This window comes from Nyctereutes procyonoides, unplaced genomic scaffold (assembly GCF_905146905.1).
Source record: "Nyctereutes procyonoides isolate TBG_1078 unplaced genomic scaffold, NYPRO_anot_genome, whole genome shotgun sequence".
In the NCBI taxonomy this organism is placed as follows: domain Eukaryota; kingdom Metazoa; phylum Chordata; class Mammalia; order Carnivora; family Canidae; genus Nyctereutes; species Nyctereutes procyonoides.
Genome location: NW_026575049.1, coordinates 11,780,636 through 11,924,295, shown reverse-complemented (window position 1 = coordinate 11,924,295; position 143,660 = coordinate 11,780,636). Strand labels below are relative to the sequence as shown.

The window sequence follows — 143,660 nt, the reverse complement described above, 5'->3', positions numbered from 1 at the left end:
GTGTGGCCTCCCACAGGGCGTAAGCCTTATGGCCCAGTGCTGGCCTATCAGTTGTCTCTCAAGCCTTTGTGGTTGTCCAGGCAGCGACTTGCATTTTTAACAGCTCTCAGGTGTGGAGGGCACGCCAGGACCAGGCAGGGGGCAAAGGGGAGACCCTCCATCAGCACCTAGCTTCAGGCCGATTGGAAGTCAGCCCCTTCGGGCTTCGAAAGATGCAGGTATCCACGTGCTGCAAGCATCAGCCGGGCCAGCCCCCGAGCCAGGTGTCCCCTTGGCAGCAGCCACCAAAACCAGAGCTCCAGGCAAGGCTACGAGCTCTTTCCTGAGCTGTCGGTGGGCCGGCGCCCGCAGAGGGGGAGCACAGCGACCGCATCCCTCTGCCTGCACCCCTGAGAACACCTGCAGGTGTCGGTGCGTGGGATCTGAAGCCACCCCCAGAGCTGCAGCTCCAGGACTCCAGCAGGTAGGTCCCCCCACAGACCGGCTGGGTTTGTTTCCATCTGCTGCCCGTGTCGTGCCTGGGGGGTGGTAGCCTGTCAAGAGGGGTCTCTCCCGCCCTTACCTGTCCCCTGGGACCCAAGAATGCTAAGACCCCCCTCCCTGGCCAGCAGAGCCGGGTGACCAAGGGGCATCTGCTGGCTGGCAGCCACAAAAACCAGGCCTCTAGACGTGAGCCCAAGGGCACTGGACGCCCACAAGAGCCCGTCCAGGAGATGCAGGCGCTCCGGGGCCCAGCATGCGGGGAGCCAGAGTTAGCGGCCCCACCCCCCAGGGCCTCAACACAGAGGCCCTCGGCCTGCGACCAGGCCCATAGGCCTCTGCCCCAAAGACTGGGCCCCCAGGTCTGTCGTCCGTTGCCGTGCCCTGCACGCAGTGGGTGATTAACGACTCTTGGGGATGGTCCTGTGCCACCAGCAGGCATAAGCCCTCCTGGCCACCAGAGAGGCCACCAGAGAGGTAGGTGGCCCCTGGCCGCAGCCACAGAAATCAGGGCACGCGAGAAAGGCCTCCGCTCTCCTGCAAGATGCAGGGGGGCCGGGGCGAGACAAAGGGGGGGCACAGCCGCTCCAGTCACCAGCACGCGGTCCCCGAGAGCCCCGTCTGGGAGCGCCCTCGCTGGGGCAGCCTGCCAAGGGTCGTCCATCCTGTTGGGGCCAGGGAGCTCCCAGGAACCCAAGCCCCCGCCTCCGGGTCCTGGCAATCAAGGAGCATCTCCTAAGTAGCGGCCACCAAAGCCACGTCACCAGAGGTGTGTAGATGCTCCCCCTCTGTGACTCAGTGGCACCCGAGTGTGGCCGGAGGAGAACCTAAAGCCCCCGCCTTTTGGCTGCAGTGGGGCACAGAGGAAGGACAAAGAGAGGACTCACGGAAAAGAAGTTTTTTTTTTTTTTAAAGGGGGGGCGGGGGAGAAGAAAAAGTAGAAAGGGAAATTAAAAAAAAAAGATTGTGATTGCCAGTGTCAGTAAGGAAATGGGGGAGCAGGGAAGACACCCCACCCCCACCCCGAGGAGGGGATAGAGACGGTGCCCAGGGGAGAGGGGGAAAGAGGTGGCGCCTGTTGGCCTATGCAAGTTGGGGGGAAGCAGGAACACGGCACCCACCCGTTTCTGTCCCTGGGGGGTGTCCCTGCAGGCCCCCGCCACCTTAGACCGACTCTTTAAAATGAGGGAACGAACTTCTTTCACATCCAGCGTGGGGACCCTTCAGAGGGCTGCTTTGCCCAGCCCCAGACCTGGGAGCTCGACACACAGCCCCTTGAAGGGGCTCAGTTTGCCGCAGTCGCACAGGTCTGTGGGGGTGGGCGCCCTGCTGGTCCTCAAAGGTCGATATTTGGGGGGCTCTTCTCTCGGGTGCTAATCTTAAAAGCTACATGATGTAGGGCATGAACCCTCCGCCCCTTGGGGAGAAGCAGCAGGCTCTGAGTTCCCACCCGGTCATGGCTGGTGGAACCCCACAATGAGTAGGTTTGGGCGAGGAGGGTGGCAGGGCAGCAAGGTGGGCCCTCTCCCCTAGGGCTCCTCTTCTGAAACAGGTCATAAGACCCCCGCTTGAGACGTCCCCCCTGCACTCGGAGGAGCGTTCTTACCAAGAAACATCTAAACAAACAGGCCTGGCTCAGTTTTCCCCCAGTTCACACACTTGCTCACACTCCCTGACCTACCCCATTTTTACAAGACTGTCCGCTTTCCAGCAAGCGTGAGTGGAAACACCCTGGTTCCTCTGCCCCATCAGGCCTTCTTCTCACGCAGTCTGCGGGGTCGCGCCACAGTCACGCTAAATAAATGTGTGTGCTTCTCTCCTGTGAATCTGCCTTCATCACTTCAATGTTGAGACCCAGCCAGGAACCCCAAGCGGGTCCAGGAAAACCTTTTACTGCCTTACTCTAGCTTGACTCCCAGTTTCGGTGCATGGACACATGTCACCTTACCCCTTGTCCCACTGTCTCCATCTTCCACGCCCCGGTCACAAAGTAATCACGTCAATACCCAATTTTAATAACCTGTCCAAACGGAAATGGAACGATGCCATTTGTAAATCTATTTACCCCCCCAAAAAAATTTGCATTTCAAAAATGATTTAAATAGATGTCCTAAATCTGCTGTATTTAAAAAACAGTCTGTTCCAGAAAGTGTGTGACTAAGACTTGAATGAGAAAAACCCCTAAAGCACATCAGAGGGGTAGTAGCCTGAGACGTAAATAGCTGTGCGTTGTCCCAAGACTTCGAGGGTCAGAGATCTTTGGGTCGGGGCGGGATGTTTCTCAACTGGAGAGAGACCAGTTGGGTCTCTGTGCTGCAGGGGCGCAGAGCTAGTCTCCCTTGGGTGCTCAGCTTCGCTCTTGCGGCAAAGCGGGGAGCGGAAGGCAGCCTCCAGGCCAGGCCGGAGTCGCAGGGGGTCAGCTGCGGGGGCACAGGGCCCACAGGGGGCAGCAGCCAGGCGGTGGGGGTGGTCAGCAGCAAGGGGTATGGGACCTGCAGGGGTTAGCTGCTGGGGTGCAGGGTGGGGTCAGCTCCCGCCGGGGAGCGGGGATCTACAGCATGGGGCCAGGGCCCGTGAGGGGTCAGCGGCAGGAGGCCAGGGGGGGTCAACAGCACGGGACCCGGGTGGGTCAGCAGCACGGGGCCTGCGGGGGGTCAGCAGCAGCACAGGGCCTAGGGGGTCAGCAGCACGGGGCCTGGGGAGGAGGTCAGCAGCATGGGGCCCACGGGGGGTCAGCAGGACAGGGCATGAATGGGTCAGCAGCACAGGGCCCAGGGGGTCAGCAGGACAGGGCCTGGGGGGGTCAGCAGCATGGGACCTGGGGGGGTCAGCAGCATAGGTCCCAGAGGGGACAACAGCACGGGGCCTGGGAGGGTAAGCAGCATGGGGCCTGGGGGGTCAGCAGCACGGGGCCTGGGGGGTCAGCAGCACAGGTCCTGGGGGGGGTTCAGCAGCACAGGGCCTGGGGGTGTCAGCAGCACAGGGCCTGGGGAGGAGGTCAGCAGCATGGGGCCCAGAGCCCGCGGGGGGTCAGCAGCACAGGGCCCAGGGGGGTCAGCAGGACAGGGCCTGGGGGGGTCAGCAGCATGGGACCGGGGGGTGTCAGCAGCATAGGTCCCAGAGGGGACAACAGCATGGGGCCTGGGGGGTCAGCAGCACGGGGCCTGGGGGGGTCAGCAGCACAGGTCCTGCGGGGGTTCAGCAGCACAGGGCCTGGGGGTGTCAGCAGCACGGGGCCCGGGGGGGGGTCTGCAGCATGGGGCACGGAGCCCGCGGGGGGTCAGCAGTACAAGGCCTGAGGGGGTCAACAGCACAGGGCCAGGGGGGGTCAGCAGCAGCACAGGATCTGGGGGGGGTCAGTAGCCCGGGGCCTTGGAGGGGGTCAGCAGCACTGAGCCTCGGGGAGTCAGCAGCATAGGCCCTGAGGGTTCAACAGCACAGGGCCTGGGGGGGTCAGCAGCACAGAGTAGGGGGGGTGAGCTGCCCGGGGCCTTGGGGGAGTCAACAGCATGGGGCCTGGGGGGTTCTGCAGCAGAGGGCCTGGGGGGTCAGCAGCATAGGGCCTGGGGGGGTCAGCTGCATGGGGCCCAGGGGCGTCAGCTGCATGGGCCCAGGTCGGTCAGCAGCACAACGCCTGGGGGTGTCAGCAGCCTGGGGCCTGTTGGGGGTCAGCAGCACAGGGCCTGGGGGGGTCAGAAGCACGGGGCCTGGGGGGGTTAGCAGCCTGGGGCCTGTGGGGGTTCAGTAGCACAGGGCCTACGGGGGTCAGCTGCAGGGCCCCGGGGGGGTCAGCAGCACAGGCCTGGGGGAGTCAGAAGCACGGGGGCGGGGGGGGTCAGCAGCTCGGACCACGGGGGGGTCAGCAGCACAGGTCCTGGGGGGGTCAGCAGCATGGGGCCTGGTGGCTTCAGCAGCACAGGTCCTGGGGGGGTCAGAAGGATGGGGTGTCGGGGGGTTAGTAGCATGGGGCTGGGGGGTCAGCAGCACAGGTCCTGGGGGGGTCAGCAGCAAAGGGCCTGGGGGGGTCAGCAGCACGGGGCGTGGGTGGGGTCAACAGCACGGGGCCTGGGGTGGTCAGCAGTACAGAGATAGGGGGTCAGCAGCATGGGGCCTGGGGGGTCAGCAGCACAGGGCCCGGGGGGGTCAGCAGTACAGGGCCTGGGGGGGTCAGTAGCATGGGGTATGCATGGTGTCAAAACCACGAGGCCTGCGGAGGGTCAGCAACACAGGTCTTGGGAGGGTCAGCAGCACGCCACGTCGGGGGGTTAAAACCACAGGCCTGCGGGGGGTCAGCAGCACAGGGCCGGGGGTGGTCAGCAGCACAGGGCCTGGGGGACGGTTAGCAGCACGGGCGGGGGGTCAGCAGTACAAGGCCTGAGGGGGTCAACAGCACAGGGCCAGGGGGGGTCAGCAGCAGCACAGGATCTGGGGGGGTCAGTAGCCCGGGGCCTTGGAGGGGTCAGCTGCATGGGGCCCAGGGGCGTCAGCTGCATGGGCCCAGGTCGGTCAGCAGCACAACGCCTGGGGGTGTCAGCAGCCTGGGGCCTGTTGGGGGTCAGCAGCACAGGGCCTGGGGGGGTCAGAAGCACGGGGCCTGGGGGGGTTAGCAGCCTGGGGCCTGTGGGGGTTCAGTAGCACAGGGCCTACGGGGGTCAGCTGCAGGGCCCCGGGGGGTCAGCAGCACAGGCCTGGGGGAGTCAGAAGCACGGGGGCGGGGGGGTCAGCAGCTCGGACCACGGGGGGTCAGCAGCACAGGTCCTGGGGGGTCAGCAGCATGGGGCCTGGTGGCTTCAGCAGCACAGGTCCTGGGGGGGTCAGAAGGATGGGGTGTCGGGGGGTCAGTAGCATGGGGCTGGGGGGTCAGCAGCACAGGTCCTGGGGGGGTCAGCAGCAAAGGGCCTGGGGGGTCAGCAGCACGGGGCGTGGGTGGGGTCAACAGCACGGGGCCTGGGGTGGTCAGCAGTACAGAGATAGGGGGTCAGCAGCACTGGGCCTCAGGGGGTCAGCAGCACGGGGCCCGGAGTTTCAGCAGCATAGGGCCTGAGGGTTCAACACCACAGGGCCTGGGGGGGTCAGCAGCACAGAGTGGGGGGGTGAGCTCCCCGGGGCCTTGGGGGAGTCAACAGCACGGGGCCTGGGGGGTTCTGCAGCAGAGGGCCTGGGGGGTCAGCAGCACGTGGCCCAGGGGGTCAGGAGCACGGGGCCTGGGGGTGTCAGAATCAAAGGGCCTGTGGGTGTCAGGAGCACGGGGCATGGTGGGGGGTCAGCAACACAGGGCCTGGGGGGGTCAGCAGCACGGAGCCCACGGGGGTCAGGAGTACGGGGCCTGGGGGGTTCAATACACAGTGCAGGGGGGATCAGCAGCACGGGGTCTGGGGGTTCAGCAGCATGGGGTGCGCGGGGGGTCAGCAGCATAGGCCCTGAGGGTTCAACTGCACAGGGCCTGGGGGGGTCAGCAGCACGGGGCGTGGGTGGGGTCAGCAGCACAGGGTCTGGGGGGAGTCAACAGCACAGGGCCTGTGGGGGTTCAGTAGCACAGGGCCTACGGGGGTCAGCTGCAGGGCCCTGGGGGGTCAGCAGCACAGGTCCTGTGGGGGTCAGCAGCAAAGGACCTGGGGGGTCCGCAGCACGGGGCCTGGGGGGGTCAGCAGTACAGAGATAGGGGGTCAGCAACATGGAGCCACGGGGGTCAGGAGCACAGAGTGGGGGGGGTGAGCTGCCCGGGCCTTGAGGGAGTAAACAGCACGGGTCTGGGGGTTTCTGCAGCAGAGGGCCTGGGGGGTCAGCTGCATGGGCCCAGGGCGGTCAGCAGCACAACGCCTGGGGGGGTCAGCAGCCTGGGGCCTGTTGGGGGTCAGTAGCACAGGTCCTGGGGGGTCAGCTGCAGGGCCCGGGGTGGTCAGCAGCACAGGGCCTGGGGGGGTCAGCAGCCTGGGCCTGTGGCGGGTCAGTAGCACAGGGCCTGGGGGGGTCAGAAGCACGGGGCCTGGGGGGGTTAGCAGCCTGTGGCCTGTGGGGGTTCAGTAGCACAGGGCTTACGGGGGTCAGCTGCAGGGCCCTGGCGGGGTCAGCAGCACAGGTCCTGGGGGGTCAGCAGCAAAGGGCCTGGGGGGTCAGCAGCAAGGGGCGTGGGTGAGGTCAGCAGCACAAGTCCTGCGGGGGTCAGCAGCACACGCCTGGGGGGTCAGCAGCACGGGGCCTGGGGGGGTCAGCAGCACAGGTCCTGGAGGGGTCAGCAGCACGGGCCTGGAGGGGTCAGCAGCAAAGGGCCTGGGGGGTCAGCAGCACGGGGCGTGGGTGGGTTAGCAGCACAGGGTCTGGGGGGGTCAGCAACACGGGGCGTGGGTGGGGTCAGCAGCACAAGTCCTGCGGGTGTCAGCAGCACGGGCCTGGGGGGTCAGCAGCACGGGGCCTGGGGGGTCAGCAGCAAAGGGCCTGGGGGGTCAGCAGCATGGGGCGTGGGTGGGGTTAGCAGCACAGGGTCTGGGGGGGTCAGCAACACGGGGCGTGGGTGGGGTCAGCAGCACGGGGCGTGGGTGGGGTCAGCAGCACAGGGTCTGGGGGGAGTCAACAGCACGGGGCCTGTGGGGGTTCAGTAGCACAGGGCCTACAGGGGTCAGCTGCAGGGCCCGGGGGGTCAGCAGCAAAGGGCCTGGGGGGGTCAGCAGCACGCTGCCTGGGGGATCAGCAGCACAGGTCCTGGGGGGGTCAGCAGCACGGGCCTGGAGGGGTCAGCAGCAAAGGGCCTGGGTGGTCAGCAGCACGGGGCGTGGGTGGGGTCAGCAGCACAGGGTCTGGGGGGTCAGCACACAGGGCGTGGGGGGTCAGCAGCACAGGGCTGGGGGGTCAACAGCATGGGCCTGTGGGGGTTCAGTAGCACAGGGCCTACGGGGGTCAGCTGCAGGGCCCCGGGGGGTCAGCAGCACAGGGCTTGGGGGGGTCAGAAGCACGGGGCCGGGGTGGTCAGCAGCACAGGAACTGGGGGGGTCAGCAGCAAGGAGCCTGGAGGGGTCAGCAGCTCGGGGCCCTTGGGGGCCTGCAGCACAGGACCTGGGGGGGTCAGCAGCAAGGGGCCTGGGGGGTCAGCAGCGCAGGGCCTTGAGGGGGTCAGCTGCATGGGGCCCAGGGGGTCAGTAGCAAAGGGCCTCGGGAGGGTCAGCACCTCGGGCCACGGGGGTGTAAGCAGCACGGGGCCTGCCGGGGGTCAGCTGCACGGGGCCTGGGGGGGTCAGCTGCATGGGGCCCAGGCGGGTCAGCAGCACAGGGTCTGGGGGTCAGAAGCACGGGATCTGGGGGGTCAACAGCTCGGGCCACGGGGGGTCAGCAGCAGCAGGCCCGGGGGGAGTCAGCAGCACAGGGCCTCGGGGTGTCAGTAGCACGTGGCCCAGGAGGGTCAGCGGCACAGGGTCTGGGGGGGTCAGAAGCACAGGACCTGGGGGGTCAGCCGTTCGGGCCACGGGGGGTCAGCAGCTCGGGCCACGGGGGTGTCAGCAGCACGGGACCTGCCGGGGGTCAGCTGCATGAGGCCCAGGAGATTCAGCAGCATAGGGTCTGGGGGGGTCAGAAACACGGTCCTGGGAGTTCAGCAGCTCGGGCCACGGGGGGGTCAGCAGCTCGGGCCACGGGGGGGTCAGCAGCAGCAGGCCCAGGGGGGTCAGTAGCACAGGGTCAGGGGGGCAGAAGCACGGGACCTGGGAGGGTCAGCAGCTCGGCCCCGGGGGGGTCAGCAGCAGCAGGCCCGGGGGGGTTAACAGCACAGGAACTGGGGTGTCAGCAGCACGGGGCCTGGAGGGGTCAGCAGCTCAGGCCACGGGCGGGTCAGCAGCAGTGGGCCCGGGGGGTCAGTAGCACAGGGTCAGGGGGGGCAGAAGCACGGGACCTGGAGGGTCAGCAGCTCGGGCCACGGGGGGGTCAGCAGCATCAGGCCCGGGGGAGTCAGCAGCACAGGGAGTCGGGGTGTCAGTAGCACGTGGCCCAGGAGGGTCAGCAGCCTAGGGTCTGGGGGGCAGAAGCACGGGACCTGGAGGGTCAGCAGCTCGGGCCACGGGGGAGTCAGCAGCAGTAGGCCCAGGGGGGTTAACAGCACAGGAACTGGGGGGGTCAGCAGCACGGGGCCGGAGGGGTCAGCAGCTCAGGGCAGGGAGGGGTCAGCAGCTCGGGCCACGGGCGGGTCAGCAGCAGTGGGCCCGGGGGGTCAGTAGCACAGGGCCAGGGGGGGTCAGCAGCATGGGCCTGGGGGTTCAGCAGCGCAGGGCCTTGAGGAGGTCAGCTGCATGGGGCCCGGGGGGTCAGCAGCAATGGCCCTGGGAGGGTCAGCACCTCGGGCCACGGGGGTGTCAGCAGCAGCAGGCCCAGGGGGGTCAGCAGCACAGGGAATGGAGGGCAGAAGCACGAGACCTGGGGGGTCAGCAGCTCGGGCCACGGGGGGGTCAGCAGCAGCAGGCCCGGGGGAGTCAGCAGCACAGGACCTCGGGGGTCAGTAGCACGTGGCCCAGGAGGGTCAGCAGCACAGGGTCTAGGGGGGTCAGCAGCACGGGGCCCGAGGGTTCAGCAGCATAGGGCCTGGGGGGGCAGAAGCACGGGACCTGGGGGGTCAGCAGCTCGGGCCACGGGGGGGTCAGCAGCAGCAGGGCGGGGGGTTAACAGCATAGGAACTGGGGGGGTCAGCAGCACGGGGCCTGGAGAGGTCAGCAGCTCAGGGCATGGAGGGGTCAGCAGCTCAGGCCACGGGCGGGTCAGCAGCAGTGGACCCGGGGGGGTCAGTACCAAAGGCCCTGGGAGGGTCAGCAGCACAGGGTCTAGGGGGGTCAGCAGCACGGGGCTGGGGGTGTCAGAAGCACAGGACCTGGGGGGTCAGCCGTTCGGGCCACGGGGGGTCAGCAGCTCGGGCCACGGGGGTGTCAGCAGCACGGGGCCTGCCGGGGGTCAGCTGCATGAGGCCCAGGAGATTCAGCAGCACAGGGTCTGGGGGGGTCAGAAGCACGGTCCTGGGAGTACAGCAGCTCGGGCCACGGGGGGGGTCAGCAGCTCGGGCCACGGGGGGGTCAGCAGCAGCAGGCCCAGGGGGGTCAGCAGCACGGGGTCAGGGGGGGCAGAAGCACGGGACCTGGGGGGGTCAGCAGTTCGGGCCACGGGGGGTTCAGCAGCAACAGGCCCGGGGGGAGTCAGCAGCACAGGGCCTCGGGGTGTCAGTAGCACGTGGCCCAGGAGAGTCAGCAGCACAGGGTCTGGGGGGTCAGAAGCACGGGACCTGGGGGGTCAGCAGCTCGGGCCACGGGGGGGTTAGCAGCTCGGGCCACGGGGGTGTCAGCAGCATGGGCCTGCGGGGGTGAGCTGCATGGGGCCAGGAGGGTGAGCAGCGCAGGGCCTGCCGGGGGTCAGCTGCACGGGCCACGGGTGGTTCAGCAGCAGCAGGCCCAGGGGGGTCAGTAGCACAGGGTCAGGGGGGGCTGAAGCACGACCTGGGGGGTCAGCAGCTCGGGCCACGGGGGGGGTCAGCAGCATCAGGCCCGGGGGAGTCAGCAGCACAGGGAGTCGGGGTGTCAGTAGCACGTGGCCCAGGAGGGTCAGCAGCCTAGGGTCTGGGGGGCAGAAGCACGGGACCTGGAGGGTCAGCAGCTCGGGCCACGGGGGAGTCAGCAGCAGTAGGCCCAGGGGGGTTAACAGCACAGGAACTGGGGGGGTCAGCAGCACGGGGCCGGAGGGGTCAGCAGCTCAGGGCAGGGAGGGGTCAGCAGCTCGGGCCACGGGCGGGTCAGCAGCAGTGGGCCCGGGGGGTCAGTAGCACAGGGCCAGGGGGGGTCAGCAGCATGGGCCTGGGGGTTCAGCAGCGCAGGGCCTTGAGGAGGTCAGCTGCATGGGGCCCGGGGGGTCAGCAGCAATGGCCCTGGGAGGGTCAGCACCTCGGGCCACGGGGGTGTCAGCAGCAGCAGGCCCAGGGGGGTCAGCAGCACAGGGAATGGAGGGCAGAAGCACGAGACCTGGGGGGTCAGCAGCTCGGGCCACGGGGGGGTCAGCAGCAGCAGGCCCGGGGGAGTCAGCAGCACAGGACCTCGGGGGTCAGTAGCACGTGGCCCAGGAGGGTCAGCAGCACAGGGTCTAGGGGGGTCAGCAGCACGGGGCCCGAGGGTTCAGCAGCATAGGGCCTGGGGGGGCAGAAGCACGGGACCTGGGGGGTCAGCAGCTCGGGCCACGGGGGGGTCAGCAGCAGCAGGGCGGGGGGGTTAACAGCATAGGAACTGGGGGGTCAGCAGCACGGGGCCTGGAGAGGTCAGCAGCTCAGGGCATGGAGGGGTCAGCAGCTCAGGCCACGGGCGGGTCAGCAGCAGTGGACCCGGGGGGTCAGTACCAAAGGCCCTGGGAGGGTCAGCAGCACAGGGTCTAGGGGGGTCAGCAGCACGGGGTCTGGGGGGGTCAGAAGCACAGGACCTGGGGGGTCAGCCGTTCGGGCCACGGGGGGTCAGCAGCTCGGGCCACGGGGGTGTCAGCAGCACGGGGCCTGCCGGGGGTCAGCTGCATGAGGCCCAGGAGATTCAGCAGCACAGGGTCTGGGGGGTCAGAAGCACGGTCCTGGGAGTACAGCAGCTCGGGCCACGGGGGGGGTCAGCAGCTCGGGCCACGGGGGGGTCAGCAGCAGCAGGCCCAGGGGGGTCAGCAGCACGGGGTCAGGGGGGCAGAAGCACGGGACCTGGGGGGTCAGCAGTTCGGGCCACGGGGGGTTCAGCAGCAACAGGCCCGGGGGGAGTCAGCAGCACAGGGCCTCGGGGTGTCAGTAGCACGTGGCCCAGGAGAGTCAGCAGCACAGGGTCTGGGGGGGTCAGAAGCACGGGACCTGGGGGGTCAGCAGCTCGGGCCACGGGGGGGTTAGCAGCTCGGGCCACGGGGGTGTCAGCAGCATGGGGCCTGCCGGGGGTGAGCTGCATGGGGCCCAGGAGGGTGAGCAGCACAGGGTCTGGGGGGTCAGAAGCACGGGACCAGGGGCGTCAGCAGCTCGGGCCACGGGGGGGTCAGCAGCAGCAGGCCCGGGGGAGTCAGCAGCACAGGGCCTCGGGGGGTCAGCAGCACGGGGCCTGGGGGGTCAGCAGCACAGGGTCTGGGGTGGCAGAAGCACGGGACCTGGGGGGTCAGCAGCTCGGCCCCGGGGGGTTAACAGCACAGGAACTGGGGGGGTCAGCAGCACGGGGCCTGGAGAGGTCAGCAGCTCAGGGCATGGAGGGGTCAGCAGCTCAGGCCACGGGCGGGTCAGCAGCAGCAGGCCCAGGGGGGTCAGTAGCACAGGGTCAGGGGGGGCTGAAGCACGACCTGGGGGGTCAGCAGCTCGGGCCACGGGGGGGTCAGCAGCAGCAGGCCCGGGGGAGTCAGCAGCACAGGGCCTCGGGGGGTCAGCAGCACAGGGCCTCGGGGGGTCAGTAGCACGTGGCCCAGGAGGGTCAGCAGCACAGGGTCTGGGGGGGTCAGCAGCACGGGTCCTGGGGGGTCAGCAGCACAGGGTCAGGGGGGGCTGAAGCACGACCTGGGGGGGTCAGGAGCTCGGGCCACGGGGGGGTCAGCAGCAGCAGGCCCGGGGGAGTCAGCAGCACAGGGCCTCGGGGGGTCAGTAGCACGTGGCCCAGGAGGGTCAGCAGCACAGGGTCTAGGGGGATCAGCAGCACGGGGCCTGGGGGATCAGCAGCACAGGGTCAGGGGTGGCAGAAGCACGGGACCTGGGGGGTCAGCAGCTCGGGCCATGGGGGGGTCAGCAGCAGCAGGCCCGGGGGTTTTAACAAAACAGGAACTGGGGAGTCAGCAGCTCAGGGCATGGAGGGGTCAGCAGCTCAGGCCACGGGCGGGTCAGCAGCAGTGGGTCCGGGGGGTCAGTAGCACAGGGCCAGGGGGGATCAGCAGCACGGGTCTGGGGGGTCAGCAGCGCAGGGCCTTGAGGGGGTCAGCTGCATGGGGCCCGCGGGGTCAGCAGCAATGGCCCTGGGGTGGCCAGCACCTCGGGCCACGGGGGTGTCAGCAGCACGGGGCCTGCCGGGGGTCAGCAGCACGGGGCCCGGGTGGGGTCAGCAGCAGCAGGCCCAGGGGGGTCAGTAGCACAGGGTCAGGGGGGGCTGAAGCACGGGACCTGGGGGGGTCAGCAGCTCGGGCCACTGGGGGGTCAGCAGCAGCAGGCCCGGGGGAGTCAGCAGCACAGGGCCTCGGGGGTCAGCAGCACAGGGCCTCGGGGGTCAGTAGCACGTGGCCCAGGAGGGTCAGCAGCACAGGGTCTGGGGGGGTCAGAGGCACGGGACCTGGGGGGGTCAGCAGCACAGGGCCTCGGGGGGTCAGTAGCACGTGGCCCAGGAGGGTGAGCAGCACAGGGTCTGGGGGGGTCAGCAGCACGGGTCCTGGGGGGTCAGCAGCACAGGTTCAGGGGGTCTGAAGCACGACCTGGGGGGGTCAGGAGCTCGGGCCACGGGGGGGTCAGCAGCAGCAGGCCCGGGGGAGTCAGCAGCACAGGGCCTCGGGGGGTCAGTAGCACGTGGCCCAGGAGGGTCAGCAGCACAGGGTCTGGGGGGTCAGAAGCACGGGGCCTGGGGGGTCAACAGCGCAGGGCCTTGAGGGGGTCAGCTGCATGGGGCACAGGGGGTCAGCAGCAAAGGGCCTGGGGAGGGTCAGCACCTCGGGCCACGGGGGTGTCAGTAGCACGGGACCTGGGGGGGGTCAGCTGCATGTGGCCCAGGAGGGTCAGCAGCACAGGGTCTGGGGGGCTCAGAAGCACGGGACCTGGGGGGTCAGCAGCTCGGGCCACGGGGGGGTCAGCAGCAGCAGGCCCGGGGGAGTCAGCAGCACATGCCCTCGGGGGGTCGCAGCAAGGGCCTCGGGGGGTCAGTAGCACGTGGCCCAGGAGGGTCACCAGCACAGGGTCTGGGGGGTCAGCAGCACAGGGCCTGGGGGTCAGCAGCACAGGGTCTGGGGGGGCGGAAGCACGGGACCTGGGGGGTCAGCAGCTCGGGCCACAGGGGGGTCAGCAGCAGCAGGCCCGGGGGGGTTAACAGCACAGGAACTGGGGGGGTCAGCAGCACGGGGCCTGGAGGGGTCAGCAGCTCAGGGCATGTAGGGGTCAGGAGCTCAGGCCACGGGCGGGTCAGCAGCAGTGGGCCCGGGGGTCAGTAGCACAGGGCCAGGGGGGGTCAGCACGGTCTGGGGGGTCAGCAGCGCAGGGCCTGCCGGGGGTCAGCTGCACGGGCCACGGGTGGTTCAGCAGCAGCAGGCCCAGGGGGGTCAGTAGCACAGGGTCAGGGGGGGCTGAAGCACGACCTGGGGGGGTCAGCAGCTCGGGCCACGGGGGGGGTCAGCAGCATCAGGCCCGGGGGAGTCAGCAGCACAGGGAGTCGGGGGGTCAGTAGCACGTGGCCCAGGAGGGTCAGCAGCACAGGGTCTGGGGGGTCAGAAGCACGGGACCTGGGGGGTCAGCAGCTCGGGCCACGGGGGGTCAGCAGCAGTGGCCGGGGGGTCAGCAGCACAGGGCTGGGGGGTCAGCAGCACGGGCCTGGGGGGTCAGCAGCTCGGGCACGGGGGGGTCAGCAGCAGGCCTGGGGGGTCAGCAGCACGGGCCTGGGGGGTCAGCAGCACGTGGCCCGGGGGGTCAGCAGCACAGGGCCTGGGGGGGTCAGCAGCACGGGCCTGGGGGTTCAGCAGCACAGGGCCTTGAGGGGGTCAGCTGCATGGGGCCAGGGGGTCAGCAGCAAGGGCCTGGGGAGGGTCAGCACCTCGGGCCACGGGGGTGTCAGCAGCACGGGCCTGGGGGGGTCAGCTGCATGTGGCCCAGGAGGGTCAGCAGCACAGGGTCTGGGGGGTCAGAAGCACGGGACCTGGGGGGTCAGCAGCTCAGGGCCACGGGGGGTCAGCAGCAGTGGGCCGGGGGGTCAGCAGCACAGGGCCAGGGGGGGTCAGCAGCACGGGCCTGGGGGGTCAGCAGCACAGGGCCTGAGGGGGTCAGCTGCATGTGGCCCGGGGGTCAGCAGCACAGGCCTGGGGGGTCAGCACTCGGCCAGGGGGTCAGCAGCACGGGCCTGGGGGGTCAGCAGCATCGGGCCACGGGTGGGTCAGCAGCAGCATTGCCAGGGGGTCAGCAGCACAGGGCCTCGGGGGGTCAGTAGCACATGGCCCAGGATGGTCAGCAGCACATTGTTTGGGGGTGTCAGAAGCACGGGACCTGGGGGCCAGCAGCTCGGGCCACGGGGGGGTCAGCAGCAGCAGGCCCGGGGGGGTCAAAGGACAGGACCTGGTGGCGGTCAGCAGCTCGGGGCCTGGAGGGGTCAGCAGCTTGTGCCACGGGCGGGTCAGTAGCAGTGGGCCCGGGGGGTCAGTAGCACAGGGTCAGGGTGGGTCAGCAGCAAGGGGCCTGGGGGGTCACAGCACAGGGTTGGGGGGGCAGAAGCACGGGACCTGGGGGCACAGCAGTTCGGGCCACAGGGGGGTCAGTAGCACAGTGTCAGGGGGGCAGAAGCACGGGACCTGGGGGGCAGCAGTTCGGGCCACGGTGGGGTCAGCAGCAGGCCCGGGGGGTTCAGCAGCACAGGACCTGGGGGCGTCAGCAGCACAGGACCTGGGGGGTCAGCAGCTCGGGCCACGGGGGGTCAGCAGCACAAGGCCTGGTGGGGTCAGCAGCAAGGGGCCTGGGGGGTCAGCAGCGCAGGGCCTTGAGGGGGTCAGCTGCATGGGGCCCAGGGGGTCAGCAGCAAAGGGCCTGGGGAGGGTCAGCACCTCGGGCCACGGGGGTGTCAGCAGCACGGGGCCTGCGGGGGTCAGCTGCACGGGCCTGGGGGGGTCAGCTGCATGGGCCCAGGCGGGTCAGCAGCACAGGGTCTGGGGGGTCAGAAGCACGGGATCTGGGGGGGTCAACAGCTCGGGCCACGGGGGGGTCAGCAGCACTGAGTCAGGGGGGGCAGAAGTACGGGACCTGGGGGGGGTCAGCAGTTCGGGCCACGGTGGGTTCAGCAGCAGCAGGCCAGTGGGAGTCAGCAGCACAGGGCCTCGGGGTGTCAGTAGCACGTGGCCCAGGAGGGTCAGCAGCACAGGGTCTGGGGGGGTCAGAAGCACGGGACCTGGGGGCGCAGCAGTTCGGGCCACAGGGGGGTCAGTAGCACAGTGTCAGGGGGGCAGAAGCATGGGACCTGGGGGGGCAGCAGTTCGGGCCACGGGGGGTCAGCAGGAGCAGGCCCGGGGGGTTAACAGCACAGGACCTGGGGGGGTCAGCAGCTCAGGGCCTGGAGGGGTCAGCAGCTCGGGCCACGGGTGGGTCAGCAGCACTGGGCCGGGGGGTCAGTAGCACAGGGCCAGGGGGGGTCAGCAGCACGGGCCTTGGGGTCAGCAGCGCAGGGCCTTGAGGGGGTCAGCTGCATGTGGCCCGGGCGGTCATCAGCAAAGGCCCTGGGAGGGTCAGCACCTCGGGCCACGGGGGGGTCAGCAGCAGCAGGCCCGGGGGAGTCAGCAGCACAGGACCTCGGGGGTCAGTAGCACGTGGTCCAGGAGGGTCAGCAGCACAGGCTCTGGGGGGGTCAGAGGCACGGGACCTGGGGGAGTCAGCATCACAAGGCCTCGGGGGGTCAGTAGCACGTGGCCCAGGAGGGTCAGCAGCACAGGGTCTAGGGGGGTCAGCAGCACGGGGCGTGGGTGGGGTCAGCAGCACAGGGTCTGGGGGGAGTCAACAGCACGGGCCTGTGGGGGTTCAGTAGCACAGGGCCTACAGGGGGTCAGCTGCAGGGCCCGGGGGGTCAGCAGCACAGGGCTTGGGGGGGTCAGAAGCACGGGGCCGGGGGGGTCAGCAGCTCGGACCACGGGGGTTCAGCAGCACAGGTCCTGGGGGGTCAGCAGCAAGGGCCTGGGGGGGTCAGCAGCACGCTGCCTGGGGGATCAGCAGCACAGGTCCTGGGGGGGTCAGCAGCACGGGCCTGGAGGGGTCAGCAGCAAAGGGCCTGGGTGGTCAGCAGCACGGGGCGTGGGGGGTCAGCAGCACAGGGTCTGGGGGAGTCAACAGCATGGGGCCTGTGGGGGTTCAGTAGCATAGGGCCTACGGGGGTCAGCTGCAGGGCCCGGGGGGTCAGCAGCTCGGGCCCTGGGGGGCCTGCAGCACAGGACCTGGGGGGTCAGCAGCACAGGACCTGGGGGGTCAGCAGCACGGGGCCTTGGGGGTCAGCAGCGCAGGGCCTTGAGGGGGTCAGCTGCATGGGCCCGGGCGGTCAGCAGCAAAGGCCCTGGGAGGGTCAGCAGCTCGGGCCATGGGGGGTCAGCAGCAGCAGGCCCAGGGGGGTCAGCAGCACAGGGTCGGGGGGGCAGAAGCACGGGACCTGGGGGGGTCAGCAGTTCGGGCCACGGTGGGTTCAGCAGCAGCAGGCCCGTGGGAGTCAGCAGCACAGGGCCTCGGGGGGTCAGTAGCACGTGGCCCAGGAGGGTCAGCAGCACAGGACCTGGGGGAGGTCAGCAGCACGGGGCCTGAGGGGTCAGCAGCTCAGGGTCTGGAGGGGTCAGCAGCTCGGGCCACGGGCGAGTCAGTAGCAGTGGGCCCGGGGGGTCAGTAGCACAGGGTCAGGGTGGGTCAGCAGCACGGGGCCTGGGGGGTCAACAGCACAGGGTTGGGGGGGCAGAAGCACGGGACCTGGGGGGGCAGCAGTTCGGGCCACGGGGGGGTCAGCAGCAGGCCCGGGGGGTTCAGCAGCACAGGACCTGGGGGGGTCAGCAGCTGAGGACCTGGGGGGTCAGCAGCACAGGGCCTGGAGGGGTCAGCAGCTCGGGCCACGGGCGGGTCAGCAGCACAAGGCCTGGTAGGGTCAGCAGCAAGGGGTCTGGGGGGTCAGCAGCGCAGGGCCTGGAAGGGGTCAGCTGCATGGGGCCCAGGGGGTCAGCAGCAAAGGGCCTGGGGAGGGTCAGCTGCATGAGGCCCAGGAGGTTCAGCAGCACAGGGTCTGGGGGGGTCAGAAGCACGGAACCTGGGGGGTCAGCAGCTCGGGCCACGGGGGGTCAGCAGCAGCAGGCCCAGGGGGGTCAGCAGCACAGGGTCAGGGGGGGCAGAAGTACGGGACCTGGGGGGGGTCAGCAGTTCGGGCCACGGTGGGTTCAGCAGCAGCAGGCCCGTGGGAGTCATCAGCACAGGGCCTCGGGGTGTCAGTAGCACGTGGCCCAGGAGGGTCAGCAGCACAGGGTCTGGGGGGGTCCGAAGCACGGGACCTGGGGGGTCAGCAGCAGTGGGCCGGGGGGTCAGTAGCACAGGGCCAGGCGGGGTCAGCAGCACGGGGCCTTGGGGGTCAGCAGCGCAGGGCCTTGAGGGGGTCAGCTGCATGGGGCCCGGGCGGTCATCAGCAAAGGCCCTGGGAGGGTCAGCACCTCAGACCACGGGGGTGTCAGCAGCTCGGGGCCCGTGGGGGTCAGGAGCACAGGGCCTGGGGGGTCAGCAGCACTGGGTCTCAGGGGGTTGTAGCACGGGGCCCGGGGTTCAGCAGCATAGCGCTTGGGGGTTCAACAGCACAGGGCCCGGGGGGTTGAATAGCACAGAGTAGTGGGGGTGAGTTGCCCGGGGCCTTGGGGGTCAACAGCACGGGGCCTGGGCGGTTTTGCAGCAGAGGGCTGGGGGGTCAGCAGCATAGGGCCTGGGGGGGTCAGCTTCATGGGCCCAGGGGGCTCAGCAGCACAACGCCTGGGGGGGTCAGCAGCCTGGGCCTGTTTGGGGTCAGTAGCACAGGGCCTGGGGGGGTCAGCTGCAAGGCCCCGGGGGGGTCAGCAGCACAAGCCTGGGGCGGTAAGCTGCATGGGGCCTGGGGGGTCAGAAGTACGGGGCCTCGGGGGGTCAGAAGCATGGGACCTGGGGGTGTCAGCTCGGGCCACGGGGGGGTCAGCAGCTCGGGCCACGGGGGGGGGTCAGCAGCAGCCTGGGGGGTCAGAAGTACGGGGCCTCGGGGGGTCAGCAGCCTTGGGCCTAGGGGTGTCAGCTCCAGTGCCCCGGGGGGGGTCAGCAGCACAGGGCCTGGGGTGTCAGAAGCACGTGGCCTGGGGGGGTCAGCAGCTCTGGCCACGGGGGTGTCAGCAGCAGGGGGTCCGGGGGTGTCAGCAGCACCGGGCCTGGGGGGTCAGCAGCACGCTGCCTGGGGGGTCAGCAGCACGGGGCCCTGGGGGGTCTGCAGCACAGGGCCTGGGGGTACAGCAGCACGGAGCCTGTGGGGGGTCAGCAGCGCGGGGTCTGGGGGGTCAACAGCGCAGGGCCTTGGGGGGGTCAGCTGCATGGGGCCCGGGGGGTCAGCAGCACAGGGCCTGGGGAGGGTCAGCACCTCGGGCCACGGGGGTGTCAGCAGCACGGGGTCTGGGGTGTCAGAAGCACCGGACCTGGGGGGGTCAGCAGCTCGGGCCACAGGGGGGTCAGCAGCAGCAGGCCCGGGGGAGTCAGCTGCACAGGGCCTCGGGGGATCAGTAGCACGTGGCCCAGGAGGGTCAGCAGCATAGGGCTTGGGGGTTTCAACAGCACAGGGCCTGGGGGGTTGAATAGCACAGAGTAGTGGGGGTGAGCTGCTCGCGGCCTTGGGGGTGTCAACAGCACGGGGCCTGGGGGGTTCTGCAGCAGAGGGTCTGGGGGGTCAGCAGCATAGGGCCTGGGGGGGTCAGCTGCATGGGCCCAGGGAGCTCAGCAGCACAACGCCTGGGGGGGTCAGCAGCCTGGGGCCTGTTTGGGGTCAGTAGCACAGGGCCTGGGGGGGTCAGCTGCAGGGCCCCGGGGGGGTCAGCTGCATGGGGCCCGGGGGGTCAGCAGCACAGGGCCTGGGGAGGGTCAGCACCTCAGGCCACGGGGGTGTCAGCAGCACGGGGCCTGCCGGGGGTCAGCTGCACGGGGCCCAGGAGGGTCAGCAGCACAGGGTCTGGGGGGTTAGAAGCACGGGACCTGGGGGGTCAGCAGCTCGGGCCACGGGGAGTTTAGCAGCAGCAGGCCCGGGGGTTCAGCAGCACAGGGCCTGGGGGGGTCAGCTGCACGGGGCCCAGGAGGGTCAGCAGCACAGGGTCTCGGGGGGTCAGAAGCATGGGACCTGGGGGTGTCAGCTCGGGCCACGGGGGGTCAGCAGCTCGGGCCACGGGGGGGGGGGTCAGCAGCAGGAGGCCCGGGGGGGTCAACAGCACAGTACCTGGAGGGGTCAGCCTCCCAGGGCCCGCGCGGGGTCAGCAGCCTGGGTGGGGGCCCCTGTCCACACTTCCCGCCGTGCGCCGTGGCTTCGGGTCTCGTCTCGCCTCCCCGCGGGCCGCAGCGAGCTCTGGCGGGTAACAGCCGCCGCCTGCCCTCGTGCCCCCGTTTGCGCGCTTCGCTGTTTTCCTTCCAGAACCTCATTCACTCGGGCCGCGGGCGCAACTGGCCGCGTGCGCGTCTGGGCGGCGGGGAGAGGCCCGCCTGCGACCTTTAGGCTCCGCGACAGAACCCAGCCTCCTGGGACGTGCTCCCCACGAAGTGCACCTGTCAGCGCCCCTCCCCCATCCCAGCGGCACGACCGGGATCCAGGCGGACTGCTGGGAAGAGGAGGTGGCGGAGGCAGAGCTGCCTTAGCGCAGGGTCGGAAGGGGCGCGGCTCCTCCTGGGGGGGCGGGGGCGCCCGTCCTTCCGCGGCTGTCGGGGCGGCAAGCGGGCGGTGCCAGCGGCTCAGAGGCAGCCCCCCCGCCCCCCCGGGCCGCAGCGGGAGCACGATGGCACCTGTCGCGCCGCAGGGACGATGCTGCTGTGCACGGCGGGAAGCCCCGGGCCCGCCCCGCGGACAGGCGACCTTTTATGCGGTTGTGCCGTGACTACCGCAGCCCCAAGGCCGTGGCTCCGTGATGCGCGTGGTGGCCCCGGGCCCCGACGGTGACGCGCCCGGGAATGCGATGCCGAAGGCCGGGAGGCCTGCCCGGTGACACTGCGAGCTGCCCACCGAGCTGGATGCGCATGGCTCCTGTGTCGCCTGGGGGGCGCCGCCTCGGGTTTTCCTGTGCCCCCTGTGACCTGGGAGCTATCACTCCTGCGGCCCAATTGGGGTCCCTAGAGGGGCTGTCCCTGAGATGCTCAGAGCTCCTGCTCTGCACCCTGACCCCAGGCCGCAGCCCCTCCCGCGGGTGCACCCCCACCTCCACCACCACAAGCTGTCGTCCTCCTGGGCCCAGCCCAGCCGGCGTGTCCCGGGCGCCTCCACTGAGCACCTGTTTGCTCAGACCCAGGCCAGCCGCCCCGAGGGTCCCGGTGACCCTGATTCAGGGCAGAGAGTGACCCCGAAACCCGTTGCTCTTGCCAAATGCAAACTAATTAATAAGGCACATCTTGTCTCCTTCCGTGGGGCCTGCGTCACTGCTGTTCTTCCCCGGGGGACCTGGGTCGGAGGCTCCCCGGGGGACCCAGGTCTGAGGCTCCCCGGATTCACAGAGGTTGCAACGGTCTCTCTCCGCAACTGCCCGGGGTTCTTGGTCACACCGCGTGAGAAGAAGGAAGAGCTGGAGCCAAGTGGCGGGCAGCGAGCGAGGTGTACTGAGCTGTCGCCAGGTGATGGCACGGAACTCTGAGGACGGGGAACCCCGGGGGGATGCCAGCCAGATTCCTAAGTCAAGAGGTTTGTACAGGCTCCTTGGCGGGCTGTTAGTCTGCTTACCCCTCCCTGTGCCTGTCACCCAGTCGGGTCACCTATGCATCACGTGGGAAAGGGTGCAGGGCTCCCTGCGAGGCTGGTTTCCTCTTAGGGTGGGAGGCCCCTTGCCCCTTCTTGCCTTCCAGCTGTCCTCACCGGTATAGACTGACCGCTGGGCCCAGGTAGTCGGCCAAGCGAAAACCGGGGGTGCTGTTGCCAAAGAAGGGGCAAGCCTTCCTGGGAAGACTCCCCACCCGCTCCCCGCGCTCCCCGCGCTCCCCGCCACGAGCACCTGTGGAAGTGTCCTGCAGAAGGACAAGCTCTGGGCGGCGGGCGGGGTGACCAGCAGCCCTGGGCAGACACTGCACGGGTGTCTCCGGCCACCAGGGCGGGCGCCGCACCTGGCAATGACTCAGTCGCCGTCCCGAGGCCCGGCCTCCCCACCCATGGAGTCCCCGCCAGTCCTGAGTCACCCCCTGCCCCACCCAGCGGGGTTAGCTGTTCCCACGGTTCCCCAGAGTCTCCGGGACGGATGGCTGGCTCCCGGGCTGAGCACAAGAAGGGGCAGGGGCGCGCCTGCTGGGCAGAGAGCCCGCAGGAGGCCTGGGTCAGGCGGGGCGCGGCATCCTGCCCTGGGCACCTCCCGGGCACGGCAGGCCACAGGCTTTCTCATCAGGGCCCGATCCGCAGGCAGCCCCTACCTTTTTTTAATTTTATTTTTTGTTTTATTTCTCTGTTTACAACAGGAACAGCTCCCAACACCAAGCCACGCGCACCGTCCCTGCAGGAGCCCCACGGCTGGCGCATGTCTTCCCACTTGAAGCCTGCGCCTCTTCCCTTCCAGCCTCTTCCCCGCGTGCCCGCGAGGCCCCCTCCCCACGCCTTCCCTGCACACCTCCCCCCCCCCCCCCCCCGCGAGGCCAGCTACTGCGCTCCTTGTCCTGGAGGTTGGTGGCTGGGTAGCCGTGTGGCGGGTGCACCAGTGCAGGAGGCCCCGGGAGGCGCAGATCCGTGGCCTGCTCCTCGTGTCCCCCGAGCCTGGCACGTGGAAGGTCCCCCCAAATGTCTCGGCGGAAGAGCGAACGGCGCTCGGAGCTGAGCATGGAAGGTCAGAGGCCGCAGAGAGGTGACGGCTCTCTCCCGAAGTGGTGGCCCTCTGGTGTCTTGGCATAATCTGGAGTCACTTCCCCACTGCAGATAATTCCAGAAACTTCTCCTGAGAGCCCAGGAATGTCCACACCAACAAGGAAATGAGTCTTGGTCGTTGCAGGGGAGGATAGGCCTCACTTCAGGGGAAAACCACAGCAGCCGAGTTCCTGTCCTAATGCTCCACGTTCGCACCTAATAGGAAACATTCACTAAGTGCTTTACAATTAATCTGCAATTAATGCAGATTCTCATGAGGTTGTGCTTTCTAGGAAAAAAAAAAAAAAAACTCGAGCAGCGTAAATATAAACGATGGGCAACAGGTGGCAGCTCTCGGGTCCGAAATCCTGGAGGACGCAACAGGCCGGGCGATTTTCCAGTTTCTGTCAGAAGTCCTTTCGAGGTGGTTGTGTTTGGAGGAGGGTAATAACATCCGATTATTCCAAACAGCGATTAAGACACACATAGTGCACAACAATCCAAATCTGCATTACGGTGCGGCCTGGCCTGACCGCCGTTGGAGCTCCTTCAAGGAAGGAGGATTTCCAGCATCTTCTTTCCTGGCTCCAGGCACGCCGACGGGGGCTGTGGCTCGCGGGCACCTCCCGCGGCCCAGGGGGGTCACGGCCACCTGTCACAGCCGACCCTCGGCTGTCACACCAGCAGGACGCCCGTGGGCCCGATGCTGCGCCCGGGTGACACAGGGCCGGTGCGGGAGCCAGGCCCCCCGACTGTCCTGCTGGGGCTCCAGCTCTCTCTCCGGGTCCCCTGCGGCCGGACGGGCGGTGGGATAGTGGCAGCGGGTGGGCCCCGGTCCCCAGGGCCAGGCACCCGGAGGCACCGGCTCGGGTCAGGGCGCCCTCCGGGGAACGGGCCTGCCGTCGGGGCTCCCGGCGCTGCCACAGGTGCCACCAACCACGCTTGTCCTCCTCGGTCAGACGCGAGACTCCGTGGCCGTGTCCTTGAAGGACAGGCCCAGTGGCCCCTGCCCTGAGCGGGGAGGCGGGTGGCACTGAGGGCCCGGGACCCAGGTCTCGGGCCCTCTGCGGGGAGCCAAGTGGCCCCCAATAATCCCACGCTTTTCCAGGGCAGGTGAGTGTAGACCCCACTCCCAGGCCAGGCCCGGCCAATGCCTGTTGGGGCGTCAGCACCTGAGCGGGGGTGTCCTGCCAAGGCCGAGGAGCAGGGTAGAGGGAGAGGACAGTGGCCCCTCGGGGTAAGTGAGCCCGGGGTTCCCGCGTGAAGCCCGAGGCCTGAGCCCATGGACACGGGGACGGGGCCTTGGGAGGTAATGAGGGGCCAGAACAGGGGAGCCTCACGGTGGCATTAGTGGCCTCTGAAAATGAGACACTGGAGCGCTTGTCCCCGTCTCCCCCGCACCCTCTCTCCACCTGCGCGCACCCATCCAAGACCACGGGGGGAGGGCACGGCAGCACAGAGGTGGGGCTCTGGGCTGGAGACCCCAGCACCGTGACACCGAGGCCACGGCCACCCGTCTGAGGTCTGAGTGAGGGTGTCTCTCGGGGGGAAGGGGTCACATGGAGGCCCAGAAGACCGTCCCCTCTCGTACTTGCTTGGCCCCTCTGTGCCTCGTTTTCCTTATGTGAGGGGGGGAGCAGAGCGGCCCCCGCCAGCCCCCAGGCCGCGGTGAGAGGCCAGCCGGGGAGGCCGCCCAAGGCCTCGGTCAACCGCTGACAAAATGGCTTTTGGGCACTTCTGTGGGACATCCTCAAAGACGTGTTGCCGGGAACCTGCCTTGGAAGTGGGAATCCAGAAATCGTTTAGGCAAAGGAAGTAAAAATAAAAATGGGAAGAGAGGTAGGTTACGGGCTCTACATTTTATTTTTCTTCCAAACGCCGCAGGGTTGAGTTCATGCCTGCAGATTTTTAAGTGAATTTTTATGATTTGGTTGTCCCAAAATCTTGATGGGTTTCTTTATTAGATCTCATAAAATCATTGCAATTCTACTTGTTTAGGTTACATGATTGCCTTATGTTTCATATAGTGTTTTCTGTGACAGTTGGGGGCAGCTAATTAAATTGACATGCAAAATCCGGCGAATAATTGGCAAAGCAATTACTGTGTTTCATATACTGTGACTAAGAGCTAAATGACCTGACGTTAAATTGTATTTCTGTTTCAGGACTGAGCCGACCCTATGGTATCCCAAGTGGCACCTGGTGCCAGCAGCTGATACTTCAGCCCTGCTCTTACAGACTTCTTTTCTGACTTTTAAAAAATACCTAATTTTTTCAATTTTGTAGCAGGTTTAGATTTATAGAAAACCTGTGAAGCTAGTACACAGGGTTCTCATAAACTCCCCACCCTGCCCCCCCTATTGTTAACCTCCGTCACAATAAATGAACCAACGTTGATTCATTTTAATTAACTGAAAGTCCGTCCTTTTTTTTCAGTTTTTGTGTGTTCCCCGTGTTGGCTGCAGGCTCCCATTTGGGTACCACAGCGCCGTTAGCCACCCCGCGTCTCTAAGCTCCTCCTGGCTTTGACGGGTTGCCAGACGTTACCTGCTGTCGATAACCCTGGGGATTTTAAGGAGTCTTGCTCAGGCATTTATTTTGTAGAATGTCACTCTGTTTGGGTTTGTCTGATGTTCTTGCTCATGATTAGACTGAGCTTATAACCTTGGGGAGACAGATGTGTGGACATTCCTTAAATCTGGACATCCTCCTGCCGTGAGTCTAGACGATTCTCTGGCATAAAGTCTTCTGGCCTGAAGCTGCGGGGTCCCCAGTGGACACCTCACCGCTGGAGAAGGGCTTCAAATCCAAAGAGCATCTTCCAGCAGTTTCTTCTCCCAGTGGCCTTAGCTGATCCCAGGACACCACGGATCACTACCGGTCTGTTTGCTGTGTTGAACCCCGTCTTTCTGAAGACTTCCGACACGGTCTCTGGGAACGCGTCCTGGTGTTGTGTTGTGGTAGGAAAAAGACTTTCCGTTTCCTAATAGGATGTGATCTGAAAACAGCACTTAGTTGAGAGAAAGCCTCTTTGGTGATGTTACTGAACCCCATTTGGTCCCTGAACCCCCGTGTGATGCTGAGGACAAGCGCACGGATGCGAGCACGGGATCTGTGCACCTGCGGCCCACAAGCACGCCGCTCCTGGTGGGAGAGTCCATGTCACGGAGTGTGTCACACACCAAGCACGTGGGACGCTATTACAGCATGAAATGGGAAACGGAGTCTCGAGACGCAGGTCATGCCTGGACAGGCTGATACTACCCCTGAGGCCAACCAAGGCTGAATTTGAATCCAGGAAGTGGCAGGAATCCTGAAATACTCCCAAGAATTAACTACCTCACTTCATTTTCTTTTTATCTTTTTTTTAAAGATTTTGTTTTATTTATTCATGGGAGACACGGAGACACAGAGAGAGAGAGAGGCAGAGACCCAGGCAGAGGGAGAAGCAGGCCCCATGCAGGGAGCCCAACGTGGGACTCGATCCCAGGACCCTGGGGTCACTCCCTGGGCTGAAGGCAGATGCTAAACTGGTGAGCCCCCCAGGGATCCCCCCCTTATTTCATTTTCTACAAAGGCTTTGCTCTTTGTAAAAGGGAGAACAATTTTCCAAATACAGAAAAAATATAAACATTGTGTAACACACACACAGATGCTCTATTCACAACTTGGTTTTTATAGTTCACAAACATGCCTTGGTGTAAGTGTGAGTGTTCAGTGACTCAATCCCTTTATAATCCCATTGTAAGCTTTATATTGATTCTGTTACTTGCATATAACAATAATAGCTTATACTTATTTACAGCCTATCTGTGCTTTACATATTTTATCTCATTTAATTCTATGTGTCTAGACACTCACTATCCTCTCCCTTAAAAGAGGAAACTAAAGGGATCCCTGGATGGCTCAGCGGTTGAGCATCTGCCTTTGGCTCAGGTCGTGACTCCGGGGTCCCAGGATCGAGTCCCACATCAGGCTCCCTGCATGGAGCCTGCTTCTCCCTCTGCCTGTGTCTCTGCCTCTCTCTGTGTCTCTCATGAATAAATAAATAAAATCTTAAAAAAAAAAAGAGGAAATTAAAACTTTGAGAAGTATCCTGCCTGAGGTTACACAGATAAAGTGAGGATTTGAACTCAAGACACAGGCTGTTTGGATCCTCAGCCTTGTCACCTGGAGCTAGAGTGGAATGGCTCAAATCTCCAGGTCCTAAATACAGTGTATTAATAGAAAATTTGAGGTATATGAATGGCCAAGGATTACCACTGTAAAGATAGTTTGTTACAGTTCCCAAGAGAAGGGGATATGCCGCATGTTGGGGGGCACCAGGGTCAGTTGGGAAGCAGATGAAGAGGAACGAGCTCGGGCAAGAGCCTTCACTTTTTTTTTCTTTTAAGAATTTTATTCACTTGACAGAGAGAAAGAGCCCAAGCAGGGGAAGTGGCAGTCAGAGGGAGAAGCTGACGCCCCACCAAGCAGGAAGCTGAATGCAGGGCTCCATCCCAGGACCCTGGGATCATGACCTGAGCCAAAGGCAGACACTGAGCCAACTGAGCCACTCAGGCACCCTTTAATGTGGTTTCTATCAGAAGAAACAGGTGAGGCAGGGTGAACAGGCTTGGGATTGGCTCATTTGAATAATTCCAGCAGGCTCTGGGATATAGGAGCTGTGCCCAGTTGTCTGGTACCTGGCCCTGATGTGGGTAGGGTGGGCAGGGTGTGAGAGCCTGATAAAGGAGGCGGGTTGCAGTGTGGACTCTGAATTGGTTGGTTTGTATGTGAAAAGCCCTCATGGGCAAGTCGTTTGCTATCTCTAGGAATTGGCTGACCCTAGGAGGTAGAGTCCCACTAGGGTCCGCATGACCCCAAAATGTCAAAACATCAGAATACAGAAGAGAAAAGGCATGGTTGATAGCCTCCAGCTGGAGGATATCTGGCTGCTCTAAGTTGGGGAAGGCATACAAATGTACTCACACGCCAGACAGAAGTATCCAAAAGCTAATTCAGCTGTAAGCCACGGAGATGGGTACTAATGCTCTATGAGAGAAGCCCTGCATATATACAGGAAAAACAAAACAAAAAACAAAAACGATGACAACTGCAAGATTAAATGCAACTATCCGGGCCTAGAGTATTTGGTTATCTTAAAAGACTTGTCACAAGTTAGTGCTTCACTAAGAAAACTTAGTGCCCATCAAGCCTTACAGGATATACTTGCAACTATTTCTCCTAAATCCAATTCATTAGCAAGCTATGCTCTGTACTCCAGTGTATATTGTTTTCTCTCCCTCCCTCCCATCCACTCCTTGTCTTCCACGAACACATAGCAATAGTTTGTGTCAATGTGAGCTCAGCTATCAGACACCGCTCATCCGTCCCCCTTAACGCAGCCCGTATCACACGCTCGAGAGTCTGTGTTGAGTGGATCCAAGCTGACATGGCTGAGGTGGACCTTTTTATTTTTTCTCAAAAGCTACAGTGAGAAACACATAAGACAGATAAAGTTTGACCTGCCTCTTTGACCTCATAGATTCCTTAATACCAGAAGCAGTATTTTTAAGCCCAACAGTGCTGTTGACAACAAGAAATGTTTTTCTCCTAATCACGGTAAAATCAAAGACCACATTATCTCAAGCTGCAGCAAACACTTTATTCTCCTCATTAATGGCTCAAAACTGCTGGGAGCCGAAGCCTGAAAAAGTCCTATGGCAAGAAACGTGAATATTTTACAAAGAGAAGAAAGAAATTGCAAGAGGTGATGCCTCTGTTGCCTGTATTTCTGAGTATTTTCCTTTGGTGAAGTCCTCAACCAAACTTGAATAAATTAGACACAGTGCCGGTAGAAGTAAAAGAAGTAATCTGTAAAGAATATCCCAGCAAAATAAGGATCCGTGGAACAGTCAGCTAAATCCTGTGAGAACAGAAGAAAAAAAGAATGATTAATATAAGAATTAGCCAAAGTAATTGATCGATTGATTGAACGTCTATTTCTTTCTCCCTGGAAAGAAAAAGGCAAAAAAAAAAAAAAAAAAAAAAGCAAGCTTACCGGTGCAGCTACACGGAAATGGTACATGCTATCAAAGAATGGGGCTACGGGGAGGCTCCAAATGTGCTGATAGCCCTAAATAATGAATGACAGAGAGATCCATTTCATAACCACATTTTACACTCCATTGGAAAGAACATAGCCTGAGAAAGCATCTCCTTGACTCCCCCAGGAAAGGTATCTGGGGCAACAGCTTCTGAGCAGAGTTGCTAAAACAGTCTGCGGCCTCAGAAGGACACGCGGGAGACAGCAAGCCAAGCCCCGTGACGAGGATCAGCCAGCAAGGGGAGAGCACGTGCCTCATGGCATCCCTCTGTAGGCAACAGAGGCTGAGCCACAACTCTAGACACACTTCTTCGGGACCAGGGGTTGGAAAACATTACCTGTGTCATCTCCTGGGAGACCTCTTGGCGGCTCTGTGTCCCTCTGGCTCCCCTCTGACCATGGAAACATAGATTTCCAAGGGTGAACTTGCACTGGAAGACTATCAGTGGCTCTGTTGTGCTTCAAGAGACAAAGGGCAGAAAGGGCAAAGGGAAAGCAGTTACCAGCACCACTGGGCTACACTTTGCTAAAAAGAGGTACGAATGGGACGGTAACTTGGAAACCCATTCAGTTTCACGTAGGCGTCTTATGCCACAAGGCTCATGGATGCCAGCATCCCCGTTCCCACCTCCTTGTTCCAGCAAGGAACTCAGTCTCAGGAGGTTACTGTTACAGACTCAGTGTTCGTGATCCCCTCCTCCGAAGTCATATGCTAAAATCCCAACCTCCGATGTGATGTGTTGGGAGCTAGGGCCTATGGGCAGTGCTTGACGCGGAGCTCTCTTGAGTGGGATAACGACTCTTCTACCAAGGACCTCAGTGCTCTCTTGTTCCTGTGCCAGGTAGACACAGTGAGAAGATGGCCTTCTGTGACACAGGAAGCAGGCCCTCACCAGACACCAAATCTGCCAGTACCCCCATGTGGGACTTCCCAACATCCAGAACGTTGGAAAGTAAACGTCTGTGGAGGCGCTCAGTCTATGGTGTTTTTGTTACAGAGCCTGAACTGATCAAAACAACCTGAGGTAGCATATGACGGTCTCTAAGACAATCTCATGACTGAAATCATCCCGGCAACGGAAGTTCCTATCACCGTAGATCTTAAAATCATTTTGGGGGGGATCCCTGGGTGGCGCAGCAGTTTGGCGCCTGCCTTTGGCCCAGGGCGCGATCCTGGAGACCCGGGATCGAATCCCACGTCGGGCTCCTGGTGCATGGAGCCTGCTTCTCCCTCTGCCTGTGTCTCTGCCTCTCTCTCTCTCTCTTCTCTCTCTCTCTCTGTGTGACTATCATAAATAAATAAAAATTTAAAAAAAATCATTTTGGGGGCACCTGGGTGACTCAATCAGTTGAGTGTCCAACACTTGGTTTGAGCTCAGGTCATGATCTCAGGGTTGTGAGATCAAGCTCCGCATCATCGGGCTCCTTGCTTAGCAAGCAGTCCGCTTGAGATTCTCTCTCTCCCTCTCCCTCTGCCCCTCCTCCTGCTTGTGCTCTCTCTCTAAATAAATAGATCATATCTATTTTATAAATAAATATATAAAATCATTTTTGGAGATATCCCTCTTCTTTTCATGGGCAACTGAACTTGCATCTACCTGAAGTTTCCAGGATTTCAGATTCTACAAACCCCTGATCTGAGTACATCCTGTTGGAAGCAGCAAGGTAAACAAACGGGAAGGGATCTGGGGGTGAGCCCCGTTCGAATTTACCTACCATCACGGCTCTCAGAGTGGAAGGCCTGCCCGAAAGAATGATTCTCCTCTGGAGGGCAGCCCATTAATTATCATCAAGAGGATGAGATCCATCTGTCTTTGGAAATGATCCTTTTGCACAAGTGGGACAACTTACAATCTCAGTTGAGTATGTGTGTTATTTTTAAATCACCCATATTAGAAAAATGGTTCTTAAGCTAAAAAGCCTGATGTAGTGGCTCCTAATGGTCTTTTGCCATTTCAGGGGATACCCCATTTCAGCTTATTTCCCTCACCAAAGCTAGGAATGAATGAGGAAACGCCACTCCAGGCTACTCAGGGATGCTAGAAGATAGTCCATTTGGCTCTTGCTCTGCATGAAGCATGATGAGTTTCGAGTCATGAAATACTTGCTGCTTGAAACAAACCTTTCCGAGGCAAGCAGTTGGGTTGAGTGTCATTAACTCATCGTAGAAGCAAAGTCGATGAGAGGAGGAGTATGAAGCCTGAGTGAAACAGAGGAAGGGACAGAGCAGCAGAAACAGATGGGGGAGGAATGCCAGAGCGGGGAAGCAGAGGGGCGAGCAGAGGACAGAGGAAAAGGAGAGAGAGCAAGAAGCAAACTGGGAGAAGAGAGGAAAAGTGCAGGGGGAGAAAAAGAGAGACTACAATCAAGAGACACAAAATAAAACCCATCTATCACCCCAGTGAGTAGCTCACTGCATAATTTGAGTGAAGTGGGTCCAAGTCTTTTTTTTTAATATTTTATTTATTTATTCATGATAGACAGAAAGAGAGAGATAGAGAGAGAGAGAGAGAGAGAGGCAGAGACCCAGGCAGAGGGAGAAGCAGGCTCCATGCCAGGAACCCAATGTGGGACTCGATCCCTGGACTCCAGGATCGCGCCCTGGGCCAAAAGCAGGCGCCAAACTGCTGAGCCACCCAGGGATCCCCCCCCTGCACCTTTTAAAAAAATATTTTATGGGTCCAAGTCTTAAAGTACTGTAATCATTTTAAATATTTGGTAAGAATAGATTAAATTAGAGCTTTGCGATCTTGAGGGAAAGGTAGTCGTAATAAAAGCTGCCATTTATGAAGCACCTACTATGTGTCGGGAAGGGGCAATGTTCTTACATCTCTCATTTCATCAGGAAGACCGGAGAGTGACAGTATAAAGGATGGGCCGAGCTTGAAACCCAGCTCTACGGCTTGCTAGCTGTGAGTTTTGGGACAAGTGTATTGGATCTCTCCAAACCTACTAAGTGTTCCCATCTGAAAAATATAAACTAGAAAAGAAAAATCAAACTCGGGGGGTTATTGTGAGGATTATACGATCTGCTATTAAAGTGGAGAGTGTCTGGCATATGCTCTGTGTGCAGCAAATGGTAGTTACGGGTTTCACTATTAGCAAGTGATTTCCCACAGCAGCTCTACTTCTTATGGTATTAGTTCAAACTCATTTTATAGATTAAAAAGAGCTCAGAGAGGAGAAGTGGTTTCTCCAAAAGGTTATAAGATTAGTAAGTGGCAGAGACAAAATTTGAACCTTGGTCTCCCCAACTCCAAACTCTGACTCTGTGAACTCCCCTGGGGAGAGGGGGTGGTGTCTGCATTAGCACTGCTACCAGGAGCTCAGGAAAATGGGCAGGTTTCCCCCCGCCCTAGGGGGTATGCTATTCCTCTTGCTCCCACCCCAATTCAAAGGGACACATTCAGGGGTATCCTGGAGCTGGTGAGCGTCAAACCCAAGATCACCCCCATCTCACAGGTGAATGTGAAGCCTAGAAGAAGCCTTTCCATTCCACGGAGGGAGGCTGGAGGACTCGGACCATCCTTTTGAAGACTCTTCCCTCAAGCTGGCCCTCCTCCCACCCCAGCCAGCATCAGCCTATGGGGACTGCTAACTTCCCACCCTCTTAGTGACCAAACTGTGAGGTAAGGTCAGAGCCTTGCTATTCAAATAATGACAGAAGCAGAATTGTTCTCTGCAGTTAGGCACTTACTTGATTTCCAGAGAGAATTTGACATTGGTAGGTGTGTGCTTATTAACAGGAATATTGTAACTGTAATTCCCAGGGCTAATTATGGAAAAAAAAAATAAAACCACAAATCAAAATACATAGGAAAGGCTTCAAAAGACTTTTGTTACTCATTACACACAAGCTGTGAAATATTCTATAACAAACACAGGAAAACAAATTTAGCACGTAGAGTTCTGTGCTTTTCAGAGACGTACCTGTCAAATTTCAAAGGGATCTCTTGTAGGTGTTAATATATAAACTGTACCACAAAGATTTATGGTTTGTCAGAACACACAGGTGAAATGAGGGAAAGCCAAATCCCAGACCAAATGCATACCACTGAGTGCACAGAAAACCACTCTGGTCCCCATTAAGGAGACATGGATTTCAGGAGAAAATGAGGCAAAGGCCTCAAACCAGCATTTTCCCTCTGGAAAGGAAGACTGAAGATAATAAATACCAGCTCCTCTACCCTGAATCGCTCCCTCATAGGCAACATTAGCAGGAAATATCATGCACTTTCAGAACTTGAATCAACTAACATTTTGATAGTCCTAATTACCATTTTGTATTGGAGAGAACTGTAGCAGGGAAGTGCTTCTGCAGGCACTCCGCCCCCCACATCCCCCCAAAAAGGGAGCTACTGGGGCAAAGGGGGACTTCCTGGGATTCATACTGTAATGAAAACTCCAGCAGAAAAGCATATTGAATCTAACACAGATTCTTCTGACCTGGCCACACCTCGAATTCCATGGAGAAACAGCTTAAAACCAGATACACTGGGAGAAAAGTTAATCATTTTAGATTCTCTTGAAAAAATCCTAAAATGGGGACTCCTGAGTGGCTCAGTGGTTGAGCCTCTACCTTGGGCTCAGGTTGTGATCCTACGGAGAGCCTGCTTCTCCCTCTGCCTATGTCTCTGCCTCTCTGTATCTCTCATGAATAAATATATAAAATTAAAAAAAAAAAGAAAAAATTCCTAAAATGAGTTGTTAAAATGAGAAAGCAGAAGTAAAAGAAATGGATCTGAACTGGGATCAGAAGAGCCTTGTTCTACTGGAAAAAGCTGAGATAAATGGAATTCACTTCCTACCAGTGCCCCCCGCCAGCATCTGCATACTTCAGGGCAACGCAACTCAGTAGCCTCATCCCACAGGTGAGACATGGACACTCAGGGGGAATTAACACCTTGTCGAAGTTCTGGAATTGGAAACCAAATCATCCCACCCTTCTTCATCATGTCACCCTAGCACAGTAATTAACATCGGTCTCCCAGTTGGTTAAACTCGCTGAAGGTCAGGTTCCTTCATGGCAGGACGGGATCAACAATCCCAACCTCACAGGGATTTGGGGAGAATCCAATGAGATGATGAATGTCAAAGCCATAAACAAATCATAAAGTACCACACAGTTAAAGCTCAGAGTCATCAGGTTGAAAAAAGAAATAAGGCTGAGAATCCCAAGAATTTGGGATACCAGTCCACGGTACAGGGCCTTGCCTTTCACCTAACAGTCACCCCGTAAATATTCATTGATGAAAGAAAAATAGGTCACCACTCTTACTGCCTTCAACTTGCATTTTGGGCCAGCTAGCTGAGGCTACTTGTAGGCTATGCTTCTAAATGCACCATGACCGGATGGCTCACCATGGACATGGCGGTTGCTGATAACTTTTGCAATATCTGGATGTTTTTTCTCCTGCCTGGAAAAACCACGATAAGCTTTATTACTTAGCAATTGAGATAATAATATTTCTCGTTATTAAAATGTATAAACATCAGCTCATTCATTACGTGGAGCCATCAGTAACAACGTCTTTCTTGTCTATAAAATTAACCGACAGCCCCTGTGCTCATGGAATGTGTCCTTGGAGAGTCCCCCTAAGCTTTTTGCTTTGGACGTCCCCATTAAAAACAAGAGACTGGCATCACTGGAGCCATGGTTTATTGACATTCGCTAATACCAACCATTTTATGATTCCCTCGTCTACCATGTAACAAATGTGTTTTCACTTACAGAGCAGTGTATGCACGCATTGACTTTTACCATGTAGTTTTGGCTTTCATTCCAGTCTCAGAAACCCAGAGCCCTGAGTAAATCCCAGAAACAATCAGGGTAGGATGGGGAGGCTTACCCACCTGCACTGGAAGCCTCCACCACAATACCGATGATCTATTACTTGCTGGATCTCCACAATCTGAATAGAACTAATGGTTGTATCAATCTCTGAATTGAGAAGAAATAGAGAAAAGAAAGTAAACCCTTCTGCAGAGGAAAAGGGTATCCTGCTCCAGCAAAACTCCAAATTACTGGATGTGAAATGAGAGTTTCCTAGATTAATGGGTTCCATTTGCATTCAAATGGAAAAAAGAAGGGGAAGGGAGGGAAGAAGGCTTTTGTTGTTGTAGTTAGAGTAAATTTTAAGAAAACTCCTAAAAATCCAGTTTCTGATAATAGATAACATCTGATAACAAACAAAAGAATTTCTTTTGGAAGCCCTACTAGATTGACATTTATTGAAAAGGGAGGGTGCAATGTGAAATGCAATCTGGCCAAGAAAAAAGCTTTAAAAAAAAAACTCAGAAAACAGAAAATAAACTAAAAGTACCATCAGAATAGGAGAAGAAGGCAGGAAATTCAAATAAATAATTAAAATCCATGGGGATCAATCTCCACTTGTCTGGTGGTGAGCGACCACCTCTCACGCCTGACATTGGCTAGAGAGCGTCCCTGGGGAAGGCTGATGCAGCTGGTTGCTACTCGGCCTGGCTCTACGAAGCCAAAGGAGGGTCACTTAAATGTGAATTTGCAGTCACTCCCCCAGTCAGGGCTGGTTAGCACATCTCCTGCCAGGAAGGACAAGCTTCTGTCTTCTGAAGAGGGAAAATGTCTGTCAATCTTAAAGGCTTGGTGGGTCAGGATGAGAAGATATCCAGTAGACGCCCCTTTGTCTCTTCAGTTCCATGTTTCCCCACCCTTTCTCTCTCCCACCTTTCACCCATCCAATCCCTACCCCACTCCTTGCAGATCTAGTATGTTCTCACCCTCTTCCAAGAAGCCAGCTGTTTGGGGCTACCTTGTGTTCTTCAAACTCGTTGAAGCTCCAACCCCTCAGATTTTGGAAATAGGGCCTTTCAAGAGGCAATTAGGTTAAAATGAAGCTGTTACACTGGGCCCTAATCCAGTCTGACTGGTGTCCCTGCCTGGAAGAAGAGGCTCCCGGGGGGAAGATCTTGGAAGGACGCAGCACCGAGGCGGCCATCTGTGAGTCCAGGAGGGAGGCCTCAGAAGGAACCAGGCCTGCCAACACCCTGATTGTGGACTTCTGGCCTCCAAAACTGTGAGAAGATAAATGTTGCTGCTTGAGTTGCCCCGTCTGTGGTACCTTGTTACGGCAGCCAGGTCGGATCCATGCAGCCCACGGCCCGCTCCTTCCTGATGCCACAGCCTCACCCCGGGCCATTTGCGGGGTGATCAGCTAGTGACCTATCTTTCGCCCCATCAAAAGCATGTCATCTCTGTTTTGTCACTTAACTTGTGCGCATTTTTGTCCTTTCTTGACAGCTCCAGAATAGGGAGCCTCTATTAAAATTCTCTGATTCCTGAGTAACTCCTGGTATAATGTGATCTGCAAAGGAAAAAAGAGCTCAAAGCTCAAGGTAGGGACCCCGCTGCAGCTGAGAAGAGTCAGGTCACTGGTTAGGGGCCAGAACTGGCTTGTGGGGAGGGAAGTCCGGGAGTGGTTTTGCCTGTCATAGCTGAAAAGGCATTTTAAAAAAGCAGTTTTGGAAAAAAAAAAAAAAAGCAGTTTTGGAAGGGTAACTATTCAGATGATTGTTGTTAAGGCTTTGGGGGTGGGGTGGGGACCATATTCTTAGAGTAAATAGCGAACGCAATTATTTAGTGGGCTGCTAAACAAGTCTTTAAAAAGAGTTTTAATGGTTTTGCAGTCACTTTTTTTAATTTGCTGATTTTTCCCCCAAGTACGTGTACTGTTTATCATATTCCTCCATTTGCATTACATAATATGTTTATATTTCTCAACATAGTTTGGGGCAAAACATAAAGCCAGGAACCTCAGTTAACAAGAGACATAAGTTAACACAGTGTGTGCTCCTTTCATAGGAAGAAAAGGGAGGCAAGATCAGAAACAAGTTCCTACTCAAGCTTCTATGTGCAATTTCCGGATAGAAAGCACACACAAGGGTGCACGCTACTTTGGTACCATCACTCCTAAGTAGATCTGCCCTGGTTAGTACTTCTCACACGAGGCACACAGGCTTGTTTACCTGTGCACAAAACTGACTGTGAGCTTCTAGAAGCCCGCGTGCACATTTGTGCACGGCCATGGCCCCAGACAAGGCAATGCTGGGCTCTCTGCAAGTGCTCAGCAAATATTTGGGGGAGGATGGAAGGAAGAGAGGCCAATCATATACCCTCTAGAAAACTGTTTCCTTTTGCACGCTCGAAGGGGAAATTGTCAGGGGATGGGTGCCGAGGGATGCTGGGGGGGGGTACACATGGAAACCGGAGCTCCTTCACCTTCGAGGCAAAGGGGAGTGAGGCAGGCTTTGAAGGAGAGGCAGGTCTCCTGAGCATCTTGATCCTTTTCATTAAAAAGAAATGGGTCTTGACCCATGAGGATTTTCTAGAAGATTGAATATATATTTCCCTTTAGATAGAAATATATGTGCTGTCTAAAAGGCCTCGAGATTTCCTGGATGCCAGCTATTCCAATAAGCACCTGTCAAGCACAGGTCCTCTGCTGGGAATGTCGCTTATGACTGCTTTGACAGAAGGTTGTGAATTTATAGGGCAAATGAGGCACAAAAAGAAGCGGAAACCAGAACTTCTCCATCCTATCTGTTTCCATCCCTTATCTTTTTTGCTACTTTCCCACTGAATTCTCAGGCACAGGGCTCATTATCAATTTTAGCAACAGAACTACAGCATTGCCTCACTTCCACGGAAGCATGTTTTCGGGTTCCTGGAGACACAGAATCCTACAATAGGATTTAGTATCTGATGGGATAACGGTATTTTTAAAAACAGTAATAAAAAGGTAAAGTTGAGGAGACATAATCCTGAGGATTAGAGTTATGAAAGTGGCTTTTCAAAAGCAGGATTGGAAATACATTTTAAGTCTCCTATAAAACCATCTCCAATTTGTCCCTTCTCTGAGGCAAGACTAGGCAACGCTGAAAGGCTGGTTATTGGAAAACCATAAATTCTCCTGTAGTCAAGCAGGGGTGGCTCTCATTTTACAAATGCCTTTCAGTAATATTCACTGTAAACTTAATATACACCCTCAGCGGTTTTTACTGTGATGTTGGAGATATATTTTGCAATCAGCGGAAAAGATCTCCCAATAAACTAAATTAGAAACTTCTGGAGAGGAGAGATTTAAGATGGTGTCCAACCAAAGCATATCCTGTTGTGGTAGACTGTGTATATAGCCTTACTCATAAAATTGGGCGGTGTGGCTGAGTTCCAAGCATCTTGGATACCTTTTTCTTTCCCGATTGAACCAGACTCATGCCAAGAAAAAGTCAATGAGCCCAACCAATTGATGACTGTGTCCTTGTACACGGGGAGTCAGTTTATTTCGGCCATTTGCTCTTCTCAGAGTTCTGATCTTCCAGACAAAATAAGCACAAATTTCCACGCCTTTTAGTTTCCTGAGATTTTTAAAAAATCTTTACCAAAATTCTTAACATCTGTAGAATTCCTTAGATTTCTTTCCCCCTCACAAGCTCTTCACTTCTTATATCTAACTCCGTCTGTTTGCATCTTTATTGGTTCCATAGATTAAAATCTAATCCATCACACTCAGTTGGCTCCTCAGAACAGAAGCTCAATATTCCAAAACACCCATTCTCCACCTCTTACCCAAACCTTTTATATTAAGTGAGGAGAGGGGATAAACCTTCTGAAAGGCATTTTACACAATCAGCTTGGGCCCAAAAGAAGAATGATGGCTTGCGCTCAGCATAGCATAAAAATACTCATTTCCCTTCCCTATTTTACTCGTGGTCTTTCTCCTTAGGGAAGGAGCCAATAAGTCTGTTCTGGGGCTTGGTAAAGTGCTAGATAGCACTCTTCATCCTAGAGAGTTCTTTCAACTTGGTTTCTTTCTTAACTCTTGAATTTCTTTTTTTATTTATTATTCTTTAATTTTTAATTAGTCGTCACTGCCTCAGAAATGTCTGGTTGAAAGACCTTGCCTGGCTTTCTCCACTTTCAGATTTAGGAATCCAAGTGTCCTATAGGACAAAGGGAAGGAGGGACTAGCAGCAGAAGAGAAGAGGCTTTCTTTACACCCCAGAAATACCCCACATCAGGGATAGCTCAATGGCTCTAAGGCAAACTTGGGGTAGGGAGAGGCGAAGGGGCTTTCTAGAACCATAGTGTGAATACCTTCTGCTTCCTCTAGAGCATGTACACACCATGTCCAAATAAATGGCGGCATGATGGCAGATGGGTAGGAACCCAGGACAGGAAGACAGGGGACTCAGCTTCCAGTTCCAACCTCTCTAGTAACTTACTCTAGAACCTTAAGCAGAGTCCCGGGCCTCCACTTTATCAGCTGGAAAATAGAGGTTTTCCTGACCTGGGGATACCTTGGAACCCCAAGCGATTGCACAAAGTGTTCATTGGTGTCTGTGGACTTGTAACAACTCTCCCACAGGTTTGTACTGTTCTTCAAATGTTGCTGTAGGATTAACAAAAATAACTTGACTAAAAGCTTACCTGAGTTTAGAGTAACATTCTCCCTCTAGGTATTTTCTCAGTCAAATAATTGTAAAAGAATAACAAATTAATAGTAGCTTCCAGGGGTCAATAAGTTAGGATGCCACTGGTATGCTGCTCTCTGACATTCCATGAGACTCTAAATCCCCCAAAGTTTGCAAGTTTCCAGAAGATGAGAGTGAAGAGAACATTTAAATCCTTTCCATCTTTCTTCATCTAAAAGAGGGAAGAGGAACAACTCTTCCCAGATCTTGGGGAGCCTGGTAAGGCTGGATTTAAATTTCCCCATTAGCCAGAGAAGCTGATAATTGCGTCTAGGAGGACACAGACAGGTGCTATGGAGAAGCCCTTCCTTCTCTAGAAGTCTCTTTAGTGGCTCCCATACTGAGAGGCTGGCACCCCACGTCCCAGAGAAGACAGCAATAAACCTTCCCTCGATGTAAAGAGCTGGGTGCTATAGGAATGAGTTCGCTCAAGGGTCAAGAACATTTTTGGAAATGAAGATTGGATCAGTCCATGACCTCTTCCTGTATAGGATCCATTGTTACACATCCTCATAGGTGAGATGGTCTCTTCTGAGGATTGCTCTCCGAAAAGGCCACCAAGTACACCCAAGGTGGACTCCCAAGGCAAGAAAAAGGTTTACCAGCCACAGGGATCCGTGTGCTTTCATACGAGATGAAGGCCTGGGGGGATTTCTGTAACAGTGCTGGACTTTTCCATATTTGAGACTACTGAGAATTTGATGACTGAAACAGATTCCTTTCTTCACATTGAAGCTTTATCTCTGTCCTGTGCTGATGCACCTGTTCCCAAGTTCAATCAAAAGTTGCTTTCATGAGAAAAACAGTGCAAGCGTCGTCTCCTACAGGGGCAGGGAACAATTCTCTATGCCTCACCCCTCATTAGAAAGAATGGAGATGCCTATCTTTTAGGCTTGTGAGGCTCGAATGGTTTATTCACGGAGGTTCACGTAGGTCACTTACGGCAGTGCCTCTGTATGCGGTAATGGCTCCTTACGTGATGATGACGACAGTGATGATGACGATTTGTAAAAGTTATTTATTCATCTCTAGGGTATGGAACAATATCAAAAGGAAAAGGAAATCACATTGCTGCCCCCCAAACTTCAACCACTGACCATATTTTCCATGTCCATCACTTGGACTGCTCAAAATATTCTGGTTCTTCTAGGCACATGTTAGGTCTGCACTTTATCAACTCGTTCTAAGTCAGATGTGACCAATGTCACCTGCTTTGGCCGATAAAGTGTAAGCAGAGGACATGTGGTACGCCTCAGTGGCAGCTTTGAGAGCCGTGTTCTTATCACTGTTACAGAGACTGTAGAAATACGTGTTGAGATGGAGTCTCCATTAGTTGGGTTCTAAATGACACCATGAGCGAGAGCCCTCTTTTGATCCACATTTGACATACAGAGTCAGAAATAAATTTTGGCCACAGTGAGCCACTGTAATTGGGGAGTTGTTGTTGCCACGGTATCTGAATACATAAGCCACCCTAACCTGCGTGTGTTGCTATTATTGTCATCATTAGTCTATACGCTTGTGTGTGTGCAGAGGTTCAATCAACAACGAGTTAGGATACATTTGGATGTGTTATATATATTTTTACAGAGATAACTATGCTTTTAGCCCTTGATCAAGTCTCCATAATTTTTTTTAACATGAGAAATCTGTTACTTAAAAAATTCCGTGTGTGTGTGTGTGTGTGTGTGTGTGTGTGTTTCTCCCCAGGAGGAAGAAGCGGATATTCTGAAAGTGGTTGTGATTTTCACTGACTCGCAGCTTACCCTGAACTCATTAGAGTTCTAAAGCCTTTTGCATTTTGCCCTACTTGGTTTGGGCAGGAAGCCCAGATACGACATCATTTTATAAGTTCTAACTGAGCCAGAAAATCTACGCAACCCACCCAGGATTACTTGACATGTTCTACTATGACTGTCTTTGTTGGCCATGGACAAATGAGCCCTTTCCCCTTGCATCAACCACAATTTCATCCCCGGGCAGGGAACTCACGATTACAGAGACGGCAAGCTTGCACACTTGTGTTGGGGAGGATCTTGCCACCCCAAGTAGAACCACTGTCTGGAACCATGAACAGATTATGCAAGTAAATATTTGCAAAGAAAAACACCTCGGGTGCAGAGTCCCCACAGTTGCTTCTCTTTGAACATCCTTTACCTGCCCACGGCCCCCGATGGGTGTCCTCCTCCTGGGACCACCTCCGCACGGGACTTGAGGGGACTCTTCTCTTTCCCCAGATGGGGCAGCAGTAGGTCTCCCGACAGGGCAGGACCTCACAGAAAGTGATTTCTGGGACTTGGAGGGAGGCCTGTGTGGTCACCAGGGCTGGAGGAGGTGCTGCAGAGCATTGGGCGGAGGGGGAGGGAGACGACAAGGTTAACCTGAAAGGCTGGTTCTTCTGTTGACAATTCCCCTGAACCAGGCTGGGTTTGGGGGTGAGGAATGTGAAAGTCCTACCTGAGGGGGAGGCTGTGGGCGGTGGGGCCGGCTCCCAAGAGCTGGTGCTGTTGCTGGGGGAAGAGAGCAAACCGATTAACGAAGGAGGCCTTCAAGAGTCCTTCTCCCCCAAGGAAAAGCAGCCCAACACTCTCACCTCAGGGGGAGGTTTGGGGCACGTCGGTTTTGATCTTTTAAGCTAAGTATGTAAAGGGAGACTATCGTCAGGGCGCTGTTTAAAAAAGGAAACAGAAAACAACATGAGAAGGAAGCCTTAGGTGACAGATTTGAGCTCACACGCGTTCCCCCCCTACAGCCGGCAGCCACAGGTCCCCCCTGACGGGCCACAGGGCCACTGGGGCACCACGGAGCCGCCGGCCTGGGGCGAGCAAGCCCTCGGCATCCTGGGGCCCAGAGGCCCTGGCTCCTCGGCGCTGGTGGATGTTTCCAGAGAGCAGCCCCCTGGGCCTGGGCCGCTGCCTCAGGGAGGCTAGAGGAGGAGGCCCTGGGCCCCTGGGGGGGCCTCCCCTGGGCCCCTCTGACCTGGCCGGCCACCTGCCTTTTCAGGCCGGGGAGAGGAGGCCACCGTGACCGCAAGGGGGGGGGCGCGCCCTTTCCCTCCACCAGCAGGTCGCAGACACGCAAGCAGCAGGTTTGCCCAAAGGCTCTGGGCTTTGGGAGGCCACACCCCACAGTGCTGCGCCCCCAGACGTTCCCTGGAGCAGGGGCGCCCTGACAGTGGACCGCAGGGTGGCCCGACCCCACGTCCGGCCAGCCTGGCCTCACACCCACGGCCCCAGGCGTGGCTCCCCACCCCATCATGCCCTCCAAGGGCCTGGGGTGACTACTATCAAATAGACGCCAGGGAACATGCGGCACTTCTGAATTCCAACCATGAAGAAGAAATTCTGCAGAGAGTTCTCGGCTGGTTGCTGTGCTCCCCGTCCAGGCGCAGTGCTGCTGAGCCCCAGAGACGCCGTCACATGGACCCCACCTGCCGCCTGCTGCCACTCGGGCTCCTGGGCCCCCCACCCTGCCCCCCGTTCCCTCAGGTGCTCGCTCTAAGTCGTCTCCGGCATTCACGTCCACGCACGACCCCCAGAACTTCCAGAACCGTGCAGGAAGGGGACATCAGCTCCTCTCCTTGGGGGCAAATTCTGCTTCTGGCCCCGAGAGACCTCTTGGGGTGCTCGAATCCCAGTGCAGGGCAGCTCGCTGGGGAGACGGAGGAGAAGGCAGCGGGTCCCCAGGGCCTCGCACCCCAGGGGGCAGGGGGGGCAGAGACCCACGAGCCTCCAGAGCCAGGAAGCCGGCGGCCAGCAGCCACAAGCACCCTGGCCCCATCCCTCACTGGGCCCCAAGAGCAAGCATCTCCCTCAAGACCAGGCCTGGCAGCCCTTTTCCACACTTGCAAAACATTTTTGGGAGAGAGAGAGACAAACAGCCCTCTGGCCAGGCCAACAGGCTACGGACAGGGAGACCCAGAGGACCCAGGTCCCCGGAGCCCCAGGAAGGCCCTGCCCCCCAGGGAGGCCTGGTTCCCTTCGCTCCACAGACGCGGACGGGGGCAAGTGCCCGCTGCTTGCACAGCAAACCCTCTGTCCTGTGTCTGCGGGCCTCAGCTGCTTAGCACATCCGGCTGCAGTTTCAATATACCGTATACCCTGGGGTTCTCTCGTAGGCCCTTTGCTGGGAAGTCTTCACTGAGGAATCTAGAAGAATCCTAACAATCAGGCGTGTCCAGGGGAGCACAGATTGCACCAGACTGCCTGCCTTCTTACTCCTTTCCCCAAATGGACGGGAAAGAGAACCAACAATTTGAGACAATTATTTATAACACTGAAAAAAAAAGATACACACACACACACACACACACACACACACAAGGCCCAGTAAGCTACTAAAAAATATCAGTTGATTGAAAAAAAAAATCATCCTTCATGCCACATTTAGGTACAGAAAGCCCATGCTTTTTTCGTTAGAATATGAGTGTATAAAGGGCCTCCTGGAGCGCCCAGGTGGCTGAGTCGGTAAGCACCTGTCTCTGGCTCAGATCAGGATCCTGAGGCCCCACATCAGGTCCCCTGCTCAGCGAGGAGACTGCTTCTCTGCCACCATCCCCCGCCCCCCACCGATAATAAATAAAATCTTAAAAAAGAAAGCAGGGGGTTCGCTTATCTCTAAGCTAAATCCAAGGTCAATGTCCAGTTAAAGGCCCTTCGTTTGGGTCAGTCCCTAGTCCATACGTGAGAAAAGGAAAATGGGAAGGAAAAAAGAGCTTGAGATAGCAGAACACTGAAGCTTTTCTTACCAAAATGCCATCACAGCGATGAGAGTTATAACCAAGGTCTGGAAAACCCAGTTAGGACACAGCCGTTTTTTTCCTGAAAAACAAACCTGTAAAAAAAAGATGGTGTTGGGAGGCGAGGTGAGCCAGCAGTGCTCACTGCGGGGAGGGTCCCAGCAGGGCTGCTTGGGTGCTGTCTTCAACCTCCGCCTCCCTCCCGCCCGGCCCCGGAAAACCAAGTTCTCCCAAAGCCCGGCTCTCCCTTTCCTGACTCTCCAGGCTACAGTCACTGGTCCTTTCCCCCGGCTTCCTGCAGGACAAGCGTCCGTGCCCTTGCTCCCACGCTCATCTTAGTTTTATTTAGTTTCACAAGAGCAGAGGGCCAGACGGGATACCGCCAGAACCCACATGTCCATCGCCTTTACTGCGACACCTCTGAATATCACAAGGTCGTTGAGACGTGATGGAATAAATGATGGAATAAATCCCAGTGGGAGAATTTCAGGCATCATGACAAACCATGGGAAAGACTTTCGTTGTGTGAAATCCTAAGTACTCTTTAAATCATTTTGAAGAACAGTTCTGGGCCTGTGTCTTCTTGATCCTTATGCCCGGTCAACAAATATTCATTAAGCACTGCTATGTTTAACACTACGGGGAACCTAAAAATAAGTAAGGTACGGAATGAATGAGGCCAACCTCTAGGACCGGTGCATATGGGCGAAAAACCTGCATGTGAGGAACGGGCCCGGAACCAGGGAATAGACTGCCGGGTAACTGGTGATGAATCCCGCTGAAAGCATAGGAGTGGTTTGCTGCCCACCTTAACAAGGGTGCCCCTGAGGTGGGAGGTTTTCTACTAATACAACAGGGGGAGTCTTATGTTTGCTTCCTCCTGTGGGGTACAGGATAGGATCATGCTTTTGGTTGGAAGCGAATTGGAGGATGACGGTAGTTGTTGAGAAATAGTTTAAAATCAGTCTTTATTTGGATTTCTTGGGCTGGTTCTCTGAATAAGTAAAATGTCCTTCAATGTTATATTGGGGCTCAGGGTGGGATTAGGCATGTAGGTTTTTAGCAAATATTCAAACCCTTAGGGCGCCGGAAGCCACTCTGGATACTAAGAAGTGAATGGCCCACACCATCCTGACATCGCACTGGAAGCGTTCAGAGGACGGCCTCATAATGTGCTGTACAGAGGAGGGACTCAATGAATTTGTTGAATCGACTGGAATTAAATAGCATTAGTCTCAGGATAAGAGCTTCCCCCTCCAATCTATTCCCCATAGCTGCTGGGTTATTTTAAATCTCCATGCTTTTGTTTCAAATCCTTTGACCTAGTATGGGGAAATGATCCAAGACCTGGAGTTAGGCTTGAGTCAGGTCCTAAATAAGTCATCTAAATGCCATTAATCGGGATCCCTGGGTGGCGCAGTGGTTTGGCGCCTGCCTTTGGCTCAGGGAGCGATCCTGGAGACCCGGGATCGAATCCCATATCAGGCTCCCGGTGCATGGAGCCTGCTTCTCCCTCTGCCTATGTCTCTGCCTCTCTCTCTCTCTCTCTCTGTGACTATCATAAATAAATAAATTTAAAAAAATAAATGCCATTAATCCTCATTTCCCTCATCAATAAAGTAGGAATGATAAAATAATACCCGTCAACAGAGTTATTGGATGGGTCCAACTAATAGTGCAATGGTTCTCAAATTCAGGCCCACATGAGAATTACTGTGGAATTTATTGGAATTTCTAGCAAATTCTGCTTGAAGGCCTGAAGACCTTCCCACCCCACCCCAACCACCAACATACAGCAGGGATCACCCACCTATCTCTTGAAGGGAGAGAAAGAGAAGGAAGGAAGAGGAACACTAGATTGGAAGAGCACTACTCAGGAGATCTCAATCTTCTTCCAGGACAAGTGCCACCACAGGCGGCTGTGTGGAAGTTGAGGCAAGGCCCGGCCAGGTTTCTTACCATCTGGTAAGGCCCACAGCCAGCACTTTGCTCACTGATGTGCCCACCCAACCCAAGAGTAGCACACTCTGCTCACACACATATGTTTCAGTGACCCAAGGATGATGGAGGGGCTAGTGTCATGGAAGGGAAAGTAAACTTCAGAGAAATAGCCAAGACCTCCTGCAGAGACAGCACAGGGGAAGCAAAACATCCGCATTACTTGTACTCTAACAAGCCCCCCAAAGCCTCTGATAACAGGCCAGAGTATAAGAACCACTCAAGTTGTGGGTTTGAAAATGCTAATAAGAGTGAACACCTGGGGCACCTGGGTGGCTCAGTTGCTTAAGCATCCGAGTCTTGATCTCGGCTCAAGGGTCAATCTCAAGGTTGTGAGTTGAAGCCCCACACTGGGCTTAATGCTAAGCATGGAGCCTACTTAGTAATAATAATATTAAAAAAGAGAGACCATGTACAAAACACTTACTTTGTGCCTTACTCTCTTCTGAGTGCTCGCTATATACTAATTTGTTTAGCCTCGTGATAATCCTTGACAACCCTGTGAGGCAGGTACTGTCATCATCCCCGATTTATGGAGAAGGGAAATAATGAAGGCTAAGTTCCTTACCCAGGATCACACAGCTAGTAAGTCAGCCAGGAATGAAACCAAAAAAACCATTTGGCTCCAGAATCCCTGCTCCTAACCACTGCGCTATGTTGCCGCCCTCTCTCTGTGAGACAAGAGAACACTCTACAACTTAGATAGTATTATTACTATTCCAAAGGGTTTTCATGCTCATAAGGGAACTGTTTCACAGGTGGTCCAGGATATCTGAGCCCTATCTATCCATTCGGTCCTCTCTTCTACTCTCCTCCCTAACCAACTCCCACCTCATCCTTCAATGAAGCCAGTGCCAGCCCCCAGCTCTCTGCTTGTGCCCTTCCCTCTGGAACCCCTCCTCTACCTACCCAGAGCTCACTCCTCCCAGAAGGCCCCGCCCCCTAACGTTCCTGCAGCACTCTGAGCCTTTGCAATATTCATCACATCTAGCTACAACTGTTCTTTAGGTTGTCCTCTGATCTCCTGATCTTCCCGGGCTACCTAGAAATGCCTTAGAAGGTGGCATGTCTTATTCACCTTTGTCTGCCCCCCACAAGCTTATGACAGTGACTCTAAGAGGTCTCTGAGGTTGAATGGGTGCTCTTTAGAACTTAATATAAATCCTCTACTGTCCACAGCCCAATCCCCTTCCCCACCCACATACCCAAGACACTGAACCACTTAGGGAAGAGTATCAGACGGGGCTTTCCATTCATGCATTCGTTTCACAAGTATTTCTTGAGTACCTACTATATGCCAGTCCCTGGCAATGCAGAGTGAGGAAGGCAGACAATGGGGCCTGTTCTCGTGAACCACACATTGTAGTTAATATTCTGAGATAACTGCAAAATAAAGGGATTCTCTGGGTGCCAGGTGAGAGCTACAGAGGTTGCACATGACCAAATTGCAGCAATCAGGGCCGCCGTGGACGTGGGAGGATGATTCCCTCCTTCCCATTGCAAATTGGTGAGTACAAAGGGTACCCTTCCTACAAAATATTTTTAATAGTTTGTGCTTATTGAGCAGACTGTTGTGTGCTGGGCACTGTGGATAAGGGCTTCATCTTATTTAATCCTGTAAATAATCTGTGCAAGGCAGATACCATTTTTATCTTTATTTCTCAATGTAATTAAGCAACTTGCGCGAAGACACTTCTACATATGTATTTACTCATGGGTTTATGTTTATTGGCACACCCAGTAGCTTGTCAGCAACATAACATTTCAGCAGTTGTTAGTAGAATATTAAACTCTTTCTGAATCCTTTTAGAATAGGTCAAGGCAGTATAACATGAGTAGAGATAAATATGGCAATGGCTCAAACACCAGGTCAGCCCATAACAAGGTCAAGAATGTCTTCTCCTGGGGGATCCCTGGGTGGCGCAGCGGTTTAGCGCCTGCCTTTGGCCCAGGGCGTGATCCTGGTGACCCGGGATCGAATCCCACGTGGGGCTCCCGATGCATGGAGCCTGCTTCTGTCTCTGCCTCTCTCTCTCTCTCTCTGTGACTATCATAAAACAAAACAAAACAAAACAAAACAAAAAAAAGAATGTCTTCTCCTGGAAAGGACCGCCTGTGGAATACTGGTGGCTCACAGGGAACAAGCGGAGTCTCACAGCTGTCTGTCTGAATTGCAGCTGGAAAGGGAATATTGCGGCTTCTCCCCCACTGACATTTCTCTGCATTGGAGAGGGTGTTGTACTTCAATAAATGATTAACCCTCACTTTTTACTGTAAATGTTACCCAGTTTGAGGATGAAAGTTCTCTTTATTCATTAATAAAACCATCACACTTTAACCCCTGCAAGAAAGTGAATGCCTATTTCCCCATTTGCACAAACAGTACTAAATATCAAAGGGAAAAGAGGGATTTGGGGATTAAAAGAAGTCTCTCTGGGATCTTCGGAAGCCACAGATAAGGAATTAGATTGGGTTAAGGCATCAGATCTTGCAGCCAAGGGCCATATGCATGCGGTGGTTCATGAATTTCACTTGGGGGGGGAGGGTGCACAGTATAAACTGGCAAGATAGTATTTCTGAAATGAATTCTGTTCTGTACTCACTCCTCTAAACATCTTTTTGAAAAAAACAGTGTCTATTAAAGGGGTGGTATAACTAAATAAAGTGTTGGGATGCCTGGCTGGCTCAGTCGGTTAAGCGTCTGCCTTCAGCTCAGGTCATGATCTCAGGGTCCAGGGATCAAGCCCTACATTGGACTCCCCAGGGAGTCTGCTTCTCCCTCTACCTGCCGCTCATGCTCTCTCTCTCTCTCTCTCTCTCTCTCTCTCAAAAAAATAAAAATAAAATAAAATACCTAAAGTGCATAAGGATAAACTAGGGAGTCTGTCAACAAATAAATGAAAAGCATTCTCGATCAATTTCTCTAAAGACTTTTTCTTCTTCTTCTTCTTCTTTTTTTTTTTTGGTAGAGAAAAACATCATCACTGTTCAATATAAATTTAAGTCTATTTACCTTGTTGGTTTTTTTGGGGACAGCCCTTCTCTGAGAGGAGGCACTAACCGCTCTGCTAAATTTGCTAAAAAAAAAAAAAAAAGAGTGAGAGAATGTTAATTACTATTCAAATGCCCCTCCAGGAGTCATAAGACAAAGGCCCAGGCTGCCACTAACACAGCAGTCTGACTTTTTTCTGTAATACAGTGGTAATTTTAAAAAGGAAAAGTCAAGGCAATTGAGCATTCCTTTTGTGGAAAAGATCCTTAGTAAGCATAAATGAATGCATTAAACCTTGCATTTATTTTTTTCTCATAATTAGACCCCAGGAAATATGCATTTACCTCCTTAAGTAATGAAAAAACTAGAAGTCTTTTCCCTGAGAACCAAACATGATTTTCTAAATTTAGAAAGGGCCACTCTCCTCCTTAAAGGAGAAGTCATCCTTTGCTAAAACGTAACATTTCCTAAAACACCTTGCTCTTAAACAGATACTTCATGTTTTGTTTCCTTTTTTAAAGCAGCAACAGAAAAAAAAGAAAGAAAGAAAGAAAGAAAGAAAGAAAGAAAGAAAGAAAGAAAGAAAGAAAGAAAATAAATTATCACAGAAGGCAGTGGCGTTCCAAAACATTCTATAAAGAGAATAGGAGAGTAATTACATCATCAGAGAGTAATGGTTGCTGCTGGATCAGAAAGACCACGTTCTAGGGTCCAGTTCCGGAAAGGCTCCACTCCCCACTTCCTCCTGACCCAACACGACTCGCATGGCCCTTCGGGATGTACCTGATTGAGCTTGCTTCGCTGGCTGATGACTTGCAACTACTGAGTCGCTTTAGCCTGGCCAGCTTTCTGTTCCATATTTCTAACTCTTCAATCCTTTCTTCAAGGTTGTTGGTTAGTTTGCAGAGCTGCTTCACTGCACCCACATTTTCCATAAAGATCTGGTCCTAGAAATGAAAACAGTACACAGGGCATAAACCTACAGTGTGAGACCACCAGGGACCTGTCCACAGTCCATTCAAAGTCAGGTGAAACAACCACTGCAAAGGATTATACACACATTACAACCTCAAGTTCATTCAAGATAAAACTGGAGAGGTTTGCAACTTAAAATGATCTTGCTAAACTGCTGGCTGTGTAGTAAAACTGCTTATGTTCAATTTGCAATAAAATGGAAATATGTCCTTGGAATCCAAGAGAGAGAATGGAGCTGAAGGACATTGTCAGGTTTGGAATCTGAAGATTTATTTGGTATGGCCATTATACTATATTTAAAACTCATAAAAGGAAAATCAGATCAGGCTTCTGAATGTTGATTTGTGTGTACATCACGAAATCCTTGTAAGAAATGGTTCTAGTTCTTCTTGGTAAGATGTGCTTGCTCAGGTGAAGGGGAAAGGAATGAAGACCTGGGCTTTTCTCTGAAGTCTGCCCCTTACTAGATGTGAGACTCTGTATAAAACAAAACAACCTCTCCGAGCTTCAGTATCTTCATCTATAAACAAGAAAATAATTCTTGAGATGTTAATTTCTTAAAAAAAAAGATTTTATTTCTTTATTTGATAGAGAGTGAGAGAGCATGAGCAGGGGGAAAGGGCAGAGGGGGGAGCAGACTCCCTGCTGAGCAGGGAGCCCAACGTGGGACTCAATCCCAGGACCCTGGGGTCATGACCTGAGCCCAAGGCAGACTTAACAAACTGAGCTTAACCAATTTAGCCACCCAGGCACCCCTGAGGTGTTAATTCCTGCTTTAACATCCCATGAACTATCAATTTCTATTTTAGCCTAACTCCCAAACAGAATTGAAAACAACACCACTTAACTCTATCTGTTCAGAGAAGGTCACTGACACACCAGAAAGAGCAAGAAAGGGAAACCACCACAGCCAGAGTGTGCCAGCCATCCCTTCTCCCACCCACGCACTTCAGTTGTTATAGAAACATGTGTGTCTCACTCAGCCATAACAAAAACACTGGAAAGCTCTCATCAACTCACATCCTGATCCCTGTGACCTCTTCTCCTCACCCCCTCTCTGTTTACAAGTTCTGAATGCCACAGAATTCTTTGGGGCTCATAGAGTCCAGTCCACTGTTGTAAACTGATGAGCTCAAGGCCAAAAGTGAAAGATTGTTTTATAGTTGGGGGATCAGACTTGGGGTTGTGTGTCCTTGAGATTCTCATGATGCAAACTGAAGCTTTACGGGTTTCAAACACTGTAAAGCAACCACACAGAAAGGAATCAAAAGCTGAACACTATAAACTTAAGGCTTAGTTTATGAAGTTTAAAGACATGCACACTGGTATGAAACACACCAGTAAAGGTAAATATATAGTCAATTTCAAAATACTCTACTACTGTAATATGATGGTATGTAAATCCTTTAACACTAGTATAAAAGTTCAAAGACAAAAGTACTAAAAATAACTATAGCTATAATAATTAGTTAATGGTACATACATAAGAAGAGGTATATTATGACATCAAAAACATAAAACATGGAGATGTAAGTAAAAGGGTAGAGTTTTTGTATATGATCAAAATTCAGTTGTTATCAGACTAAAATAAGCTATATCTGTACGATAGTTTATGTAAGCCTCAAAACTTTGTGTAACACAAAGCAATAAACCTATGAAAGATAAAGAGAAGGGAGTCAAAGCATACCACTACAGAAAAATCAGTTCATAAAGGAACACAGCACAGGAGGAAGAAAAGAACAGGGAAACAGCCAAAAAACAATTAATAAGATGGCATTAGTAAGTCCTTACCTATCAATAATTACTATAAATATAAATGGATTAAATTCTCCAACCAAAAGACAGAGAGAGAGTGAATGAATTAAAAATTTTTTTTTGCTGTATGTTGCTTCCTACAAGAGATGAACACCAGATTTAGGGACACACACAGGCTTAAGGAATGGAAAAAGATACTCCATGCAAATAGAAACGAAAAGAGAGCATGGGTTGCTATACTTATATCAGATATACTTATGTCAGATAAAATAGAATTTAAGTCAAAAACTGTAACAAGAAGGGCACCTGGGTGGCTTGGCGGTTGAGTGTCTATCTCTGGCTCAAGTTGTGATCTGGGGTCCTGGGATTGAGTCTCGCATCAGACTCCCCACAGGGAACCTGCTTCTCCCTCTGTCTATGTCTCTGCCTCTCTGTGTGTGTCTCTCATGAAACAGTAAATAAAATCTTAAAAGAAAAAAAAACTGCAACAAGAGACAAAAAAGGTCATATACTGATAAAGGGGTCAATTAATCACTGATAAAGGGGAACGTTCATCAGAATATAACAATTGTAAATATATACCTCTATACTCTATATTTATATCTCTCTATCTCTCTCTTGAGAGAGACTTGAAGGAAGAAATAGAAGCTATATAATAACAGTGAAGGACTTCAGTATTCTACTTTCAATGATGGATAGCTTATCCAGACAGGAGATCAGCCTGATTGATTGAACTTGAACTAGGCTTTACACCAAATGGACCTAAAAGCTATATCAGAAATCCCACCCAACAGAGCTGAATACACAGTTTTCTCAAATGCATACAGGACATTCTCAAGGCTAGATTATATGTTAAGTCACAAAACAAGCCTTACAAATTTAAGAAGATTAAGATCACACCAAGTATCTTACCTAACTACAATGGTGTGCAACTAGAAATTCAAGAGGAAGACTTGAAAATTCACAAGTATGTGGAAATTAAACAATACATGCCTGCAAAACTAATGGGTTAAAGAGGAAACCAAAAGGGAAATTAAAAACATCTTGAAACAAATAAAAATGGAAATGCAATATAAGAAAACTTATAGGATATAGCAAAAGTAGTTTCAAGAGGGAATTTAATAGCAATAAACACATTAAGAAGAAGAAAGGAAGATCTCAAATAAAAAAACTAACTTTACGCCTCAAGGAAGTATAAAAAGAAAAACAAACTCATATGAAAGATAGTAGAAGGAAAGAAATAACAAAGATCAGAGCAAAATAAATTAAACAGAGATCAGAAACACTATGGAAAAGATCAACAAAACTAAGAGCTTGTTTTTTGAAAAGATAAACAAAATTGACAAACTTTAGCTAGATTAAGGGGAAAAAAAAGAGAGAAGATTCAAATAAATCACATCAGAAAGGAGAAGTGACATTACAGCTGATACCACAAAACACTAAGGATCATAAGAAAATACTATGAACAATTATACTCCAACAAATTGGGTAAGTTAGAAAAAAATGGATATTCCTAGAAACATACAACCTACCAAGATTGAATCACAAAGAAATAGAAAATCTAACAGGCCAAGTAAGAAAAGGAGATTGAATCAAGAATTTTGGTACTCACGTTTATTAGAGATAATTGTCTATAATTATCTTTTTTTTTTGTAGTCTCTTTATCCGACCTTGGTATCAAGGTAATGCTAGCCTTTAAAAATGAGTTTGAAAGTGTTCCTTCCTCTTCCAATGTGATATACCACATTAATAAAATCATATGATCATCTCAATAGATGTTAGAAAATAGAAAAAGTATTTGACAAAATTCAGCATCTTTTTGTGAAAAAGAAACCTCTCAATGAAATACAGATGGACTACACCTCAACATAGTAAAAGCCCTAAATGGTAAGTCCATACCTAACATTACACTCAATGATGGAAAGCTGAAAGTTTTTTTTCTAAGATCAAGAACAAGACAAGGAAGCTCACTGCCCCATAATTCTATGCAACATAATACTGGAAGTCCTAGACAAAGCAATTAGACAAGAAAAAGAAATAAAAGTTATCCAAATTGGAAAGGAAGACGTAAACTGTATCTGTTACAGATGATATGCTCTTATATAGAGAAAGTCCTAAAGATTCCACCAAAAACTTAGAATTAATGAATTTACTAAAGTTGCGGGACACAAAATCAATATGCAAAAATTAGTTGCATTTCTTATACACTAACAACAAACTATTTAAAAAAGAAATAAAGAATCCCATTTATAATAGCATCAAAAACAACAAATACTTAGGAATAAATTTATCCAGGCGGTGAAAGATCTGCACATTAAAACTATAAGACATTGATGAAAAAAATCGAAGACACAAATACATTTCCGTCTTTCCATAAGATATCTTATGTTCTTGGATCAGAACAATTAACATTGTTAGAATGTCCATACTATTCAAAGCCATCTATGGATGCAGTGTAATCCCTCTCAAAATTCCAATGGCATCTTCCACAGAAACAGAAAAAAAAATCCTAAGATTTGTATGGAACCACAAAACATCCCTAAATCGAAAGCAACCCTGAGAAAGAACAAAACTGGAGGCATCACACTTCCTGATTTCAACTATAATGAAGCTATAACAATCCAAATAAGACTAGCATAACAACAGACATTAGGACCAATGGAATAGAACTGAGAGCCCAGAAATAAACCCACACATATATACATGCTCCACTAAAATTTGACATGGGAGCCAAGAGTACTTAATGGGGAAAAGATAGTTTCTTTAACAGTGTTGAGAAAATTGGATATTCACATGCAAAAGTATGAAATTGGAGCCCTACCTTATACCACTCACAAAAATTAAATAGATTAAAAACTTAAATGTAGACCTAAGACCATAAAACTCGTAGAAGAAAACAGGGAAAAAATTTCTTGACATCAGTCTTGGGAACCATTTTTTTGGATATGACACTGAAAGCACAAGCAACAAAAGCAAAAATAAACAAGTGGATGAGATGCCTGGGTGGCTCAGTGGTTGAGCGTCTGCCTTCGGCTCAGGGCGCAATCCCAGTCTGCGGGTCGAGTCCCACATCAGACTCCCTTTGAGGAGCCTGCTTCTCCCTCTGCCTATGTCTCTACCCCTCTCTGTGTCTCTCATGAATAAATAATAAAATCTTAAAAATAAATAAATACATAAGTGGGACTATATCAAACTAAAGAGCTTTTGTACAAAAAAAGAAAACATCAACAAAGTTAAAAGGCAATCTAAAGAGTGGAAGAAAATATTTGCAAACCATGTATCTGATAAGTGGTCAATATTCAAACTACATAAGGAACTCACACAACTCAGTAGCAAAACACAAATAATTTGATTAAAATGGGCATGAATGAATATTTTCCCAAAGAATACATACAAATGGCCAAAAGGTCCATGAAAGGATGCTCAGTATCACTAATCATTAGGGAAATGCAAATCAAAGCTACAGCGAGGTATAATCACATACCTGTTAGGATGGCTATTTTTTAAAAGGCAGGAAAGAGATGACAAGTGTTGGTGAAGGTATGGGAAAGGGGAACCCTTGTACACTCTTGGTAGAAATGTTAATTGGCACAGGCACTATAAAATACAAAATGGAGATACTCCCTCCCCAAAATTTCTGGGTGTATATCCGAAAGACATGAAATTACTGTCTTTAAGAGTTATGTGCACCCCTAAGATCATTGCAGCATTATTGACAATAGCCAAGATATGGAAACAATCTAAGTATCCATTGATAGATGAATGGATAAAGAAAATAGGATACACACACACACACACACACACAGAATATTATTCAGCTATAATAAAGAAGGAAATCCTGCCATTTGTGACAGGAATTGAGAGCTATATGCTAAGTGAATTAAGTGAGACATAGAAAGACTATGATATCATTACGTGTGGAAGCTTAAAAAGCCAAACTCAGAGAAACAGAGTAGGATGGTGGTTGTCAGAGGCTGAGAGATGGGGGAAATGAGGAGACATTCATCAAAAGGTACAAACTCAATTTATTATTTTTTTAAAAGATTTTACTTATTTATTCATGAGAGACACAGAAGGAGACAGAGACCCAGGCAGAGGGAGAAGCAGGCTCCATGCAGGAGCCCGACGTGGGACTCGATCCCAGGACCCCGGGGTCACGCCCTGAGCTGAAGGCAGACACTCAACCGCTGAGCCACCCAGGCGCCCCATACAAACTCAATTTAAAATGAATAAATTCTGAGGATTTAATATACTGCATCATGACTATAGTTAACAATATTGTATTATATACTTGGAAGTTGCTAAGAGAGTAGATCTTAAATGTTCTCACCACACACACACGATAATTACGTGGGTGATGGATGTCTTAACTAACCTTATTGTACTAATCATTTTGTAATATGCATGTGTATCACATAATCATGTTGTATACCTTAAACTTACATCTCAATAAAGACAAAAAAAAACCCACACTTGGTAAAAGGAAGGATAGTTGGTGGCGGATTTGAAGAAAATAAGATAGGACACAAATTGAAAACCGGCAAATCTGGGTGAAGTATATACATGGGTATCACTATTATTCTAAGTTGGCGTATATTTGAGATTTTTTTATTAAAAATGTTAAGAAATGAGTAAATCAGAAAACAACCAAAAATCTTCTGACAAAAGCTCTTTAAGATTTTCTAATTCTGGTACAAATGTTCCCTTACATCTAAATTTTTTTTAATAAAAATAAGGCAGAAATCATGAAGACAAGAATAACATCCTATGGTTCTAAATCCTAGTAAGTGCCATACAACCATTCACGATGTCTACACTCCGGAAAGCCTTATACTATAATTATAACTGGTCATTACATCAGTGGTTCCAAACAGATTCCCAGCCATCATCTCTGACTCCTCCCCACCCGCTCCCGCGATGGGGGATCCACTGTGCCACGCCCCTGCCACCGACCAGTTCGGTCTCCCAAACCTCCTGACTCCGCCCACTTTTCTCCATCCTCACTGGCACAACCATACCTAGCTTGTTTTATTTTTCTTGTCAACCAGCTTCCTCTTCTTTTTTTAATGCTCACTTGATACATGGCTTTGTGATTTAGCCCGAACGAGAGCAGACCATGGAGGATGATACTAAAGTCCCCTCTCCAGTGCAGTAAGGTCATCCTGCAGTGTCTACCCAACAGGACTTTTAATGCTGCCTCATGAGATATGAGCAATTGGCTGCAATTGTCCAGTTACTTGTAAATAATGATGACAATCCAGCTCTGATTTCTACAACTCAAATTTGCTGGCACCATACATCTTCCGGGTAGATCCAAATAGGCAAGAAGATAATTCATGTGTTTTCCTATTTAAGAGGAAATAAAGGTAGAGAGGAAATTTACTACTACCTTCCTGGTTATAATTATGGTCCTGACTTTATGGATCCAATGGAAATTTACCAAAAAATAAATTTCTAGGACATTATGTTATGGGCACTGACTCTGACTTCTTCTCACACTAACCTAACCACTGAACACTGTCCTCTCACACCAGACTGAAGCCGGTATAAATATGTTCAAAAACATAACCCAGAATTTTCTGAAACTGTTCTTTTCTATGCAAGCGACAAGATCTCTGGGAGTTCACTTTAACCATGAACATGTAACTAGATGCCTGGGGAACTTTGTTTAAATATGCACATCCAGGTCCCATGTAAAGGTCTGTATTCATTAGGACTCAGATGGGCATAAGTCTGGGGCATTTTGAAAAGCTTCCCCATCTAATACCCAGTGTTGGTTAATAACTATTTTATAATTGAGCTTAATTGAGTTATTCAACTGTGTCCAGTTAATAATAATTAACCATGTAAAATGGGACCCATTGTCTCAGCTGAAATGAGGCTTTACGATTGTGATGCAAAAATGATTAAACCAGCTTGCCACCCAAAACTGCTGATGAGGTCTCTGGCGGGACGGATAGAACCTGCTTCAAGTCACACGAGAATCTTGTGCCCATTTATGACTTGCTTTGGGGTAAAGGTACAAATGGACAGCATGACCTATTTCCTGCAAGGACACGCACAGCGGTTTGGCGAGTGTAAGTGCACAGGAAAGCAGCAGGGAGCGTTATGAAATCAAGGCCTTCCCTGAGCTTGGACAGGCCTCTTCCTTCAGCCGCATCCTCCCATAGCTCCCTTCACTCTCCGTGCTCTAATCATATGGAACCATGTGCTGTTTGCTGAACGTATCAAGCTTTCTCTGGTTTCTGAAGCCAGCACAGCACAGGCTGCTCCCTCTACCCCAACCACCTGTCTGCCCCCACCTCCCACTTGGAAACTTCCACTTGGTGTCATGTTTATCCGTATGATAAACACCTAGAGACAGGGCCGCGTCTTGTCCACAGTTCTCCATATAGAGCAGGAACTCGGGACGTAAACATGAATGCATATTCTTACAAGGACGGCTATGGCATGCCCCACGGGGACCCATAGCACCCTTCTCTAGTGAAACGAAGAGAGCGGCCAACCTTCTAGTCCATTCTTTTATCTGAGGTTGCTCTCAGAAGAGCAAAAAGACTGAGGTCCAAATTCCATTTAAGGGAACGTCCATGGAGTTTTGGGTGAATTAAACAAAGAAATACTAGTGTTTAACATCCTCAGTGTAGTGGGGGGCGGGCTTGACTGTACACAGCAAACTGGTTTCCACTCTGAGTAGGTCCTTTCCCCTTTGGGAGGGTTTGGCTCAGGGAATGGATACCCCACCCCCTAGGTAAGCCTTGCAGAATGCAGTTTGCAAGCTCGGGGTCCCTCACAGTTCTGATGATAAAGGAGCCTGCGATGAGCAGCCAGGCAGCAGAGCGGATTTCCTCTCTCTTTGGGAACTACAACTTGTCCTCTCTCTAATGACACTAATTAAGGGGAACTCAGTCTGATGGCAAAGGAAAAGCTTTGAGAAGTTGAAATAGACTCTTATTTCTTTCCCAGTGAGAGTCACGGATGTGACTGTTTGTCCTCATGGCATCTGATGTTGTATGGACTCATGTCTTATAATAAAATCATGGGAATACAGTAGCCTGCAATTGAGCATCAGGAGAGTGCCTGCCAGTGGGAGGAAAACTGTCTTTAGCCAACGGATGTGCCTGGCAATTATTTGGGCTTTGAGTAAATTCGGCTCTCAGTGTTTGTCCAAGACTTTATTTTGTTTATGGCTCACCAGGCCTTGATATGGATCTAAAAAAACATAGCCTCCCTAAGCCAGAAAAGGAGACTACTGAGTTACACTTTGGTAAATAAAGCATAAAACTCCAGGTATTAAATCAGTGGCTTGGGGCAGCCCTGGTGGCTCAGCCGTTTAGCGCCACCTTCAGCCTAGGGTGTGATCCTGGAGACCCGGGGTCGAGTCCCACATTGGGCTCCCTGCATGGAGCCTGCTTCTCCCTCTGCCTGTGTCTCTGCCCCTCTCTCTGTGTGTGTCTCTCATGAATAAATAAAATCTTTAAAACATAATAAATAAATCAGTGGCTTGAGTAAACAGGGCTATCTGATTTTCAAACTATTGCCACTACCTGCTGCCACAATTTTTAAACTGCAGTTTTAGGTGTCTGGAACAAGGCCTTCTCAACATTTTATTACAAAAAATTCCAACCATGTGGAGAAACTTTAAAAACTGTACAGTAAGTGCCCGTATACCTACCACTTAAATTCCACAATTAGCTCCATCCATCCATCTTGTTTAAATGCACGCATCAAAATAAAAAACAAATTGCGACCAGCCTTGAAAATTCTCTGAGCAGACAAAACTAGTTTAGTCATATAAATAAAGCTTACTTTAACTTATTTTGCGGAACTAACTTGACCTACATCATCTCTTGCTTGCGCCTCTGGAAATCATAAGTAAAACCTGAACTGTTTCCCAAGGTCAATATGAAGTAATCACTGACCACTTTCCGATCACTTAAGAAAATTCTAATGTTATAACCAATCACCGTGAAGAATGAACAGGCACTGCTTTGTCTCTCTGTAAGCTGCTACATAAACTGTCTTATTCTGTGTTTTGGTTTCAGTTTACAAACTGTCTTTTTTGTGTGTGCACAATAAACTTTTACTAATTACTACCCTGGTGATCCACAGGTTTTACTTCTGTTACTTCTGAACTATTAACACATGAAAAAAAAATGAGCAACAAGTTTTGTTTTTTTTTAAAGAAGACACAGCTACAAAAAGAAATTAACCTACGAAAAGAAAATTTCCAAGAAAACAATATCATATTTCTCTCTAAAATGTCTACCAGCGGGGCACCTGGGTGGCTCAGCAGTTGAGCATCTGCCTTCGGCCCAGGGTGTGATCCCGGAGTCCAGAGATTGAGTCCTGCATTGGGCTCCCCGCAGGGAGCCTGCTTCTCCCTCTGCCTCTCTCTGTGTGCTCTCTTGAATAAATAAACAAAATCTTATAAATAAATAAATACATAAATAAAATATCTACCAGAAGCAAGAGGATTTTCTCCCTGCTTCCAGTGTGAGGAGCTTCTAGGAAAGAAGATGGCCTACAAACAGGGGATCAGGTGTTAAAATACCCAGGGTTGATTTTAATAACAGATTAGTTCTAAAGTAATCACCTGGCTTGGAGTCAAATCAATTATGTGAGCACAACAGAGAAGGATTACCCCCTCCAGGAGACTTACTGCCACAACCAATAAATAAGTTCTGGCTACATCTCTTGATGAGAAAACACCAGACTTTTTAAACCAAACTGATGAGTAGGACATTGAAAGCCCCCATTTTGGGCAAATACAGGGAGAGACAGGCTCCCAGTCATGCAATAAAGAAATCACGGGGGGGGGGGGATGACAGGCACAGCACAGAGAATATAGTCCATGGTGTTCTAACGGTGTTGTATGGGGCAGAGGGGAGCTACACTTGGGGTGAGCACAGCATGAAGTATAAACTTGCTGCATCACTATGCTGTACGCCTGAAACTACTGTAACATTGTGTGTTACTATACACGAATTTAAAATTCTTAATAATAAATTAATTAAAGAAATGCCTCCATTGAGATTCTGGTCTAGTCATAGGAACTCAAACTACTATAAATTTTTTTACCACTCAGTTTTTCTGAATAAAAAATAGTATGCGTCCCAAACTGTGGAAGGCGCCACGATGTCCTTCGACAGATGAATGGATAAAGAAGATGTGTTCTATATACACAATGGAATATTCCTCAGCCATCAGAAGAGACGAATACCCTCCATTTGCTTCAACATGGATGGAACTGGAGGGTATGATGCTGAGAGAAGTAAGTCAATCGGAGAAGGACAATCAACATATGGTTTAACTCATACGTGGAATATAAGACATAGTGAAAGGGATTATGAGGGAAAGGAGGGGAACTGAGTGGGAAAAATTAGAGAGGGAGACAAACCATGGGAGATTCCTAAGTCTGGGAAACAAAAAAAGGGTTGCAGAAGGCGAGGTGGGTGGGGGGATAGGGTCACTGGGTGTCAGGCACTGAGGGGGGCACTTGACGGGATGAGCCCTGGGTGTTATATGCTATGTTGGCAAATTGAATTTAAGTTTAAAAAATGTAAAAAAAAAAAAAAAGATACTAAGGGTATAAAATAGTAATGTGTCATCTATTAAAAAAATAAAACAAATTATCTCAAAGACATCAAGGTGGTAGCGTTTCTGAGAAAGAAATTTTACTAACAATCACTTATTAGGTTATACTCTACTGTAGACCTAAAAGTCATGTCTTAAGAAAGATTTTATTAACAAAAATCACTTATAAAAGCCAATTGCCTCGGTGGAGGAAAAGGGATAAAGGGAGAATTTCAGCTTGCCATACTGAAGTTATTTTTCCTGAGAACTGTAAAAAATACAATAATTTGTCTGGTATAGATGTGAAAGTGACCTTATTATCTTACAAACTTGCTGAGCCAAGTTTTGGACAAAGTCTTATCTGATGTTAAAATTTATACATTATCGGTAAGTTTTCAATCATCTAAATCAACAATATTTTGATAACTTTCATTTCCTTCTCATCTCGTCTCTTTCCTCCCCATGTCCTTATCCGTCCTCTCTACTCACTTGACTTTTTGACACTGTGCTTGCTCCATATTCTGCTTTAGCCCAATCTTCTTGGCCGTCCCAGATCTCTTCTTCCCTCTCCTGGCTCTAACTCGAGGAAATCTGCTGCTTCTGGTCTACCGCTCCTTCTCCCATGAGCACTGCAAGCCTGCAGGCTGGGCAGGTAAGGGAGGCACCACGGGGATGGCACATGAACCCCTTCCAGGGGAGCCACTCCTCAGCATCATGTCACGAGAGCTGAGGGCTCAAGGGAGCCAGGAATCCAGAATTCGTGTGGGGACCTCCTAAGTTTTAAAAATAGGCAACAATCGGAGAAGGACAAACATTATATGTTCTCATTCATTTGTGGAATATAAATAATAGTGAAAGGGAATATAAGGGAAGGGAGAAGAAATGGGTAGGAAATATCAGAAAGGGAGACAGAACATAAAGACTCCTAACTGGGAAACGAACTAGGGGTGGTGGAAGGGGAGGAGGGTGGGGGGTGGGGGTGAATGGGTGACGGGCACTGAGGGGGGGGCACTTGACGGGATGAGCTCTGGGTGTTATTCTGTATATTGGCAAATTGAACACCAATAAAAAAATAAATTTATTATTAAAAAAATAAAAATAGGCAACAAATTTGAAAATTTTTTAAATGTCATGAGAAAAAAAAAAGTCTTCAGGCCAGACTTGGCCGCAGGCTTCTAATCTGTGACCTGTATCCATAATCTGTTCCTTATTAATTAATATCTTCACCCACGGCTGCAGCTTCCCCTCGGGCCCCAACTGCACTCCCAACTTCCATACTCCAGTTGCTTCTGGACATTTTCATCTGAATATTCCGCTGACATCTCAAACTCAAAATTGAACTCATTTTCCCACTTTTCTGTCAAATTTTCTCATTTTTATAGAACCACTTCTCTTCCTTTCATTGAGATTCAGCAACTTAGCCATTAACTTAAATACATTCTTACCGAGAACCCACAGTGTACCAGATACTGAACTAAACAACACAGGATTAACAAGGCTCATCCTCTGACCTTGGGAGGCGCACAGTCTAGTGGGAGAGACACGGAGTAGAAAGAGAACGACCACACGATGTGATAAATAGTCTAGAAGATGTGTTTTCGGAGGCCTGAGACAATATAGACACAGGATCAATCAGAGCATCAAAGAATTCATTAATTCATTCAACTGATACTTGTTGAATTCCTAGAGCCCTCGAAGCCCTGGGGTTGAAGCCACAAACAAAGTACTGCAGATAAAGCTTTGAGACTATAGAAGATTTTTGGGGTCGTGCAATGAACCAGGGAGACTGGTAAAGAATAAGTAGGCAAATAAGATCATTCCAGCTGGGGATAGAACTCTCTAGGCTGTTGTGAAAAAGTCTGCAGTGTGTGCCCCGCACAGAGGTTGGGGCTGAGGGGCCGGGGAGGTCTGTACCGGCCAGAGGAGGCACCTTTCTCTAATTCCAGCCAAGGTGCTACACACCCTCTCGTGGCCCTGAATGTCACAAAACAGTGAAAGCAGGTGATGCCGAGAGTCTTTTAGAGGGGGTGGCCGGGTCAAGTCTTGGTGCTGCAATCCAAACGACAAGATCACCTAGAGGGCGAGTGTTCGGGGGCAGAGGACACTCAGTGGAACAGTGCTGGGCAGGAGCAGGCTTGGTGAGCGTGAGGACAGACAGCAAAGTCGATGGCAGAGGGGTGGCGAAGCCGAGGTGCAGGTGTGCGCAGAGACGTTGTCCCCTGCAGGGGCCTCGGGGTTGGCGGGGTGGGTGTGAGTGTTCGGAAGTGAGTCAGAGAAGATCCCATCCAGATGGTGGAAGGGCAATAATAAGCCAATGAAGAGCCCAAGTGGAAAAGGGAGATTGTCCGATCAGAGGTGTTTTGTGTTGTCTGTGTTTTAGGGAGAAAACTGGGAAGCATGAGGAGAATAAAGAGGGAAGAGGATAGACGAGAGATGCCGCCAAAACCAGAACAGCAGCACTCTTGGCGTCTCATTGGATACCGTGTGTGAGAAAATGGAAGAATGGAAAGACCTCCTGGATGCTCCTCCTCCTCAGCCAGACCTTCAGGCCCCAGGTTAGCCACTGTCTTCTTTCGCTGGTCTCTCGGCCCCGCTTCCTTTCCACCTGCGAACCCCTGCCCAGTGGCCACACACAGGCCCCGCATCTGCCACAGCACTTGTCACGCTGCCACTCATAGCTCCATCCTTGCGTCTCGTCTCATCACCCCACTTAGACGGTCAGCTGCTTGAAGACCGGAACCCTGCCTTACTTCTCTCTGCGTGACTTGAACAGACAATTCCTTCTAGTTGAAGGAAAAAGAGAATCAATGAGTAAGAAGTAACCACATACTGAGATACGGTAGGATGGCTTATAACATGCATTTGTAAAACACACACACACACACACACACAGATTATTCAAGGCCTAGTTATTCACAGAGCGAACCTCATCCTTATACAAACTCAATTATAAACGTGTTTAGGGCCACTCTTACGCTTACTGGGTATATTTTTACACCCAAGTACACCTACTAATAACAATGCTCGAGAAATGTAACCACCTACCCCCAAATAATCACAGAAATAAATAAAGAGATAGATGAACAAACCAAAGGGCAAAGCCCTAGGGGTCTTATGCAAGGTTAGACCCTGGTGTCTGCCTCCTATGGCCCCCTGGCTCTCAGGACCAGCCCAGAGCCCTCTCATGCCACCTACTCTTACTGAGCTTTCACTGGGGCACATAAATCATGAGAAATTTATGAGAGGAGGCAACTTACCCCAGATAAGGGAGGTTTACCTTACACAGTCATCTCTTCTGAAAGAAAAATGATTTCTTTCTTTTCTTCTCCAAATGATTGGGCCAACATCACTAGTCTCTAGCTATGGTTGGTTACAGGGACAGTCTGTAAAGATCCAGCCGGTTCTGTTTCTTATTTGGGCTTAAAGTTGCAAAGCGCATGTGGAAAAGACAGCAATCACGGAGTGCAGCATCTCAACATTTTCACGTGCATTTCTAGTTTGCACTCGAGCTTCAATAAAAATTTCTTTATACCAAAGGGACATTGGGTGGAAGAGAACTGAAGAGCAGAGGGAGAAACTGTAACTGAACCTTACCTCTACCCATTGCTACAGCAAGTGAGGCCCAGGAAGTCCTAGGAAAGTCTCTAAACACAAGCAGTCCTGAATGTGGCAATCAAGGCCAACGTGGTGGGCACACGAATGGGTAGGAGGCCAGGAAAGCAAGAGGCTCTCCGTACACCTTGCTTAGTGTACAATTAACGTAGAGTAGGGGACAACAGGAGTCACATTAGTTGTGTCCTTAATAAGGAGGAACAAAGGAAATAGTCTGTGCAGTATTTATAAGGGGTGGAGGGATCTCCCGCAGCGTGGAGGGCTAAACCAGCAGTTGAAGTTTCTCCTCGGAAATGAGCCCAAGAGGAAAGCCAGGCCTCAGAGCACAGAGATATTCACCCCCTCATCGTGTTACAGGTTCTGTAAATGAGTGTGGCCTAGTGATGTCTCCACAGATGGAATCAGGGCAAGATCCTGTTACTGAGAGAATCACAACTTGTCCATTCTGGACTTTTGTCGGTTGTATTTAACTTATAAACTGCTGCCTTGGCGTGGGTTGCTCCTCAGATGACAAACGACCCCGGCTGCCCAGAACGGAAATACCATCCCTTATTGTCCCAGGGCTCTGGGCTTGCCTTCTTGGGAATGAATTTGGGTTGTAGCCTCTTTGGGGGGTTAAGGGGATGGGCAGCGCTTAGAACTGCCGCTGCTAACAATCCTCACTATCCTCATGCAACTCAACTGGGAATGGGAAGACACTGGGCCAGCAGAGAACTAATTATTTTCCTGCAGAGTGACAATCATAAGGCCCTGGGCAGATGTGACCTACGCAGAAAACACAGAAATCTTTCCTGACTGTTCCAGGTTAGGGCCACAGTCAGAAGAGACATGGTTGCTACCACATGAGTAATCCCAAGAGCCCCACCTTGGCAGCCTAATGACACCCTGCAGGTTGCACCCTGAGCCTGACAGCTGTGCCTACATGTTTTTCCTCTCACCCAGGAAGCTTCTTTCTGAAAATGCAAGAGAGTGAGTGTGACCTTGCTACATGAATACCTCTGAGTATCATTTATCTTACATTTGAAGGAAATAATTGGAAAACTTCACGACTTGATTATTAAAAATAGATTTCTCACAATACACCTCTCAAGGGAAGTGAAAGCCCAGGTCTGAGACCAAAGAGCTGCTTCTACTCGCGATGGGTCTGGGAAGCAAGAAGAAGTAACTTGACTTTTGCCCCTCCACCCCCGCGGCCCAGGGCAGAGCAGGCCATCCAGGCCTATGATCTAAGTGCTTGTTGCCCAAGAGCTTAGAGGAAGAAGAGCGAGCAAGGGCCCAACACGGAAAGAGACCCTCCTCCTTTCTGCTCCAAGTGTGGCTTGCGGACCAGCAAGATTGGCAAAATTGACACCACCTGAACGCTGGTTGAAAATGCAGGATCTTGGGTCTCTCCTCATTCTTGCTGAATCAGAGTCTGTATTTTAGTGAGTTCCACCCCCCCCCCCCCCGCCCCGGGGATTCATGTGCACTTTGAAGTTTGAGAAGCACTGCCCCCGTGAACTGACAAATTACCAATCGGTCTCCACTCAGATACCTCTCCCTACAACCATAATATCCCCACGTCAATCAGTTTTTTCCCTCCAGCATCAAATACATCAGTGCCATGTACAGCAAACCAACAGCACAGTGAATCTGCCAACCTTGCAAAAGATGCAGGATTTCACAGAACTAAGACCCATGATCTCGGAGAACTACTCAAGTCACACACAACAAAGCCCAGGTGAGCAGAGGAAGGGCAGGCTGAGATCCCTTTACCGAGTGAAGGGGAGCTCACCTACAAGGAGGGGACGGCCCCTCAAAAGAGAATGATTTGAATATCAAAGAATGAAGACAGGCCCTTGGGGAAAAGGCTGAGACTCATGAATATCTTTGTAGAAGTGACCCACTTTATGATTGTGCTGTAAAAGTGGAACACACAATTTTGTTGAAAAACTATGCTCAGAAAGAAAAATGAACACTGCATTCGATCTGTAATCATTCTAAGAATGAAATCATTCTATTACAATTACTTAAATTATGTTATGTGAGTTCCAGTTCCATTTTTTAAGACAAATCTAATCACAACTTGTTGTCCCTGTTTCACAAAACATCAGGTCCTCATTTTAGGGGCACTCCTGTTAAGCCGACGTTCCCCAGGCCAGTTTCCTTCCGACAATCAGCCTGGCTGAGCTCAACCATCACTGTTACAGATTCCTTTTTCTTTCTTTTTTTCTTTTTTTCTTTTTTTTTTTTAGATTCCTTTTTCTTTTTCCCTTATGGGGCTTCTTTTTGGTACCCATGCCCAGGGTGCCATAATTGATACCAATTACTCCACAGCCCGGGGAAGCTTTGCTGTTCCTCGTTGCATGTTTCAGTGCATTGCGATGCCATAGAAAAGGGATTCCCCTGTGGGGTCATAGCTCCAGGGGATAGATCTATTTTGTGGTTACCTTATCAACCATGAGGAAGTTCTGCAGCGTCTCTCCATTTTCACAGGTGACATCACCAACCTCTCTTACGGCTCTAGGCAGGATCTCTTGCACCTCCTGGGCGATCATTCCTAGACACAAACACTCCAACACGTTTGGTCAGGAAAAGAGCTTTCTGGAGAAAATCCTTCCAGGCCTACATCAAAATGGAATGTTGACAGCCCCCCAGGACATCTTTGCAGATAGATGCTTATTATCCCCTTTCAGCTTTTGCTTTGATCTATGATATATTTGAAGCAAAGGAAGAATTTTGAGCCCATAACTGCTATAGGATTAAAAAGAGGGGTGTCATTTTCTTCACTTTTCCTTGAGACTGGGGGCCAAGTGTTGGAAGGGGTTGAGTAAATACTTTAAAATCCCTGCATCTAGAAGTAAGGTTGGGGTGTTTGTTAGCTTGATTTCCTCTTTTCCTACAGGAGGATTTGCCATCTAAACGGTTCCTGTTTCTTTAGGATTCCTGGTTGGAGTATAAACACCACTTTTCCCCCTCTCTGACCTAGACCCACCTACTCTGCAATGTCCCTCTCTCCCGGGTCTGCCCAATGCTGCCCTCCTCACAGTTGGAGCTGCCATCTGGCCCTGAGGCCTCATCCCATGAGCACAGTGGCTCCGATGAAAAGAAGCAAGGTTTTCAAAATATTTCACCAGTACCTCAGGGTGCAGGAGTAGAGATGGGGGTGTTGAGTAAGGATGACACAGAAATTGCTCTAACCTTTCCCATGACTATGGATTTCACAGAGGAAATCAATGCCATAGTATGCAACCTCCAGCTAACGAGGGAATTAAACTTTGAAGAGTTGACAACACGAAATTAAAAAGGGAATTTGTGTGCCTACCTGTTTGATGGGCTGTGTTTATTCCCATCAAAGATGCGAATTCTGGTCTGTAGTCATATTCGACGATCCTCATTTGGGCTATTCGTCTTAACTGTTCATTTGTGTCGACCTAATTTAAGAAGAGCAGATTTCACCCACTTAGATATTTCCTATTCGAATCAATGCCCAAAGGGACCCAGGGAAATTAGAATGTTGACAGTGGGACTGTTCTTTCTCTTGCCCAAACTATTCTAAGAGAAATTTATGTTTTTCTCCTTAGAGAAACCATAGCTTCAAGGTCCATATCAGTGACTTCAATCCACTGACAAATCAAGACAGAGTTTTTATGTCTAAATTACAGGGTGAACGTTCCCTTGTTCACTACTCTTGGCTTTTTTCTCTCCTCTGAGAGGCCAATCCTCCTTCTGAGAATGGAGACTGATCACTTCGGAGAGAAACAATCAGGATCCAGGATTGCAAGGGATCATTTCCAAATGAACAGACAGTATAAACACCAAATAAACACAAATACGCCAAACGTATTTACAAACTGAAAAGGCTTAGTTCAGGTAACGGTCTTTGAGGAATGGCTATATCCTATATCATTGATTTTGGACACCTTGCTGTAGAAAATTTCCTCAAGTGGCAGGTTGCAAGCCTGTATTAGCCACCTGCTAGGCCTTCTAAGATCCATACTTTCCTCTCCTACAGATGGCCGTTCCCTCAAACCACGCTGGTCAGTGATGGTGTGCTCCTCTGAGTTCATTGCTCTTATAGGTTATAAAAGGTATTCCCAACTTTCACTGCCAATTCCTCAAAATAATGTCACTGGTTCCCAGCAAAATGATAATAATAGGCAATAGAGTGAGTTTTTCCTAAAGCCAGATGTGTTTGATTCAAGGGGTTCTCTTTTGGGTTCTTTTTAATGAATCCATGGTACTAGCAGAATCGATTTTTAAAATGACCTTTTTCTATGAGTAAAATGATGACCCTTTTTCTTTTACGATATAGTTTTCTTTGGGAATATAACAATTACAAAACCCGTGGTCTGTTGGCAATTAAAATCATACTGCTCGGACATTCATCCATGTGTTAGAGTAACCAAAAGTGCTGTGTTTTTCTTGTTTTAGGAAAACCCCTGACATGGCCTTCAGCTCCTTCCTTGACCCACCCTGTTGGGTGAGTGGAAAGCTCCTCCAATATCATTAGAAGCTCCCCGTCCTTCACTAGTTTGGCTGATTGTGAAAGGTGGTAGCTTGACTCTTAACTGGCTAACCGGGCAAACTTTACTTCAGGTTCTTCTTGGGAATTATAATTTGGAGCTCACTGTTATTTTGATACCTGCTGTTAACAAAAGCTTGGTTTAATTCATTCATTCATTGTTTTATTCAATTAACATTTACCCGTCACCTTCTATATACCATGCACTACACTAGTTTTGGCACTTTAAAAAAATGATTGCCCTTTAAAAATTTGTGCTCTACCAATTGTGAAGCCTGAAACCAGAAAGCTCCTAGGAGAGAACATAGGTAGTAATTTCTCTGACATCAGCCACAGCAACATTATTCTAGATGTCTCCTAAGGCAAGGGAAGCAAAAGCAAACACAAACTATTGAGACTACATCAAAATAAAAAGCTTTTGCACAGCAAAGGAAACCATGAACAAAATAAAAGGGCAACCTCCTAAATGGGAGAAGATATTTGCAAATGATATATCTGATAAGGGATTACTATCTAGAATACATAAAGAAGTTATATAACAGAATATTAGAAAACAAAGAATCTGATTAAAAATGGACAGAGGACCTGAATAGACATTTTTTCAAAGCAGACATCTGGTAGCCAACAGACTCATGAAAAGATGCTCGATGTCACTAATCAACAGGGAAATGCAAACCAAACCATAAGTTATCACCTTACATCTGTCAGAATGGCTAGCCTCAAAAAGACAAGAGATAACAAGTACTGGCAAAAATGTGGAGAAAAAGAAATCCTTGTGTACCATTGGTGGGAATGTAAATTGGTACAGCCACGTGGAACACAATATGGAAGTTCCTCAAAAAGTTAAAAATAGAAATACCATATGATCCAATAATTCCACTATGGAGAACCCAAAGAAAATGAAGACACTAATTCAAAAAGACATATGCACCTGTTTATCATAGCACTACGCACAAGAGCCAAGACGTGGAAGCAACCCGAGCGCTCACCCGTAGAGGAAGGGACAAAGTAGACGTGCTATATTCATATAATGGAGTAGTACTCGGCCATTAAAAAGTGGTGAAATCTTGCTATTTGTGACAACATGGATGGAATTAGAGGATATTATACTAAGTGAAACAGAGGACGATAAATACCATATGGTTTTACTTATATGTGGAATCTAAAAACCAAAACAAATGAATAAACAAACAAAAAGCAAACCTATAAATAAAGAGAACAAACTAATGGTTGCCAGAGGGGAGGAAGGTGGGGAATGGGCAAAATGGGTGAAGGGAAGCGGGAGATACAGGCTTCCAGTCAGGGAATGAGGAAGTCATGGGGAAAAAAGGTGCAGCATCGGGGATAGAGTTGATGGGGCTGTAATTACATTGTATGGTGACTATACTCGTGATGGACATAGCATAACATAGAGCTGTTGAATCACTATGTGGCACACCCAAAACTAACGTAACTGCGTGTTAATGATACTCAAATGAGAAATAAATAAGCAAAACTAAAATTAAGAAAAATTTAAAAATAAAAATAAACAGATAGGTTTTCCGACTGTCTTGATCTTGTATCATACTACTTCTATGGGGTTTCACATTCCAAATTTCCTAAAATTTAGACTTATTAAATGAACATTTTAAAAAAATGTTTGTGGTCTAGACAGGAAGGCTGACTCATCCCATATGATTATATTACAATGTGAGAAATGCAGAGTGATAACAGAATTATGAATAGAGAATTATGGCAGCTCCAAGAGGTCCCTAAAATATTCCTAGGGGAGCATAAATGAGGGCTTCTAGAGATGGTGAAGCCCCACGGAAATCCTGGTTTATTTTGGTTCTCAAGCAAATTCTGCTCCTTGCACTTCTGGCCTTTGGCTCAGGGCATTTACCCTGCCTCAAAAGCTTCTCCTTCCCACTCTTACCTTCTCCTCCCCTAACTTAAACATCCCTTCCCCAGGGAAGCACTTCTTCATCTCCAGTACTAGGAAGGGTCCCTTTGCCTTATGTGCTAATGGGAGCTGTTGTTTTCCTGCGTAGCACTAATCAGAGTTTTTTTTTTAATTTTTATTTATTTATGATAGTCACAGAGAGAGAGAGAGAGAGAGAGGCGCAGAGACATAGGCAGAGGGAGAAGCAGGCTCCATGCACCGGGAGCCCAATGTGGGATTCGATCCTGGGTCTCCAGGATCGCGCCCTGGGCCAAAGGCAGGCGCCAAACCGCTGCGCCACCCAGGGATCCCCACTAATCAGAGTTATCCCCAGACTACTAGTTGTGTCACCTTTACTATGTGCCTTCCCTGTAGGACATGTAATACCCCCATGAGGGCCAAGACGCATTAAGGCCGTGCTTTCCTGCCCACCACCATATTACCAGCTTCTAGTACATTTCCTTGCATGGCGTTGATGCTCAACTAACATTTGTTAAATAAATTAACAATCTAATAAATAAATTTAATAGGAATAAATTTAAGATAGAAGTTAGGGAAAGAGCTAAGGTAGGGAGAAGAGATGGAAAGGGGGACACCAAGGCAGGATTGCTGGGCAGAAAGAACATCATGAGCGAAGTCTCAAGGGACTAAGTCCCCTGAACGATGTCTGCATGACCAGGGCAGAATTTGGCATTACTAGACTGTGAAGGTTAAGGTCAGAGCTGGGAGGATCTTGCAGGCCATGCGAGGAAGGGGCAGACATGATTTCACACCGGCCTGTGCACGCAGCTAACATGGTGAGTGCCTTCATTCATGCAATAGATTTTTTTTTAATTGATTGGAGACAGAGAGAGAGAGAGTCAGAGGAGGGGCAGAGGGGGAGAGAGAGGGACAAGCCAACAACAAATTATTCATGAACAGCTACTGTGCACCCGATGTTATCCCAGGCATTGGAGATCCAATGAGTATTTCTTACTTGGAGTTTGAATTTTTTAAAAAGTCCTGATTTTGAGGGTAAGGCCCTCAGCTAGTTCATCTCAGGACCCCTGCAGTGCCCAGCAGAGTAACTTCACCCAAAACCTTCAACGAAAGAAAAAGGGATGAGAGAATGAAGGTAGTAAAATGGCAGGACAGTCCCTGACACTCACAGAATCGAAGACAGGGCATCGGTCAGGAGCCAGCCAGGCCCTACCCAGCTCCCCACTCCCTGCACCTTGGGAGTCCTGCACCTGCTTTGCCTACTTTTCACTCTCCCTGTGGTTCCTGCCTGAGCCCCCACGGGGGGCCTTTGCTGCCAACAGGAAGCAGAGGAGGCTGTGCCCTCACTCCGGCCATCCAGGCTACTTGGGGGGAACGTGGCCCCTTTGACGCATCTTCCCTGAAGACGTACTGCTGTGCACGGTACTTGGGTTCCACGGTATTATTATCACTGAGCTTCAGATAGATTTTGGCTGAAGAAAATTTTGAGGGCTGGCTTGGGGATCTAAACACCTTCTATAGCAAATTTTCTGTAAGAAAAATGCTCTTCTGGGGACGCCTGGGTGGCCCAATGGTCAAGCATCTGCCTTCGGCTTGAGTAGTGACCCCAGGGTCCTGGGATCGAGTCCCGCATCGGGCTCCCTGCAGGGAGCCTGCTTCTCCACCTCTCTCTCTGTGTCTCTCATGAATAAATAAAAATATTTTTTTAAAAAACAGAAAGATAATGCTCTTCTGGTTTATAATGCCGGGTTGTAGACTTTCCAGAACTAAACATAAGCTGCGTGCAATGCCCATTCCCTATGCGTACACGTGGCCTAGGGAAAGCCCTTGAGGCCAGAGCTGTGCCTTCTGGGCCTCCTCCTCCAGGAACCAAACACCGGCCAGGACTTCACACAGCACCTTGCTCATCAATGTGCATTGAGCCAGAAGCTAGAAGCTGAGGTCAGGTGTCTGATTTGGTCTTGCACATCGCAGTCTTGGAAAGTTCTGCGCCTGAATACAAGTGGCCGTCACTGTCTTGTTGCTTCACACCTTGGCTCCTCCAACATGAGCTCAGCAACTGCACCGCAGAGAAGGCGCTCCTGCCCCCGGGACCCCAGTTTGTTCAGGGGGGTAGATCTCGCTCTCCATCATCCAGTCGCAGCCTAGGCAACCAGACTCCCACCAGGAGCAGCCTGGCTGGCACTGGGTCACCTCAAGCTCAGGAACTTCTGCACCTGGCTCATGGCCTGGAGGGGAGACTTCGCCCCCGTGACCTTCTTGGACCTGACACTTCTGTCTTTACCACGCTGCTGATGTGGTTGGGGAAATCGATCTTCGAGCAATTCATCTTGGCTTATTGCTATCCTGGCTTTTAGTTTTGAATCCTTTGTGGCCTTGTTTGCAGCCTTCATCACAGAATCTGACTGATGTGTTCAACTTTCAACCACCTCACTTTGTTTGCCTCGACCTTGCCGTTTTTCATGCTCCTTTGTTTCTCAGCACATCGTTTCCACCCTGATTTCGCTGTTTCCACCGTAAGAGCTGCATTTCCTTCTACGGTCTGTAGTCACATCGGTGAACACGGCGTCTGGGTAGGGAGACCGCTCCTCACCGAGGCCCACCTCATTTTCCCAGTGCTTCCACGATGCTGGCTTCAATCACACCTGCTTTGTGGTCTCTGGGTGGCAGATATGTGTCCAGATAGGCACAGAGACCTCCACCAGGCCTCTACGCAGGGTGCTCGTGGGCTTAATACCCACAAAACCACCTCTGTTGCCCTGAGTGAGGAGGCACAGAGCCAGGGTGAGGCGGCGACTTCTATTCATTTCCCCCCATCGCAGTACTGGGCAATGTGCTTCACCACTGTCCTGCAACAGCCCATCCGGAAGCCAGCTCTGGTGACCATGCATCCTTAAAGAACGAGAAACTGCCTCCAGTCCCATGCTTGTAATCAGGTCAACCAGAGTCCCCATCTCAGAGGGCAATGGCTATTTTTAAGAGTTGGAAAAACTGAGTCAAGGGAGGTGAAGATGAAGTTCACGTGTCTCTCAACCCTGTCATCATCACCCTCATCTCCCTTGTCTGTAATAGTGAACAGAACTGATAAGTGTGATGACTCTCCTGATGGGGGCCCCCAAGTGTGGGGTTGATCCAATTGAGTAGGAAGCCGGCAGCACGAGCAGTGTGAACGGATTCACCCAAAGCAGAACAAATGATGTAGAAGTCTACTGAATCCTTCACTGGGAGCGGCCAACAGGGCAGGGAGGGAGAGGCTGTCTGCCAGGAGACAGTGGGAGGGGCCGTATTTAAAGGAGGAAGGTGAGGAGGTACGGGGACATATGGAATCTTCCCTTTTCTGGTGACTGTGCCTGGTTGTAAGAGGCCCATTGGTCAGTTAGGGTATTTTGGAGTATGTAGCCTGCCGGGCCTGTCCATACTCAGCCTGGGGGAGAGGGGAGTGTTCTGGGCCCTTTTGGCATTCCATCACTTGAGCCTGTTTGCCTAAAAGCAGCCTCTGCGATAAGATTTCTAGAAACCCATATTTCATAAAGGTGAATAGACCTATTAAGAACATATTAATATGAAATAATTTAATAAATGAATCACATAGAATTTGCATTTTTATACAGATAAATAATGATAAAGCTACAGAATGCTTCACGTATGTGAGCCGAAAAGACACATTTAACACCAGTGAATTGAATATGAGCTTTCCCTGTTCACAGGAGAATATAGAGGCACAGAACATCCCTGTGCCAACGTTCCTGGGCCAGTGGTTGCCGGAATCAAAACTAAAACTCTGGCCTTCCACCAGAAATTGGGCTTCTCCTTAGCCCATCGTGTGGCCACAGGCAGGAAGAGGATACAGGGATTCCACAGTGAGAGCCTGGATTGGGGTGACATTTTATTTATACGAGAAGGCTGCCTAGAAGAGATTTGAGAAGTTCTAGGGAAGCTTGTTATTTTAAGACAATATGTTTTCTTCAAACCAAGACGAATTCTGGGTGGTAGCCTGGTGGTAGCAGGAGGGGTTGTGGAGGACTCTCCCGACTTACCATCTTCCATTTGCATTTGGATAAGATCTAGTAGGGAATTGAATAGCCAATAGCAAAAATAAGTTTGAGTCGGTGTGATCCGAAACGCAGACACTTTATCTCTCTCTGAAAGTCAAAAGCACCATATCTAGGACTGGGATCGGGAAATGTACGTGAGAACTTTGTAGCCCCAAGAGTTCCCATCCGGCAGTAGGTCACAGCTCTCCTAACACGAACCACGGCTTTGCAATCAGTATAAAAGTCTACAATTACAGCCATTCTTTGGAATCCGCTCAGCAAAGGAGGACATTCCTTGGCCCGTTTAGAAAAACCAGTGCAGATTTTCACTGGGAAAGGAATGCAGTCTGGAAGGATGGCCAATGATTTACAGATTATGTCTCCTTTGAGCTAAAAAAGACTAAGGAAAGGGGGTTCAAAAACACAATCCTGCCCCAGCCTCGAAGATGCGTGTAGGAGAAGCCAGTGAATGAGAAGACAGGGTCGGGGAAGAAGCGGTGAGTGGGAAACAGAATTAAGCAATGGGAGGGCGAGGACGGAGAACACTAGAGCGTTCTGGCTAAGGAACCAGCATCTTTATCCCAATCTCTTAGGTCTCCAGGGCACTTGTGACTTCCCAAGATGATTCTTATCCCAATGGGTTAAAAGTAAGAAAGACTTGGTAGGGGCAGCCCCGGTGGCGCAGCGATTTAGCTCCGCCTGCAGCCTAGGACGTGATCCTGGAGACCCTGAATCGAGTCCCACATCGGGCTCCCAGCATGGAGCCTGCTTCTCCCTCTGCCTGTGTCTCTGCCTCTCTCTCTGTCTCTATGAATAAATAAATAAATAAATTTAAAAAAAAAAAAGAAAGACTTGGTAGGACCAATCAGAGAGGCACCATTTGCACCCTCTCGAGAGGGCAGCGGGTTCGGGTGGAGCTGTACTATCCAGGGCCGCGTTGCAGGGGCGAGCCCAAAGTGGAGAAGCACCTCCTGACGTCCAGGCCTGAGTTCTGATTTCCACTCGGCAACTGTCTCTCCAGAGATAGGAGAAGGTCTTGGCCTGGAACCTTAGGCCATGAGATTGACCTGGTGGAGGGAAGAGGGGGAGGAGGCGCGCCTCCAACTGTGCCTCAGAGAAAGATGATGAGTGGGGAAGGCGGCGGCAGGCAGGGCTCCAGGACTCCAGGAGCGAGAGGCTGGGAGGTTCAGCAGAACTACGGGCAGGAACTGGCCTGGACCGTGCTTGGAAGATGAACAGGGAGGGGGACACTAGGGCGTGGGAAGGAAAGGGCAAGCCCAGCAGCTGACAATGCGTGGAAGGAAGGGCAGGGGCCCGTGGACAGTGACTCGAAGGTTTCCTGCTCGTGAAGCCAGGGCTGTGCTGTCCCTGCCCATGGCTCCCGTCAGGTAGATCTGCTCTCTCGGGTAGGAAGTAGCTCAGACTCAGCAGACAGGCCTGTCGGCTCCGACACCCACAATCGTCACGCACTGTGTGTGTCTGGCCCCAACAGGAGACGTGGACAGGGGCCCTTTGCAAGGCGTGTCGGCATCCAGGGGCACCCAGCACACCTGACTCAGGTGTCAGAGGGGACGCCCAAGGCCCGCCCCGCGCTCACCTCCTGGATGTTCTGCTTTGCCCGGCTGTCCGAGGGATGCATAATGGTCCCCATCACTTTCACGTTGCCGCAGACAACCAGGGCTTCATCCGGTGCATCTGTATTTATTCCCACCCGACTATGACAAACAGCAGATTCGGGAACTTGTCCTCGCTGCCATAGTGCATCACTGTCATTTTCAAACTGACCAGGGTTAGAGGCCTGGAAGAAATACGTAAGTACGTTACAACTAAAGTTAGAGCAGCTGGAGTCGATGGTTGCTTTATTCCTCAGGGCTAAGGAACACGGAATGGCATCTAAGTCTTTCAGGCGAGAGTCCTCTGTTGGATGGGACATTCCAACGTATCCAAATAACTGTGGCCCCAGCAGAGCCGGAGCTCAGCATGTCATGGTTTGGGACGTCCCAGCTCGACTGCGACTATCCGGGAATTAAAATGTGTTGCTTATGTTGAGCAGATGATAAGGAAGAAGGAAACTCAAATATGACCTTCTTTTCTGGGAAAATAAGAAAAAGGATTTCACACCAGCACCTTACATTAGAAGTTATTATACGTTTATGAAAGCCCGGGTAAATAAAACTACTTTGCATTTAGCTAGCCCTTTTATAAAAGTTTCAAAATGCTTCAGTATTTATGATTTCATATGCAATGGGCAAGCAAACAACAGGACAAATGTATTTGGTTCACCCCAACCACTCCCTAAACACAGGTGACACTGCAGGAGGAGTAACAGGAGCTACGCTCGATGTGCGCTGGGTCGCACCACCGTTCTGCGTGACGGACGCGTACTGCTGTCCTCATTTTATAGATATCCAGAAGACTCTGAAAGAATAAATATATCGCCCAAGGCCACGAAGCTAATAAATTCTGGAGCTGGACTTATACTTCTTTTAATGATTAAATAAAGATTCTAACTTTTCCTATTAGAAGTAAGTCTGGCTGGAGGCGCCTGGGTGGCTCAGTAGGTTAAACATCTGCCTTTGGCTCAGGTCATGATCCCGGGGTCCTGGGATGGAGTCTCACATTGTGCTCCCTGCTCGTCGGGGAGTCTGCTTCTCCCTCTCCTGCTGCCCCTCTCCTCCCACCCCCCTAGCCTTGCTCATGCTCACATTCTCTCTCTCAAATAAATAAATAAATGTAAAAAAAAAAAAAAAGTAACCCTGGCTGAATGTAGTCTTCAAAGAGTATCCAAGTGAAATGATGAGACCAGACAACATTCTGGAGATTTTACTATTCAAGAAAATTCTTTGCTGAAGAATTTTTCACTCGACTGCCTTCCCTTCTCCCCATCTCCTACGGCTGTTGAATATATTTCTTTAAGTAGGAATCTCTGAATCCCTCCATATCCTCACAATAAAAATAATTTGTTTTTAAAATTGTGACCTATTCTTTTAAATGTGATTTTTGTGCATTTGAGGCAGGTTGTCACAAGTTCAGGCACTGATCATCTAAAAAGTTGACACTGATGCAATGTCTTCACTCTGCCTTTCTGGGCCGTGTGGGAGACACTCAGGACTCAGGACTCAGGAGACACTCAGACACTCAGGAATAGGCATAGATTATCTCTGGAAAATAATCAAGACACCAATTACATTTTCTTTAAGGACAGGAACTGGGAGATGTAGAAATTGGGCTGGGAAGGAGATTCACTGCTCAACCTACATGCTCTTGGTATTGTTTGGATGTTTTTACCCTAAGGATGTGCTACCAATTTTAAAATAATAATAATTTTTTAAAAACCCACAGAGTTGGGCAGCCCCAATGGCCCAGTGGCTTAGCGCCGCCTTCAGCCCGGGTTGTGATCCTGGAGACCCGGGATCGAGTACCACGTCAGGCTCTCCGCATGGAGCCTGCTTCTCCCTCTGCCTGCGTCTCTGCCTCTCTCTCTTTCTGTGTCTGTCATGAATAAGCAAATAACATCTTTAAAAAAAAAAACAAAACACAAAGTTTAGCTTGGGTTCAGTGAAAGAATTCTTAGGTGTCTTCAAATTTTTCATTCTCACCTGTTTGAACCCTGAGCTGCTCAGAAAACTCAACCATTTGATAGACAAAAGCAGTAAAAGAATAGAAAGTAACAACTTTGAACATTATTTTGAGTGAATTCACTTAAACAAAGTGCTTTGCCACAAGATCCCTAGAGCCCCCTTGGCTGTGAACAGCAAACTGGCTTTGACTCAAATCCTTTTATAGCAAGCAATCAACTAAATCCAAAGGTATACCAGATAAATGTTGATGCATTTTGCTCTATCTAAACATAATGAGCCACTTCAAGGAAATAAAAGACAGTGATGGATTTTTTTCTTAAAGAGCTTTGAGGTACTTATTATCATAAACTTGATACCATGTTGGAACAGCAGATATAAGTAGATTTTATTTTTTGGATTTTTGGATTTTTTTGAAATCTCACTTAGCTTTCATCAGATGAAAACTCAGATCCCTAAAATACATTCAGGTCATTTTGGAAAGGGCCACAGATCTGCAATTTTCTAAATATATAGACCTATGGACAGGCCGTCCTCATCAGTAATGGGAAATGCCCTTCTCTGTTATCCGCGATCTTACTGGTTCAAAGCAAACTGTAATGTACTATCTCGTTCTGGAATTATGACGTTGTGTTCCCATGTGGTCCAATAGTGGTTCACTGATATCAAATCCCCAAATGAATTAGTGAATAAATAAATGAATAAATAAGTGAATAAATAAGTGAATGAATAGTGAATAAAATACTTTGACTATTTATTCCACAGCCCCACATATTTAGGGAACACCTGAACATCTCAGTCTGTGTTATGATACAAGCTGGCTGTGTGATCTCGGGGCAGTCATTTAACCTTTCTGTACCAGATTTTTCTCTTTGAAGAATAAAGAGAATAATGACGTCTTTGCCTCTCTCACAGTGTTGTGGGAATTTAATCAAATCACATATATAAGAATACTTGGCAAAAATGAGGATGAATAGTCTCAAATTAGCCTTAACGTACCGCTGTGCATAGCAACTACTGTCCTACCTATAAAGGAATACTTCTTTTCACTGAGTTTTGCTTTATTGCACTTCACAGAGAGCACATTTTTTTCTATTTTTATTTTTTTTTTAAAAACTGAAGGTTTGTAGCAACCCAGCATCAAGCAAGTCTGTCTGCACCATCAACTGCTGATGCCACTGTTCATTTCACGTCTCTGCCACAACTTGGTAATTCTAACAATATTTCAAATGTTTTCATTATTTTTACATTTGCTATGGTAGTCAGTGATCAATGATCTTTGATGATACTATCATACTTTGGAGAGCCACAGCATGCCCACATAAGACAGCAAAATTTCATTAATAAATATTACGTGTATTATTCTCACTGCTCCACCAACCAGCCCTTTCCCCACCTCTCCTCCTGCCCTCAGGCCTCACTATTCCTTGAGACCAATAACACTAAAATTAGTCCAATTCATAACCCTACAATGGCATCTATGTATTGAAGTGAAAAGAAGAGATGCATGTTTCTCACTTTAAATCAAATGCGAGAAATGAGTAAGTTTAGGGAGGAAGCATGTTGAAAGGCGAGAAAGGGCGGAAAGCTGGGCCTCTTGTGCCAGACAGCCAAGTTGTGAAAAAGACAAAAGACATTGAAAGTGCTGCTCCAGCGAACACACAGATGATAGGAAAGTGACACAGCCCTATGCGGAGAAAGTTCGAGTGGTCTAGACAGAAGACCAAACCAACTACAACGTTTCCTTAAGCCAGAGCCTTATCTGGAGCAAGAGCCTAGTTCTCCTCCATTCCATGAAGGCTGAGAGGGGTGAGGAAGCTGCAGAAGGACAGTGTGAAGCTAGCAGAGGGTGGTTCCTGAGCTTTAAGGAAAGAAGCTATATGTGTAACACAAAAGCACAAGGCGAAGAGCTAATAGGAAACTGCCCCAAGTTGTCCAGAAACTCTAGATCATTCTTGAAGGTGACTACACTAAACAACAGACGTTTTAAAGGATTTTATGTATTTGAGAGAATGAGAGCAAGAGAGAAAGAGAGAGACAGAGATCATGACCTGAGCCAAAATCCAGAGTCAGATGCTTATCAGACTGAGCCCCCCAGGTGCCCCAAAACGACAGATTTTTAATGTAGATGAAACAGCCTTCTGTTGGAAGAAGAGGCCATCTAGAACTTTCATACCTAGAGAGAAGTCAGTGCCTGGCTTCAAAGCATCAAAGGACAGCCTGTGTCTAAGTTGAAGCCCATGTTCCTTGACCTTTCTGAAAAGCCTCCAGCCCTTATGAGTTTACGCTACATCTACTTTGCCCATGCTCTGTAAATGGAACAAAACCTAGATGACAGCCTATCGGTTTACAACATGGTTTACTCAATATTTTAAGCCCACTCTTGAGACTCACCACTCAGAAAAGAAGATTCCTCTCAAAATACAACTGCTCAGGGCACCTGGGTGGCTCGGTCAGTTAAGTATATGACTCTTGATTTTGGCTCAGGACAGGATCTCAGGGTTGTGAGACTGAGCTTCACACCCAGCAGAGAGTCTGCTTGACATTCTCTCTCTGCTTTTCCCTCTGAGCACCTACCCCTCCCACCCCCTGGCCCACTCACTTGCTCTCTCTCTCTCTCTCTCTCTCTCTCTCAAATAAAACTTTAAAATAAAAAAAGTATCTTACATCTTAATATATATATATATATCTCCTCATTGATAATGTTCTGGTCACCCAAGAGCTCTGATGGAGATGTGCAATGTTGTTCTCATGCTGCTAACACAACATCCACTCTATGGCCATGGATCAAGGAGTTATTTTGACTTTAAGGTCTTCTTATTTAAGAAATGTGTTTCAGGGCAGCCCGGGTGGCTCAGCAGTTTAGCACCGCCTTCAGCCCAGGGCCTGATCCTGGAGACCCGGGATCGAGTCTCACATTGGGCTCCCTGCATGGGGCCTGCTTCTCTCTCTGCCTGTGTCTCTGCCTCTCTCTCTCTCTCTCTCTGTATCTCTCATGAATGAATAAATAAAATCTTAAAAAAAAGAAAGAAAGAAATGTGTTTCATAAGGCTATAGCTGCCAAAGATAGTGATGTCTCTGATGGATCTGGGCAAAGTAAGTTGAAAAGCTGTAAAGGATTCACCATTCTAGATGTCATTAAGAATATTCCTGATTCACGGAAAAAAAGTAGGAATATCCACATTAACAGGAATTTGGAAGAAGTTGATTCCAACCCTTCTGGATGACTTTGAGGAGTTCAAGGCTTTGGTAGAGGGAAGAAACTGCAGATGAGGTAGAAATAGGGGGAGAACTAGAACCAGAAGTGGAGCCTAAAGATGAGACCAAATTGTTGAAATCTTACAATAAAACTTCCATGGATGAGCAAAAAAAGTGTTTTTTTGAGATGGAATCTACTCCTGTTAAAGATTCTGTGAAGACTGTGGCAGGGACAGCAAAGGATTTGGAATATTACATAAAATTAGTTGATAAAACATTATCAGGGGTTCAGAGGATTGACTCCCAATTTTGGAAGAAGTTCTACTGTGGGTAAAATGCTAACAAACAGCATCTCACACTAAAAAAGAAACCATTTCTAAAAGGAAGAGTCCACCAATGGGGCAAACTTCACTCTTGTCTTATTTTAAGATATTGCCACAGCCACCCCAACCCTCAGCAGCCACCCCTTATCTGCTAGCAGCCACTAACACTGACACAGGACCTTCCGCCCTCTCTGAAAGATTGTATTATTCTCTGAAAGTTCAGACTACTGCTAGCATTTTTTAGAAAAAAAAAATATATATAATATATTAAAATATATAAATCTTTTTATTAAAAGATTTTATTTATTTATTCATGAGGGACACACACAGAGAGAGAGAGAGAGAGAGGCAGAGACTCAGGCAGAGGGAGAAGCAGGCTCCATGCAGGGAGCCCGATGCGGGACTCGATCCCGGGACCCCAGGATCATGCCCTGAGCTGAAGGCAGGCGCTAAACCGCTGAGCCCCCCGGGGATCCCCTATATATATAGGTTTTGATGAAGGTATGTACATTGTTTTTGAAGACATAATGCTCTGATTCACTTAGTCGACTATGGTAGAGTGTAAACCTAACTTTCATGTGCACCAGGAAACCAAAATCTTCATTTGACTCACTTTACCACGGTGGCCTGGAACTGAACCTGCACCGTCTCCAAAATACGCCTGTAATCATTTAATCTGCTCTCCTCAGCAACACACTGCACAGTTGCCCGATTCTGAGGGAGCTCCACTCACCGAATAAATGTAAATGGTGCCCTCTGCAGGTGCTCGGATTAGGACACAGCAATTAATAGTCCTTTGAGGCCACCCTGAGTTTGGAAGGGAAAGATGGAATTTCTCTGCTTTACCATCGTTTGGGCTTCAAAAGCAGCAGCCAGAGAGCATGATAGGAAAGCCTGAGTTGAGAAAGGCAGTTCATAACAAATACATTTTTGTTCCTTTCGAAAGGGCTTTGGAAAATGGGCCTAGAGATGCTACTCAAGATGTGATCTGAAGGTCAGCAACATTGGCATCTCCTGGAAATGTCTTTCTTTTTTTTTTTTTAAGATTTTATTTATTTATTCATGAAAGACACACAGAGAGAGGCAGAGACACAGGCAGAGGGGGAAGCAGGCTCCATGCAGGGAGCCCAACGTGGGATTCGATCCTGGGACCCCGGGGTCACAACCTGAGCCGAAGGCAGGCGCTCAACCACTGAGCCCCAGGGATCCCCAAAGACTTGCTTTAATTCAATGCCCTATGTGTATTCCCACACATGAATTCCACCCACAGGGTGGAATGGACATTTGCTCCACATACTGATTCCTTTGGGTAAGCAAAAATTCATGTGAACTCCAGAAGTCGGGTGTGCACGTGCATGTGTGTGTGTGTGTGTGTGTGTTTTGGGGAGGAAAGGGAGCGGACCCTCACATGGCTCTGCTCTTACACCCACCCCTCATCATCCTTTTTTTTTTCTTTAAGATTTTATTTATTTATTTGAGAGAGAGAGAGAGAACAAGAGAAAGTGAGCAAGAGAGAGAGAGAGCACAAGCAGGGGGAGGGGGAGGAGAAGCAGACTCCTCGCTGAGCAGGGAGCCCAACGCAGGACTCGATCCCGGGACCCCAGGATCATGACCTGAGCCCAAGGCAGACGTTCAACCAACGGAGCCACCAGGCGCCCTCACCATCCTTACAGCTGCATTATTTCATTTGTTTTCCCTGCCCTTGTTTGTTGGTCTCTCATCTGAAGACAGGGCAGTTTGCGGGGCAGTAAAGAGGCATTTTGGGGAGACATATGCTTTTTTATTCTTCTGGAAAAGAAACTGGAATAATGTATTCGTTTTCAGAACTAGGAAACCCCGGCACGTCTTTGAAAGGCAGACAAAAGTAACCATCCCTCCTGCTTACCACGCAGCGCTCCAAACCAGGTTTAATTACGTGTCTTAGAAGGAAAGGGGAGCTGAATGAAAACCTAGTCATTAACCAGGGGAATCTGAAGGAACCCCATGGCAGAGTGCTCCCCAAAAACAGAAGACCTGGGAAATAAATCTGTCTTCGGAGTAAACCTTAATTTCCATGAAATTGGGCAATTTACACTACAGGAGGCTGTTTGGTTGACAAGCCAGATGAGCCCTTACTGGGTCTTGCCCACCGTTCTCTCTCCAAGGAGAAATCTGACGGGCTCGGTCTCCTGAAGCCCCCGGAGGCCTAAACCTCGTCTAGTCCACGCCTCTCACATGCGTCCTTGTATTAATCTCTGCTCTTGGGAAGGACGATTCTTCGGCCTCAAAATGAACAGATTGAGTTGAATGAATGAATGAAGCAAATGAACCTGCTCAATGTACTTTGCAGTTCTCCATATAATGGAGTCTGCTCCTAAAACACGTTCAGTTGTCAAATTTTACTCTCATTATCCCGCAGTTCAAACCAACACACCCAGGACATGGCCTGAGAGGGCACACCTGGCTTTTTCAGAGGATGCGAGCTGGTCTACACTCGGTCTGACCATAGGTCTAACCATTCAAGGCTAACCATTCAATCCTATAGGTAATGTGTTCTGTGAACAAGTCAAAAACTCATGGATTCACCCAACATCACCACTTCTGAAGTTCAGCGTTCCGCCCTCCCCCCCCGCCCCAGTTGTTTTTTTTTATTTTTTATTTTTATTTTTTTAAAGATTTCATTCATTCCTGAGAGACACAGAGAGGCAGAGACACAGGCAGAGGGAGAAGCAGGCTCCATGCAGGGAGCCCGATGAGGGACTCGATCCCAGGACCCCAGGATCACGTCCTGGGCCAAAGGCAGATGCTCAACCGCTGAACCACCCAGGCGTCCCATCCTCGGTTGGCTTAAACATTAAACAATTAAACAGATTCAAAAAGACATTCATTTTCACTTCTGCAATTGGAGTTAGAACGAAATAGTATCAGTAAGATATTTCTAGTTTGGGGGCGGGGGGGAGAATGGTTTGTACTATTACCATTCTCCTCCGTCTCATTATTACTAGAGTAAGCCTTGTACTACCCAGCACACTTCTAGAATAGGGCCTTCTCTTTCACCAAAACTTACGGCTAGAAGAAAGCAATCAAATCTGGAATACAATCACTTACTACAAATAAAAGTTTAGTGAAAAATATGACAACCAATCTATATTAAGCATAATTTAATGGTTTTTAGTATTTGTACTGAATGTGAATTGCAGAGACACTCAACTTTTCAATGTGATCATGAGTTAAATTATCACTGAGTTTTGGGTAGGAGGAGGCACCAGTTCTCGGGTTCTGGTAACGGAGTATTAGACAGGAGAGCGCTCTCTCCTGCAGCTGCTGTGTGGACTCTGCAGGAGCCAGAGAACACAGCTGCCAGCAGGAAATGGGGGAACCAGACACCAGGTAAAGTATTCAAGGTCTGCAGGTGACCAGCAGGCTACGGACTCAAGCATGAGCCTCCCAGCTCAGAGCAGCCCTTGCATAACGTCTGACCTCTGCCAGCTCCGAAAAAAACAGCATTGTCTGTCTTTATTCCTCCTTAGGAAAACCCAGAAAGAATGAGTGCCCCAGGTTTGCAGACTTCACTTCAGATCTCATTCGTCAGTGCAGCAAAGCAATGCAGACGGCATCGTCAGGACCCCGTGAAACCCTGCCGGGAGATGGAGAACCCCTTCCCTTGGCCCCTGGCCGTGGAAGAGGCCCCCCCTTCCCCTGCCTTCCCTCCCTTGTTTGCCACAGGTTAGATCAAGCCCCACAGAAATGCGCAGGGACACAGGCTAGGCCTGACCTGGGACATCTAAACCCAAATGTTTTACCTTATTTCCATCGTTACTTCACTTCCATTGAAACTTTGAGATGCGGTTTAAGGATTTCCACGTAGAAGTGGCTTATTACTTTTAATTGATTAAAGGAATTTACACAGAGCACCCTTTGTTTCAGAATAGCTGAGCGCAAGAAAGGAAAGACTCGTGTCCCCAGATGGGCAGATCTTGCCCCCAGGCCCAGGAGCAACAGCCACATACGTGGGCAGGCCCGTACCGAACGGTTTCTCCTGGCCCTTACATGTCCTCCCCGTGTCACAGCCCAGCTCCTCCCGCTGCCGGGCCCGTGGTGACCTGTTATCTGATGGCCCCGGTATTGTCCGCGGTGGCCAGCCTGGCCTCACACAGCTGCAGCTCCAGCTGCCAACAGCTCTGGGCCTTTGCGGCTGCCAAGCTTCACATCCACAGCTGTGACCGATCAGTCATTCAGCAGAACGTGCGGAACCATCGCTGTTGGTAGGTAGGGGCCCAGGGGTTCCTTGGGGCACCGGTCACTCTTACTACTTTCCCCACACCATGGGCTCTGGGAGGTTGTAACCCAAGCTCCCCTTTTGCAAACTGTGCAAGATGATGAATTTCTTGCCCTCCTGAACCTCGGCTCCTCTGCATGTGAAGAAGGTGATGTAAAGGTGCCACGAGGTGAAGTGACGTCGTACATGACTTACCAGGCCCAGTGCCTGGAACGGAGTTTCTCAAGTGCTTAACCAGAGCGTCTCAACGGGAGCACTGCTGACATGGTGGAAGGGGTCATTCTTTGCTGCGGGGGCCTATCTTGTCCATTCAAGGGACGGAACCGCACCCCCAGCCTGTACCCCTAGAGGCCAGTAGCATCCCCCAGTTGTGACAACCCAAACTGCTTGCAGACATTGCCAGACGACCTTTGGGGGGCGGGGGGAGCAGGGGACAAAAGTTCTTCTGGTTGGGAACCATTATGTGAAACCTAAAATGATAACACCTGCTATTACTAACCTTGTCAGTTGCAAAACAGCACATGCCCAGCATGCCAGGGGAAATGCAAATTCTACTTGCGAGGAGAAAAGCAGGTGGGACCCAGGAGAGCACGGGAACTGAACCTTACCCTCACAATGATCCGTTCAGAGACGTGGGCAGACAATAGATAGAACTGGTCTCCGTTCGCAGCATACAGTCCGACCACCAACATGAAGTATCTGATTCAAAACCAGCGATCAGCACACCAGGAAACAGAGACATGAGCCGGGCCATCAAACACCCCCCAACCCTTGTCAACCAATGGGGAATCCACCTAGATGGGTGTGTGCACTGAATGATTTTCTATTCTGCTCCAAGTTGCCCCTGCTATGGGAGGGAGAGCAGCTGATCCCCTTGGTATGGTTCTGGGCCCACCCTCCGCTTGTTCCGAGGTGAGCCGTTCTGCAGGCCTCACAACAAGTGGCCACAGGACAGGTCCCTTTGCCCAGAGCCAGCCAGGCTGCGTTCACTGTCCCAGTAGGGCCACCGCGGATCCTTCCCACCGCACCTGCTCTTGGCCAGCTCCAACTGTCTACCCTGCAGTCATGACTTTGGTCAAAGACCTGGGCCCTCCTCCCCTCCAATCACCCCCAGTGCAGGTTTCATCGTTATTCCAATGACCGTTTCGTATGTAACACGGATGAGGCATTCCTACGATGGGATCGTTTCCTGAAAGTCAAAATAAAACTATCCCTATGAGAGAAGCTTTGGCTTTAAGCCTCGCCACCTTCCTCTGCAAACTGGACAGATCCTCTCACCCTTACAGACAAGAGTTCTCCCCTGAATCTAAAGTAAAACAATGGTTACTTTCATCATGATTATTAGCCATCATCTGAGTCCCCAAAATGGGTTCTACGCTGGGCTACGCAGTTCATCTACAGTATCTCATCTAGAAGCCCCGGACAGCCCTACTGGAGAAGGATATAAACGTTGTCCCCATTTCGCAGAATGGCGGAAGTTACGCGTCAAGGTCACCCAGCCAGCTCAAGGCGGTGTGAAATTTCAGATTTGAGTCTTTCCATTATGCGCGGATGCCAGTACCTCTGGTCAGGATTTGGCTTTCCCTTCTTCCTCATGTTATTTGCCGTAGTCTCGCTGAAGTGCAACCGGCCCAGTGTAACTTTGGTGACCTGGTCGGCCGGCAGGTCGATTCTAAAACAAAAGAGCAGAAATATGGGGACACTGTGAGAGAACGTGGACTCTGGTCATGTCTAACTGGTCCTGAGATTCTCAGGGACGTTCAGTCCCCGGTCCCCATCACACCGCGGGGGACCCTATCCCAGGCCCTGGCTTTTTAATAAACTCTCCACAACATGGTCAGGAATGGCAGCCGGGGAATCACTCTTAAAAGGTGACATATGGGGGGCGGTTAAGCGCCTGCTTTCGGCCCAGGGCATGATCCCCAGGTCCAGGGATCAAGTCCCACATCGGGCTCCCTGCATGGAGCCTGCTTCTCCCTCTGCCTGTGTCCCTGCCTCTCTCTCTCCCCCTCTGTCTCTCATGAATAAATAAATAAAATCTTAAAAAAAAAAAAAAAAGGTGACATATGCCCACTCAGCAGAAGCTCGAGCCCAGAGTTTCTGACTCATGGGCCGTGTGCTCCCCATTCCACATATCAGCTCTTTCAACTGCACCGTGGCGGGGGGGGGCGGTGGGTGCGGTAAGACGTCTCATTTGCACCTCTGCCACTGTTGCTAGAGCACTTGCCTCCCGACAAGCAATTTCCCTAAGTTTCTCATGAATGTTTTTGCCTCCCCTTCACATATTGGCCTCCTCCTGGCCCCGCTCCTAAGGGAGACCACACCCAGGCTGCCCTGGCGAGGGAGAACCAGGTGTGCCAGGCAAGTTCAAGGCTGTGTTTGGACATGTGGCTTCAGCGTCAGGCTGAGCTCCCGCCTAGTCCCTCCAGGCAGGAGGATCATCTTCTTTCCAGCCCAGATGGGATTGACTCATGGTCAAAATACTGAGATGTCTCAACTACATCCCAGCCAGACGGTCAAAAAGCAAATCCCACTCCAAGTCAGCCCACAGCATGAACATTCCTTTTGGACAGTTATATTGCTTTGCGTCATGCCAGTCCTGTATGCTGTCTACCTTGGAACATACGAGGCAGTCTATCAACATAGCATTAAAAAATAAGAAAAAATAAGTTGTAAATAAGCACAGCCTGACATTAAAAGAAAGGTCTAACCATAATCTATGTCAAGGAACCCATGTAGGTAGCAAGGATGCTATAAATGGTTATTAAAATAATGATGACTTGGGGCACCTGAGAGACATAGGGGGTTAAGTGTCCGACTCTTGGTTTCAGCACAGGTTGTGATCTCTGGGTCCTGGGATCGAGCCCTGTGTTGGACTCCACTCTCGGCATGGATGCCGTTTGGGATTCTCTCTCCCTCTCCCTCTGCCCCTCATGCCTGCTCTCTCTCTCTCTCTCTCATGTACAAATATTTTAAAAAACTAATAATGATGACTTCAAAATGGAACTTTTTACAAGAATTTGTTTGAAATTATTTCAATGCGTTTTACCATCTTTGTTTTTGCTAATAAGCAGGTATTCATAATATTAATATATTACTAATGTAGTTTCTACAGTGGGAGTCATTTTATTTATTTACTTTTTTTATTGAAGTATGGTCAACATATAATGTTACAGTAGTTTCAGGTGTAGACATAATGATTCAACAACTCTCTACTTCGGCTGTGAGTGCAGGTCCCATCTGTCACCACACAGCACTGTTCCAATAACATTGACTCTATCCCCGATGCTGTACCTTTCATCCCTGTGACTTATTTATTCTATAACTGGAAGCCTGTACCTCCCACCCCCCTTCACTGATTTTACTCCTGCCCCAACCCGTCCTCTCTGGCAACCATCCATTTATCCTCTGTATTTATAGGTCTGTTTCTGTTTGTTTGTTTTTTTTGGTGTATTTGTTTATCTTTTTAGATTCCACATATAAGTGAGATCATATGGTCAGCAGGATTTATTTTTAATGAACAAAATAAATTAGGCAATAGGTCTTTCCCCCCATACATTCACAAAGGAATTCAGAAGAGAAAATCTTACTTAACAGGATTGAAAGTCTTCTTGCTTCTATCTGCTTGCGATTGTTCAATAGCAATTATTTGATTGGTGGCTTCTACCTGTGTGGAACAATGGAAAGTAAATTAGTTACCGAATAAATAAATTATTTTTTTAAACAGTCCATTAGTAAATAACATTTCAGTACTTTACAAGTTTTCCAAGGCATCAGGATAGGCACCGAGTAGAAGGAACAAGTCACTGAAAAGATGTATAAGACAATGGCCCCAACCTTAAGGAGTACGCTATTGGTGAGAAAAGAAACGAATACATGTAAAACTAAACAATGAAAACAGAAGGCAACAGAAGACAGTTGAGTTTTCTGGGCACTGAATATAGTGTGACTTGTAGATAATTAAAACATCAGGAGCAAAACACAGGAGCAAGGCAGCTCAAAGGATACATGCACCCATTCATTCATTCCCTAGACCCTTGCTGAGCACCTGCTATGCACCAGGCATTGCTCAAGGCATTAGAGGTGAGCAGTGGACAAAATTAACAGAAACCCCAGCCCTCGCAGAGCTAGCATTCTAGTAAGAAGAAATAACAATAAACAATGAAATTAAATAAAATACAGAAAATGGCTTTTCAGTACTTGCTACAAAACTCCTCTTGCTATGAATGAGTAGTGGTCAGGGTCTGGTGAGATCTGCCTTGTTCTATATGGCTTGTGGGTATTAGCATAATATTCTTCTGAAAAGCAGTTGGGCAACATACAACAGGAGTTTTAATGATGTTCATGCCTTTGATGTATAAATTATTCTGGAATGTATCCTCATGCGAAGACAGGTATTCATGGATGTTTCTGAAGTTTTATTAATAATAAAGAATTGAAAATAAGAAAGACTTCAAATAAGGTAGGAAAATGGTACATTTATTCAATGGAAACTATGTCATCTTCAGAAACAATATTTTATAGGATCTTTAATAGTACCATACGCTATTTTTGTAATATACTATTAACAATATGAGGTTAATTTTAATAATGGGAAAAATTAGACTACCAAATGGCGGATCCCAAATATGAAAGAATTTTCTCTCTTCTTTATTGTTTTCTATTCCAAAATTTTCATGATGGATTCAGGTTACTTCCATAATCAGAAAAATATATTTTGTTGTTGTTGTTTGTAATCTGTGTTTGCTTTTGGTTTGGTTTGGTTTAAGAACTCAGTTTGGAGCAAGAGCAGCTGATGTGTGCAGCAGTCGAGCCCTATTTTGGGAGACTCAATGCCTGCAATTAGATTAATAATCAGAATAAAACATGCAGATAATGGATGCTCCTCCCCCTAAATGCTAGATCTGAGGTAAAAAGTTAACAAATCCTTGTTGGCCATTCAGAAGTCATCCCACCTGCATTCTAAACTCAGCTCTCTTATTTACTTATCTTGGATGAATTGTCTAAATTTACCATGACCCAGTCTCCCCTCTGGTAAACTGAAAAAGTGGGGACATTGACTAGATTAATGGTTCTGTGGCTTTTTAAAGTCAGAGACCTATTTGAGAATGAGGTGAAAACTATGAATCAAAAAGAATAAAGCATTACAGTTAGTAAAAGATGTGCAAGATTTATATAGTGAAAACTATCAAAATGTAGTTTGAAGTGATGCTCTTTCCAAGCCAGTTTCAGCCTTAAGAAATTGGCAGCTCCCGCTTCCTATGTCTTAGAACATTTATTCTTAGAACCCATCCACCATGCTGTGAGGAAACACAACCTATCCACAACCTATCCATGTAAAGAAGAGCCAAGGCCTCCTGGCCACAGTCTCATTTGAGCTCCTGGCCAATGGCCAGACCCAAACTTGACAGATATATAAATGAGCTATATTGGAAATTGAATCCAGGCCCAGCTAAGCTGCCCCAGCTGATGACTCCTGAAGAGATATGAACTGTCAGAGCCAATCCCTAACCAACCTGCACATCTGTGACCCAAAGAGATGATTGTCATTATTTTAAGTTGCTAAGTTGGGGGGGGGGTAGCTTGTTATGCAGCAACAGATAACTGGAACACTTCATAAATGTTGGTTTAATTAAATTGAGCTCAATAAAACAATAAAAGACTTACCTTAACCCCAAAAGCTTTCAGGTAAAACATTTCTATTGGCTTTAGGCCCATTTGAGTTTTGACAAATTTTGGACTTCCCCAAACTTGGATGTGGATGGTTATCTGAAAATGGTTCTTCTTTTGGCAAACAAAAGCTTCATCTGCTGGCGAAAAATTAAATCCTTTGTCTGTGACAACTCGATAGCCTAAATCAGGTCTATGAAAAGAGGAATCAAGAATCTAATTTAACAAACATTTTCTACACATCTTCTTTCATTAAGTATATTAATAGTAAAAAATAAAATATTAATAGTATAAACATTTCAAGAAAATATATTGTGGAAGGTGACCCTTGCTATATTTAATCAATTTTGTGGATTTTTTGCTGAGGAAGTAAAATGCTATTTCAAAACACAGATGGTTCTCTCACAGCATTTTATCTTCTCACAAGAAAGAAGCACAATTCTTGCCAAATGGAAACACTGTCTCCTCAGCCTGCCTTTTCCCTTTGTGCTTTCTAGAATTCTAATTGGACTCTACCATACAACAGAAAGCATAGTCTAGGAGTTGAGAAGTCACTGCATTACTCAGACCTGTGAAATATCTGGTATGAAATTCATCTTTTTCCTCCTTTAAAAAAAAAAAGCCTCTAAATGTCATCAGCAACACCATACCAAATAGTCCCTCAGACGAGTAACTCTTCAGCCTACTGGTGGTCAGAAGGAAAAAGGAGGCTGGTCAGAATTACCAGGAATAGCTTTAAACTAGATTCACCAGAGCCAGTGTAAGAATACTGATTGCAAACCTATTTTCACCAGAGTTTGGCCATTTCCTTTTTCCCTTCCTGATCTGGTAATGGCACTGAAAACCTAATATGCTGGTTACATCTACTGGGAACAGAAGTGGCGGGATGGCTAATCAGGCCCTTGCTTTATTTGTCCTATCAAATTATTTTCAATATCAGTGCTTTGTGTATCATGGGTTTAATTAGATCCCTTTAAATGTTAAGAAAAATAAAACACCCTACATGTGTAACATTATTGAGTAAAGAACAGAATATAGAAGGTGAAACCTTTTTGGTAAGTTTTTCCTATACATGTTGTAGATACGGAACAGGATTTTTAATTCGTCAAGATTCCTAAATGTGGGGTTTTCCTCAGGAAAGGAGCTCTTTCCCAGGACCAGAAGCAGAGAAGGGCAGATTTACTGCTCTGCTAGCTCTCTGCTGCTTCATGGGTCTGTGCTTTCTGGGATCTCAATTTGGATGGCTGCCATTATAATGAACAACATTGAGTTTCTACATTTTCCTCTAATTCCAGGGACAGAAAATATGAATGAGTCTCTTGGGAAAAGAGTGTTCATGTTCTTTGCAAGTTAAGCACCTTCCCAATGGATCAAGTCACTGGATCATTGATTACTCCCAAGTTGCTGATCCGTCAAAGGCTCCGCAATCAGAGCGCCCGCAGCAGCAAATCCAAGAACATTCATTGAGTGAAGGATTTGATAAAGACCACATGTCTTATGCCATCTGGGAACTTCATATTGACTCATGTTTCTAGAACTAATCGAATTTACTCATCTCACGGCTAGATGAATGAAATTGTATAGATTTTACTGCAGAGGGTAATAAGAACTGTCTTGGTTGAGAAAAAAAGGAAATATCTTTTTGTGATCTTCCATGTTTCACTATCAAAGACTCCAAAGGAAGCAGGTAAGGTTTACAGCTCAGATAGGAACATTTAAGCCTGAAATTTAAAGACAGTCAGAAGCAGAAACTGAATCAACCAACAACACTTATGCAGTTGAAGATGATTCTGAATCTTAAACACCAAACTCTGGTTATAGAAATCTGTTTACCTAAAAATAGCAATTCTGTTCTTGATATCAAAAGTTATACATCAAGTCAACTAAACTGGCTTTTTAAAAGCTCTTTCAAAACAGGTTTTAAGTATCACTCAGAAGACAAAGTTTTTGATGAATGTTCAATCCCCTAACTGGATTGCTTTTAAGTAATTTAAGGAAACAATATTCTTGTGACAAATTAGACAAAATAATCTGGGACAAGCAATTTTCTGTCTCAATGATATGAGTAGTGAAATCAAGACAACATGAAGTCTAATGTAGATTAACATGGTCTTTTTCTTGCACTTAAGAGAAGTGAATTACGTCTAAGCATTCAAGATAAATTTGCCTCTATACCTTTGAGCTGATACCATCCATGTTCTCCTTTTTTTCCAGATCAGTGGAGCTTAGATTGGCTGTTCAAAACTTAAAAAAAAAAAAAAAAAACTACTCAAGTAAGAAGAAGGGTAAGTTGCCTCAAAAACTTGATCAAGGGTTTCATGACCTCAGTAGTCATATTTAAGATAGCACATGGAATACTCCCCCAAAATATAACCAAATGAAGGCCAAGACTCAAAACCAAGACCAGTGGACCCTTCCTTTCTTCGTCTAATTGGACACAGTGGCAAAGACACAAAGTTGTGACATTTCAATGATGCAATTAGCAATTTGCTCCTTTCTGCCTCCCATTCAACACACCAACCCCCAAAGTCTGTTTAAGTCCTTAGAATTTGTTTTAAGGAAATGATTTCTTCCTTCTAAGAGTTCCTCCAACATGAAAGTCCTAGTGATAAGTTTTGCTCTTAAAGGAGCTATATTTGAATTTGGGAAATACCAGGGAAGGCCTTCAAGTTTATAGATCAACATTTCTCATTTCACATTATATTTATTACTTGAAAGTCCTATTCTTTAGCCATTAACATTTTTTAGATTTTTCAAGAAGGCATTTATAATCTTGAAAATTCTAGAAGATTTAGGTAGGTAAATTATACCCTAAGGAATAAAGAGAAGGTTCAGAGGATATTTAAGAGCAATAAAACATAGGTCCACATTTATTTCTTGAAACTATAATGTCATAAGATCATGATGAAACTTTTATAGTTTAAAGATACTTTGTTTTTGTTTTAAATTTTTATTTATTTATGATAGTCACACACAGAGACAGAGAGAGAGAGGCAGAGACAGAAGCAGGCTCCATGCACCGGGAGCCCGACGTGGGATTCCATCCCGGGTCTCCAGGATCGCGCCCTGGGCCAAAGGCAGGTGCCAAACCGCTGCGCCACCAGGGATCCCAGTTTAAAGATATTTTGTATGGTTTCATTTCAGTCTCTAAATACAAAGCCACCACCAGCTAGGATTGTTGTCGTGTATGTTTTTGTTGTTGTTGTTGTCGTTGTGTATGTTGACAATGAGCTTGACATACTGATTCACAACATAGATAGTGGGAGAGGGGGATGTCACCAGTTAGCAATTTAACGTGGCTCCCAAAACAGTATTCTGTGGAATTTTAAATCAGCTGCAGGCTTAAATGTTACTGATTCGGGAAATCCCTATTTTCCAGCTTTTAGTTTGAACTGGGTATATGATCTCAGAAAGATTCGCTCTCCCTCCATCATTTAGTGGGTAAATTATAATGAGTTGGGATTATAATGTGGATTCCAAAAAGCCGGAAGCCCATGTCCCAGCTACTCATTAGCTGGACTGCAAAACATAAGGAGTAAGACACACTTTCTCATTGACCCCCTTCTATTTGATCAGGGGTGGCATCAAAGCCCAAATATTTGGATTTAGTCTTGAGAGTTAGCACTGCCTTTCTTCCTCACTCTCCAGTACGCCACCAGGGGGTCCTGGGCCACTTACAGTTTTTCATAATGACCATTTAATAAACTGTGCCAAGGAACACTTTGGTATGGTTGCCACTTCAGAGTAGGAGAACACTGGTCCACAGGCACCACGTTCAGCCCCTCACTGTCGTAGTCTTGCACTTCACTGCTGTGACTCCTACTTGTCACTGCAAAGAAATCGGTGTTAAAAAAAAAAAATAAAAAAAAAAAAAAGAAATCAGTGTTAGATCCTTCTTCCAAGGCTGTTTCTCCTGGACTCACAGACAGTTGCATGGAGCAAATGAACTGGCCGCGTATGAGGAAGAGTGACCATGTGGAAAGTGACAAGTGTTGGGAGGCAGGAGACATGTGGTTAGCCTTGTTTCCTCATCTGTAACAAGAGCAGTTTGAGGTCAGTGATCTCTATGATGCCATCATGAGTACTTGGTGGAAACTCTGCCCTCAGTATCTATCTACTCTACTTCCTGCACAGCATCTCCCCTCTTCCAGTCAACGTGGTTCCAGTGGAGTCCACTCCCAGCCGGAGGAGGGTACGAGGGCCCAGGCTGGACCAGTTAAAGCACAGCATTCACTACTTGCATGGATAACTGCGTCAGGTAGACTCATGGCCCAAGCCAATCCAAGCAGAGTGGACCTCAGCCCTTCAGGGGACACGGGTTCCAAGATGCTGACTCTGCTATGAGCTTTAAACCCATGAGATCACAGCCCCAAGAGCTGCTGGCACCATTTTGGTATGTGAAGGAAAAGCCTGTCTGGGACCGTCGCCCACACAGCAGAAGGCAGGGTTGAGAATGAAGGGCACCCAGTTCTGATGTCGTGATTGGAGTTCTGGGATCCAATTCTAAACTCTTGGGTTACAGGAGCCAAGGAATCCTCCAGTTTTGTTTTTTGTTTGTTTTTTTGCTTAAGGCACTTTGAGGTTTTTGACCTTTGTTTCTTTGTTTTTGTTCATTGCAACCACTACATCTAATCCGTTACAGGTCCCTTGTGGCACTAGCTTTCTGAACTTAGATGAGCTATTTATTCACTTAGGGTCTTACTTCCCTCAACAGCAAAAACAGAAATTAAAGCAGATGTCTTGCCCATCTTGCAACGTTATACAAGCAGAGAGACTATCATAGTACAAGTGAAAGCGCTTCCAGAAGCTAAAGCCAAGATAAAGTGACAGAAAGGGTCGAAAGTATGTAGTATTGACAATAGGAAATTGCTATTTTCGTATGTTAAAATAACAGCAATTTCACAGGCGCAAACTACTATTTTTGCATAATCCTTGCAAATTGTCTTAATTTGAGTATGCCTCCAGACCGTGTGATTCACCCTTGGATAATCTTGGTGTAAATTCTATTGGTATGTTTTCTGTTTCTCTTTTAATCCCCCTCCAATCACTCATGCCTGACTTCAGGAGTGAGAGGGAAATAGTGGGTGTTCGTAAGCTCAGGTGCAGGCTGTAAGCACCAACACAGAAGTGTGACATGAGTTCCTGTGGAGCGTGCCCTGAGCCCACGGGTTGGTAAATGCTGGGTTGGCTTTCGCCCTCCCAACTTCCTTTCTTTACACTTGCACTGAGGACTTCCTCAAATGAATAAGTAACACAGCTGTTGCAGGTTGTCTTTGGTCTCAAATGTCGTAGAAAATAGGCTTATGGGGGTATCTCTCTATTACATGTCACCTAAGGAAAACAACTTTTTTTTTTTTCAGTTTTTGTAAACAACCATTTTGAAAAGATTTTGCAAAATCATGAAAACCGTTTTCCTGGCTTGGACTGTAGAAGGTCAGCAGCGCAAGGACCTTGTCACTCCTTCAGGCTGTCACTCCTCCAAAAGTTACCAGACCTAAAAACTTTTCAAAACACACACACACATACACATACACACACACAAACACCTTCCAGGGTTCTCCTGCTTAGACAAAGTCCCGAGAAAGGAAGACACTATCCTCCCATCTTTTCTTCCTCTGTCCTCCAGCGGAAAAAGAGGCTAAAAGAAGTTCAAGAGCTTGGAGTCTGGAATCTGACGGGCCTGGGCCTGAGTCACAACTCCACACTCACTAGCTGTACAATCCAGGCAAATGGTTTCAGGTCTCTAGGCTTCAGGTTCTTCATCTACAAAACGAGAGTAACAGCCTCCCGGGGCTGCTGAAGGGATTCAACAGGTTACGTCCATCCATGCTCAGCGCCTGTCTATCCCCAGTAAGGGCCTAAACGGTGGCACTTTGACTTCTTACCAGTGGCACTGTCATCATCATCACGTGGCCTTGCTTCAGCTCAGGTGCCTCGGCTGTTTCTAAGAAGCCTTGGCCAATACTTCTGCTCTTGGCCTTCGTGAGAACTCAGTCGGAGGTGGAATAACTCACACCGAGTGCCTGAGTGACGATCACTAACTCGGGCCCTTCCCCACTCACTCGTGGTGGCAAGGTCAAGGATCGGGCCTTTCCTGCTTTTTCTCATTACAACAGCAAAGGTATGGGGCACCACTCCCACGGGACCGACACAGCCAGGAGGAGCTGGATGTCCGCCGGTGAGACCCCGGGCCCCAGGCCACACTGAACTTCAAGGCAAAAGCCTGAGACTGGGTGGCTCGGTGGTTAAGCATCTGCCTTCAGCTCGGGGTATGATCCCAGGATCCGGATCGAGTCCCACATCCGGCCCCTTACAGGGAGCTTGCTTTTGTCTCCGTCTCTCTCTCTGTGTGTGTCTCTCTCAATAAATAAATAAAATCTTAAAAAAAAAAAAAAAGGCCTGAGCCCAATGCTGGGACCTATCACTGTTTACACTAATAAGAACGTCTACTACTCCCGTGTGCTGTCTCCACCACCGCTGTCCCCAAGCGCACCCACACACTTGGCATAGCTTCTCTTCAACTCTGTAAGGTAAGGATACCTTTTTGTTTTTTCAATAAGCTTTCTTGACTAAGTACAATATACATAAAAAAAGAATGCATTATTATGCAAGATCATTAGTATGCAATTTGATGCTTCCTAATAAAGTGAATTATACTGGGTAACTAGCGTTGGGCCAAGAAATAGGACATGTCCAGCCCTCTAGAAGACACTCTCGTGCCCTCTTCCAGCTATACTTCCTCCTGCCCAAGACAAATGACTATTTTGAAATCTAATGCCATAGAGGAGTTTATAGAAATGGAATCCTATGATACATACTCTTACGTGTTGGCTTCTTTTGCCCAATATTGTGTTTACGGGATTCACTCATTGTTGCAAATGGCAGTCATTTGTTCATCTCTATTACTGGAGGAATGTACCACAATTTATCCTGCCCTTTTTTTTTTTTAAGATTGTATTTATTTATTCCTGAGAGGCAGAGACACAGGCAGAGGGAGAAGCAGGCTTCCTGCGGGGAGCCCCATACGGGACTTGATCCCGGGACCCCAGGGTCACGCCCTGAGCCGAAGGCAGATGCTCAACCACTGAGCCCCCCAGGCGTCCCTTCTCCTGCCTTTGATGGCCATTTGGGTTATTTTCAGTTCGTGGATATTATAAGTAATGCTGCTATGGATATTTTTGTGTGTCTCTTAGTGGGTGTACCTGCATATTTCTGGAAGACATATTCCTAGCAGTGGAATGACGGGGACATAGGATATGCATTAGTCCATGCAGCCAAACTGATTTACCGAGTGGTTAGGAGGTCAGGATTCCTCGTGTCATTTAACAAATGTGGAAACTGGGGTTCAAACACCTGAAATAACTTTCCCGGTGTCACGGCTGCTAAGCGGAAGAGATGGGATTCAAGCCATCCTCTTCCCTTCATGCTACACAGAGGATTTCTTGAGAACACGTAGCAGAAGAGGAATAGAAGTGTGAAGGCAGCAAACTGCCCAAGTCCCCACCTGTTGGAAAAACTCATAGCTTGCATTTTTAATGTCTTTCAAAAATGTTCTTTTACACATTACTTTTAAGAGAATCTTAGAAATGGGTGAAATAGAAATTATGATCCTCATTTGACAATCAAGAAAAGTCAGTCTTGGGGCACCTGGGTGGCTCAGTTCATTAAGTGGCTGACTCTTGGTTTCAGCTCAGGCGGTGACCTCAGGGTCCTGAGATCCAGCCCCTCAATGAGGAGGCTTCTGCTTGTCCCTCTCCCTCTTCCTTCTGCCCAAGCCCCACCCCGCTTTCACTTGAGTGTGCTCACTCTCTCAATTTCTCCCAAATAAATAAATCCTAAAAAAAAAAAAAAAAAAAAAAAAAAGAGTCAGTCTCAGAAAGTCCCCAGCTGCTGAGGAGATGAGCAGATACTTTTTCTGATTCCAAAGTGTGAATTCAGCCAGTGCACCTCTCCTGGAGGCCAAAGGCCACCACTCTGGGGCTGAAAAACCCTTTCATATTTGAGGTTCAAACCGTATGAGTCCATGAACTCTCTTATAATTGGGGTTCGGATCAGAGGGAAGCAGGAACCCTCTCATATATGGGGTCTAGACCATGTGGGGCTGGAAACCGCTAGAAGGAGCCTGCCCACCAGCTATTTTCTCTCTAAGCAAGATGTTACATCTGCCCACAGCAACCCAGTGAGTCCACATTGTGAGCCTATAAATGGGACTCTTGGAACCCTTGGACAAAGTGAACTGCTTGGGCGAAGGTCACCAGAAAAGCCTTATCGATTGATTTAGAACATCTCCTCCCACCGAAATCCCTGCCCAATAAAAACTAGCATGAGCTCCTCCTTCCTGCTCTCCTGTCCTTGTAAAAACCCTTGCCCTTGGCCACAACAAATAGGAGTTCTCTACTAGAAGACTTCGGCAGAAAATGTAAACTGTGATGAAAACACAGCATTTGGATTTTTGCCTCCTTCCACCCCCACACCAGGAACCTGTTCATTTACATTCTGGAACCATTGTCTAGAGGCAATGATCTTTCATGGGCTTTTCAGTGACCTCTGTTTGAATAAGGACCGAAACAAGGAATTCAAAATTTCCTATCTGTTGAGACATTTTGGATCCTCTTCCATGACTTTCTCTGGAGATGGTGAAAAAAAAAAAAAATCAATGTCCTCTCCAAGAGGCAGGCAGCAGAAAATCATCGCAGGATGGAGCCGAACCCTGCAACGGCCAGGACGATTTGAGCAGCAATCTGGTTTGATGGGGAAAGGCTAGGAAGGTTTGGGTGGCTTGCTGGGTTCTCTCCGTGGGCCGCTGCCTCTGTGGGAGGCGAACAGATGGGTCCCTCGTCTGGCTGGGAACTTACTCAGCCTTTTGTGTTTGAGAATCACAAAGAAGCTGCAGGCTAGATGTAAGGATCCTGGAGGAGACTCAGAGGAAGTTCGCAGAGGAAGGTGGACCGTGAGCTCCAAATTATCCAGAAAGGAGACTTTCATTAGCATTTTGTGGCTCAAGGGTTGAAAAAGGAAAACCAAGCAACTGCTGGCCAGGCTGGATCCATGCGAAAGAAAAGGAGGCAGGGAGAGGTCTGGTTCTTGCAAGGGCCGGATGCCCAGTGTGCGTGTGCCTCAGCACTCCCGGGGAGGGGGGGTGGCCCTTGTGGGCCTTGGCGGAGCTGGAGCTGGAGCTGGAGCCCAGGCCAGACATCCCTGAAAGGACAGTGGGCTGCACAAGCGCAGGGGACCGGTTCTAATCCTGTGGCCTTGAAAGACAAGGGCAGCAACTCAAGCAGTTGAGGAAGCCACCTGCATCACCCTTCAGGGTAGTAGAAACCCCTGGAGTTGGGGACAGGAGGAGGAAAGAGAGCTCCAGGACAGAAGTCTGTAACCTCCTGCCAAGCTGATGCATGGGAATAAAAGGGATGTACCCTAAGTCTGGGCGCCCATTCACGGGGCCTGCATCTGATTATTCACAGCAGCTGATAGAAGACGCGCGGGGGCTTATCCTTTTGCCTGGTAAGTGCCGCCGCGTGTATTCTCAAAGGTCAAGGCTTCGGACTCCAAAACTCCAATTTGTTCACAACTTGAAGAGGTCTCTAAGCTCAAAACATGATGCGTCATCGGTTATATAAGACCAAAGATAAGGTCGTCTGACCCCTTGGGCATCCTATGATTCTGCTGAAGACTTGATCTTCCGGCCAAAGAACTGGTCCGAAATCTGAAAGATCGACTTGGACCCTGCTAACTTGGAAGTGAGTCCTAGGGGAACTCAAGTCTCTCAGTGGTTCCTGCTCCACTTTGGAGAAACTCTCCGAAGTCGGCTTCTCAGAGTACCTGCCGCGGGCCCGCAGGCCTGGGAGCCCCTGGGAGCTCGTCGGGGCCCCAGAATCTCGGACCCCGCCTCAGGCTGCAGGTTCAACATCATCTCAGGTTCAATCAAAACCGCATTTTACCAAGATCTCTATTAAAGTTGAGAAGGGTTGCAACGCACCAAGCAACAGCACACCGGCAGGCTACAGAACGTGCTGCCACCTTGTACGCTGCCACCCACCCGGAGCCTGTGTCCTCCCAGACACACTGCCCCGAGATCCAGGGGATGGCCATTTGGCCTCCACCAGAGAGAGGGAGAGGGAGAGAATGCAGCATCTCTCCCCAGGAGCCCCTGCGTGACCCCACCTAGCACCTCCGGTAACCGGTAACCGGGGTTAGGAGGAGAGGAGGAAACCCCCGGGGACTAACCCCTGGCTGAAGGGTGAACGCGGGGACAGGCCGCAGGTCAGCTCACCTGCTCGGGCGTGCTGGACCCACACCTGGCAGTCCCCGGGGTCCTGGTGCTGGGCCCACACCTGGCAGTCCCCGGGGTCCTCCAGCACCTCTGTGCACTTTCTCTTCTTGGTTGGTGGAAACGAGGTTCTAAAATCAAGAACCCAAAACGAAGGTTAAGAGTTTCCGCTCTCCAGGTTACAGCACATCAGATTCAATATTCCAGGTCTCTGCTCCTGGCCTTCTCAAGGCTGATTCTGGTTAGGGACATGGGGGGGCGGGGGGGGGGGCTCAGCCCTTGGGCCTGTGGCCCAGGGCGTGACCCCAGGGCACAGGATTGAGTCCTGTGTCTGGCTCCCCACAGGGAGCCTGCTTCTCCCTCTGCCTGTGTCTCTGCCTCTCTCTCTGTGCGTTTCTCGTGAATAAATAAATAAAACATTTTTTAAAAAAGGACTAATTCTGGTTGGTTACGACTGCTCGAGCCCTGCTGGTCTGCAATAGGACAAGATCCTAGCTCAGCATCCCTCCTAGTCTGAAACTTAGTTTTCCAATATCCTGTAGAGCTGAGGTTCAGCTACTTGAAAAATAAGCTCTGACCACATTTGTGCAGGGCCCACTGAGGCAGAGAAGATACGGACCTAAGGTATAGCCCGACAGGCGCACATTTTATGCCTGAAATTTTTTCTTCACGTGGAATTTCAGCACAATTTTTGAGGACCTTTACTCTTTTTGCCATTCTTTAGGTTTAGAAGGAGGAAGGGAGGAGAAAAGAAGGGGAAGGAAGGGGAGGGGAGTGTTAATGTTCGCCGGCAGGGAAGGCAGGGAAGCCGCGGAGTCTGCCCCGCTCTCAGGCCCCCTCTGTATCCGACGGTGGGGGTGAGGCTTTGGGGTCGGGGCGTCTGAACCCAAGGACGGTCCTAGGCCGGCGCCGGGCCGCGTCCGATCTCTGCGCCACCAGCGCCACCTGCTGGAGAGGCCGCCAGGGCTCGCGCTTCCGAGCGGGCGGGGCCGGCGGGGGCACCGCGAGGGCTGCGGGCTGCGGGGGGGCCAGGAGGGCTGCGGGGGTCGGAGAGGGCTGGGGGGGTAGCGGGGCCCGGGAGGGCTGCGGGGGGGGGACCGCGAGGGCTGCTGGGGGGGGGGACCGCGAGGGCTGCGAGGGGGGGACTGCGAGGGCTGCTGGGGGGGGACCGCGAGGGCTGCGGGGGAGGGACCGCGAGGGCTGCTGGGGGGGGACCGCGAGGGCTGCGGGGGGGGGGACCGCGAGGGCTGGGGGGCCCGGAGGGCTGGGGCCGCTGGGAGCGTCGTGCTCACTAAGTACCGGGGCGGCTGGCGGGGGCGCTGCTGCTGGCGGGCGGGGCCGATCCCCAGGTGCGCGCACACGCCGCGGGCGGGCGGGGCCGGGCGCCGACAGGTGTCCGCGAGGCAGGTGAGGAGGCCGCGGCGCAGGGGGCCGGAGCCGCTCAGCGGCAGGTGCGCGGGGGGCGGCGCAGGCGGGGCCGCGGCGGGGCTCCTCCGGCCCGAGGGCGTCGCGGGGGCGCAGCACGCACCTGGGGGCACAGGCGGGTGACGGGCCGCTCCTGACCCGTGACCCGCGGGGCGGACGCCGCAGGGGCTGCAGGGGCCGCTCACCTTTGGCGTCGGGAGGAGAGCTGGAGTCTGACGCCGAGTAGGGCGGCGTGTCCGGGAGCTGCGGCTGCCTGGGGAGGGGAGACAGACGGGGCTGGGGCTGGGGCGGGGGCGGGGGCGGGGGCCTGTCCTGCCGCCTCTGCCACCGAGGGAGGCAGCCCTGGGACAGCCCGCCCGCCCTCCCCCTGGGCCTGGTGTCAGGTGTGAAGGAGATGGGCCCCGAGCCCGACAGAACCGGGTTGGGGTCCCAGCTCCCCCACTTCCGAGCTGTGTATCCACGAACAAGGCCCCAGTCCCTCCAGGCCCCCGTTTCCTCCCCTACAATCTGGGAATAACCATCATGCCTTCCCCGTAGCGGCCTTGTGAGAGTTAAGTGAGATACTGGTATAAAACCCATCACATAGTGAGTGCCCCCAATCGGAGTGTGTGCCCGGTTACAGTTTATGTATAGTTTATTTATTGTAGTTTAATTCGCACTGTTGTTGCTTCTTAACATTCTCCAAGCACTCACACCAGAGAGATGGTTGTGCATACTCTTCGGGCTAAAGCCCTATAAAATGTCACCACTAAAGCAATGGTGTTCCATCTGCACCCTGGGAAATCCCAAAGCGCTTGGAAAAGAGCAGCGTGGCTTTACAAAAGAAAAGAAAAACTAAATGTCTTGGGGGGGGGGATTCATAACTTTTTCTGTTTTATGTATTGAGGTACAAGTGAAATTTCATTTAAGAAAAGAAATAAGTACCACTGCTAAAAAAAAAAAGTGTGGGGGATCCCTGGGTGGCGCAGCGGTTTGGCGCCTGCTTTTGGCCCAGGGCACGATCCTGGAGACCCGGGATCGAATCCCACGTCGGGCTCCCGGTGCATGGAGCCTGCTTCTCCCTCTGCCTATGTCTCTGCCTCTCTCTCTCTCTCTCTGTGACTATCATAAATAAATAAAAATTAAAAAAAAAAGTGTGAAATTTTCCGTTCCAATAAAACCTACAGGTTCCGTATGGCTCAGAAACTCCGTGATTCTAAGTCATTCATAAGCACCACCACCCTCCACTTGATTCTCCTGCGAGAGCTATCCTGTCTTTTGTGGCTGATTAAGATTTTAACCTCATACAATGAAAAGTCTGTTTTTAGTGTTTAACTGGAAAAGTTAAGTTTTCTCCTCATGTTGATACTTTATAATTTATTTGCTCTTTATGAATAAAGGAAGAGAACACCTTCCTCCAAAAATGCCACCGTCCTCCAAAAACACCACCAAGAATGAAAGTAAAGGACTAAAGAAAGAAGCACAAACACAAAAGGACACGGAGTACATAAACAGAGGGCACAACAGACTTCATTTTAGTGACACGCGGCGACAAGTAGGATGGATGGTAACTGAATTAGCAGAATGGAAAAAGCAACAACAAGACTGGAGAGGGCAAAAGGGACACAGCGAACAAGAAATTATCCAATTTTAATACAAGAAAAGCCCAAGGTATTGAAGCTACCAGATCCTCTGAATTCAGGACTAAGTTAGAGCTGAAAACAAAACCATCAGTTGAAAGTTTGATTAAGGAATGGCTGGACCCTTACATTAGCTTCCCCAATCTGTACAGCCAACTACCTCCATCACCCCAATAGAAGTTGGAAAGGCTTACTCTCTGGAGAAACAGATCCCAGGGAGATTGTAAAGCAACTGAGTTAAAAATGGAAGGATTCATTAAATGTCTAAATGCTGAATCCTGAGACTCTTTTTCAACCTGACTTTGCAGGCATCCAAGCAGACCTCCTATGGTTAGAAATTGCAAGACTGTTCCCCAGAAAAATGGAATGTCCTCAAGGGAAAAAATAATATTTTGAAGTTACCCCCCACAAAATGGCCAGTGCCTGCTTAATATTACTCTACAATGAAACTCATCCTTTGAGAATAATGGTTTGCACACAGGAACAAAAGATGAGGGACCAGACATTTCCAGAAACCCTTGATATCAAAGACAAAGAACAACTAGATAAAGAAGGGATGCAAAAATCCCCACAAAGAGTCCTTCTGTTTCTCATATGAGTAGTAAGCTCCTACCAGATTTGACCTTTTCATAGATAAAAACTGCGAACTCTGTAAAATTAAAAAAAAAATCTGCCTAAAAATACTGGAAAGCAGACAAAACCAAGATGATTCTGGGGGGACATTGAAAACCTGGATGAAGGTAATAGCATAAGGTTAGTTACCCATTTACAGCTTTTAGGTTTAGGGCCAGTTGAAGGCAGAACCACAGAACAGCTAAAACTCCATTAGAAACACACAAACTTTCTGACTTAAAGAGCCAGAGAATAGAATTTGGGACAAACAGCTGCTTAAAGTGAAAGAGGAATCTTGGAAAAAAGAGATTCAGAAAGGTGAACCCAAAATTCTGTGTATAATTTCTGGCCAAGAGTCTGTCTAACTCTGGAGTCAGCAACAACAGTGGGCTGACTGCACACTGTCCAACCAAAAAAACCCAAAAAAAACAAAAAACAAAAAAGCAAAATGAACAAACAAATGAAACAAAACTATAATTTGAGACAGAGTTTATAATTTGAGCTTAATGAAAGTTACTGCCTGGCAAAACAAAAGTATATATACTTTTCAGAGGAATGTAAAAAAAAAAAACCCAGACATTCACAATATCCAGAATACAACTGAGGATTACTCAACGAATGAAGAAGCAGGAAAATATGGCCTTGCCTTAAGGAAAAGAACAATTAGTGGACACCAATCCAGAGACTATCCAAATACTGGATTAATAAATAAACCTGATTTAGCAGCAGCTATTATAAAAACAGCTGTTGTAAGTAAGCTTAATGGAGTAGACAATAATGTGTTTGTAAAAAATAAATAAATAAAATATAAAAAAATCTCAGCAAAGAAATAGAAACTTAGAAAGAACAAAATGGAAATTCTAGAATTGAAAAAAATTAGAAATGACAATAAAAATAGAAAATGAAAAAATCATTGGGTGGTTTAATGTAAGAACTTGAAGACAAATCAATAGACATAATCCAATCTAAAGAACAGAGAGGAAGAAATAAATATAAAAAAGAGGGAGAGAAAAAGAGATTCATGAACTGTGGTGGAGAGAATGTAACAGAAAAGTAACTAAAGATATAATGACCAAAACCTTTCCAAATTTAATAAAAAAAACATAAGTTTATGGGTTCAAGAAGCTTAGCTAATCCTAAGCAAGATAGATATAGAAAACACACACACACACACACACACACACACACACACACCTAGGTCATCAAATCAGCAAAAATAAAGAGATATCTCAAAATCAACCAGAGAAAAACAACATATTACATGTAGGGTAATAGTAATTAAAATGACCAATGACTTCTCATGAAAATCTCCAGAGGTGAGAAGACAGTGCAACAATATGTTTAAAGTGCTAGCAAAAACCAAAACTGCCAATCTAGAATTTCATATCTGATGAAGATATCTTCTAAGAATAAAAGCAAAATAGATACTGTCAGATTTTTAAAAAAATTTAGGAGACCATAAACATAAACATGCACAATAAGAAATATTAAAGACATTATTTAGGCTAATGGAAAATGATATCAGATGGAAACTTGAAACTTTAGGAAGGAATGTAGAGAATAAAAAATTATATATCTGAAAGCAAATAAGTTTTTTTCTTAATTTCTTTAAATTTTTCTTAATTTCTTTAAAATACATAGGACTATTTAAGGCAAAAATTGTGACATTATCTTGTAGCATTTATAATGTATGAAGGGGTAATACTTATGACATACTTATGACAAACTTATGACATAATACTTATGACAGCTTTTGGCTCAGGGTGTGATCCCAGGGTCTTAAAAAAGGTTAAATCTTAAAAAAAAATCTTTTAAAAAAAAGTTAAATAATGCTAAGAGGTACAGTGGAAGTCAACAGATAAAATGGAATTTTAAAATTATTCAAATAATACAAAATAGAATAAAAAAGGAATTGCACAGAAATAAGAAATAGAAGGGATAAAAAGAAGACAAATAATATAATGGCTTAATTAAATACCTTATCAATAACTACATTAAATGTCAATGGACTAAAAACTCCAATATAAGGCAGCGATTATAAGAATGGATTTTTAAAAACCAAGACCAACGGTACATTGCCTGTAAGAAACAGTCTATAATATAATATAATATAATATAATATAATATAATATAATATAATATAATATAATATAAAACAAGTCTTTAAATATAAAGACTCAGATAAGGTGAAAACTAATGGAGAAAAAAAGGTGTGAGAAGTGAGAAGTGATTTCATGAATAACAGGTAAAATAGACTTCAAAATAATGAGTATTATTAAAAATAAAGAGGCTCATTCTATAATAATAACAGTCCCTTCACTAAGAAGACATAGCAGGGCAGCCCTGGTGGCCCAGCAGTTTAGCGCCGCCTTCAGCCCAGGGCGTGATCCTGGAAACCCGGGGTCCAGTCCCACGTCGGGCTCCCTGCATGGAGCCTGCTTCTCCCTCTGCCTGTGTCTCTGCCTCTCTCTCAATCTGTGTCTCTCATGAATAAATAAATAAAATCTTTAAAAAAAAAAAAGGAAGGCATAGCAATCATGATGGTTTATTGTTTACATATGTAATAACAGAACTTCAAAATACATGAAGCAGAATGACAGAAGTAAATAATTGTACGATCATAGTTGGAGATTTTAATTAACATCCCTCTCTCCTCAACTGATAGAACCAAAAAATCAGGAATGACAGAGATCATCTGAGAAATCTCTTTAACAAGAAAAGGAACCGATGTGTTTCAATACTGAGAGGAATTTCCCCTTCAGAGAATTTGTGGGAAGACTTAATGATAGATTCAAGGCAAAGAAAATCATGGAAAGAAGGCTCTGGTTCAAGAAAAACAAAAAGTTCAAGAAAATGTAATCATAATAAATTATATGTGAGTACATAGTAATAATAATAATGTAAGCCCTGGATACTGACCCAACCAAAAATTTAATATAACTGTATGATACTGAGAGGCTGGTGCTAGAAGTGGGTCTCAGATGTGGTAAAAGAAAGTTAAATCCTCCCTGAAGACGATATGAAGTTCTCAAACCATCTCAAGTAAGAACAGCAATATAAAACACCATCTAAATATAAAATGGGAGGTGGGCACTTGATGGGATGAGCGCTGGGTGTTATTCTATATGTTGGCAAATTGAACACCAATAAAAATAAATTTATAAAAAAAAGATATATATAAAGTGGGAGACATATCTAAAAGAGTTGGAAAGTATCTGCCTCTGGGAGACGCAAACTGAGGGAAATGGAGAAGACTGGGGCAGAGGATGGCTGGTCTTCATCATAAGCCAGATACACACAGTACCATCTGCACATGTATCACTCTCATAGGTTGACAAATTGTATTTTGTGATTGACTCTGCAATCGTACAATTGCACATTCAAGATTCTAGGCAGTTGTTTACCTTTACATTATTGGCACCACTGGAATTCAGTAATGTTAATAAAAACTAAAAATCACAAATAAATGATCAATTTGCTTGAGAAATATGGCACGGCATATCGTATATAGGAATGCACGCACAGAGGATCCAATGTCCCTTTGTTGAGGGGCAGCAACATGTGATGGTTTCAAAATGAAGATTTTGACATTTTCTTTAAAGATTTACTTATTTATTTTAGAGAGAGGGAGAGTGTACGAGGAGGGGGAGGGGCAGAGGGAGAGGGAGAGGAATCCTCAAGCAGACTCCCTGTTGAGCACAGAGCCCAACATCGGGCTTGATCCCAGGACACTGAGATCATGACCTGAGCTGAAACAGAGTCAGTCACTTCATGAACTGAGCCATCCAGGCACCCCAAGATTTTGAAATCTTCAGTGCTTTCCTTGCAGTCTACTCTCCCTTCCAAAAGTCACCATAGCTACTCCTTTATGCCATTGCATTCCATGCCCAATGCATTTTATAGTGTTGAGAGAAATGTTGTAGTTCTTTTCAGAGAATTTGAAGGAAGAATTAGTGATGGATACCTTTGAAACTGAGCAACTTGTTAAGACAAAGGCAATAATTAACTTTAAGAAAAACACTGTTGTTTGGGACTGTTGATGAGGCGCTAATCTCCTCATTACTCACAATCACATCAGGAATCCCAGTCAGGCATATTAGACTGTTTTTGGTCTTCATGCTCTGAATCTGCCTATTATACCAAAGAGATTTGCACGAAGTGGACCTGGAAAGTAACAGAACCCTGGATCATTCCTTGAGTGGCCATTTCTGTCTCCATCTTCTGTAGGAAATAGTTGATAATCAAGAGATTCTTAGCTACTGATAAAAAACGAATAATTTGCCTTCTAAACCTCTTCTTCTCAGATATATAACTTGTGTCTGTGTTTGGGAGGATAAATGGATTAATATGGTCTCCTGAGGTTGAATGCCATGCCAACCAAAAGAGAATGGGAATGCAAAACAGATTTTCTTTCCATCTGGTGGGACTTATATATATATAATATATCCATGACAGCTGCCTGCTGTGCTCAAAGCAGCTGGTATTTCATTCAGATTGTATTCAGGCTCGGCCAAGTTGTTGTTGAGTGCCTACTGTGTGTTCATGACTCTACTAGGCACTATGAAGGACATACAGTATTAAGACACGGGCTTCCTGGCATACCCAGCTGGGACTACTCACAATTCAAACAGTCCAATCCAGGGACACCTGGGTGGCTCAGTGGTTGGGCGGCTGCCTTGGGCTCAGGTCATGACCCCGGGATCTGGGATCGAGCCCCACATCAGGCTCCTGTGAAGAGCCTGCTTCTCCCTCTGCCTATGTCTCTCTCTCTCTCTTTCTCTCTCTCTCTCTCTCTCTCTGTGTGTGTCTCTCATGAATAAATAAATCTTAAAAAAAAAAGGTCCAATCCCTAGTTTTCCTTGATGACTCCCCCAGTGCCTTCTTCACACACCAATTGTGCCTTCTCTAAGGCTCTATTGCATGGTGAAGCTCAACTCTGCAGGTTGGTATACAGTTGGTACTTAATAAATATGAATTACTGCCTTTTTATACTACATATGGCCATAAAAGTTATATATATGTAAATTCATATATTAGAAGATGACTTTCCTGACCATCCAATCTAAAACAATAGCCTTCCCCCACCCCTCTTCCTACTGCCTTATTTTTCTTCATCTTACTGCATGACTTTATACTATATGCCATTGCCTCTCTCTTCCCACCAGAGGGGCATGACAGCAGTAGTGTACCAAGAGTAAGGGCACGGGAGCATCTCACCCCAGCAGCAGGCAATAAGGAAATGCACCATCTGTTGGGAATTTAAAAACAATACTTAACCCTACAAAAAAGTCAGTGTGCTTTCTTTATCACCATGCACCACCAACTCAGAGAAAAATGCCTGGGTGCCCTGCCAGGGTAGACAGCTTCCCACCGCACTGCCCTTGGTAGTGTTAGCAGGGACTTCATCTGTTTTGTTCGCTGTTGTACTCCAACACCCAACTATAAACATAGTTGTTATTGAAAATAATTTCTTCAATTTTTCATGTGTATGATTTATCCTCCCACGTGAACATTTGCATTAAGAACATATCTTAGGGGGTGCTTGGGGGGCTCAGTGGTTGGGCCCAGGGCGTGATCCTGGAGACCCGGGATCGAGTTCCACATCGGGCTCCCTGCGTGGAGCCTGCTTCTCCCTCTGCCTGTGTCTCTGCCTCGCTCTCTGTGTCTCTCATGAATAAATAAAATCTTAAAAAAAAAATCTTAATACTGTGTGTGGGTGTGTCCTGCATGGTGCCCAGTGGGGAACATGTTGTAGGCAGATAATAAATACTTGATGAAGCTTAGTTAGGGTTTGTACATACCACCTGGAAGTTGGGAGGAGAAGGGGCCTTGGCAGCAATGTTGTCAATGTGTAAGATAGCCCACGAGAATAATTTCATGGCAGGACAGAGGAAGCAAGATGCCACCCCACCCCTCCAGCCCATTATTGGCAGACTGCAAGGACCCTGGGCCTCCTGCCACCACTCCCCCTGCTGCTTTAGAAATAGATAAACTACTAGGAGAACCTACTCTGGTCCAAGCACTGACTTCATCCTTTGCATGTGTTATCTCATCTAATCTCAACTACCACCATGGGGAAAGAGGCTACTATTAACTCCATTCCACAGGCAATGGAACTAAAGCTTGATAAGGCTACATAACTCACCCAAGATGATTCATCTGACAACTAATCAAGCCGGAATCGAGTGGTCGACCACCAGAGCTAATGCTAAAAAACAGAGCTAAAAAAACACTGTGATTTGAATACAGATTGTCTTTTTTTTTTTTTTTTTAAGATTTTACACATTCATTCACAAGAGACACAGAAAGAGAGAGGCAGAGACATAGGCAGAGGGAGAAGCAGGCTCCATGCAGGGAGCCTGATGCAGGACTCGAGCCCAGGACTGTGGGATCACACCCTGAGCTGAAGGCAGACGCCCAACCGCTGAGCCACCAGGTCCCCCAATACAGATTGTCCTAATCAAATTAATTACTAGGTAATTCCACAATTATCGTTAGAACCAAGATGCCACCAGGAATGTTTCAGCCCAGTATTCTGTTTAGCCTTTCTCCTACTGCATCCTTTTGAACCCAGAAGTCAACTGGTCAATGACTCACACAGCCTTTAACAGGCGTTTCTCACAGAACTACGGTGTGTCATCTCACCCCTTTCACAACACCACCATAAAGAGCTTGTCAGCCCCACTCCATTAGTGGCAGAACTGAAGCATGCAGTGGGTCATTGACTCCCAGTTCATTTTGCCATCTGACCCGAATAAGTCAAGTCCTAAGTAAAACCCAGAATAAGCTCAACCATTTAAATGAAATAAAATACAATTTGCAGTTGATTCCACACAGACCTAATGCATCTTCAAGGTCTCCCCCGGTGAAGTCACCCATTCAAAACTGTAACACCCCAGTGCCCTCAGCTAGTTCCCTCTTACCCCACAGGAAGGACCCCAAGGCCAGCCTAACGTCCAGGATGCTATGATCCCCACTGAGCGCACTTACTCAAACCAGACCAAATTATTTGGTTTGGAACATAGGAGGTGACGGGGAAGAAAGCATATTTATGTGACCTAAAGCAAGGCTTCTCAACCATAATGTGATGTGAATGCCATGGGGATCCTATTAAAAATGTAGATTCTGATCCAGCTTTTCTGGGGTAAGATCTGAGATGCTACGTTTCTAGCTCCCAGGTCATGTGAGTGCTGCTTCCTGACCCACACTTAGAGTAAAGAAAAGAAGCAGGTGAACTTCTGGGCCTTTTTGAAGGAAACAAAATCTGTTTTAAGATTCACTAGTCTCTTTTCTGGAGTATTCCTTCTACACACACACACACACACACACACACTTCTTGTCCTTTTTCCCTGAAACCTCCAGGACTTTTTTTTTTTTTTTAAGATTTTATCCATCCATTCATGAGAGACATAGGCAGAGGGAGAAGCAGACTCCCTGCAGGGACCCGATGTGGGACTTGATCCCAGGACCCCAGGATCACGCCCTGAGCCAAAGGCAGACGCTTAACCACTGAGCCACCCGGGCACCCTTCCCCACTTTTTTTAACCTCCAGGGTTTTATGCTATCCCCTAATTATTTAGCCCTCCTCCCTTCAAGCAGCTCTCCACCTAGACATTTCCCTGAGTGTCCACCACAGCTTACTTGTGTACCTAGTAAGTAATTAGCTGGCTAACCTAGGGAAATCCCAGGATTCAGCTTGCCCCTCTTGGGCAGACAGCTGCCCTGGATTCTGCCACACAAGGAAACAAAGGGTTAAGGGCAATATTCAGAAATTTTCACAGGCTGACAGGACTGCCCCTAACTCAACATGCCAATTAGATTCAGACAGAAAGATGAGAGAGTCCTGAGCGGTGTATCCCAATGCTCATGTATGGGTACCTGCCTCCCAAAGGGAGTCCATAGCCAAATAAATTTAAGAAACAGTGCATACCATTTCCCTTCTCCAGTTGCATATTAGTGTAACAAAGGCTCTGAAAAGTCCTGCAGTAAAGTTCATTTAATTTTGTTTAAGCCAGTGATTCATAAGCTTATTTACTCATCATGGAACTTTTATTTTTCCCCCACAGCATCTCCTGGGACCAATTTTGCAGAGCATTTAGGGGCATCTGTTTTATAGGGCCAATAATTCAATTTTTAAATATGTTTGAGATGTGAAAATCTCCCTATGTGATTCAAACTGGTTCTCATCAATTTTGCAGCCTAGCGGTCTCTTAGGTCATTTAGGCAAAGAGTTGTCGCTGACATTTTTTAAAAGCATAATTCATAAGAAATATAGTAGCAGGGGAAGTCATTCAGGATTGGTAGTAAACTCAGGTTTGAATCCCAGCTCTGCTCTTTATTAGCTGTGAGCCCAGGCAAAAAAACCCTACATGTCAGTGCTGTTATGAGGAATGCAACTGACCTGCAAAAAAGAGCCTGGGATTTAGAAATATTCAACCCTTGGAGTATCTGAATAGGTTGTACAGATGTAATGATCATTGAACCAGCTGAACAGCCCCGTGGTCATGGATGGACTGGGACTTTCCACGTGTTCTCTTTCAGACTTTAATTGCAGCCTCACTTAACTGCATGCATCTGAATGGTTTTTATCAAGCAGTGATAAGTTATCTGATTATTGGACTTTTCTTTAATGGACAGGAACTCTGACACTCTTTGCAAAGTATGGCTCAGATCTATCCTATGTCACATCTTTTGTCAGATAATTTTAGATGCATTGAATGTATTGTCCTGAGGTTCACATTCCTCCAAAAGATGACCTAATCTAAAGGCTGCATATAGAAAAAAGGGCCAGTATTGTAGAGCCAGGCACATTTTAATCCCAGCTTTGCCACTTATTGACCTGTGGAGAATTACTTACTCTCTTTGCCCCTCTATATTTATAAAATATAGATAATATTGTGTTTATTTGGCAAATTTGTTCAGAGAATGAAATGTGTAAAATTAAATATGTAATTAAATAAATGAACATGTAAAAGGTACAAAGAACATTGCCTAATACTTGGAAAATGCTCAGCAATAGTAATTCCCCCCCTACCTCTCTTGTACCCAACCACCCCTCAAGGTAGAGAATGAATCCAGTTGGGCAAACCAATAGTGGTAGCCCATAGGGAGATAATTCTGATCCCATAGGAAGGACCATTATTAACATGGAGACTAAGATCATATGACAAATTTCAGACTTTCCAGAGAAGAAGACAGTTCTTTGAATAAGACATTTGTTCACTTCTCTCCACCAAATAGCTAAAGTTCTTTCTGCAGCTTATAAAAGTGACCCAGATAAGTACACAGAACCCTGGTACAATCAGCTGTACCTTCCCTTAAGGAGTAGTTACATAGAAGAGAAACTAGACAACTTCCACTCTTTCCACAGGAATTCACACTAGTGGTTCGGATGGAGTGAGAGGGAATGTGAGGGAAGGCACAGGGGCAATTAGTGTCTGGGTTCAGCCCATACAGTGCTGGGAGCAGGAAAGCTAGCTCAGAGTGTAGGCTCACACATTTGGCAACCCACTAGCTTTGTGTGTGTTTGTATTTAACCAGCTTGCAAAATGTTGAGCTTCCCTTCATCCTGTGGCCATTTGGCAAGCATGTTCTTGTTAGCAAAGAGCAGCAAAAGCCAGGTGCCAGAGGTATCCACAAATAGGTGTCCTCATTACTGAGATTCAGGTCTGGTTTCATTCTTTCATGGGGAAGAGGAGGAAGGGCATTTACAGGTATGCCAAAATAGGCTCAATTACAAAATGGAGATGATAGAGGAGGGTCAGTGAACTTGAAGATTATCAATAGAAATTATCTAATTTGAGCTACAGACAGAAAAGAGATTGAAAAAAAAATCAACTGACACTCAGGAGCCTATATATAGTATCAAAAATCTAGCATTTGTATTACTGGAGTATTAAAAAGAGGTAAGAAAGACTCAGAACAGGAAAATAAATGTGAAGAAAGAATAGCTGAAAACTTCCCAGATGTACTGAAGATCATGAATTTACAAATTCAAAAATAATATAATCCCAAATAAAACTAAGCCCAGGGGTTTCTGGGTGGCTCAGTCATTTGAGCATCCTACTCTTGATTTCAGCTTAGGTCATGACCTCAGGGTTGTGAGATTGAGGCTCAGCTCGGGGCTTGGAGCCTGCTTAAGATTCTCACTACCCCTCCACCCTTACCCCCTCCCCTACTTGCTCTCTCTCTCTCTCAAAAATTGAAACAAAACTATGCCCATACCAAGTCACACTGTAATAAAACTGCTGCTGAAAACCAAAGATAAAAAATCTTGCAGCTTGAGAAAAGTGACATATTATATATAAAGGAACAATGATTCAAATAACTGTCTATTTCTCATCAGAAACCATGGAGGTCAGATGACAGTAGGTCAAAATTTTTTTTTTTTATAAATTAATTTTTATTGGTGTTCAATTTACCAACATACAGAATAACACCCAGTGCTCATCCCGTCAAGTGTACCCCTCAGTGCCCGTCACCCATTCACCCCCACCCCCCACCCTCCTCCCCCTCCACCACCCCCAGTTCATTTCCCAGAGTTAGGAGTCTCTATGTTCTGTCTCCCTTTCTGATATTTCTCACACATTTCTTCTCCCTTCCCTTATATTCCCTTTCGCTATTATTCATATTCCCCAAATGAATGAGAACATACACTGTTTGTCCTTCTCCGGTTACTGTGGCCAAGTTAAAAAAGGGTGTTGCCTGAGTTCTTCTCTGGGATTTTGATGGAATCTTGTCTCACATTTAGATCTTTCATCTATTTTGAGTTTATCTTTGTGTATGGTGCAAGAGAGTGGTCCAGTTTCATTCTTCTGCATGTGGATGTCCAATTTTCCCAGCACCATTTATTGAAGAGACTGTCTTTCTTCTAGTGGATCGTCTTTCCTCCTTTATCGTATATTAGTTGAGCATAAAGTTCAGGGTCCACTTCTGGGTTCTCTGTTCTGTTCCATTGATCTATATGTCTGTTTTTGTGCCAGTACCACACTGTCTTGATGAACACAGCTTTGTAGTACAACCTGAAATCTGGCATTGTGATGCCCCCAGATATGGTTTTCTTTTTTTTAAAATTCCCCTGGCTGTTTGGGGTCTTTTCTGATTCCACACAAATCTTAAAATAATTTGTTCTAAGTCTCTGAAGAAAGTCCATGGTATTTTGATAGGGATTGCATTATACGTGTAAATTGCCCTGGGTAACATTGACATTTTCACAATATTAATTCTGCCAATCCATGAGCATGGAATATTTTTCCATCTCTTTGTGTCTTCCTCAATTTCTTTCAGAAGTGTTCTGTAGTTTTTAGGGTATATTTTGAGAACCATTTGAATGGTAAATGGTTCTCCAACCTTTTATTTTCAGGTTGTAGGTGTCCTTCTGTCTAAAATGAGTCTTGTAGACAGCAAATAGATGGGTCCTGTTTTTTTATCCAGTCTGAAACTCTGCGCCTTTTGATGGGGTCATTAAGCCCATTCACGTTCAGAGTTACTTGAACTTCTTCTTAAAGGGGAGTTTTAAGAGTCCCCCTTAAAATTTCTTGCAGAGCTGGTTTGGAGGTCACATATTCTTTCAGTTCCTGCCTGTCTTGGAAGCTCTTTATCTCTCCTTCCATTTTGAATGAGAGCCTTGCTGGATAAAGTATTCTTGGTTGTATGTTCTTCTCATTTAGGACCCTGAATATATCCTGCCAGCCCTTTCTGGCCTGCCAGGTCTCTGTGGAGAGGTCTGCTGTTACCCTAATATTCCTCCCCATGAAAGTCAGGGACTTCTTGTCTCTTGCTGCTTTAAGGATCTTCTCTTTATCTTTGGAATTTGCAAGCTTCACTATTAGATGTCGAGGTGTTGAACGGTTTTTATTGATTTTAGGGGGGGATCTCTCTATTTCCTGGATCTGAATGCCTGTTTCCCTTCCCAGATTGGGAAAGTTTTCAGCTAGGATTTGTTCAAATACATATTCTGGCCCTCTGTCCCTTTCGGCGCCCTCGGGAACCCCAATTAAACGTAGGTTTTTCTTCCTTAGAGTGTCATTTATTTGCCTTAATCTGTCTTCATGGTTCTTTAATTGTTTATCTCTTTTTTCCTCAGTTTCCCTCTTTGCCATTAACTTGTCTTCTATGTCACTCACTCGTTCTTCCACCTCGTTAACCCTCGTCGTTAGGACTTCTAGTTTGGATTGCATCTCATTCAATTGATTTTTAATTTCTGCCTGATTGGATCTAAATTCTGCAGTCATGAAGTCTCGTGAGGCCTTAGGTCAAAATTTTTTAAGTGTTATGGAAAAAAACAACTTAACCAAGAATTCTAAATTCACAATCATTCTTGAAGACTTAACATTCCTTTCCCAGTAACAGATAAAAGTAGTCAAAAATCCTCAAGAATAGAGATGATCTGAACAACAATGTCTACAACTTGACCTTATTAGCATTTATAGAAGACCTTATTGAACAATAGCAGAATGTACATTCTTCTCAAGTGCACATGGAAAATTTCTAAGATACATCGTATCTTGGTTCATAAAGCAAACCTTAACAAATTTAAAAGAATTAGATTCATACATAGTATGGTCTCTGTCCATAGTAGGAATAAATTAGAAATCAATAACAGAAAAAAATCTAGAGAATATCTCATATACTTGGAAACTAAGCAACACAATTCCAATAACCCATGAGTCAAATAAGTGTGCTTAAGGAAAATTAGGAAATATTTTAAGCTAAATGAAAATTAAAATATATCAAAAACTGACAGAGGCAGCTAAAGCCATACAGAGAGGGAAATCTATAGCATCAAATGCTTAAACTAGAAAACAAAGAATGATTTCAAATCAAGAACTAAGTTTCTACCATAAGAAATTAGAAAAAGAAGAGCAAACTAAACCCAAGGCAAGCAAAAGAAGGAAATGAAGAGTAAAACATTAGTGTAGCTGAAAATAAGCACAACAGAGAAAAACCAATGAAACCAAAAGCTGTTAATAAAATTTATAAGTGACTAACCAGGCTGAACAAGAAAAAAAGAGAAAAGCAGCATATTACCAATATGATGAACGGAAGAGGAAATATTATTACAGACTCCTCAGAGTCTGTAAAGGGTTATTAAGGAGAAATACTTTGAACTGTGTCCATAAATTTGAAATGGATTTATTCCTTGGGGCTAGCAGGGAGGGAGGACAAGCTACCAAAACTCATGTAAGCAGAAAGAGATAAAATGAATAGTCCTGAATCTATTGGATAAATCTAATCTGTAGTTAAGATCTTCTAACATAGCAAATTACAAGCAAAGACGGTTTCATTGGTTAATTCTACCAAACATTTAAAGGAGAAATAAATCCAACTCCACACAATCTTATCCAGAGAATTTTAAAGGAAGGAACAGTTGACATATAATTTTAGGAAGCTATAATTACTCTGACATCAAAGCCAGAAAAATACAATATAAGAAAAGAAAACTTCAGGTCAATATTCTCATGATTATAGGTGCAAAACCCTCAATATAATGTTAGTAAATTGAATCTAACAATATGTATAAATATATCACAACAAATTGAAATTTATCCCAGGAATATAAGGTTAGTTCAGAATTCAAAAATTAAGCAGAGGAAGGGGCACCTGAGTGGCACAGTTAGCTAAAGCACCCAACTCTTGGCTTGATCTCAGGTCTGATCTCAGCCTTGTGAGATTAAGCCTCCTGTTGGGCTCCACACTCAACACAGAGTCTGTTTGAGTTTCTCTCTCCTTCTCCCTATGCATTGCCCCCCGCCCCACTTTCTCTCTCTCTCAAATAAATAAGTAAATTTTTTTAAAAAAAATTAAGCAGAGGAAACTAGAGCAGAAGATAATCTCCCTAAGTTAATAAAAAGCATTGAATTATACTTAATGATTAACAAACTGAATAATGGCCTCTTAGATCAGGGACAGGGCAAAGACATGTACTGCAACTACTCTATTCAACATTATACCCAAAGTCTTACCCAGTTCAATAAGGCAAGAAAAAGTATCTAAAGGCATAGAGTTGGGGCACTTGGGTTACTCAGTCAGCTGAGCAACCCTTTCTTGGTTTCTGCTCAGGTCATGGTCTTGGGGTCATGGGGTCAAGCCCTGCATCAGACTCTGCACTCAGTATGGAATCTGCTTTTCCCTCTCCCTCCCCCTCTGTTCCTCCCTGTGCTCACACACATGAGCTCACTTGCTTTCTTGCTTTCTTCTTTCTCTCTCTTTCTCAAATACATAAATAAATAACATCCTAAAAATAAATAAATAAAGGCATACATTTTGGGACATACAACTTCCCAATTCACAGATGACATCATTGTAAACAGAAAATCCTCAAAAATCTATTTAAAAGTTGTTAGGACTAATAAATGACTTCATGAAGATTGTAGGACCCAAGTTCAATATATAAATATCAATACTATTTTTATATGTTGGCAATGAATAACTGGAACCTAAAATTTGAGGGAAATAATTATTATTTACAATAGTTCAAAGAAAAACATGAAATATTTAGATATAAATCTAACAAAATATATGCAGGATTTACATGCTGAAATCTATAAAACACTGATGAAAGAATTAAAGAAGACCTAAATAAATGGAGAGATATACCATGTTGATGGATTGGAAGATTCAATTTTGTTAAGATATCAATTCTCTGCATATGGATCTTTGGACTTAATACAATTGTAATAAAAATCCCAGCAGTACTGTACATGTGTCAACAAGCTAATTCTAATATTGATATGGAAAACCAAAGGAACTAGAATAGCCAAAACAATTTTGAAAAAGACAAATCCAGGGCAGCCCTGGTGGCACAGCAGTTTAGCGCCGCCTGCAGCCCAGGGCGTGATCCTGGAGTCCTGGGATCGAGTCCCACGTCGGGCTCCCTGCATGGAGCCTGCTTCTCCCTCTGCCTGTGTCTCTGCCTCTCTCTGTGTGTGTGTGTCTCTATGAATAAATAAATAAAATCTTTAAAAAAACACACACACAAGAAAAAGACAAATCTGGAGCACTTACACTATATGATTTCAAGACATAATAAAAGCACAATAATCTAGATAGTGTAGTATTGGCAAAATGATAGGCACATAACTCAATGGAACTGTATAGAGTCTAGATACAGATCTACACAAATATGGTCAATTGATTTTTTTTACTATGGTGTAAAAATAATTCAATGGAGAAAGGTTATTCAACAAATAAATTTGGAATAATTGGACATCCATACACAAATAAATTAACCTCAATCTATATCTATGTCATGGATTGGAAAAACAAACATTGTTAAAATGTCTATACTACCCGATGCAATCTACACGTTTAATTCAATATTTATCAAAACACCACCAGCATTTTTCACAGAGCTAGAATAAACAATCCTAAAATTTATATGGAACTGCAAAAGACCCTAAACAGCAGGGTCTGAAAAAGCAATCCTGAAAAAGCAAAGCAAAAGCTGGAAGCAACAGTTCTGGACTTCAAGCTGTATTACAAAACTGTGATCACCAAGACAAGCATGGTACTGGCACAAAAATAGACACATAGATCCATGGAACAGAATACAGAACCCAGAAATGGACTCATAACTATATGGTCAACTCATCTTCGACAAAGCAGGAAAGAATATCCAATGGAAAAAGACAGTCTCTTCAATAAATGGTGTTGGGAAAACTGGACAGCCAAGTGCAGAGGAATGAAACCAGGCCACTTTCTTACACCACACACAAAAATAAATTCAAAATGGATGAAAGACTTAAATGTGAGACAGGAAACCATCAAACTCCTAGAGGAGAACATAGGCAGCAACCTCTGTGACCTTAGCAGTAGCAACTTATTAACTAGACATGTCATGGGGGACAAGGGAAACAAAAGCAAAAATGAACCACTGGGACTTCACCAAGACAAAAAGTAGGTTCTGCACAATGAAGGACACAATCAACGAAACTAAAAGGCAGCCTACGGAATGGGAGAGGATACTTACAAATGACATATCTGATAAAAGGTTAGTATCCAAAATCTGTAATGAATTTCTCGGGCAGCCCGGGTGGCTCAGTGGTTTAGTGCCACCTTCAGCCCAGGGCCTGATCCTGGAGACCCGGGATCCAGTCCCACATCAGGCTCCCTGCATGGAGCCTGCTTCTCCCTCTGCCTGTGTCTCTGCCTCTCTCTCTCTCTCTCTCTCTCATGAATAAATGAATAAAATCTTTAAAAAAAAAAAAAGATTTCTCAAACTCAGCATCCAAAAAAACAAATAATCCAGTTAAGAAATGGACAGAAGAGGGGCACGTGGGTGGCTCAGTTGGTTGAGAATCTGGCTCTTGGTTTTGTTTAGGTCATGATCTCATGGGTCATAGGATCGAGCTCAGAGTCAAGCTTAAAGATTCTCTCCCTCTGCCCCTCCCCCCACTCACGCATGTGCTCTCCCTCCCTCTAAAAGAAAACAAAAATAAGTAAGTAAATCTTGAAAAAAAAAGAAAGAAAAGAAGGAAGGAAGAAAGAGGCTGAAGACATGAATAGAAGACATTTTTCCAAAAAAGACATCCAGATGGCCAACAGACAAATAAAAAGATGCTCAACATTGCTCATCATCAGGGAAATATAAATCAAAACCACAATGAAATACCATCTCATACCTGTCAGAATGGTTGAAATTAACAAGTCAGGATACAAGATATTGGTGAGGATGTGGAGAAAGGGGAGCCCTCTTGCACTGTGGGTAGGAATGCAACTGGTGTAGCCATTCTTGAAAGAGGATACAGTTTCCTCAAAAAGTTAAAAATAGAACTATAACCCAGGAATTGCACTACTAGGTATTTACCCAAAGGATACAAAGATGCACATTTGAAGGGTTACCTGCACCCCAATGTTTACAGCAGCACTATCAACAATAGCCAAACTATGGAAAGAGCCCAAATGTCCATCAACAGATGAGTGGATAAAGATGTTTTATATATATATATAAATATATATATATATATATAATGGAATATATATATATAATGGAATATTACTCAACCATCAAAAAGAATGAAATCTTGCCATTTGCAACAACATAGATGGAGCTACAGTGTATCATGCTAAGTAAAATAAGTCAGAGAAAGACAAATACCATATGATTTCACTCATGTGGAATTTAATAAACAAAATAGATGAACATACGGGAAGGGGGGAAAAAAAGAGAGAAGCAAACCATAAGAGATTCTTTATGATAGAGAACACCTGAGGGTCGATGGAGGGAGGTGGGTGGGAGATAGGCTACATGGCTGATGGGTATTAAAGAGGGCACTTGTTACAATGAGCACTGGGTGTTGTAGGTAAGTGATGAATCACTAAATTCTGCTCCTAAATCCAATATTACACTATATATTAACCAACTAGAGTTTAAATTAGAATTTGAATAAATAAATATTACCCTTAAAAAATATGGCTCTTGATCACATCAAAACGTGTGTATTAATATTTATAGGAGCTCTTCATAATTGTCAAAAACTGGAAATAATCCAAATGTCCTTGAAGGACTTTCCTATAAAAAAAGAAATGCTAGGCCCAGCTGACTTCACTCATGAAAACTGCCAAATATTTATAGAAGAAGTAATACCAACTCTAACCATGGCCTTTTGGAAAACAGAAGAGGGAACAATTCCCAGCTCATTTAATTATTTCATTACTTTTTTTTTAAGATTTTATTTATTTATTCATGAGAGACCCAGAGAGAGAGAGAGAGAGAGGCAGAGATACAGGCAGAGGGAGAAGCAGGCTCCATGCAGGGAGCCCAATGTGGGCCTTGATCCCAGAACTCTGGGATCACACCCTGAGCCAAAGGCAGATGCTCAACCTCTGAGCCACCCAGGAGTCCCTAATTATTTCATTACTTTTGGTTTGGTTTTTTTATATTATTTTTTAAGGATTTTATTTATTTATTTGAGAAGGAGAGAGCTAGGGAGTATAGGAGCAGGGGGAGGAGGGGGGAAGGAGAGGCAGAGGGAAAAGCAGATTCCCCACTGAACAGGGAGTTTGATGTGGGGCTTGATCCCAGGACCTGGAGATCATGACCTGAGCAGAAGGCAGCCACTTAACTGACTGAACCCCGCCAGGTGCCCTATTTCATAACTTTTAAATCATCAAATGGAGAGCAGTGCTTTCTTTACTTACAAGGCCCCCAGATCGAAATCATTGCCCAGGAATTCCTCCAGCAGACTTGTATCCAGTGCCGGGTTCTCCAGAGTGTCATCGGCCCCCTGAGCTGCAAAGGCAAATTAAAAATCTTGAGATTCATGAAGATTTCAGAATGGCTAACAGCTAAAAACACTGACATGCCTGCACTCAAGAATTTTAAAGTAACTAAATTATGTAATACATTTATTGAGAGTGTGATCTTTCTTCCATTCAAATATTTCCTTATAAATCTCTTTAAATGTTACTCACCTCCAGCAACTTTCCCAGACTGTCTAAAGCTGCTTAAGGTGCCCTTTTTATGTGCTTCTATTAATATACCGTGCTCTGCCTTATCACTATAATTGCTTGTCTTTATGTTGGTTTCTCCATCTGAAGTCTTTAAGAGTAGGGACCATGTCTTTCTTATAGTAACCACAAGAATCTACCATATAAAAAATGCAGCAATAAACATTTGTGGGATGGATGGATAGATGGATGGATGGATGGATGGATGGATGCATAGTTGAACGGAAGGAAGGATGGATAGTTGGCTGGTTGGTTTGTTGGCTGGATAGATTATTTCCAGTTAAGCTCATCAAGAAGTATCTTGTTTCACATTTTTGTTAGACTACCCAAAATGTAACAAAATATTTTTGTCCTTTTCTCTTGGTTTAAAAAAATGAAAAGAAACTTACTGGTTTCTTTCTGATCATAGTAAAAATGTTAGAATTTTAAAAGAATAAAAAAAGCATTTAAAAAGAATATAAAACATAGCAATATATAATAAAGAAGACAAAACAATATTTGTTTCTAGATAACATGACTCTATACCTAGCAAACTCAGAAGAAACAATTGGCAACAATTAGAAATGATCAGAACATTCAACAGAGTAGCTGATTAAAACTAAATATAAAAAATACTTTCTCATATATAAAAAATAACCAATCAACAGTTACAATAAATATAGTGAAGAAGATTCCATTCAAAATGATAAAAAGTGTAAAATACCTAAACAGATAATTAGGGACAATGTTTTTGAATAAGCTAAAAAAAATTCTATGAGGGGTTATAGGAAGAGATCTGAATAAATGGAAAGTCACTGATCTTAAAGACCCAGTATTATAAAACTTTTACTAGACATTATTGAGAACATCTGCCAAACCCATATATTCATTTTCTGAGAACTTTCCACTTGTGAAGATATTCTCCAGCAGCTGTATTTGTGACACAACTTCTACAGGCACCCAAATCAGAAAGCCCCAATCCATTGGTTGGCCGGGAACCAAGTCAATTATTTCTCCTAAGAATTTGAACTAGACTTTAGAGCTGGTGGTTGAGATCAAGCCATGTAATGATTAAGGCAAACTAGAGTTATAGTTTAAATATTTCCATCACATTAACCCACGTCCTTCTAGATTTTCTTATCCTTACTGAGGCCTGGTTGTTCAAGCTTCACAAGAGTGAAACTCTTGTGTATGCCCAATAAACCCTTTTGAATGGGTTTGTGTATTACCTGAAATTAAATAATCCCCAAATCAAAGTGTTCTGAGCTGCTTTTTACATTTTATTTATTTATTTGAAAGCAAGAGAGTATGAGAGAGAGCGCAAGAGCAGGGAGAGAGGGAGAACCAGACTCCCTGCTGAGCAGGGAGCCCAATGTGAGGTCCTGGGATCTTCACCTGAGCCAAAGGCAGATGCTTAACTGGACTGAGCCTCCCAGGTGCCCCCGAAATTCTTCTGAAAATATAAATAGCCAAAACTCATCAGAAAATTATGATGGAGGAGGTAAATGAATACTGAGAGATACGCACAAGGACACATCAAAGGATGTGGGATTATCTGGGATGTATCAAGAGATAGCACATATGCATGTAACGTATAAGGACTTTCAGTATGTGATAAACAAATTCTTTGACACCAGTGAGAAAAGATTGACTATGCAATAAATATTTTGGGGAAAATTGATTAGATGTATGAGGAAAAAAATCTGGATTATTTTCCTTCCACCCCAAAATTCCAGATAGACCAAAGATTTTAACATAAATAAATAAAACCATAGAAAGAAAATGTGAGGGGCACCTGGGTGGCTCAGCGTTTGAGATTCTGCCTTTGGCTCAGGTTGTGATCACAGGGTGCTCAGATCGAGTCCCACATTGGGCTCCCTGCAGGAAGCCTGCTTCTCCCTTTGCCTGTGTCTCTGCCTCTCTCTCTCTCTCTCTCTCTGTGTGTCTCTCATGAATAAATAAAGAAAAAATAGAAATAAAATGTTTTAAAAAAGAAAGAATATGTGAGTTAATATTCTTATGACCTTGGTTTTTCCAAGCCACGGCACAGAAGCCAAAAACTATAAAGCAAAAGATTGATAAATTTCACTTTCTACATTTTTTGAGAAGGAAAGAATTTTTGACATTTTATTTTCAAATAATTTCAAATGTAAAGAGAAGCTGCGGGAATTTAAAGGAACTCACTGGTGCCCTTCACTCATATTCACCAATTATTAACATTGTGGGGATTTTTCCCCCCAGGTACAATCTAAATGTACAGCACCTCAACTCTCCACCCCCACACCAATATCCCTCATGTAATCCAGCACCTTGTATTTTCCCAGGGGCAAGATACCTTCACATTCGGATCACAGCACAAATTACAGGAGGGCCATTTTATGATTAGCTTTTGGCTTGCTATCTCCCTCATTAAAATAAAATTTTAAAAATCTTGAGCACTTCCCAAATGGGGAAAATTGATGGATGCCAGAGGCAGATGGAAGAGAGGGAGGAAGAAAGAGAAGAGGAGGGAAAGAGCAGAGAGATCACCAACTCTTTTCAGAGACATAAGTTAAGAGGGAGATGGATGGAAGATATTCTTAAATGTTGTGATGGTCAGAAATGACCTCATGGCCAAGCTTAGAGTTGAGTGAGACTTTGACGAAAGGATAGAATGGAGACGAGCAGGATAAGACACATTCATTTTTTTTCACTGATTCAACCAATACTTATTAAGTACAAACCAAGCACATGCCAAGCATTGTACATTGTCCTGGGGACACAATAGGGGGGAAAAAGATAAATTCTCTCAGGGGACCTGAATGCTAGGGGAGGGAAAGGAGGCACCGGTGGGGATTGGGGAGGGGCAGATGTGACACAGGAGAAACAGTAAACAAACAGGATTTTTTCACATAAAAATGAAACAGAGTGGTATGCTAGGCTGCAGGGGGAAAGAACACCTTTTGGTTGGAGGGCTTTCTCAGAAAGGAGCCAGCCGTGCAAAGACAAAGGGCAGGGAACAGTAAGAGCAAGAGAACAGAGGCTGTTTGAGGAACAATGTCAGGGCAGCTAAAGCACAGGTGCATGAGGGAGGGGGTAGGGAGGGGCGGTCAGAGCGATGGGAAGCCTTGGGAAAGTGATGTGATACGCTGCACATTTTTAAAAGTTTTGGGGGGACAGACACTGAGGAGGGCACCTGATGGGATGAGCACTGGGTGTTATACTATAGGTTGGCAAATTGAATTTAAATTAAAAAGTTGGGGACACCTGGGTGGCTCAGGGGTGAATGTCTGCCTTCAGCTCAGGGCATAATCCTTGGGTCCTGTGATCAAGTCCTGCATTGGGCTCCCCGAAGGGAGCCTGCTTCTCCCTCTGCCTATGTCTCTGCCTCTCTCTCTCTGTCTCTCATGAGTAAATAAATAAAATCTTTAAAAAATAAACAAATAAATAAGATAAATAAATCTTTAAAATGTAATAAAATAAAATAAAAGCTTTGCTCCACACAGACACTTTGACAAACAGGATAGAGGTTTCTCAAAAAGTTAAAAACGGAAATACCGTATGATCCAGCAAACCCACTTCAGGTTATTTACTCAAGGAATATAAAAACATTAATTTAAAAAGATAGATGCATCCCTGTGTTTACTGTAGCGTTCTTTACAATATCCGAGATACGGGAGCAACCTATGTGTCCACCAGTAGATGAAGCGATAAAGAAGACTCGGCCTCTATCTACGGTGGAAGATTACAAGGCCGTGAAAAGGATGCGACTGTGCCATTGGTGACAACACGGACAGACCTAGAGGGTACCATGCTAAGTGAAAGAAGTCAGACAGAGAGACAAATACCATATGACTTCACCATGTGTGGAACCAAAAAAGAAGAAGAAAGAAGAAGAAAGAAAAAAGAAAGGAAGGAAGGAAGGAAGGAAGGAAGGAAGGAAGGAAGGAAGGAAAGAAAGAAAGAAAGAAAGAAAGAAAGAAAGAAAGAAAGAAAGAAAGAAAGAAAGAAAGAAAGAAAGAAAGAAAGAAAGAAAAAGAAAGAAAGAAAAAGAAAGAAAGAAAGAAAGAAAGAAAGAAAGAAAGAAAGAAAGAAATAAAGAAAGAAAGAAGAAAAAACAATAAACAAACAAAAAAAATGAAGCTGCTTGGTGGGAAAGGGCTATCAAGGGATAAGGACAAAAGGAAAATGAATCCGGATGCTATCACGGTTGTCCAGGGAACAGTCAGAGGCACTCCAGATCCTTCCATGGAGCCGAGCACAAGGAGAGGCCCTTACCCTGACTCCTCAATCCTCATGGCGGCCCGCGGCGTAGACACTAAGATCTCCAGTTCACACAGAAGGCTAAGTGGTGACACAGGCTAACTAGGTGCCCAGGGTCTCACAGCTAGCAGGTGGGACGCAGGGACAGCAAGGGGGCCGCCCGACTGCTGGCCTTGCCCCTCTCTCCTTCCACGTCACCGCCCCTCGCAGGCTCAGCGCGGACAGGACTGGCCTGCCTCTCCCACTTCTCTGGCCTTGGTCACGCTCATCGCTAAGAGAGGCAGATGGAGGGATGGAGGGAAGGATCTAATTTCCCACTGGAAGCCCCTGCTGGCATCCCGTCTGCTTGATGCAGCGTGTGCCTGAGCACGAGCCCGCGTGCACACACTGCCCGAGGCAAAACCTGGAGGTGGCCCACAGATGCTAAGACCTGACCCATGTAAGACTCACTTCGCATCACCCACGCCGCTCCCACCAGCAGCCCCAGGGGGAAACAGGGGACGGTCCCCAGCTCCTAGGCCCTCCCCATGTGGCATATCTCCAAACACCTTCATGAACAAGGAGAGACCATCTCTGCAGTCGCCGGCTTTTCTAAGACTCCAGACTCACACCTGGGCCTTCCAGACTCGAAGGAAATTGCTCAACAAGATAAATCCACAGTGTCGGGTAAGATTGTATTCAGGAGGCTTTACACGCACAGGGAGACTCTTAAATGACTGTTAAAATAAATCCCATGCTTTTGAAGAATAATCGCTCTGCTATAAATGTCATAAACATTTATTGATTACATCCAAACCTGCAGAGATGGCGTTGTTGAGCATCCCACCCTGTCAGCAAGGCTGGGTTTCAAGCTTTGAATCCACCCTTTTCAACATTTGTCTTTTGTGGCTGCTCAGGACAGGAGAACCATTCCCCCCTAGGAGGGCCAGGGAACGTCCCCTTTATCACTTTTGGAAAGAAAGCCCTTCTTCACCCCAGTTCTCTGCGCCGCCCCTTCTAGGCACGGCGACAGCTGCCACATGGTAACCGGTCCTGCTGCCCTTGGCCTTGGGCAGACAAGAAAAAAGCTCATAGTTAGAGGATCAACCCACGGGGGAGAACCACAGACAAGTCTAAGTTGAATCCACAGGACCTGCTGATAGACATCCACATACCTGTGGGCAAACACTGCTCCCCGACAACGCTCTGTGTATGAGCAGCGTACATACAGCGGACCTTCCTGTCATGACTCTTGCTTCTTCCACCCACCTGCCCAGCCACCACCTCCCAGTCCTGTCTTGTTACCATCTGATGGGCTTTGTTCCCATATCACTTCCCTCAACCCAAATGCCCCCTGTCCCCTGCTTTATCAGCTCCCACATTTGTCACACAGCATCCCTGCCCGGAGTATTCACACAACAGCCAAGATGATAAAATGTGCCTGTTACAATAACTCTAGGTTTTTAAAAGATTCTAAAAAAACAACAGTGAGAATCCCCCAATGGTTGCCTTTTGGATTTAAACCTAAAGGTAGTTTCCCTCTGATACACCAGTGCTCATGAGATAATCTAGCAGGAATGTTTGTAAATGTTCCCAAAAAGGAGGAGGACGTGAAGAAGAAGGGGAGGGGAGGGGAAACCAAACACTCTCCTTCTCTTGTTTGCTAAGGATATTTTGTTGAAAATAAAGCTAGATTTCAAATCCGATGTTGGTGTTTAGAGCCACAGTCAATTCAGAGTTAGATGAGTAAAGATGACATTTCCTTTTTTGGTTTTTAAAGATTTTATTTATTCACAAGAGACACAGAGAGAGGCAGAGACACAGGCAGAGGGAGAAGCAGACTCCGAGCAGGGAGCCTGATGCGGGACTGGATCCCAGGACCCCGGGATCACACTCTGAGCCAAAGGCAGATGCTTAACCACTGAGCCCCCCAGGTGTCCCTAAGGATGACATTTCCAATCATTAATTCACTGTTTCATTCATTTATTCAACATTTACTTAGTATCCACTATGTGTTCAGGAATACAATGAGAGATGAGTTCACAAGCCAGTGAGAGGGACAAGAACAGCTGGAACAGTACATGGTGTTAAGCGTTAGGATGGTTGCAGGAATATACGGGACCTTTCAGTTAGGCTGGCTGGGGTGGGGGGTGGGGATGGCAGCAAGGACTTCTTGCAGATGACAGTTGAGAAGGAATTTTCAAGGATAAGTAGATGGTTATTAGGAAAAAATTCTAAGAAGAGGAAAGAGCATGTGCAAATGAATCTTACAAGTCAGCAGCAGGACTCCTGTGAAAACCGGCCAGTCGAGGGGCAAGAGCCAAATGAAGAACATGTCAGAGACTGAGAACGATGCCTGCTGTGCATCCCGGTAAAAGCTGGATGCACTTCTGTTCCAACCACTGTCGCAGTCATGTGACATGTGTCTGTCTCTCTCCACTGAACTCAAAACGTCTCTAGGGGAGAGAGCGCGTCTTTTCGTACACATCCTAGAACAAGGCCTGGCACCTTGTTGGGCCTAAATTATTCAATAAAGCTTGCATCTATTGGATAAGTAGTAAAATTTGAATGAATAAGTGTGATTATCAATAGTGGAAGGTGTCTCTAGAGAAACGAGCAGACCCCAGATCATGAAGGTTTGTAGGTGTCAAGGTAAGGAATCCGTCTTGAAAGTCATGGAGACGTTGAAACATTATTATCAGATGGATAACACGATCAGGGTTCTAGTCTTGAGAGGTCATACTGCTTACTCCTGGGAGAGAGCCTGACGCGGAGCAAACCTAGAGCAAAGGAACTAGTCAAGGGTACGGTCAGCCTCCCCTCACCACATTGCTCAACGCCCCGGCTGCACAGGCCGAGGGCCAAGTGCTAGATGCACAAAGATAAAGAAGCCTTAGTAGTTAAGGGTCTGAGTTCTCTAATCAGGCCTGGGATCAAATCTGGCTCTAGATGTGTGCAACCAGCTGTGCAACCTTGGGTGAATTATCTAGCCTCTCTGTGCCTCAATTTCCTTATCTGTAACATGAGCATAATAAGAGCATCGACCTCAGAGAGTCATTGTGAAGATTAAATGAGATAATGCACTTAAGATACGGAGCACAGTTCCCAGCTCAGTAACACTACCCTTTGTCAGTGTTATCAGTTTCTGGGCTCCGGAAGTTCATAGACCAGTGAGAAAGACTGACATAAACACATACCATAGCAATGTGACATGACGGCGGCGGAGAGAGATGCACATGGGGCATTAGGTACACATTATATATACACCTGAGGGACCCAACAGGAGCAAAAGGGTGTCAGGAAAAGCTTCCAGGAACGGGGGGGGGGGGGGTCCAGGAGGAAAGATCCTTGCAAGGGTCCTGAAGGCCATGAAACTCTGATCTGGTGCAGGGGAGGTGGGAGCAGGAAGGTGGGAGAAAGCACGGGGCAGCGGAGCCAGCCTGTGCCAGCTTGTGCACATCTCCTCCCGACTCCACATTTAGTGTCTTCATGTTGGCAGCTTGAAACGGGCCACAGAGGGAGGATTTACAGCATGGAAACTGGCAAACACTCCAAATTAGGAATTTGTTTTTCCCCCAAAGAGTTGGTTGGTGAACATTCACCCAGCACCCGTGCTGGACATGAGTGGTGTTTGAGAGGAGAGGCCTACTAGACTCTGGCTGATTGGAAGGAACGCAGACAATCCTCTAGTCCCTGTTTTGGTGTGATGACTGGGTGGGAGGTAGTGCTGGCGCCTGGAGATAAGAAAAATGAGAGAGGCGGGTAAGAGCCAGAGAAGGAGCTTGGAGATTTCATCTGCTTGGGCAGGTCTCATGGCATCCTGTTTTTACACTCAGAGAGCAGAGGAAGCAGCAGCCACTGCTCCCGAGAGAAAACCCCATCTAACGACTGGGAATTCTGGGAGTCTCCCCAGGTCTCCCTGTCCAGGTAGTCCTAGGTTGAAACACAAAGAATCTAATCAGTTCTTTAAACCACAGTGAACATGACCCACTGTTGGAAAGATTGACCAAACTGAAAGACTGTTTCTGGACTTTAACATGATATGAATCACCTGAAATTTATGTGCTTGATAATCAAAAGATAAAATGAAAAATTAACCTTTATTCAACTTGAGTAAATAAATAGTCGGAGCACATTGTGTAACAGGCTGGCAACGCCCACATAGGTTTTCCAGAACTGTCACAGATGCAAAATTCTACAAAGGATCGCTAAGAACTTGGCAGCTGGGCTCCGAGGAACAGCAGAAGACATCCAGGAGCCTGCCTGTGCCCACTGAGAACTAGCCGTGTGGACGAGCTGCATTTCTTTGCCTGTTCTGCTTTCTGACCAGGAGAAGGGGAGACTCTCCATGGAAAATATGGATCTTAACTTCAACTGGACACTTAACAGAATTGTTAATTCATTCAACTTTTAACAAATATTTAACAAAGTGCATATGTGCTAGCCAGCGAGGCTAGAATAGTGAGCAACGCTCAATCTTACCCTCTAGGTAGGGGAGGGACACACAATAAAAACCAGGGAGAGCCAGCATAGTGTGGTAAGTCAGGCCCAAGGAGATACCTGGGGGCTAGGGGCAGGGGGCTTCCATCTAATTGGAGGGAGGCAATCAAAGATGGCAGTTGTAGCTAAGATGGAGAAAGGGAGAGGAGAGATTACATTAGGGTTCGGAGAACTTATACCCAGGAGAACAACTATCCCCAAAAATGTTAACCCGGAGAAAATTCTAAAATTCAGTATAAAATGAGTCTGTTCCCATCCTTGTCAATAATCTTATGTATGATGTGTATAAGTATGAAGAAGGCAAGCCGGCCAAGTATGCAGATGGCCTGATGGAGGTAGGCAGGGAGCAATGTTTTGAGTCAGGCCTAAATCCGGCTGACTGGGTTGATGGCTAACTCTGACAAGATGACATTTAGCAGGTTAAGCGTTCAGCTCTAACGTGGACTTCTTAAATTACGAAACCTGGAGATGGGGAAACTTGGCTTAGGAGTGCCTAGGTGATGCAGACAAAGGTCTTTTAGTTGGGTCATCATGAGGAAGTATCGGGAAGACAAAGAAACTAATGTAGAATTATACTAATAACATCATTGAGTACAGAACTAGGATGGAGAGGTCCCTGTTCCTCTACACACAGATCCGACCTGGTGACCACACCTTCAGAGGAATGTTGACAAATACGATGTCCTCCGGGAGATCCAACAGAGTGGGAAGGAGTCACAAGTCAAGCCACATGAGAGATGGTCAAGGAGAATAATAATAATGATAATTAATAACGATAATTCTTGGGCAGCCCAGGTGGCTCAGGAGTTTAGTGCCACCTTCAGCCCAGGGCGTGATCCTAGAGTCCCAGAATCGAGTCCCGCGTTGGGCTCCCTGCATGGAGCCGGCTTCTCCCTCTGCTTGTGTCTCTGCCTCTCTCTCTCTCTCTCTCTCTGTGTGTGTGTGTGTGTGTGTGTGTGTCTCATGAATCAATAAATAAAATCTTAAATAATAATAATTCTTGGTAAATTTGTTGAGCACTTTTTATGTACTGATACTATGCTAAAAATTTTACATTTCGTTTTCTCTTGGTCTTCACAGTAATTTTATTCTATCAGGGAGGTGCTATTATTATCCCTATTTTTCAGAAGAGCAAATGTTCTTAGCCAGCTCCAGTAACTTATTCAGGTTGTAATAACACAATTGTTCTTGCAGGGGCTCAGGTGTTTTCTACTATACCATAATGGATGTGTCCTTGAACAACCTTGCTTTCTGTAAAATCATGTGAAAGAATGAGGGAGAGCAGGGTTGGGGTAAGCTGCCCCAAAACTAATAAAAATAATAACATTCTTAATAAAAATGTAAAGGACATGTCAAGTTATTATTGATATTGTTAGGTGCTTCAGAAAATAGAGGAATTTACCCTTTGTACAAAGGATGATGGAAGGAGTAGCAAAGAAAGAGTTACAGCTGCTGAATTATGACGACAAGGGGAGAGAGAGGAGGAACTTGATACTTCATGGTGATACCTGATTTAAGTCAATCACATTAGAGCCTACCCTTCCCGAGCTCAAGGACTCTCCTCCTCTCTCTGAACAGGTAAAGCTTCTGCCAGCAGAAAAGAAGGTGGCTGGACCCGTCCTGGCAGGCAGCTGATGGTGTCTGCCGTCTACAGCTTAAAAATGTAGTAGATCTAGGAGCTTTCCACATTAACGTTACGACAATTCCAGACGAATATGTTCAATTTGCTCTTTCACAGACTCAGGAGCCACTCAGTGTAAATAATGGGTGATTGCTGGTTGCCTCAATACCTTTGGAGAGCTGCCCTTGTGCCAATTTGCACAGCTTCTCGATGAATGATCTAAAAGTTTGCATGAGATTTAAAGTAGGAGGGGAAGATGGTCAGTCTATTGCATCACGTAACCTCAATTTTCATGGAAGTATTTCAACATCTCATGAGTTGATTACCAAGTTCACAATTCTTTTCCTTTTTTTTTAATTCTTTTCCTTTTAAGTTAATGATTTGAAATATGAATTAAACAATATCCTCGGGCCCTGCTGGGAGTCTGGGAACCCAGTTTTCCAGGCATTTTATAGCCTCACAGCTGAGCTTCCTCCCAGTCCTTCAACACGAGGGTTAAATTTTTATGCTTTGTCCACTTTCTCTTCAATGACATATTAATGTCAATATATACAGGAATGTGGGAATCCCTGGGTGGTTCAGTGGTTTAGCACCTGCCTTCAGCCCAGGGCATGATCCTGGAGACCTGGGATCGAGTCCCACGTCGGGCTCCCTGCAAGGAGCCTGCTTCTCCCTCTGCCTGTGTCTCTGCCTCTCTCTGTGTCTCTCATGAATAAATGAATAAAAATCTTTAATATGTATATATATATATGTACAGGAATGAATAAAACACAATCAACTGCACGTTAACCAATATTAATTTTTGACTGTGGGAAATAAATTCAAGAAACAGAAGCTGACAACCTTTCTTTTAGGGGGTATAGGAACACATCAAGGAATTTCGTTTATTATACATTCAAGATTTTGAAGAATTATTGTTCTGCTTTGGTCTATTAAAAGCTCTAGATTTGACAAGGGCCAAAAAAAAGGAGGAAGGGGATGGAGGAAGAAGGAAAAGGATGAGGAGGGAGACATCCAAAGGAAGGACAGCTAAAGGGATATCCACCCACAGGCTTTATAGGTGATTTGGCTCCTCTGGAACCTAGAGGGTGAAATATTAAATCAATGCCCCCAGCGGGTGGACCCTGCGTGGCACACAATCAGGGAAATGCAACATGGAAGCTGCCCACCCTGTGGCTTTCAGGAGCGCCTGTCCTGCCTCAGCAATGCCTTCCTATCCTGCAAGCCAGGTGGATAGGCAAGGCACTGACTGAGGGCCGAGACAGCAGCCAAGGGTAAGACAAAGACTCATGTCCTCTTGGATGCGATAAGTAAAAGAAGGAAATCCAGCAGACATGGAAGGAGACCAGGCTTAGGGTTTTTATTGATTGACTTGATAAATATGTTTGAGGGACCTCTCTGTGCCAGCCCCTAGTCCCCAGCTGCTGAGGCTCAAGGAATGAATGAGCCAGAGCTCCCTCCTTCCAGTTGTCCATAGGAGGCAGACACAGAAAAAGGCAATAACATGCTTTTCGAGGTGAAGCGCCAAGTACGTATGGAATACCCAGAGCTCCGAGGGAATGATGCCAAAGAGGAGACCTCAAGAGTGAGCCCCAATGAGCCAGGAGAACAGGGCAGAGAAGGGTGTTCCAGAAGGAGAGAGCCTCACGTAACGTGAAGACAATGAAAAGCACATTAGGACTTGAGATAAATTATAGTTGTACTGAACTTCTCTAGGCCCGATTCCTTATTGGGGGCGGGCGATGGGTTTTTATCACCTTAGAGCATTGGTCACGGACTCAATGTGATATATAATTCTGCTGCTGACAGATTCACTCCTAGACCAAACTACTCAGGCTCCTCTGAACTTTCCAGCAAGGCCTACTTGTATGCTTCTGTCCGTATCGTCCAGTTTTAGCTAGAATCCTGACAAGTCAGTTTAACCGGAGTCCCCCATCCTCCATATCTGATCACCCTTGATATCTAGTCAGGTTCCTCATCCCCCCACCTAGCCCCAGGCGATGTCTGCTTTCAGCAAGAATCCTGTTAGGCCAGTCTAGCCTCACCCTGCTCTGGGCTAAACATTCCTACCTGCCCATGCATATTCCAGAGTTGAGCCCAGTCCTCCTGCCCCCACTGCAAAATTCCATCACGGGGCTCATTATACCTGTTTGGACGGTCCCTCCCTTGAATAAAGTCATCCTTACCAGGCTGTAACAAGCATCACTGAATTCTTTTCTTCTTTAACACTACTAGTGCTCAGCACATAATAAATGTTCATTCCCTTCTTATTCTTTCTCTGCTCCTTGTCCCCACCCTCCCAACACAGGATGCAGAACAATAAGCCAACGGCTGAAGTCGAGATCAGTTTCATCAAAGCAGGGAGTTGAGTGAAGGCCCGAATGATAGGAACTTGCCAGCATGTTCTGGAAAGTGGGTGCAGTGAGGCAGCCAGTGGCCGGTGGGCAAGAGATTAACATGGTGACTGAGGACAGGTAAGAAAGAGGAGGATAAAAGGGAGCAGATTTTTCCAAAGACTGGCTATGTTTACTGAAGTATTAGTCTGCCATCTACCCTAGAATATGGAAGCCAATGAGCAAAGGCAAGTGTTACCTCTTTTTCCTTTGGGAAAGCAAAGCAGTATGCAGATGGGAAGAGCATTGGTCTTGGAACGAGAAGACAAAGGTTTTGCCATCACCACTGGCATTTACCAGGGTGAGGCACATCTTTCAACTTCTTTTAGGTTCCATTTCTCTCATCTGCAAAAGCCTTCCTCTCAGTACTGCAAGAGGGACCAATGAGTGACATTAGTGGAAGAATTTACAAAACATCAAACTCCATGGACAAGCATAATACAACTGGAAGAGAGAGAAGAAAACTTTGAAGAAGGGTGAGGAATCGAACTGGCAAAATAGGAAAATGTAAAAATTAGTGGCTGAGTATGGATTTTGATTTTTTCCAACATTTCCATAAACAGCCAGCAAAAGCAGGACCAAGTCTTGAGCGTGGTTTCCAGCCCTGACGACCACGAAAGGTCGATTCAGATTTTCACACAGGAGCCTGCTTCTCCCAGGAACAGACTGTGGTCTTTATCCGCATGCAGACAAAAAGAAGAAACGAACGTTCTCCAAATACTTCTTTTTTTTTTTTTTTCTCCAAATACTTCTTAAGGCACAATACCTCTTGAGATGCAGGGATAATAGATTTTAAGGCGCCCTTCTACTGATTGATCGGAATTAGCCTAGTCACGTTAGATCTTACTCTTTTATATTCACGCACAAATCATCCCAAAATACATTTACTCTTAGCAAAAGAGTCTTGACTAGCTCCTACCTTGTGAAATTCAATAACAAACGATTTGTAGATGTCCTTTCTGGCTCCTCCTGCATATAAACATCTTGTGTGACTTAGCAGATTTGTTTCAAAGCAATAAGCTTGCCTCACCAAACAAGGGAAGGAAGAAAAGAGGATCATTGCTTCCATTCTTTGCATCCACAGAATCCCACTGCATGTGTAGAACGCATATGGGACAAAGAGAGTAAAATTCCAGCTGAGACACTCTAACTTGTTTTTGTACTGTTTTAATATGCACCCACAGAGAAACAGCTATGGAAAATTTAAAAACTGCTTCTATAAGCTTTTGTGAGCTGTTAAAAAATATAAGTTGTACTGGGGGACTTTATAGGATATTAAGTAGTAATACCCTCTTTCAATTTTTTGGGATTTCCAAGCTTTACTTACTGATTATCCACTGGAAAATAATAATAATAATTATTATTAAATAAAAATAATTAAAGGTATTAATACCTTTCAGAGAAGAAGAGAATTTAGTTCAGTTACCTGCCTCAAAGCCAGCTTCCCCAAACCCTGTCAATGCCTGGTTGAATGACCTGCTTGAGGTCAGCAGTTGTCAAGGTCAGCAGATAATATTTTTCATACGGATTTTATACCACTCTAGCCTGTCTGGAAAGACACTGGCAGATCAAAGAACTAGTTCTCCAACAGTGAGAGCGTCCTCAGAACGTAGATTATATGAAGCAAGTTCTCTCCTTAAACTAAATTTTCGGTCTCCCAACTTCGGACCTTCATACAGTTTTACCATAAAATTAGCACAAAATGCTTTAGACTGTTCAAGAACAAGACAATAATAACAATATATTCCTTTCAGCCTTGATTCTATCCCCAAACAAAGAATGCTCACGAAATGTTAGAAATACAGTACTTTCACGCTTCTGTCTTTTTTGAAAAATGGTGATTTCAAGACCAATATGGAAAAGCTGAACCTTTTGCAATAAAAGGAAATACTCAGTACTTTGTCCTATGTTGCTTGGCAACAAAGGGCTATAAATGGATTTTATGATTATAAAGGCTGTGGAATTAATGTGAACATGTAAAAGTTGTAATAATAACTCCCTGGAGACAGGAGTGTTTCTTTGCAAAAGAAGTGTGTGTGTGTGTGTGTGTGTGTGAAGCTTATTCTGACATTCTTCTTTTGATAGCAAGCAAGCAATTTGGATCCTTCACACTTGCCAATATTATAATAAAATCAATCACTATCATTTATATCATCATTAATTCCCATAACCCTAAGAAGGAGACATTATTTTCCCCATTTTACAGATGAAGAAAACTGAAATTTTAAAATGTTAATTGACGCAGGGTCACCCAACTAAGAAGCAAAGGAACCAGGATTCAAACCCAGGTCTGCCTTGGTTCACCAAGGCCTATGCTACCAACCACAGCCATAAATTCCTAGGAAGCATCTCTCTCAGCTCCTAATATTTGGGAACACTGATCACTCTCACCCTATGCGAGTGACACTATTTCCAGCTATCTGGCCATGTGAGTTAGAACACAGTACCTCACGTTGCTACACGTGACAATCGTTTCTTACGTTGCTAAGCCCAGGTTATCAAATATCAGAATATCGTCTCACTGGATTTTTTTTGTTCTGACTCTGGTTACCAAAAAAGCCAAGTTGGAGAGTTGGCATTTTCTACTACACTTCTGAGCAACCCTGCCGCCTGATAGGTTTTTGGTTTGTATTACCGTAGGCCGTAGGCCAGTGTTGGTGTTCTCCTATCTTTGCATTCTTTTTTTTTTTAATCTTTGCATTCTTATTGGTAGCCTTATCTTTTGAGTATCTGTAGCTGTCCGCTCTACGAACATAAACTCTTGCCTTTTTACCACTAACACCTCATCTGACGGCATTGGAGCTGGGCTTTGTAGGAAAAAAAAAAAAAAAGCCAGGTGGCACTAATGTACCAACGACTCACACTCCAAAATAATTTCATCTATGGAATTTAATGATATGCCAATTGGCAAATTGGCACACAGACCCGCACAACTAAGCTCTAAGCTCTCCTACGTAATAGCTGGGTTACTTTGGCCAAGATATAACAAACCTCTGAACCTCTTTTTCCTCATCTGTAAAAGGGCTGATGACATTATCTCCTTGTTCATTTTGTTGTGCAAATTAAGAATTAATACAGCTGAAGGTTTAGGTCAGTGTCTAACATAAAGTCAACTGTTCATTAGATGGCGGTGGTTTTCTTACGCATCACAAGCTGCTTCAGGCAGCTCCTTTAAGAGTAAACATTTCCTTAATTATAGATCACTGATAATGCGACTTCACTGGGCAGTAAATACGGGTCAGGCACCACGCAAAGCACTTCACATATATCATCTTACTTAATTCTCACTTCTCTCCTATGAAACAATATCTGCTTCACTTGCTAGATGAGCAAACAGCCTCAGAGAGGCCCAGTCATTTGCCAAGGCTGTGTCTAAGTCCATGAGAGATCACCCGGGGCAACCTGGATATAAAGCCTGTGCTCTAACCACTATGTCGCTCGTTGTCGTCACACACGCAGGCCGGAGTCGGGAGCTCAGGGTTAATGTGTGTGATTTGTGCTGGTGCCTGATTTCCAGGGGTGATGTGGGTGGCCTATAAAATGTGGCAAAGACATGCAACGAGACAATCTCCAAGATCAAACCCCCTCAAGGCCAATACTTTGACTCCTTTTTTTTTAATTTTTAAAATTTTTAAATTTTTTGACTGTGTTTCCTGGTGCCTGGATCTTTTTTGTTTTGTTTTGTTTAAAGTAGGCTCCACACCAAGCACAGAGCCAGCCCAACATGGGGCTGGAACCCATGAGCTTGAGATGAAGACCTGAGCTGAGATCAAGAGTCAGATGTTTAACTTGACTGAGCCATCCAGGCACCCCTCGACCTTTATTTTTGCTCAGGACTGCAGTGTCCACTCCTGTTAGGCTCTAAAAGTCTCTTAAGGACTTCTAAGTATTGATTCTGATTCACAGCTCATGACCCAGTTAGAATTAAAGCCTGAACCTCTCATAAAGGGACTTGGGCTTTGAGTCTCTTCCTCCCAGTTAGCTTCTCTGCCATGTTTTCTACTGAGCAGCACCACCCCCACCTCCCCACCTTCATTGCCTTCCTGTTGATAGCTCCTGTTAAGGAAAACAGAGTTACCACCCTAGAGGAAGATCACTACTCTAGATCACAGATCCAAAAGTAAGTTACACAACAAACATCGATGGGGAGCTGCTTTGGATATGAAAATATCCATGAGAAAATGAGCACAAACTGAACAACTATGTACAATGCAAAAAAAAAGTCCCTGTTTCCCCACCAGAATTTCTGGTCAAGAATCTCACTCACTTAAAACACATTCGACAAACACCTTCTAAGTAACTGAGACAGGAAGCACGGTGAGCCTGCAAAGATGAACAAGACAAAGGCAAATCCTCACACGGATATGCTTACACCATCTTCTGTGGGGAGACAGACATGGACACACAGAAACAGAACTTGAGTGTTGAAGGACGCACATCCAAAGGGGTGGACAAAGTGCTGGAGACGCATGCAGAATTTTGCTGCTAGCTTAGCCCAGGGAAGTCTGCTGGATAAAGACGTAGGAAAGTGCATTCTGGGCAGAAGGCACAAAGATCCAGTGAGATGAAAGGGCAGGAGGCTTTCAAGAAACCATGAAAAGCTTTGAAGCTGGGGTATAGATAATAGTGGGAACAATACTGAAGACAATAATAGTAAGAACACACAGTGATCCAGGGGCTGATCTGAGCCTCACATACACTGAATCACGTAACCTTCCTAAACCCTATTAGGCACTTTAGCTAGTAGTATCCCAGTTTTATTGCTATATCCTTGAGACAGTGAGAGAAGAAGTGACTTGATGAAGATCACACAGCCAGCAAGGGGCAGAGTCAAGATTAGAACTCTGGCCCTGGAGCATGCCCTTGACCTCTTATATCAAACCACCTGTAATAGAGTACGGAGGAGTCTCCTGCGATAAGGACACCTGGAATGTTATCTTGAGACAATTACGCTAAGTGCAGGCAAAACCAAGATATGTAAGCAATGGCCTCCAGAGGCCAAGAGCAGAGCGGACAGTGGTCAGCGGGACGGAAGCTGGGGGGCTCCCGCAAGAGGCGAATGTATGAACGAAGGGGAGGTCTCCATCCACTCAAGGACTTTCTGAGGTAGAAGCAAGAACCTGATAAACGACTAGCTGTAGAGTCTAGGAGGGGTCATCAGGAGTGACACCCCGGTTTCTAGTCTGGGAGGTTTGCTGGACAGCGAAGGGAACATGGGGTCGGGGAAGACGCAGTCAGCGGAGAAGGGTAGGAGCGCCACGTGGCACCTGTGGACTTGGGGAAACGGAGGGACACCCAGGCACATACCTACGCCCTTTAAACAGCTTTAAATATAGATCTGGAACCTGGCACCTGAGTTTGGGATGTGCCGACCCACGGGAAGGCCCACGCGGGGTAAGCTTTGGGGTTCAAATAAGAGTTTCCAAAACAGGACTCGTGGGAGGAGGTGAAGCACTGAAATCCCTGGAAGGAAAGGGGCTGGAGGAAAGCCTGGAGAGGAGGTGCCACAGACCCCAACAGGAGAGTGCAGTGGGCAATGGGGACAAATCCCAGAGACACGGGGCAGATGAGGGCTGGAGGTTTTGTAGTGCCATCTAGCAATTGGGGCGACCTCAGAGGAGTGAGGCAGAGCCAAAGCAGATTACACGGGGTCGAAAAGCAAATAGGGTGTGAAGAATACAGGGAGTCCTTCTCAGAGTCTGGTGACGAAAGAGAAGTGAATGTCTGGAAAGAGGGATGGTGTTGAGAGAAGAGGTTCAAACCTCCCCACTGACCCACTGATACCTGAATTTTGCTTTTATACCCCCCACCCCCGACCAAGGATGTTTTATTACCCTCTCCATTCCCTTGTATTGACTTTATGACATCAGTGTTTAAGGTATCCTGTAACGTAAATATTCCCAGGAGGTTTCTAGAAGCAGCCTAGGCACAAATCGTCAACAACTGTTGATCCACTGCCAAGGGCTTCCTCTTAGCAGACTGAGCCTCTAGAAGCTTCTCCATGGGCTTCGGGCTTTGGGCACAGCCCCTGGGGCTAGAAGGAAGCCCAGTGCAAAGGACATAATCACCTTTTTCTGATGATTTTTCTATACCCACCAGGAAAATCGAGAGCAGACTTCGAAGAATTCACTCCCTTTTTTGGTTACGGTATCACTTTGGTGTGTTTTCTGATATGGTTGCAATTCAGAATATAGAGAGGAAACCCTTACTTTTTTCAACACTGCTTTTAGTCATGTCCTCAAGTCTCCCTTTCCCACCTTTCAACAACATTTTAAGCAGAATCTGTAAGTTTCTAGACGCGGCTGAAACATGCCCCAGTCTATAGGATCTTCTCTACCTGGTTCCAGTGCCTCCTCTCCATCAAGAGTGGCTCCATGAGGAGGCTCCTTCAGGAGGGGGCAGGTGAGAGAAGCAGCTCACACCTGAGACCAGAGCAGGGTTTCCTCACCCCCTCTGAGTCCTCACTGGGCCTCACGGGGCATCTGATGAAACGTATGGAGACTCCCCCTAACGTATTAGTCTACACAAACCCCTATTTCCACTCAATGTCAGTGCCTTCGAGTCTCCCTGACTCTTATCCCAGGTTAAGAACTCTGGGCCTAGAGTATCTTTTTTAAGTCAAAAAATGAAAATTAATATCAGGCAAGCCATGATAGTGACAGTCTACAGATTGAT

General features: G+C 48.0%; 2 protein-coding genes across 2 annotated transcripts; one reads left to right on the top strand and one right to left on the bottom strand.

The window, feature by feature from the left end:
* Nucleotides 1–7,595: 7,595 nt before the first annotated feature.
* Nucleotides 7,596–9,766, top strand: LOC129511611 (uncharacterized PE-PGRS family protein PE_PGRS24-like). The gene is made up of 3 exons (XM_055328443.1): nucleotides 7,596–7,731; nucleotides 8,045–8,320; nucleotides 8,745–9,766. The coding sequence occupies exons 1-3, from the start codon at nucleotides 7,596–7,598 to the stop codon at nucleotides 9,764–9,766; spliced, it is 1,434 nt and encodes a 477-aa protein (XP_055184418.1).
* An 18,065-nt stretch (nucleotides 9,767–27,831) lies between these two features.
* MYRFL (myelin regulatory factor like) lies at nucleotides 27,832–129,779 on the bottom strand. The gene is made up of 26 exons (XM_055328441.1): nucleotides 129,647–129,779; nucleotides 123,963–124,053; nucleotides 103,776–103,843; nucleotides 103,111–103,693; nucleotides 102,192–102,296; nucleotides 101,335–101,345; nucleotides 95,574–95,724; nucleotides 91,893–92,088; nucleotides 89,816–89,892; nucleotides 87,787–87,897; nucleotides 86,834–86,924; nucleotides 76,466–76,666; nucleotides 67,735–67,843; nucleotides 66,860–66,969; nucleotides 49,299–49,462; nucleotides 48,537–48,600; nucleotides 43,535–43,620; nucleotides 41,381–41,455; nucleotides 41,245–41,297; nucleotides 40,945–41,124; nucleotides 34,803–34,866; nucleotides 34,132–34,218; nucleotides 31,976–32,050; nucleotides 28,617–28,737; nucleotides 28,234–28,308; nucleotides 27,832–28,098 (listed from the first exon to the last, which is right to left on the bottom strand). Exons 1-26 carry the CDS (start codon nucleotides 129,777–129,779, stop codon nucleotides 28,012–28,014), a joined length of 3,168 nt encoding a protein of 1,055 aa, XP_055184416.1. The 3' UTR covers nucleotides 27,832–28,011.
* Nucleotides 129,780–143,660: the final 13,881 nt, after the last annotated feature.

Bases quoted from the DNA above. Each gene is read 5' to 3' on its own strand.
- LOC129511611 (XM_055328443.1), top strand. From the start codon at position 7,596: ATGGGGCCCAGGGGGTCAGTAGCAAAGGGCCTCGGGAGGGTCAGCACC. The intron at 7,732-8,044 runs GTCAGCAGCACA...TGGGGGGGTCAG, and splicing joins GCTGCATGGGGCCCAGGCGG to AAACACGGTCCTGGGAGTTC. The intron at 8,321-8,744 runs GTCAGTAGCACA...GGCCTTGAGGAG, and splicing joins AGCAGCAGTGGGCCCGGGGG to GTCAGCTGCATGGGGCCCGG.
- MYRFL (XM_055328441.1), bottom strand. From the start codon at position 129,779: ATGGTAACAAGACAGGACTGGGAGGTGGTGGCTGGGCAGGTGGGTGGA. The intron at 102,297-103,110 runs GTGGCGCTGGTG...TCTTGATTTTAG, and splicing joins CCTGGCGGCCTCTCCAGCAG to AACCTCGTTTCCACCAACCA. The intron at 89,893-91,892 runs GTAAGTCTTTTA...TGTTCCACACAG, and splicing joins TGAAAGCTTTTGGGGTTAAG to GTAGAAGCCACCAATCAAAT.